Raw genomic sequence first — 142,304 nt, 5'->3', positions numbered from 1 at the left:
GACTTACTATTCCTAAATATATTTGCAGTACTCTGCAAAGCTCATATTATTCATGTTTATATCAAGGTCATATATAAAATGAAATGTATACAGAACACAATACACCTGCAGCAGCTTCTACAACATATACATAATATTATATATAGAATTCCCTCTATTCTTGTATTTTAATGTTGTCTATACATCTCCGTGTCACTTTATGATGTGTGTGAAGGTGGAAATATAAATAATAGCAGTGCGGGTTGTTAAGCCCCTCCCTCTTCACATGGAACCATTATTTTTGGACTGTTCAGCCTTTTACAATCATCTTTATTTGGCCCGCTGTGTAATGTGGACGCTCCGGTCATCTCTCTGTACGATTGAACTGTCTCATTTCTCCGTGGCAGAAGTGCAGCTATCAAACGAGTGATTTATACCTCCTCCTGTGTGTGTTTTCTTTCTCTCCGCCGGCCGACTTCTCTGGCAGGTCGAAATTGCTTTATTATTCCCCCCCGAGTCTGTCAAATCCCCCAACAGCTACCAACTCATCACCTGTCACCCGGCTCTTTGTCTGAGAGGAAATAAAGTGTCGCGATTTCCTGGGTGACAGATTTGTGTAATCGTCCTTCGCCCATGCTTTGGAAACAAGTCGGCGGACGCGGGAGGAGAACCGAGGAGCGAGAGGAGGAGGACACTGAGCCTCTTGAGGGGGAGCTCATCAGCGAGAGAGGGTCTGAGACTTTTCCTCATGACAACCTGAAGGGGAGGAAGTCACCTTCTTCCAGTCCTTACGGTGGGTCATAACGGGCCGACTGACAGAGAAGACAGCAGCGCTCACACCCGTGGTTCCCTCGGCATTGTGGGTGATCTCCAGCAATGTGGATGTTTTGTTGCTTCGGATTCGTGTTGATCACATGTTAGACGCTTCCGTCCTTCCTTTCAATCATTTCATTTTAAGTTTTTACAAGTTACACATTACTAGACAACAAAAAACAACAACATCTAAATAAAATGTTCTTACCAGCATAACAACCAACCAACGGAACAATCAGACAAGGACAGAAAACCACCGACAGAAATCGGACAGAAATCATTATAAATCATCATCCTCCATGACCTATAACAATAATAATATCATTCTCACCACCATGTTAATGTCAATTTACTACTTGTCGAATATTTGTGTAGTGTGTGAGGAAACACGCCATCCATGCAGCTCTCTATTACTTCACCCCAGACTCCTCCCCCCTCCTCCACCCCAAGCTCCTCCCAACTCCTCCCCCGCAGACTCCTCCACCTCAGGCTCCTCCCCTCCAGGCTCCTCGCCCCAGGCTCCTCCCTCCTCCTCCACGCCAGGCTCCTTCCCTCCCAGACACCTCCCCCATCCTCCCCTCCAGGCTCCTCCCCTCCAGGTTCCTCCACCCCAAGCTCCGCCCTACAGGCTCCTCCCCCACAAGCTCCTCCCCACTCTTTCCCCACAGGCTCCTCCACCCCAAGCTCCTCCCCTCAAGGTTCCTCCCCCCAGGCTCCTCCCCCCCAAGCTCCTCCCCTTCGGGCTCCTCCCACCCCCTCCCCAAGCCCTCCCCAGGTTCCTCCCCACAGGCTCCTCCCACTCCCCCCTGCAGGCTCCTCCCATCTCCTCCCCTCCAGGCTCCTCCCCCCTCCTCCCTCTCCAGACTCCTCGTCAGAATAAAACGTATTATGGTGCTTTCAGAATAAAGGTAGCGTCTCGGATTTCAACCGGCATCCATTTTATCCTTCCTCTCTAAACAATAAACTGACATTCATTCCCACTCATCCTACAGATAACTGTTACATTTGTCATTACTTAGTTCTAATAAAAAGAGTCTCTTTCTCTTACGCTTTACAATACGTTCATCTTTATAGTCCCTATTAATGATCATATCTTTCTGGATGTATTCATTTCAAACATAAGACTTCCTTTATGTACACTTGCAAATCAAAATAACTACAACTCAAGTCCAATCACCAACACGACTACTTCAATATGCACTTGTCAATAACTTATTGTGAAACTCTCTCCTGATTGAAGTGCTGCTCCTCGTTGACCCGGTGATGAGGCCGTTGTTCTCTCTTCAGTGGAGGTCGAGCTCTTCCAGAACACTGGAACTCGTTGAATGGCTGCAATCAACCTGTCGTTGACTCCTCAGCCTGCCAGGCAGAACTAGTGTCCGTAGAAACCCCGTTGCCGGGGAAACACGGGACGCCAGACGCTCGTCTGACTGACGACAGACGGCATGAACGTCATCGGCCGAGGAGAACTTTTCTCAGGCTGCAGGAAGTAAAGAGCGTGGTCCACAGAGCTCACAGAGGAGCGTAAGGGGCCTATGCAGCGTCCTCCAGAGGAAGTGTGCAGCCTCTAGCCGCAGGATACATGCATCCTAGTTGAAAGGATTCCCTTTAGAATCACATCCCCAGGTATTTAAGGTCTGCGGCGTCCAGTGGAAACAAATCCTCGTCAGCAAAGTCGTTGATTGGCATCGATTCCCTCCGAAAGCCCCAGATGTTATCTATGCTCAGCATTCCTCACTTCCTCCAAGCTCTCTACTCTCCTCAGAACACGCTCCCTCTGCAGACCTTGAGAAGATTACTTCCTGTCTATGGTAGACCTTCAGAAGATCACTTCCTGTACTTCATATCTATGGCAGACCTTCAGAAGATCACTTCCTGTACTTTATATCTATGGCAGACCATGGCAGACCTTCAGAAGATCACTTCCTATCCATGGCAGACCTTCAGAAGATCACTTCCTGCCCATGGCAGACCTTCAGAAGATCACTTCCTATCCATGGCAGACCTTCAGAAGATCACTTCCTGCCCATGGCAGACCTTCAGAAGATCACTTCCTGTCCATGGCAGACCTTCAGAAGATTACTTCCTGTCCATGGCAAACCTTTAAAAGATCACTCCCTGTCCATGGAGGAACCAACACTATTTCTTCGTCAACACTCTTTGTAGATTTGAGAGAACCCGATGAATAAACTTCTCTTTCCCAGACGAGTAAAGTAAACTTGATTATATTGTCCTTGTGATCATTTTTCTTGTCGTCTATTCCACAGGAACACTAGATTTAAATTTAAGCAGCAAAATATTCTATTTCAAAGACATCCTCGATTCAATATTGATGGTGAATAGTGGCACGCGACCACCGGCCACGCCCCGGGCGGCGTGAGAGGTTCAGGGGCTTCCACCAACTCCTGTTCATCCCACTGGCTTCAGACGCCGGTTGAAGCCTGACCCTGATTGGCCGCCTCCTTCTTCGACGCCCTTCGCCCATCTGCCCCTCGACGGCGATGAGACACGCCCGGCATCACACCGGCTCAATTACCCGTGAAATATTCTCCCACACGCGATGTTAACAACGACTCCCCGGTTGTGCTTTTCATTTGCACATTAAGATTCAGGGATGTGGGGAGGGGTGGTGGGGGGGGCGAGGCCCCTTTTTATGTTCACCTTGTCCGTCGTTTTTCGTCTTTAATTGTGTTTACGATCTGTTCCCCTCTCCGTTCGCCTCTTGCAGATCGGTGTGTCGCTGGTCACGGTTGCCGTGACAACAGCAGGGAGCGAGTGATGGAAAGTTCTCCTTTCATGCTATAGATCGTCCCCGCTGTTCTATTTATACTGACCCGGGGACGTCAAAGGGTCCTCAACAATATCAACACGTGCCCAGAGGAGGTTGAGCGTCGGTGGAATGCATCGGGATGTGATGTGAACGGCATTTAGTGGGAATGTGAAGTGATCCAGCTCCTTGTTATTCAGCGCCAGCACCGGCACCGCCATAGCAAAACTCCAGCCTCATCTTTAATTCATGATGTACGACTTCACAGCAACAATCAAAAAAACTCTGCTTCTCCAAAATAATCCCGTTACAAAAAGACACGCACATGTGCTCCAACTAAATCTGCCTCCCTGTTTCAATCAGGAGATTCAAGAAGAAGAAGGGAAAACAAGCTGCACACTGCCGCCAGGCGCCAAAAGGTGTCTGCATCAACGGGAACAAAGTGAAGCCATGGCGACCACGCAGGGAGCAGCGCTGGAGACTGTCTGTGGTGGTCTGTGGTGGTCTGTAGTAGTCTGTGGTGTTCTGTGGTGGTCTGTAGTGTTCTGTGGTGGTCTGTGGTGGTCTGTGGTGTTCTGTGTTGGTCTGTGGTGGTCTGTGGTGGTCTTTAGTGTTCTGTGGTGGTCTGTGGTGGTCTGTAGTGGTCTGTGGTGGTCTGTGGTGGTCTGTGGTGTTCTGTAGTGGTCTGTGGTGGTCTGTGGTGGTATGTGGTGGTATGTTGTGGTCTGTGGTGGTCTGTAGTGTTCTATGGTGGTCTGTGGTGGTATGTGGTGGTATGTGGTGGTCTGTGGTGGTCTGTAGTGTTCTGTGGTGGTCTGTGGTGTTCTGTAGTGGTCTGTGGTAGTATGTAGTAGTATGTGGTGGTCTGTGGTGGTCTGTAGTGTTCTATGGTGGTCTGTGGTGGTCTGTGGTGTGGTGTGGTGTTCTTCATGATGGCGCGGCTGTGTCCAGACGCCGTCGAGGTAGCTCCGCGGAGATTGTGCGCTCTTTTAGTTTTTGTGTTTATTTTTAATGTTTTCTTTGCCACAAACACATCGGCACTAACAGCATACGACCGCAGCACACTTTTGGACATAAACTTTTGCGCAAAACAAGGGTTTTTGTCCACTTTTTCCATCGATCCAGCGTGGCGGCCGAGATCGACGAGCGAACCACAACAACAACAGTGGAGCCGCTACTACGGGAGACGACGAAACATCGAGGGAAACGGAGCGAATTGAACAGACTGAGAGTTCAAGCCCACCGTCCACCTCTGCCCAGCATCCTTCTTGCTAACGTCCACTCTCTGGAAAATAAGATGGATGATGTTAGGGCAAGGATCAGATTCCAACGGGACATGAGGGACTGTAACATCTTTTGTCTGACGGAAACATGGCTGACCCGCTGGTGCCGGATCGAGTCATATGCCCAACCGAGTCCTTCTCTGTTTTCCGTGCAGACAGAACGGAAGAGTCTGGTAAATCTAAGGGTGGAGGGGTTTGCTTCATGACTAACAACAAGTGGTGCAACCCCAAGAACATTAAGACTCTTTCTCGCTCCTGCTCACGAACCTGGAACATCTGACGATCTCATGCCGCCCATTCTACCTTCCCCGGAGTTCAGCTCGGTCATCACCACAGCCGCTCACATTCCACCACAAGCGGACACCGACGTAGCACTATCGGACCTACATGATGTGTTATGTCGGCATCAGAACAAGTATCCCGACGCTGTGGTGGTGGCTGGGGACTTTAATAGGCAAACCTAAAAAGTCATGCCGAACTTTCACCAGCACATTACGTGTGCTACCAGAGGGAAAGAACGTTGGACCACTGCTATACGCCATTCAAGAGAGGCTACAAGGCTGTCTCTCTCCTCCGCTCGCAAATCAGACCATGCCGCCATTTTTCTGCTTCCGGAGTACCGCAAAAGATCGCGCTGGAAGCGGTAGTGACGAGGAACGAAGCGGTGGTCTGACCAATCAGAGGCTGAGCTACAGGACGCTCTGCGTGTCGCCGACTGGGACATGATCCAATCCAGTTCCAGTGACGCCAGCGAGTTTTGGAAGTAGCAATGAGCCTCATAGCAACGCTTAGCGGACACCATCGCCCCACGGTAAAAGTTAGGGTCTTTCCTAACCAAAAGCCGTGGGTTGATAGATCCATCCGTGAAGCTGTGAACGCCCGTGCTGCCTATAACTCCGGTCTTGTATCCGCAACATGGACGAGTACAAGGCAGCGGTCTATGGACTGAGGAGGGCGGTGAAGGAAGCCAAGAGGAGGTACCGAGACAGAGTGGAATCACAGATGGAGCAGCGACACCAGGCGCCTATGGTAGGGGCTACGGACTATCACAGACTACCAGAGCAGACCCGCGCAATGGTGAGTGCCGACGCATCCCTAGCGGACGACCTGAACTCATTTTATGCACGGTTTGAGGCTAGCAACAACAGCGCTAGCTCGCCGCTAACAACAACACCGTTAGCGTAGCCGAGGTGAGTTCTACCGCTGGGGATGAACACACTCTCTGTGACCGAGCACAGTGTGAGGAGGGCTCTGTTGAGGGTGAACACCAGGAAAGCTGCAGGTCCAGATGGCATATCTGGGCGAGTACTGAAGACCTGTGCTAACCAGCTAGCTCCAGTGTTCACCACAATATTCAACCTCTCCTGGCTGAGTCCGTGGTCCCCGCCTGCTTCAAGAGATCCACTATTGTCCCTGTGCCCAAGAATGCTTCTCCAGCATGTATGAATGACTACCGACCGTGGCCCTCACCTCGGTGGTCATGAAATGCTTTGAGAGGCTGATAAAGGACTACATCTGCGCCTTCCTCCCTTCCTCCATGGACCCGCTGCAGTTTGCTTATCGCCCAAACAGATCCACGGATGATGCTGTCTCCCAGGTACTGCACACCACACTCTCTCATCTGGACAGCCAGAGGGGGCTATGTGAGACTGCTGTTCATTGATTATAGTTCAGCTTTCAACACCATAGTCCCTCCAGACTGGCCGGCAAGCTGATTGAGCTGGGACTGAACACCCCTGTGTGCTTGGATCCTGGACTTCCTGACCGCCAGGCCACAGGTGGTCAGGGTGGGCAGACACACCTCCAAATCCTCACCCTGAACACAGGATCCCCAGGGTTGCGTCCTCAGCCCCTACTGTACTCCTGTACACACATGACTGTGTGGCCAGGTTCAGCTCCAACACCATCATCAAGTTTATGGATGACACAGTGGTGGTGGGCCTGATCTCCGACAACCACGAGAAGGCCTACCTGGAGGAAGTTGCTGATCTGTCACTCTGGTGCCAGGACAACAGCCTCATCATGAATGTCACCAAAACTAAGGAGCTGATTGTGGACTTTAGGAGGGTACAACAACAGAGGACGACTCACCACTGGGGATTAACGGGACTACTGTGGAGAGGGTGAGCGGGTATAAATACCTGGGAGTCCACATCACCGAGGATCTGACATGGTCAACGAACACAGACACTCTGGTGAGAAAGGCAAGGCAGCGCTCTACCACCTCAGGCAGCTGAGGAAATTTAAAGTTTCCCAGAGGATCCTTCAGTCCTTCTACTCTGGAGCTGTAGAGAGCGTCCTGACAGGAAGCATCACAGCCTGGTTTGGCAACTGCTCCGCTCAGGACAGGAAGGCTTCAGAGAGTAGTGCGTCGGCTGAACGCACTATTGGAACTACACTCCCCACCCTGCAGGACTTGTACACCAGGAGGTGCAGAACCAGAGCCGGCAGGATCATGAAGGATCCTCACCACCCCAACAACAGACTGTTTCAGCTGCTGCGGTCAGGCAGGCGCCCGTAGTCACGCTGCAAGAACAGAGAGACTGAGACGGAGTTTCTTTCCTTAGGTCATCAGGACTGTGAACCCGACCTCACCAGGACCCCACATAGACCCACACAACTGCCCCTCTTAGGCACACACACACACACACACACACACACACACACACACTTACTGTAAATATTGTGTTTTTTATTGTAAATAGTGTGTACTTGTTGCCCTTGCACATTCCTGCTGAGCATTGCCACTTTCATTTCACTGCACACCCTGTGTGTGTATGTGACAAATAAAACATCTTGAATCTTGAATCTTGTAGTGGTCTGTGGTGGTCTGTGGTGGTCTGTGCTGACCCATCCATCCTCTGCACAACAGGACCACCAGGCTGGAACACAGGGGGCAGCAGCAGGAGGCGGAGCAGGTAGCAGGAGGCGGGCCTGGCGCCTCTTTACTGTAATGAACAGAAACACACTTCAACCAGCATCAAACACACGACTCATCGTACCCTCAGTGCTCGACACGGGGTCATCACCGACATCTGTCCGGACATGCTGGGATTAATTACTGAGAACAACGTCTGAACCAAGCATGGTTCAAGGACTATGTCTCTGTCCTTATAACACACACACACACACACACACACACATTCAAACATACCGCTTGAGACAACTTCAGTGAGTTAAAGGGTTAACTCCTTCCGTCTCATTTCCATCTACATTCAGCAGTTGGAAGGCGATATAGGAAATGTGTGTATGTGGCGATGCATTCAGTCACTGTGGGACATCTCAACGCCAGAGAGGAGAAATAACTGTAAAATAAGTTTGAGTGACGGACTGAGAAGTTCATCCAAGAGGCTCCAAGCAACCAAACGCGGATATTAAGAAATACTAAAATCAACCGTGATTTATTAAAGGGGATTATGTAACGTCTTAAAACAGTGCACGTCTCTTAACCCTTATGTTGCCTTCGGGTCATTTTGACCCGATTCAATATTGAACCCTCCTGTCGCCTTCGGGTCAATTTGACCCGATTCAATGTTTAATGTCGGTGTTCTTTCGGGAGTCAACAAACAAACATAAAGTACCTCACACTTAAACTTGAAAAACAATATTAATTCTAATAATTTTCTGGAGATTTTAATAGCTGGGGTCATATTGACCTCAAGGGTAAAATATGTTAGTAAATATAAAGGTAACAGGAGGGTTAAACATTGAATCGGGTCATATTGACCCGAAGGCGACAGGAGGGTGAAACATTGAATCGGGTCAAATTGACCCGAAGGCAACACAAGGGTTAAAGAGACAACGCCGCTCTGTTAAAGAGACAGTGCCCCTCTCTTAAAGAGACAGCGCTACTCTCTTTCAAAGAGACAACAAGCACTTTCCTCCCTTCACAGTTAGCGTGTGCACAGGTGATCAACACTTTCTCAAATATAGGAACAACACATGAATTAACCTGAAACACAAATACAAAGGAAAGTATAAGAAATGTACTCAGTTGTATTAAATCAGTAAGAAAAATGACATAACATATTTCAGGGTGCTACACATTCATGACGATCTTCCCAGTGCTTGTTTTTACTGACTATGGTTCAGTAACGATCAGGCCGGTCCCTAAAGAGCGGATCAGGAACTGCACAAAGTATTCCATCGTTAATGTTGAGCCCTGGCCGATCAATAATTTACAATGGATCCAATCACGACAAATGAATTGTATGAAGACCAAATCCATGGATGATTATTACCCAACGCTTCAGCTATCAGTAATCTGAATTACAATCTGGTAAACCATCATCTGCCCAGCAAAGAATTAGAGGTTAGCGAGTAACTGTTAAAGCGACAGTGACAGATAATTCCCTGTTGTTGGAGACCAAAACAAAGCTAAAATAATAATGTTGCTTTCTATTGGATGTAAATATGAGCTCATGTTTGGATCAGATTACAACAGGCCTGTCAGACTCATGTTCCCCGGGGGCCAAATCAGCGTCATGGGGTTGTAACTGAAACATATAAACGTATAAACTACTCCCAAATAAATTGTGAAATAACTCTCTTTGCATTTGATTATGATATGATATGATATATACCTTTATTCGTCCCACAGTGGGGACATTTCAAAAATCACAGCAGCGGTGCACATCAGAGCATTAATAAAAATAATTATAAAACACAAAACTAAATACTAAAAAACTAAATACTAAATATACAAGGGGAAAACAAAGTAAAGTGCTGAGTAAAGTAAAGTGCTGAGTAAAGTGTTGAGTTTGCCAGGATCTCCAGCAATCTACTGCAGTTTGTTGTGCAGCCTGACAGCAAATTATTGATTATTCGGGTATAGAAATATTGTATATGAGAACATTTCTCTAATATTATAACACAAATCCATTTCATTTGAAACCTTCAAACTAAAAGCACGGATATTTTTCTTACATTTCTTGAAGAAAAGGTGATCACATGTCTTTCAAGCCGTCAGCGGCCACGTGAAATGACGTGTGTTTGACAGCGGTGGCTTCCAATGACACCCTTCATATCTACATGAAGTCATGCAAATGCACCGCCATGTTTCTACAGGAGCCCAATCAGGTCGGTGACATCGCTGCTCGAGACCCCGAGATCTGAAACACCGGTGTATCGATGAGTATAGCTTTAAGTGAAGAATACTGTGGGCTGCTGCCTCTTGCATCTCAGCCCTGGCTCTGTTATCCAAATATGAATTTACGAGGGGCGATGCAGAGGGGAGCGATGGAGATCAATCAGCGCTGCGTGTTTCAGAGCCAGAATGGGGAGTCCAATCCGTGTCGGCCGAGTCCGATTTGGAGGAAGCGTGAAGCGTGCGGCCCAGAAGGTCGTATCTTTGTTGAAGCTATTGAATAATAATGATAATGTTTCCCGTTCAATGTTCAGCCCTGTTCATTAGAACCAGGTTGTTGCTCATGTGGAGCATCGCCACCATATCACACTCCTCTCGTGGATAAGAGTGAATGTATACGTGCAGCTCGGGTCGAATCAGCTCCGACGTCCTCCGAGCTGCAGGCGGAGAGCTTTGTTTGCTTTGATCGTCGCATTTCTCGCAGATATAAATCTGAATCCATCTCCAAAATTGAAAGTGAACGCGTGCGAGCCGTGCCGCGGTCTCGCCGCGCCACGCTAATAAGCTACAAGTCAGCTTTGATGTGGAAGCGTGTCGCCTCCTGAGGAAAGGAGGGAGGGAGGGACTCTCTACCATCTGAGGATACGAGACATGGACTCGTGTTCTGTGCGTCGAGTTATGAGCCGCCATCGCAAGGAGTCGTCAGCGACGCCCACAAACTGGCACAAAACGAAGTGTCAGTTCCGACTGTGGGTAGAGGAGGAATATCCATAATTAATTGATGGCAGATCTGCCACATGGGACGAGCGGCTTCCACGACAAACTGACGAGAACGAAGCGACGAACAATGAGACGGAGGCATGAAAGACACGGCGCCGGGTTCCCTCGCAGCGCTGCTCTGACTTCCTGCCTGTCCTTGAACCCCTCAGCCCCTCCTCATTAACACACCTCTCAACTGCGACATATAGATGACATTTAAATATGAGTCACGGGCATTAACATTATGAACATGAGGGCTTTATGACGGCTCGGTAATGAGCTGTTATAAATCCACGGTTCACACATAAACCTCAGAGCGCTTTAACGAGGACGCCGCTCCATTCTGCTTCCCCACGGAGACGACATCTGAGATCCAGGGACGCCATTACAGTTATGATGTGTTACAGTCATATGCATATACCCTATGACATCATCCTATCACTGCAAGTCACAGAGAGATGGATGGACAGAGGATAGATGGGTGGATGGATAGATGGATGGATGGATAGGTAGATGGATGGATAGATGACTAGAGGATGGATGTATGGATGTATAGATGGATGGATGGATGGAAAGATGGATAGAAGGATAGATGGATGAATAGATGGATGGATAGATGATGGATGGATAGATGGATAGATAGATGAATGGATGGATGGATAGATAGATGGATGGGTGGATAGATAAATAGATAGATAGATGGATGGATGGGTGGATAGATAGATAGATAGATAGATGGATAGATGGATGGATGGGTGGATAGATAGATAGATAGATAGATAGATGGATAGATGGATGGATAGATGAATGGATGGATGGATGGATAGATGGATGGGTGGGTGGATGGATAGATAGATAGATAGATGGATGGATGGGTGGGTGGGTGGATAGATAGATGGATGGATAGATGGATGGATAGATAGATAGATGGATGGATGGATAAATGGATGGATAGATGGGTGGATAGATAGATAGATAGATAGATGGATAGATGGATAGATGGATGGATGGATAGATAGATAGATGGATGGATGGCATTTTAGTTCTTAAATGGATAAGTGGTGTCAGGAGGAATCGATGCTGAGGGAAACAACAGCCATAAAGTGCAGTTTGAATGACGCTTGTGGAAGAAAAGACATTAAGCAGCCGATCAATACGGAGGACAAGCAGCCGGAGTATTAAACCGATCATGACATCAAGCTCAAGGCAGAGAAGCCTCTGAAGACTTCCTCTTGGCAGCACTTTATTTCATCTGCAGCCTTTTCATTAAGAACTGGACATAATAGATGATCCATCGATTCTCCGTCACTGCGTCCGGAGCCTCCCCCGCGGGGGGAGAGCTGCAGGAGGTCTTCATTCCGGTCGGCTCAGGGCGCCAGGCGGCGCTCCTCTGTCCACCGCGTGTCAGGGAGAGCTTTACTGTGGACATTCAGTGGAGAGGAGGTGAGGACCTTGATGTGAGAGGTGATGACACCTCGCTGTCACCGGATGGTTCTGGACTCCCTGTGTTCAGGTCTCTGGTCGACCATCAGCCACCTGCATGCATGTCTTTTGTTGTTGTTTACCTGCCTGACTGATGTATGGGTGACTGAGGGTCAGAGGTCAGCAGGTCCATCTTTCAATCAGGGGGTTGGAGGTTCAATCCCCGCCCTAGTCGATGTGTCCTTGAGCAAGACACTTAACCCTGAGTTGCTCCCTGTAGCTGTGTCTACGGTGTAGTAGTATAACAGGATTGTAAGTCACTTTGGATAAAAGGACATGTAATTTATATATTTAATTACCTCTGCATGCTTTTATGTTCTGTGTCTCTGACATGATGTTTTTATTCTGTCCATTTTAACAGTCCTCCCTTTTTTTATTTGTCTGTTTTGAATGTTTTGTTTTATTTTAGTTTAGTTTGTTTCGATCAGCAAAATATACAAAAATTAAAATTCAACAAAAGAAGAAAGTGGCTGACCGAAAGGGTCGAGGCTGAAGCCATCAAGCTTATAAGTGCCCTGACCTATGATTTCACGAAAAAACTTATTTCAGAGAACCATATACATATACCTTTATATATACATAAACATAATGTGTGAGTCTTCTTGTTGCATGTCCTGTTAGTACTCTACGATGTCTCAGAGTATAATCACTATTCTCACTATTAATTGTGTGTGCACCCATTGGAAAGTGTAACTGTTGTACATTGTAGATGTAATCTTGTGTTTTTAGGTTTGTTTTATGACATCTGCCTCTCGGGACTACAGATGATGAATTGCCTCTTGACTATAACTCTGGCACATTTACAGAAATGTTGTTATTAATGTGCACTGTCCCTTATCAAATAAACTAAAGAAACATTTTTAAAACTGCAGGGTCAACGCTGCTCTACTTTACAGCTCTCCATGTCGCTGCATATTTCCTTTTTTTACTAAAGTTATGGACACAACGATACCTTTATTTAACCCACACCAAGTGGGACGGGTTGGGTAATTATGACCTACACGTTATGTTCAATAAAGTCTGGAGCATGATCAATACTATCACATTTATTATACGTATTAAATGACTTAAAAACAGGAGAGAATCCCTGGTTCCTTAACGTCTGTCTGCATATTAACACCCGTTTACTAATTCTCACTCTGACTCATGTGTTAAATGGCACATTAGATATTATTTTGTATTATTAGATATGACTCTCCTCAGGTGATGCTGTGTATCACATCGTGTGGTTTCTGGGAATGCTTCGCTGCTTCGTGATTATCTTACCATTAATTACCATTTTTATTAAAGTCGTCCTACAAAACTTCTTCCAGATTGCTCCATTAATTCATGAATTAATGGAGCAATCTGGAGCTAAAAGTCTGTCGATTCATTTAGAAACAGACACAACAGATTTAAAGAGAAACTCTGAAAACATGATTCACGTGTGTTCTTATAGCAGCGTGACTGAAGGAAGACGTGACCCTCGCCATGTGGCGAGCACAGAGACCTGGAGGGTCAAACTCATGTTCACCGTGGGCATCATGGCCGCCCTCTTAAAGGGCCGGAAACACTTTATAAACTCCTCCAACATATTGTTAAATAACTCTCGTTGCCTTTCATTATTGTTTATTTGAGTGTAGAGATATTGTACACGAGAAAATATCTCTAATATTACAAAATAAATCCATTTAATCTATAACCTTCAAAATAAAAGCACAGGATATTTTTCTTACATTTCTTTAAGAAAAGGTGATCGCGTGTCTTTAAAGCCGTCGGGCCGGATTCGGCCCGCGGGCCTCGTGTTTCACACCTGGGACATAGACCATAAACCATCATAGCTGAGATCATGTAACATGTAACATGTCTAACATGTAGCATGTCACATGTAGCATGTAGCATGCACTGCTTCACAGCTGGTCGTGTGGATCACGTGACCATGCTCTGCAATGAGGACTCCATCGTTACTGGTCTCTGGCGTGTGTGGGTTGTGTCACGATGACATCATGGGGGCGGAGTCCCGCTGTGTGTGAGCCCGTGTGTGCGTCGTGAGGGAGTAAAGTTATCAACGGCATGGCGGCGAGCTCCTGATTCAAAGTTAATCAGGAACAAATAATCAAGACGAGGGTCAGCGTGACGCCGAGACTAATCATGAGGAACGGGTTCATCCTGATTATCCATGAGTTATGATTTAATAATGTTAATGTAGTGTGGGGCTGTGTGTGTGGCTGTGTGGGGCTGTGTGTGTGTGGGGCTGTGTGTGTGTATGAGCGTGTCAGTGTGTCAGTGTGTGCTTGTGTCAGTGTGTTTGTGTGTGTCAGAGTGTGTGTGGGTGTCAGTGTGTGTGTGGGTGTGTGCATGTGCGTATGTGTGCGTGTGTGTGTATCAGTGTGGGTGTGTATGTGTGTGCGTGTGTGTCAGTGTGTGCATGTGTGTCTGTCAGTGTGTGTGCTTGTGCGTGTGGGTGTGAGCGTGTGCGTACGTGTGCGTATGTGTGCGTGTGTGTGTGTGTATCAGTGTGGGTGTGTCTGGTGTGTCAGTGTGGGTGTGCTTGTGTGTGTGTGTGTGTGTGTGTGTGTGTGTGTGTGTGTGTGTGTGTGTGTGTGTGTGTGTGTGTGTGTGTGTGTGTGTGTGACTCCTCAGAAGTGCTAAGAGAACAAACATCAACACGCAGAGCGATGATGAAGAGCTGCAGAGCATCGGACCGGCTAATCCTATTGGTCCACATCAAGACGGAGCCATCACCAGTGTGTGTGTGTGTGTGTGTGTGTGTGTGCGTGTGTGTATATGTGTGTGTTTGTAAAGAACATCACAACCAAACAAGTGAAGTGGTCTTTCCCCTTTTCCACTTCCTCTCTCCCTCTCTTCATCTCTTCCTCTCTTCTTCTCTTCCTCTCTTCTTCTCTCCCTCTCTTCCTCTCTTCATCTCTTCCTCTCTTCTTCTCTCTCTCTCTTCCTCTCTTCCTCTCTTCATCTCTCCCTCTCTTCTTCTCTCCCTCTCCTCCTCTCTTCTTCTCTTCATCTCTCCCTCTCTTCCTCTCTTCTTCTCTCCCTCTCTTCCTCTCTTCTTCTCTTCATCTCTTCCTCTCTTCTTCTCTCCCTCTCTTCCTCTCTTCATCTCTTCCTCTCTTCTTCTCACCCTCTCTTCCTCTCTTCCTCTCTTCATCTCTTCTTCTCTTCTTCTCTCCCTCTCTTCATCTCTTCCTCTCTTCCTCTCTTCCTCTCTTCTTCTCTTCCTCTCTTCCTCGCTCGGCTCGGCACACAGGAATAATAAACTATCGGTTTGCTTATTGTTTGTGTTGATGCATGAGCTCCTCCTATATGTACCTGCTCCTGCCTCCTGTTCCTCCTGTTCCTCTTGTTCCTGTTCCTCTTGTTCCTCTTGTTCCTCTTGTCGTCTTTTCCTCTTGTTCCTGTTGTTCCAGTTGTTCTCTTGTCCTTGTTCCTCGTGTATCAGTTGTTCCTGTTGGCTCTGAAGGTCATTCCTCCTCCTGTGTGCTCGCTGGTCTCAGAGGCTTCAACCTCAGCTCCTCTTGTTCCAGTTGTTCCTCTTGTTCCTCTTGTATCAGTTGTTCCTCTTGTTCCTCTTGTTCCTCATGCTCCTCTTGTATCAGTTGTTCCTCTTGTTCCTCGTGTTCCTCTTGTTCCTCTTGCTCCTCTTGTTCCTCTTGTATCAGTTGTTCCTCTTGTTCCAGTTGTTCCTCTTGCTCCTCTTGTTCCTCTTGTATCAGTTGTTCCTCTTGTTCCTCTTGTTCCAGTTGTTCCTCTTGCTCCTCTTGTTCCTCTTGTATCAGTTGTTCCTCTTGTTCCAGTTGTTCCTCTTGCTCCTCTTGTTCCTCTTGTTCCAGTTGTTCCTCTTGTTCCTCTTGCTCCTCTTGTTCCTCTTGTATCAGTTGTTCCTCTTGTTCCAGTTGTTCCTCTTGCTCCTCTTGTTCCTCTTGTTCCAGTTGCTCCTCTTGTTCCTCTTGTTCCAGTTGTTCCTCTTGTTCCTCTTGCTCCTCTTGTTCCTCTTGTTCCAGTTGTTCCTCTTGTTCCTCTTGCTCCTCTTGTTCCTCTTGTATCAGTTGTTCCTCTTGTTCCAGTTGTTCCTCTTGCTCCTCTTGTTCCTCTTGCTCCTCTTGTTCCTCTTGTTCCAGTTGTTCCTCTTGTTCCTCTTGCTCCTCTTGTTCCTCTTGTATCAGTTGTTCCTGTTGGCTCTGAAGGTCATTCCTCCTCCTCCTGTGTGCTCGCTGGTCTCAGAGGCTTCAGCCTCAGCTCCTCTTCCTCTGAACTAAACGTGGGACTCTCCCTCTGGGATCTGACTCGTGGAATCAAACCACCGGTTCTTCTCCCTGTGGACGTCGAGCTGATCGCCGACAGGAGAGCAGAGAGACGGAGGAGAGCGTTAGCTCTTCTTTGTTTTGCACATGTCCAAAACGATTGAAGGCAACCACAAGAAGAGGCGGAGCCTCTCCGTGACCTTCAGTCAGCTCATCTGACTTTGATGTGTAAAGTAGAGCGGCTTTAATCCTGCTCCACCAACCAGGAGGAGGAGGAGGAGGAGGAGACGCTCCGCTGTGTACCGTGACACAACACTGCCATCTGGTGGCCTGTGTGTTGGTGGGTGTGTTTGTGTGTGTGTGTGCGTGTGTGTGTGTGTGTGTGTGTGTGTGTGTGTGTGTGTGTGTGTGTGTGTGTGTGTGTGTGTGTGTGTGTGTGTGTGTGTGTGTGTGCATATGTGCGTGTGTTTGTGTGTCTGTCTGTGTGTGTTTGTGTGGGTGGGTGTGTTTGTGGGTGTGTATGTGTGTGTGTGATTGTGTCTGTGTCTAAGTGTGTGTGTGTGTATGATATTCCTTTATTCGTCCCACAGCGGGGAAATTTCAAAAATATTTTAAACACGTTAAACAACTTACAGTCTTTCACAGTTGTTAACACCCAAAAAGCGAAAATTCGGCACAATTTGCACAACCTTCTCTTCATGTACCAATCGTTCGACCCAATTTGGCACTACTTCACACTGCCTTATCTGCATTAGACTCTGATTTTCTTTGTTTACACTCTGATGTCAATTACACATCACCTTGTTGTCAAAACACTACACACAATGTTCAGTTGTTGCACACACTTCTCAAGTAAAATCTCAAAGCATCAACCTACAACACACAAATAGTCAAATCTCTAAACATTCAGGTCTGTTCAGCAATTTGCAAGTAAGTACCATACATTCAGCAATGACACATGCATGTACCTGTAATTCAATATTGTGCCTTCTCTACAGTGTCTCACTGTAGCCCACTGTGTTGACCTCTCTGTGTCCATACTGTAACTTGCATTCTCATGCTCTGTGTGTCAGCGGATCCAGGAACACGACACAGCAAATGTACTTTACCAGTACATCTTTATTGATGAGGTGGGTTTCAACCTGGTAAAGAGGAGGCGAAGGGGCAGAAATGTCATTGGCCAGCGGGCCATTGTTGAGGTCCCCGGCCAGCGTGGTGGGAACATCACGATGTGTGCTGCGATGAATCAACATGGGATCTTGCACCGTCATGCCCACCTAGGGGCCGATAACACCGCCCGTCTCCTCGTCTTCCTAGATGGCCTGCATGACCTGCTGGTACCACCTGGCCAAATAGATGACCAACAGCGGGTCGATCATGTTGTCATCTGGGACAATGTGAGTTTCCACCGGGCTGCTCAAGTGCGCGAGTGGTTCCAGGACCACCCACATTTTTCCGTTCTGTACCTTCCACCTTATTCACCCTTCCTGAATCCTATTGAGGAATTCTTTTCAGCTGGAGGTGGAAGGTATACGAACGGAACCCACAGGACCAGGTCCCAATGCTCCAGCCATGGAGGAGGCTTGCGGCGACGTGACTGTCGAGGCCCGTCAGGGCTTCATGCGTCACTCGAGGCGATTCTTCCAACGCTGCTTGGACAGGGATAACTTGAGCAGGCCGGTTTACAGTACTGTACTGTTGTCTCTGTGTACCAGAATAAACCTTTTTTTGCTGCATATTTGTGTGCTGTTTTAAGTTTGATGAAAAAAGTAGGCCTACACTGAGACATTTTACAAAAGGAGAAATGGCTCATTCTCCAGAGTCATTGTCATTCGTATGGTGTGTTCCATTTCGATGATTGTGTTTTCAATTTTGCCCTTCTGTGTGCTGTAAATGCTTGGTTGTGTGCAGCAAATGCTTAGTTGTGTGTACTCAATGAATGTATGTGTGTGTCTTTTGAAAAAATGGCTGTGTGTACCAAATGAAAAAACGAGTTCCATTTTGTGAACAGTTAAGAGATTTGATGGCAAAGAGTCATCTTGCAAAGGGAGTGTCAGGTTTAGCATTTTGTGTGTGTGGTTTTCAGTTTTCTGTGTGCAGTTTTGACAAAGCCGTTATTGTTTTGAAAAACGTGTGTTAACAATTGAGAAAAACTGTAAACACGTTAAACACGTTAAACACGTTAAACAACTTTAACAACTTAAACACGTTGAACACGTTAAACAACTTAAATACGTTAAACACGTTAAACATGTGAAACATGTTAAACACGTTAAACATGTTGAACAACTTAAACACGTTGAACACGTTAAACACGTTAAACAACTTAAACAACTTTAACACGTTGAACACGTTAAACAACTTAAACACGTTAAACATGTTGAACAACTTAAACACGTTGAACACGTTAAACACGTTAAACAACTTAAACAACTTTAACACGTTGAACACGTTAAACAACTTAAACACGTTAAACATGTTGAACAACTTAAACACGTTAAACAACTTAAACACGTTAAACAACTTAAACACGTTGAACACGTTAAACACGTTGAACAACTTAAACACGTTAAACAACTTAAACATGTTAAACATGTTAAACACGTTAAACAACTTTAACAACTTAAACACGTTGAACACGTTAAACAACTTAAATACGTTAAACACGTTAAACATGTGAAACATGTTAAACACGTTAAACATGTTGAACAACTTAAACACGTTGAACACGTTAAACACGTTAAACAACTTAAACAACTTTAACACGTTGAACAACTTAAACACGTTGAACACGTTAAACACGTTAAACAACTTAAACAACTTTAACACGTTGAACACGTTAAACAACTTAAACAACTTAAACAACTTAAACAACTTTAACACGTTGAACACGTTAAACAACTTAAACACGTTGAACAACTTAAACACGTTAAACACGTTAAACATGGGAAACACGTTGAACAACTTAAACACGTGAAACACGTTAAACACGGTAAACATGTTGAACAAGTTAAACACGTTGAACACGTTTCACATAATTTCTGGCGATGATATATTTGATGAGGACATACTGACCTCATACTGTGTACATCAAATGTTTTATACTGTATATATATATGTGTGTGTTTCTTTTTTATTATAAATAAATATTATTTATTCCCAAATATGTATTTTGTATATAATGTATAACATATTTTGACACACTCAAAAAACCGATTCAATCCCTTCTTAGAGGGGACACATTTAAATATTGTTTGATACATTTAAATAAATCAATTACAAAAATAGATATTTATATTTAATGGGTGTAACACAAAATGTAGGAATACTTTCATGTATTAGATTTCTTTAGGTTAGATGGTGTACATATCAACGCAAAATAAATGTGTTTAATTGGAGACTCCCCTTTGCGCATGCGCCAGATCTCGCGCTCTCAGTCGTCTTTCCCCGTTTCTCTTCTGACTGTGACCGAGGAGCCGGGTGCAGCACGGCTTGAGTTCCTCCAGAAGGTCGTCATGAAGTTAGATGGCCACGAGCTGAATTCGAAGATACAGCAGCTGAAAATCTAGTTGTTAGCATGAGGTGAACACGCCTTCAGCGCTGCACGGTGGTGGAGTGGTTATAGCACTGTCGCCTCACAGCCAGAGGGCCGTGAGTTCAATTCCCGGTGTGGGCGGTCCTTCTGTGTGGAGGCAGCGTGTTCTCCCCGTGGCAGCGTGGGTTCCTCTAAATTGCCCATAAGTGTGAGAGTGAATGCTTGTCTGTCTCTCTGTGAGCCCTGAGATGGACTGGCGGCCTGTCCAGGTGACCCCGCCTTCGCCTGATGTCAGCTGGGATCGGCTCCAGCGCCCCGCGACCCTAATGAGGATAAGCGGTATGGATGATGGAATGGAATATTTAATTTCCAATTTATATTTCGAGTTGGATTAATTAATTTAATTTAATGAATTTCGTTATTTTATTTTAGATGATACAAATGAGTTGGACTAACTTAATTAAATTGTATTGCACTGTGCAAAATTTGAGTTGGAGTTGCATATAATTATTGGATGGAAAACCTGCCAACGATCTAATTGAGTTCATCCAATGAGTCATTTTTTTGAGTGCATCTTCTTGACAAAATATTCCATTTATTGTTATTTCCAGGTTAGTATTGTGAGCACGGCGTCCCTCAGAATCACTTTGAACTGAACATTTGAAGTAGGAAGTGGAAACAGGTTTTTAGTTTCTCGCGATAAGAAATAAATTATGTTGTTTTCTCCGGATAAACAAGCTTGTTTTCTCAAGATAACGACATAATTACCTCGTGATCTCCAGATCAGGTGAAGCGGTATTAAAATAAGTGTTTGTTTTGGACTTCATGCACGATGGAGGTATGAACGTCTAGTGATGAAGAGTTCAAGAAATACACAAGATAAACATTTGAATGTCAGATATTTAAATCAAAAATAAACACAATAAGGAAGAATATGTGAAAAGCACGTTAACACGACACCTATTCATGCCCCAATGCATTATGGGATACGACTTCACCTCGCTTGATTCAACAACAACATGAAATACTTTTAACAGGATATATGGATATTAATCACAGAACCTCATGTTTGTCATTGTTTTATTTTTGTTATTGTTTTATGTTTGTTATGGTCTGTCAATGGACTACAGATGCTAATTAGCTTCATAGATCTGGTCCAGAGCATCAAATTGTGGCATTTATGTTTTTACTGTACATGGTCCCTTTTAAATAAAGATAATAATAAATAAAACATGTAAAATGACGACCTGCCCACGAGTCGCCTGCAGGGGGCAGTGTAGGGAAGCCTCCCAGCATGCACCAGGGCTTTTTATTTAAAACATTGTGTTCTAACACTGCGGTTTCCACACCATCAGCTTGTACACAATTACAATAAAGATTAGTTGTAAACAAAAGGTGTTTGACTGAGAGCGATGTCGTGTGCTCGACTGGTGCTTAATGGTGCACACAAAATATCTCTCGATAAAGAAGCTTCCTCTCTGGCAGCTTCACTGATGCATCCGCTGTCTGTCCTGACCTCTGCAGCGTGACTAATAAATCACATGTCGAGTCATCCCTCAACCCAGTAGATAAACTTCTCCAGCAGGTCGGCATCCCTATACGGTACTTTTTCAAAGATTTGAACTTCGATAACTTCTTATTTATGTCTTTAACATTTCAACTTTTCACCAGATTGACAGGAGCTGATGTTCAGCTGCTCGTCCTGGAGCTTTAATACTTAATACACACGCACAATTTAAAATGTAACCAACGTAAAACAATGGAAGAAAGGCTGGAAGGGTACAGAAGACACAAATGACTAATGCTATATGCTAAGCTACGTGTGGCTGAGGCTGACGGGGAACATTAATATCAAATATATATATATATATATATATATATATTTATACATCACATTAATATCATATATATACTTTTATACATAACATTAATATCATATATATATATTTATACATAACATTAATATATATTTAATATTTATATTTATGTATACATAACATTAATATATATATACATATGTATATATATATTATGTTATGTATAAATATATATATGTATATACATATATATATATATTTATACATAACATTAATATCATATATATCTATATATATTTATACATAACATTAATATATATTTATATATTTATATTTATATATTAGGGCTGTCAATCGATTTAAAAAAATTAACTAATTAATCGGACATTTTGAAATTCATTAATCGCAATTAATCGCGATTAAAAGTTTTTTTTTCTTCTTTTTAAAGACCAAACTTCACACAGAGCTGTGTTTTCAAAGAGGCTCCTACATATAAAGTGCCAGCGAGGTATTTAATATTGTGGATGATAAATTGTTTCTTCAGTGAAACATCCAGATTAGTAAAAAAAAAGAAGTATATTGAGACCCCATTGGTCCTGTCATCTTTAACATTGAACAGCAGCAGAACCAGTGGCCTTGGTAACTGACTAACAGATTCAAATATGTCCTGTTCACCCTCTGGAGGCTGGGCTCATTTTCTCCATTTTACATAAAAATGTAAATTCACCTTTTAACCCTTGTGTTGCCTTAGGGTCATTTTGACCCGAATCAATATTACACCCTCCCCCCGCCTTAGGATTAATTTGACCCCATTCAATGTTTAATGTCGGTGTTCTTTCGGTAGTCAACAAACAAACATAAAGTGCCTCACACTTAAACTTGGGAAACAATATTAATTCTAATAATTTTCTGGAGGTTTTAATTGCTGGCGTCAAATTGAACCCAAAGGGTAAAATATGTTAGTAAATATAAAGGTAACAGGAGGGTGAAACATTGAATCAGGTCAAAATGACCCAAAGGCGGGGGGAGGGTGTAATATTGATTTGGGTCAAAATGACCCTAAGGCAACACAAGGGTTAAAGGCTTTTGCATATGACACATACCCACGTGTTATACATCAAACATTCCAGAACAATCTCAGCTCTATTCAAAGAGGCACATTGTCCTCCTGCTGTGTTCTCTGGCTTCTAACTGACAGGCTGCCAATGAGCCTCACCTGTGAGGTGGGAGGTCCTTGTGATTTACTGAGTGTTCATTGGTTGTTTTTTTCGCAAAATGTTGACAGACAAATGGATTGACCAATCACATTGAAGGTTTCGTGTGACGAGTTCTTTCCGTGCCGCGTCACCCGACACGTCACCCCTCCGTTCCTCTGTGTATCGGAGGGGGAGACGGGAGGAAGGAGAGCAGGAGGAAACCCGACTGATTCATCCACGAGTTTAAACTGATTTCTGCTCCTTATTTTCGCGGAGAAATAATTGTTTTAAAAACGGAAACAGTGTTAAACCGTACTGCCGCGGCTTGACACTCAGGGGAGTATAAAAACTTCAACGAACACCGGAAGTAAACAAAGTTGCGTTAATTGCGTTAAAATATTTTAGTGCGTTAACGCGGCCAAATTAATCGCATAGATTAACGCGTTAACGCTGACAGCCCTATTATATATACATAACATTAATATCATATATATATATATATTTATACATAACATTAATATATATATATATTTATACATAACGTTAATATCATATATATATGTAAATATATATATATTTACATAACATTAATATATATCTATATATTTATATTTATATATACATAACATATATATATATATATTTATACATAACATTAATATATATATATATATATTTATACATAACGTTAATATCATATATATATGTATATATATATATTTATATTTATACATAACATTAATATATACAGGACTGTCTCAGAAAATTAGAATATTGTGATGAAGTTCTTTATTTTCTGTAATGCAATTAAAAAAACAAAAATGTCATGCATTCTGGATTCATTACAAATCAACTGAAATATTGCAAGCCTTTTATTCTGATTTATTGCTGATTATGGCTTACAGCTTAAGAAAACTCAAATATCCTATCTCTAAATATTAGAATATCATGAAAAAGTATATTAGTAGGGTATTAAACAAATCACTTGAATTGTCTAATTAACTCGTAACACCTGCAAGGGTTTCCTGAGCCTTGACAAACACTCAGCTGTTATAAATCTTTTTTTTACTTGGTCTGAGGAAATATTAAAATTTTATGAGATAGGATTTTAGAGTTTTCTTAAGCTGTAAGCCATAATCAGCAATATTAAAAGAATAAAAGGCTTGCAATATTTCAGTTGATTTGTAATGAATCCAGAATGCATGACATTTTTGTTTTTTTAATTGCATTACAGAAAATAAAGAACTTTATCACAATATTCTAATTTTCTGAGACAGTCCTGTATTTATATTTATATATACAAAACTTTAATATCATATATATATTTATACATAACGTTAATATCATATATATATATATATATTTATACATAACATTAATATCATATATATATCTATATTTATACATTTATATATATATAACTTTAATATCATATATATATATATATATTTATACATAACATTAATATATATATATATTTATACATAACGTTAATATCATACATACTGTATATATATTTATACATAACATTAATATCATATATATATACTGTATGTATATATATATACATACATATATATATATGTTGAAATATTTCAACTTGAGGCAAATGAGGCACATTTTTCATGCCGCGCAATTTGCATAATTCGCAACCACTCATGTCGGTGTGTTGACTTTGCTCATGGGATCTACTCGCAGCATTAAAGTAAATTACTTGTTAGAGATACTCTTTTAATTGAGTGTAGTGCCAGAGTTACAGAGTTACAGAGATACAGAGTTACAGAGTGACATTTATACATGACATCACCCGTAGGCTCACACAGCTCGGTGACTTCCACCTCTAGTCTGAATAACTGTCTCTTCCAGCTCCACTAGAGCAGCAGAAAGATTCACCAGCGGCGGAGCAGCTCAACTCTGATTGGCTCTCACAACTCGGCGAACTTGCTCACAATGATGTCGTCCAGAAGCTCAGAGAATAAGTAAAGCAAGGGGAAAGGTATTTGAGGTCAATCATCACAAGACCTCCTTCCTGTTGATCACCCTGCATGAGTCGTTGCACCAGTAGTTGCATCTATGTATGTTTATTAAAAATCACATATGCTTTACATGACAGCCCAAAAAGTGACTTTTAAGGTTTCTATTTGCTTCTTCTGATTCCTGATGAAACTTGCTCGCGTTGAAACGCTTATCAAAGTCTACATTACTGTTTCCGAGATGATGTCATCGATTACACAACTCAAGCGAGCCTCAGTCTGCCGATATAGATTTCTGTGCAGCAAAGAAATGAAGAGGACGAAGTATCTGAGGAGGAAAAATACATCCAAAATATATGAAATATATTGAAACTGAAACATTCCAGAAATGGAATCGAGCGTGATGTTTTAGATATGACAAAAATACTGTTATTGTCCTTTAAACGTCCATATGGACGGTACCTAGAAGAACAATGTGCAGCTTCTGATAGAATGCAAAGCATCTCATGAGATATGATGCAATGCATGCAATCCCCACAGGCCTGAAGACACAACACCTGAACACAACACCTGAACACAACACCTGAACACAACACCTGTGCAGGATTGGGCCTCAGGCCTCCAGCTGGTCCTGTCAGCAGACTGGAGGACTGATTCGGACCCTTCTGACTCCCGTCCCTGTGTGTCGTGCTGACAGGAGACAAAGTGTATGTGTACTGAATGTGTCAACACGCGTCTGTTGACAGGTCAAAGGTCAAGGAGTGGGAGGCTGGCGGCCATCTGATGACACATCCTCTCTCCGCTGTGTCATCGACCGAGTGAAACTGCTTCTAACTGCTCATGAGAAATGACTTTAAATGATTCCTTGATGTCTGAACAGCTGCTGATACATTTTACTGGTGTTTTATAAATATAGTTCGGGAACGAAGGCCACGCCCCTCGGCCAATCATCCGAGGTCTGTGTACTTAAGCATGTTGACCCCGTTCACTCTCTGTCTCCTACAGGTCTACAGGACCAACGGGGGACTCTGTACCTCCAGAGATTCAGAAGAAACGGCCCCCACCGACGAGTCTCCATCCCCGCCTCTAACCACTGGAGGCCAGCAGCCTCCAATCGCACCCCTCCAACCTTCTCTTCATGACCTTCTCTACCCTCCAACCTTCTCTACATGACCTTCTCTACCCTCCAACCCTCTCTTCACGACCTTCTCTACCCTCCAACCTTCTCTTCATGACCCCCTCTACCCTCCAACCCTCTCTACATGACTCCCTCTACCCTCCAACCCTCTCTTCACAACCTCCTCTACCATTCAACCTTCTCTTTACGACCCCCTCTACCCTCCAACCTTCTCTTCATGACCCCCTCTACCCTCCAAACCTCTCTACATGACCCCCTCTACCCTCCAACCTTCTCTTCATGACCCCCTCTACCCTCCAAACCTCTCTACATGACCCCCTCTACCCTCCAACCTTCTCTTCATGACCCCCTCTACCTCCAACCTTCTCTACATGACCCCTCTACCTCCAACCTTCTCTTCATGACCCCCTCTACCCTCCAAACCTCTCTACATGACCCCCTCTACCCTCCAACCTTCTCTTCATGACCCCTCTACCTCCAAACCTCTCTACATGACCCTCTACCTCCAACCTTCTCTTCATGACCCCCTCTACCCTCCAAACCTCTCTACATGACCCCCTCTACCCTCCAACCTTCTCTTCATGACCCCCTCTACCCTCCAAACCTCTCTACATGACCCCCTCTACCCTCCAACCCTCTCTACATGACTCCCTCTACCCTCCAACCCTCTCTTCACAACCTCCTCTCCCATTCAACCTTCTCTTTACGACCCCCTCTACCCTCCAACCTTCTCTTCATGACCCCCTCTACACAGCAAAATCGAAAGTGTGGATTTAACTCGCATAGTGTTAAAAACAACACTTTGCTGGTGTTTATATAATCCACCCCGGCTCCGAGTTAAATTTACACTTTGCATAGTGTTAATATTTTAACTCATTAATAGTGTTAATATTTAACACCTATAGTGTTGTTAAAAGACACGCAAAAGTGTACTTTTAACACTAAATTGTTGTTGATTTCTAACACTCTTGGTGTTATTTAATGACACATTGCAGTGTATTTTTAACTCTAAATTGTTGTTGATTTCTAACACTCTTGGTGTTATTTAATAACACATTGCAGTGTTCTTTTAACACTAAATTGTTGTTGATTTCTAACACTCTTAGTGTACTTGCAGTGTACTTTTAACACTAAATTGTGTTGTTTGCTTTCAGTAAGAGTGTTGATTTCTAACACTCGTCATGTTTAATGCTATGTAAAAATTTACTATTAACACTAAAATTGTATATCTACATGCTTACATCCCAAAAACAGTGAACTTCAATAAATTATTGATACAATTCTTTTTATTTTATTCAGAAAATATCTTCAAAGCACCATCATGCACATTTACAAAAATCAACTCCTGGCAGGCCGCATGTACAACACCACAAATGAAACACTTCATTTTTAAACCACGTGCAAGACCTTCGCCCGGAACTCACGTACTCTTGGAGACTGATCTGTTGTTGTAATATCGATGTTGTAGACTGTTGTCTGCACAAAGGTGAAGAGTGGGACCAAAGTTTCATCGTAAGACAGGTTGAACACGTAGTGGGATTTAAATAGTTCATCAAAAGCACCCAACAAGCTCGTAGCTTGGCAGGGGATGAGCCGTTTATCCACAACGATGTAGAAGGCATCAATTCTGTTTTTGTTTCGGCCAACAGCAAGGAGGTCCGGTTGTTTAGCCTCTCTTCCCAGCAGGTGTTCACTGATGCTGCAGCATGACTGAAAAACACAACATCAAAAACTTAGCTCAAGTTATTAGCCATGCAGTGGTACTTGTTGCTCCATGAGTTTAATAGATCCTCCAATTTGAGCAGTCATCTGGCCCTGTGTTGCAAAAATGAAATGTGAGCTTCACTGGAAGTGTCTTCCTCCCAAATTAAGTCCCACTTTATTTTGTAAAGGAACACTCAGTGAAGCGTGTATAAGAATTCGAATGATCACTTTAAAGCAGTGTAGGAAAATGAAGAGTTAGCAAGCTTTCAACTGCTCACTGCATAGTTGAGTCTGTTAGATAAAATAAATGTTGATTTGCTCCTGTGTCGAAAAAGTCTTTGCTGTTGAAGAACTGTTGTAAAGATTGCAACATTGAGATGTTCAGATTAGTTGTTATTTTTCAAGCTTAAATCACTTTTTTATTGAGTTAATATAACTGAAAAACTGGCTTATGGGATTTACGCAGATGAGACACACATACCTTGTGACAATGCAACATTTTTCCCACTGCATCACTGGGACTTATTTTGATCCTCTTCCGTCCAGCTGTGGGTGGCAAGAGATGGAGAAGCAGCAGCAGAGAAGCCATGTCACTGTCCCCGTCTACCAGGAGTAAATGAGGCAAAACAAATCATGTATATGTACTTGGAATGCACAAAGTTAATAGCACCAGCCATTTGGATAATAAATTAAGGATATCATGTAGCTTACCGGTATGATCATCTTCTGGAAGGTTCTCTGCAGCTGTCAGAAGTTGGCACAGCTCAGTTGACGGAGTCAGGTGTTTGGCCTCTTTGATGACCGTGGGCTTGAATGCTGTATCCCACTTCTCGAGCATCTTGGAAGCCGTCTCAGCACCAAACAGCAGTGTGAAGTCTTGATTCAGCTGTTGATCATACAGATGCCAAAAATAATAATAATGATTAAGCAAAGGTGTGTGTGCTGATAACTACTTACATCCAACCAAATTAAGGACTAGAGTTTAAATAAAAGATGTGCACAACTCACGAGTCCTTTGACGTCTAAAAAACGTGGAAATAAATTCTACAATATTTTGAAGAAACACTTACCCATCCATTTCAGTCATATGGCTAGCCAATATGTTGACAAGCTGTCTCGGTGCGGTGCTTCAGCGAATTTCCTGATTTGTACTCTTCAAGGACATCTTCACCTCCAGGTTTGGTGAGCAAGGCATTTTCTACCATCTACTGACATAAGATTTTAAAAAATTTAGTGTATAATTCAATTCAGTTTATTTGTATAGCCCAATTTCACAAATTAGTCTCGGAGTGCTTTACAATCTGTACACATTGACATCCCTGCCCCAAAACCTCACATCGGACCAGGAAAAACTCCCAAATAATTTTCAGTCTTAATCAAACAAACAAATTGGTCAGGTAACGTAGAAACATCTTTTCAGGATATGTGGGGCATGCTGAAGCCAAAACAAGCAATATAGTCTACACTACAAAAGACAAGGCACCGTTCCATGTATGTAAATTAACCTAATTGAATAAATATGTATGGAAAGAAGAGTTACATAATACAAAGCTACACAACAGCTAAACCCTGGGTTAATTATTAATTTACACTAAACTAAGTTTCGTAACTTTCTCAATCTGGCACTCACCATTCTAAATTTAATTATAGTCCAATTGGTGAGAATCATCATTCAGTTAAACAATTTTCTTGATGATATTGTGAGTAAAAATGTTAACTGACATCTACTGCTCTCAAGTACCTCTTTGCAGCCTCTGAATCCGAAACCTTTTTGTAGACCTGTCCATGACCTCAGAGCTCAAAATCCCCCTTTGTCTTTGACCGGAGAGGTCATTGTCACTTGAAGAAAGCGTCATGTATCCGTGAGAGAAGATGGTGTTGAATGATCTAAAGGAGAAAATCTTATTTTTATTACAAAATTAAAATTAAAATATATCCAGTTACCCGATTGAAATGTGAAAAATTACAACCAAACACACATTTACAAACTTTTGGGCAATTAGATGCTGATTTGTCTTTTACGTAAATATTATTTCTTTGTTCATCAAATTTATCACTGTAGTCAGACAGTTAGGGACATAAAAGGCTTCAAAATGCAGATTTAATAATGAAACCTACCTTTATCTGAAATGCTGTCACGCACGATCAGGCAAAGGTCTGGATTGGACTCTTATCAGTTCAAGAAGAATGTCTTCCTCCACTGCAGTGTCAGTTTCATCAAATATGTGAAGTTCAGCTGCATCATGGAGTCCAAATTTGTTTTTGACTACAGGATGAAAAGCATGACAACATAAAGATAAAAAACAGGTTTTAACTGCACATAATGACTGATCAACCATATTATCTATATAACATATCTGAAATTACATGCTTTGACTTAACAGCAGTATTACAATGTTGTGTTGTCGCCATTACTGTACAAAAAACAATAACTTTCAGAAGCAAGTTGAAAACTAAAAACACCATCAGTTATCTACTGTTGTGTATAGCTGCAATAGCAGACGACCTGTTTTCCAGTTGTGGCAAGACTTGAATGTGTAGCCAAGCAACCAAGATAATCCAGATATGGAATTTAAACAAAGTAACAATGAGAGGTAGAAGCTACATAATTGTCAATGTTTGCTGTATTTAGAATGTCAAAATAAACCAAAAAAAGGCCTGCAGCAAGAAGTAGACTATTCACGCCATAAGACGGACAGCACCAAGTACAAGTAAAATAATAAAAACCCATTAGGATTATGACAATCCTATGAACAATGCCACTTAAACATTGTGTATTTGTTGTTAAACCAGCAATAATTTGTTTTTTTACATAATATGTTACTCACCTGCAGTGATGAATTCCAAATAGGTGAAACCTAGCTGTAATCGGATGTACTTCTTGGTACTCTGGTATCTCACCTTCAGCAGCATGGTGATATCTTGCAGAAACTGTACAGTGGAAAAAGATAGCTGTTCAACTTTCTCGAGGCAAGGAGTTATTAAACATGTATTAAGTCCAACAAGTGGCTAAAGTTAACAGGGTATCGCTAAGTTAACGTTAGAACCTTCGTCTCAGAGATGTTGGGAGTCTATAATTACCGTTTTGGTATCAATTAGGCACTCGCTTTTTCCTCTTTAGTCCCTGTCGCAGTTTAGCATATGCCTGCGATAAAAGTCAGCCAATTAAACCATACGCCGGTGAAATGCAAGACAGCGAGACAGCAGTTCCGCGAAATTAACGTTAACCCTCGACACAGCAGTACCGCGAAACTACAGTTAGCCCTCGACACAGCAGTACCGCGAAACTACCGTTAGTAACGTTAGCCCTCGACACAGCAGTACCGCGAAACTACCGTTAATAATGTTAGCCCTCGACACAGCTGTACCGCGAAACTACCGTTAGTAACGTTAGCCCTCGACACAGCAGTACCGCGAAACTACCGTTAACGTTGTTAGCCCTCGACACAGCTGTACCGCGAAACTACCGTTAGTAACGTTAGCCCTCGACACAGCTGTACCGCGAAACTACCGTTAGTAACGTTAGCCCTCGACACAGCAGTACCGCGAAACTACCGTTAATAATGTTAGCGCGCGAGACAGCAGTACCGCGAAACTACCGTTAGCCCTCGACACAGCTGTACCGCGAAACTACCGTTAGTAACGTTAGCCCTCGACACAGCAGTACCGCGAAACTACCGTTAATAATGTTAGCCCTCGACAGCAGTACCGCGAAACTCTCGTTTATGTCCTGTCATGGTGGATCGTCGAATTTCTGATGGCAAAATAATGTGGCATAATTAAGTTAAATATTCTTCAAGAAATTTACTGAAAGAAAAAAAGTATATTTATTATATTGGCCTGGAATTAAATATGCTCGGCCGGTTTGAACAGGTTCATACATAGACTGATGTTACACTTCCTGTCTTATTTCTCCTCCCTTCAACCAACTAACGTTAGCAAACGTTAAGTTAGCTATTAGTCACAAGCTTCACTAAAATATAAAACACGTCTCACCACACTTGAAGTTAACACATCATTTCATATGAAGATGAACAGCCTGTAGAAGTAAATATAATGTGTACTTACCTTCTGAAATAACTGCTAAATATCTTCCTGACCACGGGTTTTCTTCACCGTGACTTCAAGAAGAAAGAGCGCGTTGAAACCGGATGTGCAAGTAACTCGGTCAGGAGAGCATCACTTAACTCGCCGCAATAACTCCGCCCCCAGAGCTGTTTTAACACTGTAAGTGCTAAAAGAACACCACGATCAACACGGATCAACTCAGAATATTTGACACTGGGAAATCAACACTACCAATTTTGCTGTGTACCCTCCAACCCTCTCTACATGACCCCCTCTACCCTCCAACCTTCTCTTTACGACCCCCTCTACCCTCCAACCTTCTCTTCATGACCCCCTCTACCCTCCAACCCTCTCTTTACGACCTTCTCTACCCTCCAACCCTCTCTACATGACCCCCTCTACCCTCCAACCCTCTCTACATGACTCCCTCTACCCTCCAACTTTCTCTTCACGACCTTCTCTACCCTCCAACTCTCTCTTCACGACCCCCTCGATCCCTTCATTCATTCATATCTCAATAAACCATCAACTCATATCTCTATTAACGAGGTCTTTGTTAGTGAGCTGTCTAATTGAATAATTGATGGCATGCAGCTTCACTTTACATTCTTCTAAAAGTAATCAGAGTGAAACAATTGAATGGTGATCAAAAGATGAAATAAGATCCCTTATAAAACTGGATGATGTCAAATTAGTTGTAACGGTTAATACCATAAGTGAGACCCGGACTGGCCTCCGTGCTTTTACGATACATCCATTGATCGGAGCTCTTGCTCCTCTCATTAAAACACGTTCATAGCGATATGAGTTTACAGATGTTTATTGATTTTCTCATGACTGAGCGGTTAGAAGTATGTTATTCTAGCCAAACATCGGCTGGTCGTCATTGGCGTCGTTATTTCCCCGATGTGGGACTCACTTATCTACTGAATACCTGGCAGCTCGTGGACGCACATGCAAATGGTGTATTTGATTACGCTAACCTGTCTCCTCGATTCCTTTACTCGTCTCCTCTCCTCGTGTCTTCGATGCCGTTTGCTGAGTCGAGGCGAAATGCTTCTAACAGATGAGGCATGCTCGCCTCAGAGTCGTTTTTAAGTCAATCAAATGTGCTCCATCAGCCGTTCATTGTGCTGGTAGAAAGTTATCCTCACCCTGTAAGGCAAAAATAAGTTTATGATGAGGATTTTTTTCTGCAAGATAAAAAAATTAACCTCACTTTTATGGTTTTTGAAGCGTTGACCTAAAGCTGTAAAACTCTATCATGGTGATGACGTCATCTCACTGACACACAGGTTTTTAAGAACCTTTAAAAGCTTCAACATTCATGTAAGGGGTATCTACCGGTGTATTTTATTTATCATAGAACTACATTTGAAGATGTCTTCAGCTTTTGTTTACCACATATTTCAGGCAGGAGTTATTTCATGTGTTCAGGCCACGGTTGAGATTATTCCAGCTGTGTGTCACGCCTCGTTCACAGAGTGAAGAACAGAGGGGAGGACGGATACTCAAGTGGTCCGAAGACAAGGAGGATTCTGGATGTTACAGTCATGAGACGCATGGACATGCATCTCCTCTGGCTTCATGTGCACGGGCCAATCAGCGTCCTGGGAGGAGCTGCAGGCAACAGGGGGCGGGGCTTACGGCGTACATGTATACCTTGTTGATGTATTTGTTTCAATGTGTTTTACAAAGTTATGAAAGCTTTGTTTACTTCACGCCTGACGTTGCATCATCAGACATCCAGGTCTCTTCACACATGAGGCATATTGATGGAACAAGTGTGAAGGTTCTTCTTCTTATAATATTATTATATTCATGTTCTGTTGTCATTGTGTATTGTTTTCTTATTGTTTTATGTCTTATTGTTTTATGTTTGTTATTGTTTTATGGTTGTTATTGTTTTATATTTGTTGTTGTCTTATGTTTGTTATTGTCTTAAGTTTGTTGTTGTCTTATGTTTGTTGTTGTTTATGTTTGTTGTTGTCTTATGTTTGTTGTTGTTTTGTGCTTGTTATTGTTTTATGTTGTTTGTTGTTTTATGTTTATTATGGTCTGTCAAGGGACTACAGATGCACATAAGCTGTGTAGCTACAATCTGTTCCAGAGCATCAAATGGTGACATTTATGTTTTAAGTGTACGTGGTCCCTTTTAAATAAAGATAATAATACCAATTTAAAAAGCTGCATCATAACCCATAAATAAGCAGCCTTCAGGGGGAGAAACAAAGAGACACATTTAAGTCATTTGGATTCCTTCTCTCAGTCGTTCAGAATAAATTACTTTGTACTTTTTTCTGGGATCCATGAACTCAAGGTTAAAATAACAGAATGCCAGTTGTTCATGACAAGACTTTATTTCCCTTCAGCTCACCACGTAGCACAATAACATGTCGGCTCAATAAGCAGTATACCTACTTATATTGTTTTTTAATCTCAGTGACACAGTCAGCTGGATACAATACATAATGATGTATTTAGACATGTATACCCCTTGCCAAGTCCAGCAGTAACAAATGATTCTAGAGCTGTTGTCCTCTTCATCAAGCTTGGACAAACTAACTCTTTATACCACTGAGAAATCTTCAAACAGCTTTCAGATGTCAAAGTGAGCTTTATGTATATTACAGTGTGATAACATTACTAAGGTAACCCTCGTGGCCCGAGCGTCTTCACATTGCTGTGGGGTTGTTGATCTTGCCCATGAAGAGCATGCTCTTGGTCGAGTGCTCCAGGATGAAGACCATGAAGGGTCTGTCCAGTTTCATGGCCTCAGGCATGCTCATGGGCATGATCTCAATGGTGGTGACCCCCGCCGCCACTGTTCCTGTCTCATCCACACTCAGCAAGGCCTTGTGGGACACCTGTGGGGGAACCGAGAAGACACAGTCAGAGTCCTGGAAAATTGTAGCTCGCAAAAAGAGTCTCTGTGGGATCGACTCTCTTCTATGTATTTGTGTGCACGTTGAAGAGTAATCGTGATTTCAAATGTTTGCTGATCCTACCTTTGAGAGTTTGAGCTTCTCCTTGTCGGTCAGGCTCGAGAAATCGGCGTTGTCTGAGAACGCGTCGACCATGCCCATCGCGGTCAGCGTGCTCTCCAGGGAGGCTTCGGCGGAGATGGAGAACTTTGGCAGGTACAGATCCACAGAACTGAGAACCGCAGAACAGCACCAGTATTACAGTCACGGTCCCTCGACATCTCGTCTCCTCAGAATGTTGACACCAATACAGGTTCTACAGGTTCTACAAAGGCCAAGACTTTCCTGATCACTCTACACTCCACAACCATCAAGAAGAGGAATCAAAAGAACTTATAATTCCTCTCTTACCTCTTGAAGAGCTGTTCATGCCAGTGCCTGATGTGGTTCTGGTTGATGCTGGCCTCCACCTCCTCCATCTTGCCTTCGTCGGGCAGGACGATCATCATGGAGGTGTTGCCCCCCCTGTAGGGCAGCAGGATGACGGTGGTGTGGTTGTCGTCGTCATGGTAGAAGTCGTAGCGGCCGGTCCTCTTCATCATGTCCACCTGGACCGTCGTGGTCTCGTCCACGTGAAAGTCGGCCTTCTTTGTGTGGTTGACGTTGAAGTGTTTCACCCACTCTCCTGTAGGGAACATGGAGGGGAAGAGTAACGTTATGGTTACGCAATATGTTACATATATGTGCTATGACTGCCTCTGACTTGTTTGAGCTCCTTGAACAACACAAATAGATCCTTCTGAACCTGAATACATGTATAGAAGCGTGTGGTTCAGTATGCTCTTGTGTCTTACCACTGAAGTAGACGTAGTTGATCAGCAGCATGGCCATCTCAGGGTCGAGGTCCTTCACCATGTCTGTGATCTTGTCATGGGTCTTATTGGCGATGTATGAGTTGATCTCGGCTACGGCCTCGGCGGGTTTGGCAAAGTTGACGTCGAAGGCGTGAGCGGAGTAGAAGTGCGTGGCGTCCTTCAGGAAGGTCTCCAGGGGAGTGAAGCTGGAGCGCAGGGCCACGGCGTTGCCCACATGCAGGTTGTGGCTGCCCTCCGTCATGTGGAACAGATGCTCGTACGCCTCGTTGACCTGAGCCTGCTGCAAGGCGCCGTAGCCCAGCACGGAGAACATCTGTTGGTGGGTTGCTCCCTTGGCCCCGGTGGACAGCATGGACAGGGCGGAGGAGATGCCCAGCGGGGAGAAGAAGATGTTCGTTCCGGCAGCGGCTTTGGCACTCAGGCTTTTGTAGAGGGCGAAGGCGAAGTCGGCGTTGGGAGAGGACAGCTTGGCACAGCTCATCTCCCCCTCGTGGCCGGCATGGTGGTGGTGGGGGTCGTGCTGGTGGTCGTGGACATGATCGTGGTTGTGGTCGTGGTCGTGCATATGTTCGTGGTGGGGGGCGGCACAGACTGCAGCCAGCAGCAGGGCAACGAGTGCACAACTAGCAAAGATACCCTGCATCTTCACAACCTGTCCAGGGGATAAGAAATTGTGAGTAGGTAATTGTGGAATTAGATTATAGAGGACCATTTGGGGAAGAAGTTGGACAAAAATGGACAAAGGTCAATGATTTTGCATCTAATAGCTCCAAAATATGACATATTATGTCTTTTTAAACCCTGATTTATACCAATATCAACAGCAAGCCAAAAACTCTATTATAAAATGCATTTATTTTGGAGAGCCGTGCTTACCTTTATGGTCCTTTTGGTTGCAGACGGTTTCATAGAAACGTCCCCGTTATATACAAGAGCTCAGAGTCAGCTGACAGTCGAAGTCAAAGATTAACCCGGAGCCGGCCCTAGACGCTCCTGTGCGTGGAGATATGAGCCCACGTTATCTTCAGCAACATGAAGCAACACCGCCTACTCAGCACACGATAATGGGCTTTTCTAAAATCGTTTAGCTTGTGTCGTGTATTACATTACGTACCTCCTTCATGGTAACATCAGTCATGCAGAGACACCAGAAGTCAACGGGGTTTCCTTACTGAGGGAAACACGACTTCATGATCTCATAGAGCCATTCATCAATATCCCTGTTTGCATGTTCAATTCAATTAAATTCAGTTAATTCGTATAGCCCATTTTCACAATTTACAAATTTGTCTCAAAGTGCTTTATAATCTGTACACATAGACATCCCTGACCTTTGACCTTTGACCTCACATCGGATCAGGAAAAACTCCCAAACAACCCTTCAGGGGAAAAAAGGTCAGAACCCTTGAGAAGAGAACAGAGGAGGATCCCTCTCCAGGATGGACAGGTGTAATAGATGTCATGTGACCAGAAGGAATCATTTCACACAAATTAAAACACAGGAACAACACAATGAAGATGACAGAGTGGATGAAGAGTTGGTAGTCGGCATATTCCACCATCCAGACCTCCACCATCCATCAGGCAGATGGAGGCAGAGAGGAGGCATACAGTATGCAGTGTGATTCAAGATGAAACTTTATTCTTTTTCATGCCATTAGATAACACAATGGTTGATGTCTAAACACATGTTTACCAACTTTAAGACGATACAATCGTCAGCTGGGTGCAGTAAAATGGAATATATACACTTGGATGTTTTAGTTGGCCTCAATCCAAGTTATTTAAGGCTCTCTGCTGATACTGAGAACCATCCAATAGATGTGGATTAAATATGTATCAGACATGAAGCATAGACTTCTATACAACCAGAGGAGTCGCCCCCTGGTGGTCAGGAGAGAGAATGCAGCTTTAACACATGAAGCATAGACTTCTATACAACCAGAGGAGTCGCCCCCTGGTGGTCAGGAGAGAGAATGCAGCTTTAACACATGAAGCATAGATGTATATACAACCAGAGGAGTCGCCCCCTGGTGGTCAGGAGAGAGAATGCCGCTTTAACACATGAAGCATAGACTTCTATACAACCAGAGGAGTCACCCCCTGGTGGTCAGGAGAGAGAATGCAGCTTTAACACATGAAGCATAGATGTCTATACAACCAGAGGAGTCGCCCCCTGGTGGTCAGGAGAGAGAATGCCGCTTTAACACATGAAGCATAGACTTCTATACAACCAGAGGAGTCGCCCCCTGGTGGTCAGGAGAGAGAATGCCGCTTTAACACATGAAGCATAGACTTCTATACAACCAGAGGAGTCACCCCCTGGTGGTCAGGAGAGAGAATGCAGCTTTAACACATGAAGCATAGACGTCTATACAACCAGAGGAGTCGCCCCCTGGTGGTCAGGAGAGAGAATGCCGCTTTAACACATGAAGCATAGACTTCTATACAACCAGAGGAGTCGCCCCCTGGTGGTCAGGAGAGAGAATGCAGCTTTAACACATGAAGCATAGAAAGCCATGCAGAGGCCGGTAAGTAAAACAAGGCTTTGACTTTCAAAATAAAATAGCAAACAGACAAACACCCGAGGAACATGACAGTTACACGTTTAGAGGGTTCAGGAGTCGGTTGGACCCGTGTGGATTCAGAGGCTGACATGTCTGGTTCTTCTTGTGATTGCTCACGCTTCCTCTCGTCATCATCTCCTCCATGAGCTCAATGTCAGCTCCAGTTTGTATTGTTGTGCCTAAATTGTCATGCAAAGCAATATTCCACTAATTGCACGCTGCGATGAAGCTTGTGATGCGAAAACAAAATGACAAAAGAGCACATGCGTTTGTTCCGGAGGAAAGTGTTTTATGTTTTTGTAAGAATAGCAGGGAGTCAATCACACGGATAAACGACTGTCATCTGGTTTTCATCAATTTGTGGAAATGAGTAAATAAATCAGCCAGTTTGGGGAAAATGGAGGTAAAACAAAGTACTCTGCAACTCTCGTGTAATTGTTGGAAAAGCATTTATTTCCCCATGAAAAGAAATACAATAGATATAATATAAATGAAGTATAATATCAGAGCCGTGTGCACACTCTGGTCTACACACTGCGGTCTACACACTCTGGTCTACACACTGCGGTCTACACACTGCGGTCTACACACTGTGGTCTACACACTGCAGTCTACACGCCTGTGGGATCCATAATCCTCCCCATGAGCAGGACGAGCCCCGTGAGGTCGTCGTAGATGATGAGCATGAACGGCCTGTTGAAGGTGATCCTCGTGGGAACAGAGAAGTCCAGCATGATGTCGGGTCTCCCCCCGTCTTCATACTTGGTCTCTTCCACCTCCAGCATAACCTCATGAGGAGCCTGGACAAAGGGACAGAAACAGGAGAAAAGACTGAAGAGAGAGACATGAGAAGGAGGTTCTTCACGTCCATCCACGAAGGGGAACCTCTCGATGAGCTCTCAACCGGCCGCTTCGGCCAAGAGGAACAGGATGTGTTGGCTGTCTCTTCACCTTGGTGAGCTTCAGAATCTTCTGCGATATCCCAGAGAAGTGGGCTGAGTGTGAGAACACCGACGTTACCCCAGAGCTCCTCAGCAGGCGTTCTAAACTGTATGTTTTCCTCAGTTGGAACTTTGGGAAACGGATTTCTGCCCGCCTGTAAAAAAAAAACGAAATCGATGTGAGAATGGATTTTCTCGAAGTTGTGTTGTTACAACTTGTGGCTCACTGATGTGCAGAGAGCAGTAATTATTGCTGACTCAGAATCCACTCAGCATCATTCATCACGCTAGAGAACAACCGAGAGCCTGAGGACCATGACATGGATCAATATGCTGCACACTCAAGCATAAGACAGCACCCTTTATGGAGGGCACTCATTGGACACGGACCACCAGATACTGTGGACCACCACATGCTACTAGACCCTGAGCTAGTTCAAACCACCTGAAGTGAACCCGACCTTTATGTTGTTAATGGGTTGGTTCAGATTTAGTCACTTCCCTTCACAGGGTCTAGCCACACTTCATTTACCTTCACATAACACACCGGAGGGCAATGAGTTCAGTTCACAGCATTTAAAAAGGGTTTCTTCATGATTGCTCTGTAGGATTTTATTTCACATGGGTACAGAAAAGTGTGAAAAGGAAACTGTGTGTGCTTCTGCTCCCGATATGTAAATGTTAGGAGTCGGTTCATCGTGTATCGCTGCTGAAGGATGGGATGCCGAGGGATTCCAGGCACCTTAATTAGACCTGGGAGCAGAGAGCTCAAAGACATCTTAGACGTATGCGTTCATTGTGTTTTGGGTGAAGCCCCTCAGTGTTGGCCTCTCTCGCTTTACAAGCTTCTTTTCTGAACTTTCCTTAGTAAGAGCTTGTTTGAATAGGGATGCAAAATAGCCGATCCTCAAATCTGCTGATGCCTACACTACCGTTCAAAAGTTTGGGGTCACAAAAGAAGAACAAAAAACGCGGAAATGTCCTTATTTTTCGAAGCACTGTTTTTTTCTTGAAGATCATATTAAATTAATCATAAATACTCTCTACATAGTTAATGTGTAAATGACTATTCTCTGGTGTGTAATGAAGTCTCTACAGAAGTGTGTAGAGGCCCATCTCCAGTGTTCTGATGGTACATTGTGTTATCGCCTTAGAAGACTAGCGGAGGGGTAGAAAACCTTTAAACCCTTTTTATGTGAGCGCAGCTGAAAACAGTTATGCTGGTGAGAGAAGCTGTAAAACTGGCCTTTCTTTGAGCCACAAGAAGAACAACATTAATATTTACAATAACAATCATTGTTTATAACCTTGTCAATGTCTTGACTATATTTTATATTAATTTTGCAATTCATTTGATAAATTAAAGTGAGTTTTCATGGAAAACACCAAAAGATGTTGGGTAACCCCAGACTTTAGAACAGTAGTGTACATTCGGTCCATGCACCCCCATCTATCCACCTATCCACCTATCCACCTACCCACCTACCCACCTACCCACCTACCCACCTATCCACCTACCCACCTACCCACCTACCCACCTATCCACCTACCCACCTATCCACCTACCCACCTACCCACCTACCCACCTATCCACCTACCCACCTATCCACCTACCCACCTACCCACCTACCCACCTATCCACCTACCCACCTACCCACCTATCCACCTACCCACCCACCTATCCACCTACCCACTGTCCACCTACCCACCATCCCACCTATCCACCTATCCACCTACCCACCTACCCACCTATCCACCTATCCACCTACCCATCTCTCCACCTACCCACCTATCCACATACCACCCACCCACCCACCCATCCACCTATCCACCCACCCATCTCCACCCACCCACCTATCCACCCACCCACCCACCCACCTACCCACCTATCCACCTACCCACCCACCCACCTATCCACCCACCCACCCACCCACCCACCCACCTATCCCACCATCCACCTACCCACCCATCCACCCACCCACCATCCACCCACCCACCCATCCACCTACCCACCCACCCACCCACCCACCTATCCACCCACCCACCCACCTATCCACCCTACCACCACCCACCCACCTATCCACCCACCCACCCACCCATCCACCCACCCACCCATCCACCTATCCACCCACCCACCTATCCACCCACCTATCCACCTACCCACCTATCCACCTACCCACCTATCCACCTATCCACCTACCCACCTACCCACCTACCCACCTATCCACCTACCCATCTCTCCACCTACCCACCCACCACCCACCACCCACCCACCTACCCACCCATCCACCCACCTATCCACCCACCCACCTACCCACCCACCACCTACCCACCTATCCACCCACCTACCCACCCACCCACCCACCCATCCACCTACCCACCTACCCATCTCTCCACCTACCCACCTATCCACCTATCCACCTACCCACATACCCACCTATCCAAGGCAAGGCAAGGCAAGGCAAGTTTATTTATATAGCACATTTCATACATGAATGCAATTCAAAGTGCTTTACAAAAAATAGATCAAGAATAAGAAATAAAAAATAAAAAAGGAATACAAAGTGCATCAAAGTAACAATTTAAAAGGCATAAAAGCATAAAAGAAGATTAATAAAAGAAAAAATAAAGATAAAAATCTAAGTGCAAAGAATCATTCCTTCTATCGTTGTCTTATTATTTCAGGATTAATACAAGATTCAATTTAAGGCAATGGAGAACATAAACGTTTTTAGCCTGTTTTTGAAAGTAGTAAGAGTTGGTGCAGATCTAAGCTCTTCCGGAAGTTTGTTCCAACTGTGTGTGGCATAATAACTGAATGCTGCTTCACCATGTTTTGTATCCACCTACCCACATATCCACCTACCCATCTCTCCACCTACCCACATCTCCACATACCCACCTACCCACCTATCCACCTATCCACCTATCCACCTACCCATCTCTCCACCTACCCACCTATCCACCTACCCACCAATCCACCTATCCACCTACCCACCTATCCACCTCTCGACCTCTCGACCTACCCACCTCTCCACATACCCGCCTACCTAGATACCCACCTATCCACCTACCCACCTACCCACCTATCCACCTATCCACCTACCCACCTATCCACCTACCCACCTATCCACCTATCCACCTACCCATCTCTCCACCTACCCACCTATCCACCTACCCACCTATCCACCTATCCACCTACCCACCTATCCACCTCTCGACCTCTCGACCTACCCACCTCTCCACATACCCGCCTACCTAGCTACCCACTTACCCACCTACCCACCTACTCACCTATCCACCTCTCCACCTACCACCTACCACCTTCCCACCTCTCCACCTACCCACCTATCCACTTACCCACCTATCCACCTCCCCACCTACCCACCTCTCCACCTACCCCGGCTTCAGGTTGCTCCTCCAGAAGCTCATGCGCTCGTGGGAGAGGCAGTCCTCCAGGGGCTGCAGCCGGGCTTTGGGGAGCAGGAGCAGCGAGGCCAGGCGCTCCGAGTGGGCCAGCCTCACCACCGTGGCGGAGCAGTTGGTATCGTACAGCATCATCACCTCGGAGGAGTCGTCCCCCAACATCATGGCGACCTCCACGCTGGCGGTGGCGTTCAGCTGGAAGCTCCTCTGCACCGTGTGCCGCCGCGCGAACGGTTGACGACCTGATTCACGTGCGATTAATGAAAGGAAAACAATGAAATGAGAAAAATGATTGGCAAAAGTAGGAGTTGTGCACACCTATCAAAAACACCCGCTGTGTAAATCCATGCTGGCCAGACAAGGAGAACATGTTGGAAGTGTTTTACACATTTACAGTCTAGCAGTTAATCTTCATTTCAACCCTTTATCTGACGAGAAACCAAATATGGTAACTTCTTGTTGTACGACAAACTGAACCATTGGACGATGAACCAGATATGGTAACTTCTTGTTTTACGACAAACTGAACCATTGGACGATGAACCAGATATGGTAACTTCTTGTTTTACGACAAACTGAACCATTGGACGATGAACCAAATATGGTAACTTCTTGTGTTACGACAAACTGAACCATTGGACGATGAACCAAATATGGTAACTTCTTGTGTTCCGACAAACTCAACCACTGGATGATGAATCATTTGTTTTACCACTAACTGACAAGGAACCATATATGATAACTTCGTTGATGTTGATTTTGTACCTAAACACAATATATACTTCTTTTTTTAAATGTCACAACAGGAAAACAGTATTGTTATGTCCTCCATTAGCACTGTAGTGTTGACATTTTTAATTTCAAAGTATTTAATTGAGTGCTTTATAAAGGGTTAAGCTTGTTTCTGAAGGTCTCGTAGTTCATGCGACGAGGAGCTACCTTTGAAATACACATAATTGGTAAGTTCAAGTGTGTCAGAGGACTCCAGGTCTGCCATCAACGTGTCAGCGCTGGTGTTGGAGGCGGAGGTCGGCGGAGGTCGGGGCATGAAGCTGCCATAGTCTGGGGAGGGCTTTCCATCAATGTGCAGGCTGCTCCACACTCTGAGCTGACCCCCAGGATTGACCCCCCCCTCGGTGTCATTCCTAGCCCCTGGCCCATCAGATGAATCCGATCTGTTTGCAGCATCTCCAAACTCCACCCCTGGAGCTGCTCCAATCCCAGCCGCAGACTCTGCCCTTTGAACCCCTCCCCCCTCCTGCACGGTGAGGCTGCGCTGCAGATCGGCAAGAGCAGATACGGTGGCCTCCACGCTCTGCCGCGAGGCGTTGCCATCCAGCCCCAGGGCCTCCAGGACCTGGCTCCGACTGTCGGACGCGGACACCCGGGCCAGCAGCGCCAGAGCCGACGCCAGGCCCAAGGGCGAGAACAAGAGGTTGTGCTGCCGCCGCTCGGCCAGGTCACGGTACGGCCCAAAGGCCAACGCCGCGTTCAGGGCCGACGTGTTGAGCTGCTGATTGGCCTCTGGTTCTCTCCGTACGGGCCCGCTGAGGAGTTCCTCAGGGGTCGGCAGAACCGACCCGCCCGCGGTGCGGCCTGCAAGCCACGCCAGCGCCGTGAGATATGTGACTCCATACAGCACAAACACCGGAGCTTCTTCTCTCGCCATCCTGGCCTGATGATTCTGGGGCACCGCAGGTTAATCTCTCGGTGGGGAAGTCGGGTTGGGTGGCGGCGGTGATGAAAGTCCATCGACCTCTGGGGGGCCGAGCTCCTGACCCCCGGGTTGAGCTCCAAGCAAACAACGCTGTGATTTAGTTTCTAAGAACTCCAGCAGCAATGACTGTGTGTGTGTGTGTGTGTGTGTGTGTGTGTGTGTGTTGTGTGTGTGTGTGTGTGTGTGTGTGTGTGTGTGGGTGGAAGGTGAGGACAGAGCATACTCATTCCCTACTTTTGTCTGTGTGTCTCTATGTGTGTGTGTGTGTGTGTGTGTGTGGAGGGGTGTGTGTGTGTGTGGGTGGGTGTGTGCGTTCGTGTGTGTGTGTGGGGTGGAAGTTAAAGACAGAGCATACTTACGCCCTCCTTTTGTGCATGTGTGTGTGTCTCTATGTGTGTGTGTGGGGTGTGTGTGTGTGTGTGTGTGTGTGGTGGACAGTGAGGACAGAGCATACCCCCCCCCCTCCCACACACACATGGCCTCTGAACCCTTGTGCAGCGCGTGCACTAACGATGAGCTTCAGTCGTGTTTCCACACACACGTTGACCGTCTTCACGTCTCTCGCACCTCGAAATACAATATTTACAAAACCGGTTTGATCCGGAAACGACCAGAAGATTCACGAGGAGGAAGATTTATTATTCACGTCTCACACACACACACACACACACACACACACACACACACACACACACACACACATGTCACGAAGGGAACTCCTGCTGTGAAGTCAAAGGGCTCATTAAATAAGACTTAGTGTCATGGCGTCACACTGCAGCTCAGTGGCGCCACCGTGTGGTGGGAGAAGACATTGAAAGGAAGATCGCTGCCTGACAACAAGAATCAAATCAACAGAACATTCTGGAGTGTGTGTGTGTGTGTGCGTGGTGAGGCCGAGCAGCTGCAACATGTGTCATATGAGAACAGCATTATGGGCTGTCACCACGTGACTCATCATCTCAGGTGTGACTCAGATATAAAGTCAACCCTCAGTGTCCTTGTTGGGCTCCTTAGTGGAACAGGGGCTAATAAGCATATCTTAATAAGCATATCTTAATAAGCATATCTTAATAAGAATATCTTAATAAGGGGGGGGGGGGGTGTTCAGAGGATGAGGCAGCAGTAGATCAGGATCCACAGGAACAGGAGCATCTGCAGCTCTGACGGGGTCAGGTCTCTGTGAGCAGCAGAGAAAACACAGTTACACTCAGTCACAACTGTATTTATATCAATTAAATAAACTAAAATGTAATTGTGTGTGTATTTTTGATGAGGGAATTCACCATGGCTCGGCAGTGTGAGCGATATCAAATATATCGTATATTAACGGACACATTTTTCGGGAATTGACATTCATTATAACATTTTAGCAAAGAATTTGTCAACTTTCATAAAGTGAAAACACACTGTGAAAAAACAACAAAAACAACTCTCACTGTGTAGCTCCGCCCCTAAAGCGTCCCCTGCTTTATGGTCTGTGTGACTCTAAATGACCATAATATACTAAATGATGACATCATGCTGTATAGAAGAAGACTTGAAACTAGAGACTGATACATAAACTCATGTTTACAATGTTTACTGAGGGAATACATCAAGAGAAGTAGAGTCACTATATAGACTTCTATACAACCAGAGGAGTCGCCCCCTGGTGGTCAGTAGAGACAATGCAGCTTTAACACATGAAGCATAGACTTCTATACAACCAGAGGAGTCGCCCCCCTGGTGGTCAGTAGAGAGAATGCAGCTTTAACACATGAAGCACAGACTTCTATACAACCAGAGGAGTCGACCCCTGGTGGTCAGTAGAGAGAATGTAGCTTTAACACATGAAGCATAGACTTCTATACAACCAGAGGAGTCGCCTCCCTGGTGGTCAGGAGAGAGAATGCAGCTTTAACACATGAAGCATAGACTTCTATACAACCAGAGGAGTCGCCCCCCTGGTGGTCAGGAGAGAGAATGCAGCTTTAACGCATGAAGCACAGACTTCTATACAAGCAGAGGAGTCGCCCCCTGGTGGTCAGGAGAGAGAATGCAGCTTTAACACATGAAGCACAGACTTCTATACAACCAGAGGAGCTCTGTTCTGTCCTTCATTTGGTTTGGGGAAGTGTACACTGCTCAACACTTTAAAGTCATCAGTTATAGATATAAGGATTATTGTTCCCATACCACTAAACTCCACTCTCACTATAATTGTGATGGGAACGTATTTTTAAACATTTACAACACGCTACCAAAATATTCAGTTAGTTTCAGTCAGGAAACATAATGGGCTTGAAATTACTACAAGAACTACATTCTACCACCGTTAGCATAGCATCACGCCATGCTGCCACGCCTGAACCAGTGCCATGACCTACCTGAACGACTGGGAAGCTGCGGGCCGGGCCGGAGCGCCCCCCCGCTCCACCCCCCGGACATGGACCCCTCCATCGGGGGCGTGTCTGGGGGCAGTTGGACCGTCGGTGAGTTCTCGTCTCCCACGGTTACGGTCTTCCTGCTGCGCTGCTCTGCCGTCAGGATCCATGACATCATCCGTGTCATCTCCACGAGTAAATCCTTCCATGTCCATGTCCCCCTCTTCATCCCGATCCTCTTCCTCTTGTTCTTCCATCGACTTTCTCTCACGCTCTTCCTCAATCTTCGGCACATTTTCCTCCTCTTTTTCCTCGTCTTCGATCCCGTGGCCACGTTTTTCAGTCTCTCTCTCAACTTCTATCTTCCGACTCTCCCCATCACAAATCGTTGAGTCCTTTCTTTCACCCGTCAGCGCCTCTCGTTCATCACGGCCGCGCTTCACCGATCGATCATATTCTGTCACTTCCTGTATCATCTGTTTGCCACAGGGATCCCCTCCATCATGACTCTGTCCTGGGACAACTTCCTCTGACTCAAACACAGATGCATTGTGGGCCATCTCTCTGGATGACCTCTCCCCTCCAACCGTCCGATGGGCCCCTGGCGGAGCCCGGACCTCTGGTTCAACATGTGAGTCCTCGTGATGTCCACTCCCGCTGAACGTCTTCTCAAACACTTCCAGATGTTGTGTCTCTTCCGTCTGCTCGCCCCTCGAGGACACGCCTCCCTCGGTTTCCTCTTCGACCCTCGCCACTCGCCTGTTCAGCGGATCACGTGGTTGACAGGCCTCTTCGTGCAGACCCAGGATGTAGCTGTAGGCGTCCTCCTCATCCGAGTCCAGCGCTGGCAGGCTGTAGATTCCTTCCTCTGAGCTCAACGACGGGTGACTTTCCCCCGTCGTGGTCTCGCCGGCGCCCCGCTGAGCGGACGCGTCGTCCATCCACGATCGGATCTCCTGGCTGACTCCGCCCGCGTCCAGCGGACTGGGCGGCTGCAGGACGCTTGGACTCCGGCTTTTCTTTGCGTTGATGGGTGCCGTGGCCCCGCTGGTGGGGAGCGAGGTGCTTCGGGGGCTCCCTGAGGATCTGCGGGCCCACCGCCTCCACAGGAGCTGCTCGCTGCTCCCCTCCAAGCCGTGGGCCGAGGCGTGGGCTGCGGGGTCATCGGCGAGGATCTCTCCAGAGCTGACGGACTCAAGGGATCCAAAATGTGTTGTGTGATCCTGTAATAAAGAGTTCAGTCGTGAGGGTGTCATTACACCATTACACCACCGGAAAAACAGCCATGAAAGATCATCGTGTTCATGAAGAGGAAGAATATGGAATTGGTTTGATTTATTCTGTAGACATGGCATCTATTGTTCATCTGGTCACATGACATCTATTGTTCATCTGGTCACATGACATCTATTGTTCATCTAGTCACATGACATCTATTGTTCATCTGGTCACATGACATCTATTGTTCATCTAGTCACATGTAAGTAAGTAAGTAAAAGTTTATTTATATAGCGCCCTTCGCAGTACGAATACACAGAGTGCTTTACAATAAAAACAATAAAAACAGTAAAAACAGTACAACATCATCAATATCATCATGTTAAACAAAGCAGCAAGGTGCTGAAGCCAGTGCTACATCACAAATTGCGGGTGCATTACCTCCAGTACACAAGACTTTTGAGCAGTCACAAACGCAGTAGAAGAAACCAACAAACAATAAATTAAACATAGAGAGCAGAAAACCGATAACACACAGAAACCTAACCCAGAAATGCCTGTTTGTAGAGATGTGTTTTTAGCTGATTTCTGACATCTATTGTTCATCTAGTCACATGACATCTATTGATCACCTGGTCACATGACATCTATTGTTCATCTGGTCACATGACATCTATTGTTCATCTGGTCACATGACATCTATTGTTCCTCTGGTCACATGACATCTATTGTTCACCTGGTCAAATGACATCTATTGTTCATCTGGTCTCATGACATCTATTGTTCATCTGGTCACATGACATCTATTGTTCATCTGGTCACATGACATCTATTGTTCATCTGGTCTCATGACATCTATTGATCATCTGGTCACATGACATCTATTGTTCATCTGGTCACATGACATCTTTTGTTCATCTAGTCACATGACATCTATTGTTCATCTAGTCACATGACATCTATTGTTCATCTGGTCACATCACATCTATTGTTCATCTGGTCTCATGACATCTATTGATCATCTGGTCACATGACATCTATTGTTCATCTGGTCACATGACATCTATTGTTCATCTAGTCACATGACATCTATTGTTCATCTAGTCACATGACATCTATTGTTCATCTGGTCACATCACATCTATTGATCATCTGGTCTCATGACATCTATTGATCATCTGGTCACATGACATCTATTGTTCATCTGGTCACATGACATCTATTGTTCATCTAGTCACATGACATATATTGTTCATCTAGTCACATGACATCTATTGTTCATCTAGTCACATGACATCTATTGTTCATCTGGTCACATGACATCTATTGTTCATCTAGTCACATGACATCTATTGTTCATCTAGTCACATGACATCTATTGTTCATCTAGTCACATGACATCTATTGTTCATCTGGTCACATGACATCTATTGTTCATCTGGTCACATCACATCTATTGTTCATCTGGTCACATGACATCTATTGTTCATCTGGTCACATGACATCTTTTGTTCATCTGGTCACATGACATCTATTGTTCATCTGGTTACATGACATCTATTGTTCATCTGGTCACATGACATCTATTGTTCATCTGGTCACATGACATCTTTTGTTCATCTGGTCACATGACATCTATTGTTCATCTGGTCACATGACATCTATTGATCATCTGGTCACATGACATCTATTGTTCATCTGGTCACATGACATCTATTGTTTATATGGTCGCATGACATCTATTGTTCATCTGGTCTCATGACATCTAATGTTCATCTGGTCACATGACATATATTGTTCATCTGGTCACATGACATCTATTGTTCATCTGGTCTCATGACATCTATTGTTCATCTGGTCACATGACATCTATTGTTCATCTGGTCACATGAAATATATTGTTCATCTGGTCACATGACATCTATTGTTCATCTGGTCTCATGACATCTATTGTTCATCTGGTCACATGACATATATTATTCATCTGGTCACATGACATCTATTGTTCATCTGGTCACATGACATCTATTGTTCATCTGGTCACATGACATCTATTGTTCATCTGGTCTCATGACATCTACTGTTCATCTGGTCACATGACATATATTGTTCATCTGGTCACATGACATCTATTGTTCATCTGGTCACATGACATCTATTGTTCATCTGGTCACATGACATCTATTGTTCATCTGGTCACATGACATCTATTGTTCATCTGGTCACATGACATCTATTGTTCATCTGGTCACATGACATCTATTGTTCTCTCCATCCCAGAGAGTGATCCTCCTCTGTTCTCTCTTGAAGGTTTCTTCACTTTTTTCCCTGAAAGGGTTTTTTCTATTTGTTGGGAGTTGTTCCTGATCTGATGTGAGGTCAAAGGTCAAAGGTCAGGAATGTCTATATGTACAGATTGTAAAGCCCTCTGAGGGGAATTTGTACTGTGTGATATTGGGCTTTACGAAATAAAATGAATTGAATTTTTAAAATTCTCTTTTTTCCCAGAGAGAGATGGATACCTTGTTCTAGCTGTTCGAGTGTAGGCCTACACTTTAATTATATACTTGTTTTACCCTATTCTTATTTGTTTTATTTGTCCACCATATTTTATTGTAAATGTTCATATTTTCTATTTAAATGATGTCATACTGCATTTTTACTCCTAAACACACAATCACCTAGTTTAAGGGAAACACACTTGGTAATAAACATGATGTATCACTGCACTGCAAAGAAATAGTCCTTCAACTTTAGTAGAAACACAAGTAGTTATGTTCTGTTTCAGAGAGGTATAACATTAGATGTGCTGGTGGCTGTTGAAAATCTTTAAGTTAAGTTAAGCTAAGCTAAGCTAATCGTGGACTGCTGGTCGCTTCATGTTGGTGAGAAGGCTAGCGATGTTGTCCTCTAACTCAAAAAGCAACAAAGCCGAACTGACCTCATCTGTTCCTGAACAATGTTCCAGAAACATGGACACATAGGTGATGACGGACTGCTCGTCTGGGGAAGGGCCGGACATGTCTGAGGAAAGGAAGAAGAAGAGGAAGAAGAGGAAAGGTTTTGAGGAAATTGTCATATTTCCACATGAACAAAACCACGATGAATATATTTCATCGTGGTTTTATTCAATCAATTGCAGCTTTTTCTTTAGATTCATGGTTTGGAGGCCTGTCTTTAAAAGACAAAAATTCTTTAAATCAGATTGTGAAAGGGTCCAGCAGGGTGGTTGAGGGCTGATGGGTGAGTCCCAGCTGAGCCCAGAGTCCCTGAACACAACACGGTTACCCCGGATAGCCGGCTCCATCTTAAAGGACGACTCCACCCATTGCACAGGAGGCTTCTTCCTTCTAGACGGAGGTATTTAGTCCTACTCACTTTCCACTGCGAACCCAGTCGACCTGCTCTGAGAGCCATGGTATGAGCCTTAAGCCGTGACCTTTGCTGCTCAGGTCAACTTCTAAATGGGTCTATGATGGGATAAGTGGGTCGGATCTACTCCTCCAACCCCTTGATGGGTACGTGGCGTAGGACTGTCGACAGGAAGAAGCACACGGAAGTCTTCGAGGATGACATCAGATCAACATGGGCCTTTACCTTCAGGCTCCAGAAGACGTGGTATATCCAGACTGTGATGAGCTATCGTGAAGGCCAGCTGCATGTTCTCTCTTGGTTGTCTGGTCAAGTTCTCCCTCAGGTCCACTAAGTCCGGGTCGATGGACTTAATCAGGGCTAAGAATGCGAGCCCACTCCTCCAGCTCCTCCCAAAGTCACACACCTCCACGCCAAACCTGCAGAGGCAAACCAAACCTCAGCTCGGCACATTGCGTTCGCCTCCTCGTGGTCCTGGAGGTGCATATCGGGTCTGGAAGGTGCTGGTTGACAGAAACGACTTGGTCAGCGGTTGGCTCTTCTTCAGACTCACTTTGAAGTGCAGCGTTGGACCCATTGCAGCAGAGCCTTGATTGCCTTCCCGTGGTACTTTGGCTCTCGGGCAGCCTTTCGGCCTTTGCTTGGCAGTGTGTTGCAGGAGTAGCTGCCCATGTCATTTGGCTGGGGCGAGAGGTCGCAGGAGAAGGGGAAGCTGCTCGTGGATAAGGAAGAGAGGCTGGTAGAAAATTGCCTCTGGAGGCCTCGCAACACTTTCTTTACCTGTACGTGAACGTAAGAGGTCAGTTACGAAGACAAACACTGAAGGCAAGAAGGGAAATAACACATTGAGACACGAGGGTCGAGAGATGATGCGGTGAGAGACATGCCTGGAAATACAGGATCATATTCCAGACCAGGTTCAGAACAGCAGAGGGGATCCCGTCAGCGATACTTGAGGCATCGATTCCAGGCAGCTTCACCTGAGAGACAACAGGGAGGAGACATCGATTCTTCCTGAATGAACATAAGTGCACCGGACAACCCCGAAGACAAGTCACCGTGTTGAACAGGCGGACGCGCTCACGTGTCGATCGTCCAGGAACGCCAGGGCCTTGGAGATGTTGTTCAGTCTGAAGATGCGATGAGAAGACGGCCTGAACCTGTAGAGCTCGAGACAAAACACAAGACACAGTCTCTGATCTGTTCCATGGATCCTACAGGCCGACGGGGATGGTGGATGGTAACGGCCGTGCTCCAGTCTTCAAACCACTCAAAGCTCTTTCACGCTATACTTGTCATCACTAAACCGTACACCCCGGCACGTTCGCTCCGCTCGGCAACAACCAATCGACTTGTGACTCCGTCACTTCGAGCTAATCACTCGACAAAATCCAGACTGTTTGCTGTCCTGGCTCCTGATTGGTGGAACGAGCTCCCCACTGACATCAGGACGGCAGGAAGTCTCTACGTCTTCACCGGAAACTAAAAACACATCTTCAGACTATATCTGGATTAAAACACAGATTAGCACTTCAGTGGCACTGAAATGGCAATTACATATGGTATTACTTATGGTATTACTCATGGTATTACTATGGTATTACTTATGGTATTACTCATGGTATTACGCATGGTATTACTCATGGTATTACTTATGGTATTACTCATGGTATTACTATGGTATTACTTTGGTATTACTATGGTATTACTTATGGTATTACTTATGGTATTACTATGGTATTACTATGGTATTACTCATGGTATTACTCATGGTATTACTTATGGTATTACTCATGGTATTACTTATGGTATTACTTATGGTATTACTCATGGTATTACTTATGGTATTACTTATGGTATTACTCGTGGTATTACTCATGGTATTACTCATGGTATTACTTTTGGTATTACTCATGGTATTACTCATGGTATTATTTATATTACTATGATATTACTCATGGTATTATTTATGGTATTACTCATGGTATTACTGATGGTATTCCTATGGTATTACTCATGGTATTACGAAGGTATTACTATGGTATTACTCATGGTATTACTCATGGTATTATTTATGGTATTACTATGGTATTACTCATGGTATTACTGATGGTATTACTCATGGTATTACTGATGGTATTACTATGGTATTACTCATGGTATTACTCATGGTATTACTCATGGTATTACTGATGGTATTACTCATGGTATTACTCATGGTACATTTGTAGTTTTACTTTCTTGAAGAAACTTTACTTCCTTGATTCTTGTTGTTCTGAGTTTGTCCTCATGGTTGATGAACTTATTGTAAGTTGCTTTGGATAAATGCGTCAGCTCAATGATGTTTAATATAATGTAATGACATGTCATGTAATGTAATGAACCCATCCACACACTGATGACAGGGACCTGCCCACACGATCGAATCCTCGATCCTCTTCTTGAAGGGCGACCCGCTCTACCTCTGAGCAACACTCGCCAATGTTTGTTTTGGGTGGTAAAGGAATAGTTTGACATCTGAGGAATTGGTTTAATCCCTTTTCTCCCCGAGAGAAGATGGATAGTGTTCGAGTTTACACAACACTCGCCCGAATGGTGCAATTGCTAGTAAACTGAACTGAAATGGACCCGAGGAAAAATAAATAAATGTTATTATATTCTTCTTATGGGCGAGGTTGAACACTTCCACTCTATAGCTGGACTCTTACTAGCTTGCACCCGGAAAGCTCCTCCAGCAGAGCCATCAGTACTCGTCCATCCTGAATGTCCGTAAACAGGTCGCGCACCTTGACTGGAGGATCGCGCTGGAAATGAAAGAAAAATGGTAAACCTTGTTAGCGACTGCTAGTCTATCGCTACGGTAACTCTGTATGTGCCTCACCCTCTGCAGAAAGACATTCATCCACCTGGTGAAGGCTCTCCTCTGCACCGCTCTCCTCTCATCTGGGGGAGGAGAGGAAACAGGAGGATGACTGGACGCCGTTACACTATTTAGAATGTGGATAATGGCACGTACAGCATGTGTTAACCCTCAAAGACTTCGAAGACTCTATCTCGTGGAGCATATTTTTGCTTGCGACCGATAAGGGGATTACAGAATCTATGCAAAAGTCTCCCCCTGGAAAGTGGCTGAGGAAATGAACTTAAGGAAAAGACGATGAAGTCAACTCGCTATTATCAGGCTGCTCTATTACGTCTCTTAAGTCAACTCCTTATTATCAGGCTGCTCTATTACGTCTCTTAAGTCAACTCCTTATTATCAGGCTGCTCTAATAAGTCTCTTAAGTCAACTCCTTATTATCAGGCTGCTCTATTACATCTCTTAAGTAAACTCCTTATTATCAGGCTGCTCTAATAAGTCTCTTAAGTCAACTCCTTATTATCAGGCTGCTCTATTACATCTCTTAAGTCAACTCCTTATTATCAGGCTGCTCTAATAAGTCTCTTAAGTCAACTCCTTATGATCAGGCTGCTCTAATAAGTCTCTTAAGTCAACTCCTTATTATCAGGCTGCTCTAATACGTCTCTTAAGTTAACTCCTTATTATCAGGCTGCTCTAATAAGTCTCTTAAGTCAACTCCTTATTATCAGGCTGCTCTATTACATCTCTTAGGTCAACTCCTTATTATCAGCTGCTCTATTACGTCTCTCAAGTCAACTCCTTATTATCAGGCTGCTCTAATAAGTCTCTTAAGTCAACTCCTTATTATCAGGCTGCTCTAATAAGTCTCTTAAGTCAACTCCTTATTATCAGGCTGCTCTAATAAGTCTCTTAAGTCAACTCCTTATTATCCGGCTGCTCTATTACATCTCTTAGGTCAACTCCTTATTATCAGCTGCTCTATTACGTCTCTTAAGTCAACTCCTTATTATCAGGCTGCTCTAATACATCTCTTAAGTAAACTCCTTATTATCAGGCTGCTCTATTACGTCTCTTAAGTCAACTCCTTATTATCAGGCTGCTCTAATAAGTCTCTAAAGTCAACTCCTTATTATCAGGCTGCTCTAATAAGTCTCTTAAGTCAACTCCTTATTATCAGGCTGCTCTATTACATCTCTTAGGTCAACTCCTTATTATCAGCTGCTCTATTACGTCTCTCAAGTCAACTCCTTATTATCAGGCTGCTCTAATAAGTCTCTTAAGTCAACTCCTTATTATCAGGCTGCTCTAATAAGTCTCTTAAGTCAACTCCTTATTATCAGGCTGCTCTAATAAGTCTCTTAAGTCAACTCCTTATTATCCGGCTGCTCTATTACATCTCTTAGGTCAACTCCTTATTATCAGCTGCTCTATTACATCTCTTAAGTCAACTCCTTATTATCAGGCTGCTCTAATACATCTCTTAAGTAAACTCCTTATTATCAGGCTGCTCTATTACGTCTCTTAAGTCAACTCCTTATTATCAGGCTGCTCTAATAAGTCTCTTAAGTCAACTCCTTATTATCAGGCTGCTCTATTACATCTCTTAGGTCAACTCCTTATTATCAGCTGCTCTATTACGTCTCTCAAGTCAACTCCTTATTATCAGGCTGCTCTAATAAGTCTCTTAAGTCAACTCCTTATTATCAGGCTGCTCTAATAAGTCTCTTAAGTCAACTCCTTATTATCAGGCTGCTCTAATAAGTCTCTTAAGTCAACTCCTTATTATCCGGCTGCTCTATTACATCTCTTAGGTCAACTCCTTATTATCAGCTGCTCTATTACGTCTCTTAAGTCAACTCCTTATTATCAGGCTGCTCTAATACATCTCTTAGGTCCCTCCAGTTGTTCTCCTTTTACAAGTATAAGCAGAGATTTAACACACTGCTCCCACCCCGTGGGTCAGTACGAGCTCTAGTCACAGTACCTTGAGGCTGCTGCACGCCGTGCTCACTGATCCCTCCCACCGAGTTCCCGCTGGCCTCGTCCTGCATTCTCATTCAACCCTCCTGCTCTACTTATGATCCATCGTGGAGATAAAGACGGGAGGACAATTCGAAAAGTCAGGCACTCCGAGCAATTAGAGGCGCTCCGAGGTTTCCTTACAGAATGAAGGATGAAGAGAAGGCAGAGAGAGGCGGTGTGTCTTGCCTGAACACGTTGATTCACTCTGGTGTCCGCTCCCCCCCCTGAGGCAACTCAACCTGAGTCCTACTGCAGGGCTGGGATTCACAGAACTATGTGGAGGCATTCAGTCACATGACTTCCTCGAGGGTTCAAAATGAAGGCATCAGCCGGGAGCACGATGTGAAGTGGTACGGTGTCCCTGCACAGGCCTGTAATGAATATTTCTGGTTCTTATAACACAGTTCACTCACAGAAGTTTGTCTCAGACGGGAAGAAAAAAAAAAATCTGGATTCGAGAGTCTCTCCTAGTTAAACCTGGAACTGAACTTTTTTTTAACTTTGAGCTCAAGGCCTCACCGCCAACAGCAAAGACCAGCTTTTCAGATATGTGATGTCTTTATTAGATATGACAGATACACATAACAGAACATACTATTGCACCTTATGCTAATATTGTTATGCACCATTAACCTGGACACATTCCATAACCTACTCAGCACTTAACCGTTTCTGATTCTGAAATGAAGGGAGGGGAAGATGAGGTGTGACATGAAACAACGACCACTGCCCAGATGTGAACTGGGGACACTGCAGTTCAGAGTCGACGCCTTTAATGAAAATATTCTAACTATTAGAGACAAGATTGATGATATCCTGCCCTCAGCCAGTGACATGTCGTCAAGCATGTCTTAAAGACATAAAAACATGGATGACCTGCAACTTCCTGATGATAAACTCAGATAAAACTGAAGTTATTTGACCCTGAACACCTCAGAGATCAATGATCCGGTGATGTGGTTTCTGTAGATGGCATTACCCTGGCATCAACACCACATTAAAGAATCTCTGTTCTCTTTGATCAGGACTTGTTCTTTAACTCCACGTGAAGCAATTATCAAGGACTGCAATGTTTGATCTACTTAACAATTAAAAAATCAGGCACATCTTGTTTTAAAAGGATGCAGAAAAAGTGGTTCACACATTGGTTACTTATAAACTGGATTACTGCAACTCCTTATTATCAAGCTGCTCTAATAAGTCTCTGAAGTTAACTCCTTATTATCGGGCTGTATTAGCTGCCCTGCACTGGCTCTCTGTAAATTCAAGAATCACATTTAAAATTCTTCTCCTCACCTACAACGCCTTGATTTGTGATGCTCAATTATTTCTTAAGGAGCTTGTAGCACCATATTACCCCACTAGAGAGCTTGTAGTACCATATTACCCCACTCGAGAGCTTGTAGTACCATATTACCCACTAGAGAGTGTAGTACCATGTTACCCCACTAGAGAGCTTGTAGTACCATATTACCCCACTAGAGAGCTTGTAGTACCATATTACCCCACTAGAGAGCTTGTAGTACCATATTACCCCACTCGAGAGCTTGTAGTACCATATTACCCCACTAGAGCTTGTAGTACCATATTACCCCACTAGAGAGCTTGTAGTACCATATTACTCCACTAGAGAGCTTGTAGTACCATATTACCCCACTAGAGAGCTTGTAGTACCATATTACCCCACTAGAGAGCTTGTAGTACCATGTTACCCCACTAGAGAGCTTGTAGTACCATATTACCCCACTAGAGAGCTTGTAGTACCATGTTACCCCACTAGAGAGCTTGTAGTACCATATTACCCCACTAGAGAGCTTGTAGTACCATATTACCCCACTAGAGAGCTTGTAGTACCATATTACCCACTAGAGAGCTTGTAGTACCATATTACTCCACTAGAGAGCTTGTAGTACCATATTACCCCACTAGAGAGCTTGTAGTACCATATTACCCCACTAGAGAGCTTGTAGTACCATGTTACCCCACTAGAGAGCTTGTAGTACCATATTACTCCACTAGAGAGCTTGTAGTACCATATTACCCCACTAAAGAGCTTGTAGTACCATATTACCCCACTAGAGAGCTTGTAGTACCATATTACTCCACTAGAGAGCTTGTAGTACCATGTTACCCCACTAGAGAGCTTGTAGTACCATATTACCACACCGGACCGTCGCCAATAGCATCTTTAATATATTCAGACAGTAGGACTTCTACTCGGTCCAGTTTGGTGACATTACATTATGAAAAATGCCTGACACTTTACAATAGTATAAAGCATTGATGCCAGAACACACAGAGGAAGGTTTTCCACCACGTATTAGCCATGGGAACCTTTGTGTTGGCTCTAAACGTGATGTGATGTGTAGCTCTGCATGGCGGCCCGTGCTTTATACCTACATTATAATATTACAGCTCGGTAGTGTATTCCTCATTCGTACTCTACAGGGAACTTCAGTGGATGTTTAATGAGGGACATCTTCAATCAGTGGGCAGGACCCCTGGTGAGAAACACGCCGTTCATAAATCATATCAGCTGAACGAGATGCACATTGAAGAGACTCATAAAGTGGAATCCACATGGAACACCAGCACATGAATCAAGACTAACAGCTCTCCTGTACTATAAAGCAGCCCATTCAATAAAAGGTAATACGTTAAATAACAGATAGATCAAAAAAGCTCAATGTTACTGTGACAGCTGACAGTACTGGACAGGAAGAGCTCCCCCCGTTTCACACACCATCCACCTGTCAGGCTTCACTCTCCCTGCCTGAAGAAAGGTGCAGGCCACAGAGCGAGGCCACCACCGCCGTGGAGAAGCAGGAGTCTGTCCAAGGAACATCGCACGTGAATCTCCTGAGCCTGCAGGAGCCACGCCTTTTCATTCTTTGAGTTGCTTTCTGCCACCTTGTTGTGCCCACAAGCAATATTCGTGCAAGGAGCCGCTTCACAAGGCGGCAACGACTGATTCAACATGTGGTTGTGAAGACACACACACACACACACACACATGCACATCAAATACCACCGTGGTTGTCCCTCAGCCCTTACGTCACAATGTCCAAACAGTGACCACACCAGAAAGAGATAATTCAGCAACCTACATGAGAATAAACCACATAACATGTCGACGGATAATCATATTTTTTATTAAAAAATCCCATGTAAATGTGTCGGATTCACCGCGACTCAACGATGCAATCATGTCGACTTTTTGAGAACCTGAACACAACTTTTGTCCAACTCCAGAAGCTCCAGAAGACAACAACATTTAGCGGGAAGTGTCTCAACGTGTCTCTTCTCGTCGTGCGGCTGAACACCTACACTCGGGTGGTCAGTCCCCTGCAGGTGGTCTCATGGTAAACCGGGAGCACATCCAGGTGCGACCCCGCCACGGCCGAGCACCACCGGGTCACGTCTCCGGAGCGCGTTCACGCCAGTGACGTCACGCCATCATTTCTTCCCCATGATGAAGCTCGGGGTCTCGGCGTCGTCCTCTCGTTCCTCCTTCTCTCCGTCGCTGCTGTCCGAGCTGCTGCTGTCGGCGTCGTCTTCCTTCTTGTTTAGGACTCCAGCTTCGCCTTCTTCGCCGTCTCCTTTTTCTGCTTAATCTTTTCCCGCTTCTTCCTGCGCTTCGCCGTTCGGTCGTCGGCCGCCAGCTTGTTCTGCTCCACCTTGTCCAGGTAGTCCCGGTCCTCGTCCTGCTTGTATGCTATCTTGTCCAGGAAGTCCTGCCTCTGGTACTCTCTGCGTCGGAGGTGCCGGTAGACGTGGAACTCCCCGCTGCCCGCTCCGGCGCTGGAGCCCATCACGTCCCGGACGAACTCCGGGGGAGCCCGCGGGTTCCATTCTTTGGGCCGGTCCGGGATCGGAGCTGGCTTATCCGGGTTCCGCATTAACCTCTCCAACTTCAGACGTTGTTCCTCCGCCGGAGTTTTGGCGATTATCAGAGGCTGAGCCTCTTTTCCACCAGATATTCCCGGCTTGTTATTCTTGTGCGTGTGCGCCGCCATCTTTGAAAACAGCGTCGTCTATTTCCTCCGTCGCCCCGGAAGTACTTGAGGGCTTCTGTTACCGGGAAATATTTACAGTACTTTTTTCGTCTATTTTTAAATATCGTTTTGTTCACAATAATATACAAAACGGAACTAATGTAATAGTGGTGGTGATTGTTTTAATTTATTTTTATTAAATCGTAACTGATTTATACCGTGTGTATGTAATGATAATGACGCGTCGCTGAACCAATGGCAGAGCAGTTAGCGTTTGTTTGGGCCCAGCTGTCCAATCAGCGTTCAGGTCCCGCCCCTTCACGTCATCAAAACGCTTCAAGTCAGTTAGTCTGGTTACAGACACTCCGGCCTGTTCAGAAGCAGCTGAGACACTTTCCACGACGTTGTCGCTCATCATATAAAGATATCTATCGCCAGAGACCATGAACACTTTACTCAGAGCCACTGCGAGTTGTCTGCGGAGCGGCGCTGCGGTCCAACTGCCCCGACACACCGACGGGCGCGTGCGGTCGGCCCGGTTCCTGTGCGCCGCGGCGGACTACCAGAAAGAACTTGGAGAGATGGTGAAGAAGGACAAAGTGGTGGTGTTCATGAAGGGGACGCCGGCGCAGCCCATGTGCGGCTTCAGCAACGCCGTGGTCCAGATCCTCCGCATGCACGGGGTGGACGACTACGCCGCGTACAACGTGCTGGAGGACTCCGAGCTCAGGGAAGGTCAGTACGACATGGCAGCAACAAGCTGACGAGCAGCAACACCTGGTTGACAGCTGACGTGGAACAAGACACGTTGTATGGATCAGTCTATTCCAGATGATCTGTTTGCTTCTGTTTATTGGAGCATTCAAACCAACCACACGCACCAGCCTGTGGTCCACCGCCTCCCTCACTGGGTCTGGAGGAGTTTTTATCAGCGCTGTGCAGCAGGACCAGAGGGTGTGGTCCTCGTGTAGTTTGAAATAATGACAGCACTTACGCGAAGGAACGAGGAACTGTTCCTCTACTTCCATCAGCGCTGCTCTTTTTAAAAAGGGATCGTCTCAATGGAGGTTTATGACTCGACAGCAATGAAATAGGCAAGCCCGGGCAGGATGGCGCTTGACCTCAATGACCTCTATGCAGATACTTAACTTAATCTAGAGAAGCGGACGCTAAGAACAAGATGAACCTCATTATCTCTGGAGTAGACGCACTCTGCTGGCACCTGGCTGTAAAGCGCCTCCGTTAACCCTGATCGTAGCGTTGGTTCTTTTCCACAGGAGTCAAGCTCTTCTCCAACTGGCCCACGATCCCTCAGCTGTACCTCAGCGGTGAGTTCGTGGGCGGCTGCGACATCCTGCTCCAGATGCACCAGAACGGGGACCTGGTGGAGGAGCTGAAGAAGCTGGGCATCAGCTCCACGCTGCTGACGGCGGAGGAGGAGTCCAAGTAGAGGAGAGGGGGAGGGGGGGACGCTGGAGAGAGAGGCAGAGGACACTTCTTTTTTAACCCCCCCCCCCTCGGATGATCCCAGTCAGACCGACTCTCTTTTGGCGGCCGTGGGTTAAGTCCACTCTCCACACACCCCTCTGGGCCACTAAGGCGCAACAAGATAAAAAAATGACATGCTTCTTCAGTTCTGGACATTTTGGTTCTCAATGGGAACTCATCGTGTGCCTCCCCGGTGAGGACGGCCTCTTCACCGGGATCCCAAATCAGTCGTTCATAACCCCTCGCCCACACTAGTAAAGCTTCATCCATTGACAGATTTTGATATAGCAACACTGGCGTTCAGGTGGCGTCGTGCTCCTGGACCCCCGACGAATCAAGAGGTCATCTTTCTGCCGCTGACGAAAACAAACAAGATCTGTAAAGTTTGGGTCCAGAAACTGAGACCAATACATCCCATAGAGACCAATACATCCCATAAAGACCAATACATCCCATAGAGACCAATACATCCCATAGAGACCAATACATCCCATAAAGACCAATAGAAACCAATACATCCCATAAAGACCAATACATCCCATAGAGACCAACACATCCCATAGAGACCAATACATCCCATAGAGACCAATACATCCCATAGACCAATACATCCCATAAAGACCAATACATCCCATAGAGACCAATACATCCCATAGAGACCAATACATCCCATAGAGACCAATACATCCCATAAAGACCAATACATCCCATAGAGACCAATACATCTCATAGAGACCAATACATCCCATAGAGACCAATACATCCCATAGAGACCAATACATCCCATAGAGACCAATACATCCCATAAAGACCAATAGAGACCAATACATCCCATGGAGACCAATAGAGACCAATACATGACTGAGTTTTTCACTACTTTGTTATTTCTAACTATAGCAGCTTTAATATTTCCATCAACACATGGAGGAGACACTAGTTCCTAGTTTTTAATGTGATCTTATCAGGATTCACCACATTCTATAAAACCCTTAAAATAAGTGTTGGAGGCAGGACACAGACCTGCAGACTAACCCCTCTGGGGAGGGTCCGGTTCCCCCTGTGCTGTGAATGAGGTCATCCATCAGGCCCAGGGGGCACCGAGACCAGGTCTAGATCTTTGTGTAGATCCCTGTGATGTCATCAGACGACACACCTCCCAGGTGAACCGTGCCTGTCGGCAGTAGAACAGAAAGAGGGCAGCACTGATGTCGGTCCATTGGGGGTTCACAGAGCTGCTGTGGGGTCATAATTATATGAATATGTTGTTTAATATCTGGCAAAGTGCATCTTTTATGCATTAGCCTTTGTTTGGTGGAGACTGCAGACAGACCCACCTCCGGCCTGTTTTAACGTCTACGCCACGGGACCCTCCTCTTCCTCCTGAATACCACGTTCAGTACATTTGGACAAATGGAAAGAGCTCTGAGTCGGTGGTATTTGTTAATTTATCACCGAAGGACAGGAGGGTCTTGTTTAATGTGTGTGTGTGGGGGGTGCCCTCCTGCTGTGTCACCAGAGCAATGGTCATGTAGTACACTGTAAGATATTGTACATTGAGAGCACATTGTTAAATATATTTGAGCTGCATGTAAACTCTGCACCGATTAAATATTTTGACAAATACCAAAGATCTGGAGTTTTTAAAGTGTTTTGTGTTCAGCTTTGGGTGCAAAGCCTCAATAAAGACGAAGTGAACCGACTGGTCTTGAATGAGGCCGGCGGCCTGTCGGCTCGTCGTCGGCCTCACGCCGCCACCGACGTGTTCTGAAGTCCAGACGCCGGCGCCGTGTGACGGGCTTCTCCTGAGCCCGACCCGCAGAGAGTTTATCTGAGCGGCAGCTGCTCCACAAACATCTAGTCACCTCAAACACGGGACGACAACATCGAGCTACACGCTGATGAGCAGGTTATCAGGGAGGGGGAGAGAGAGGAAAAGACCAAGAGAGAGGGCTAAAGAGAGAAGGGAGCGAGAGATGGCTAAAGAAAGAGGGCAAGAGAGAAAGGGGGGGGGAGAGACGGAGAGGGAAAAAGATAGGAAAAGGGGGCGAGAGACAGAGGGATAGAGAGAGAGAGAAGGAAAAGGGGGAGAGCACGAGAGAAAGTGGGAGAGAGAGAAGAGGGCTAGAGAGAGGGGGAGTGAAAAATGGGGAGAGAGGGCAAAAGAGAGACAAAGAGACATGTGTTCATTGTCGACCAGTCAGTGATTATTTTCCTGACCAAATGTTTAACCCGTTAAATGAAGTCCAGCAGACTTCTTGGAGCTTAGAGGTCAAAGGTCCTCTGACCAGAGGTCGTCACGGCCGACCCCGGAGGCGGAGCCGCTCATTCGGGGGGAACCGAGAACGTCGCGGTCCCGACTCCAGAGAACCGGACCGCTCCATCTCCCCCCGGGGGAGTTGAACGGAGCACAAACTCAAACTGGCTTCCGAACGGACACCTGACTTCCTGCTGAAGCGACGCAGAGGAAGCGCGTCGACGTTCTGCTCTTTCTTCACTTGGTGAAACTCACGGTCGTGTTTTACGATATGAAAGCTTCTAGAAAAAGAAAAAGCTTTTAATACAAAATACTATTTTACAAAAGCAAACATTTACAGTGAAACTACTGCCACCGCGGAGGAGGCGGAGCGAGCTCCACTCCCCAGAGTCCGGAGCAGCGGAACACCGGTCACAAGACCGCACGAGGAAGAGGAGGATGATGAGGAAGAGGAGGTCAGAGTTTCAGCAGGAAGCGCAGCACCAGGTCCCTCAGCGTGGTGCGCAGCGGCTCGTTGTTGTCGCAGACGATGTGCGTGCCGTCCTCCTCCAGCTGGATCAGCGTGTCCTCGGCCTGCAGGTGCAGCATGTGGCCGTCCGCCGTCTCCTCCACCTTCACCTCCGTGATGCCGTGCTGCGGGGCGACAGCGGCAACTCGAGTTGGCCGAAGTTTCGCTTATTTGTTGTCTCGACACGGAACAGGAAAACTAAGTGAAGTGTGAGGGGGCGTGGCCTAAACCGTCACCGACAGACTGGCGTCGATGGAGTTTCGATAGCATTTTGATATTCATCTTGAAACATGAGGTTAACTTCCTGGACTATTCAAAAAAAAGAAGCTGATAATCCCAACAATGTGTCATGTGGGAGGAGTCAATTATAATGTCATGTGGGAGGAGTCATGATTATCACGTCATGTGGGAGGAGTCATGCTTATCAAGTCATGTGGGAGGAGTCATGATTCTAATGTCATGTGGGAGGAGTCATTATAATTTCATATGGGAGGAGTCATGATTCTAATTTCATGTGGGAGGAGTCATGATTCTAATGTCATGTGGGAGGAGTCATGATTATATAGTCATGTGGGACGAGTCATGATTATATAGTCATGTGGGACGAGTCATGATTATATAGTCATGTGGGAGGAGTCATTATAATTTCATGTGGGAGGAGTCATGAATAATGTCATGTGGGAGGAGTCATGATTCAAGTGTCATAAGGGAGGAGTCATGATTCTAATGTCATGTGGGAGGAGTCATGATTAAAGTGTCATAAGGGAGGAGTCATGATTCTCATGTCATGTGGGAGGAGTCATATCCTGAAGACATCGAATGAGGAAATCTCATGTCTAACAGCTGCTATAAACAATAATGAGGTTCCTCACCTTCTGCAGCGTGGCCAGGAACGCCTCCAGGGGCACCGCCCCGCTCAGCAGGGGCTTGGGGGCCAGCAGGACCGGAGGCTCCTCGGGGACCCGTTTCCTCTTCTTGCTGGGGGGCGCTGGGGGGGGTTTGGCCACCGACTGGCAACGCAGGAGAGGAACAAAAAATACAATAAAAACGTGAAGCGATGCGGTTCCGTAATTAAAACATGAAGTGCATGTCTGCACTCACCTGCAGTGTGTGCTTGTTGTCCTTGGAGTGCAGCACTGCAAACACAGTTGCCAGGGAAACGCCGGGCTTGATCTCAGACGGCACCAGAGAGTTAGCCAGCTGTGGAAGAGTCGGACTTTTAGGCTTGAGAATTAGACACATTTTCTCTGAATATCGACAGATCACCGACACATGGGAGAATTCAAAATCTGCAATCAGTCTGTTTCTAAAAAGGCACAGATTTGAATCATGGATCCAACTTCATAGCCTCGATACAAGACTAGATCCCTTTAACCGGACTGATCACGTGACCCACCTCAGGCAGGATGTAGACCCGCTCATAGCGCCGCTTGTGGGGCAGGCTGAGCACAGAGCAGCGCCTGTAGGGCATCGGCGGCGGCTGCAGCTCCAGCATCAGGTCGGAGCGGTGGGACTGGGTCAGCGGCGGCTGGGTGTACTGCTCCGGACACACCACATGGACGGGCTGCAGGGCGGGAGACAGGGAGGCGAATCGTCTCGCGTAGCTTTCAACCACCTGCGGTGCCACGTTCCAGACTGAGCTGGAGTCCAACTGCTGCGGCTCCACGTGACGTCGGTGGTGTTGACCTCACCTGGACCTCCTTGAGGAGCTTGGACACTTGGTGGAAGTTGAGTCGCGTGTCGATGGGACAGTAAACGCACTTCATGGCCAGCGGCTGGTAGGGAGCCAGAGCATCCAGGTAAGAGAAGTCGGGCTCTGAGGGCGAGAAAGAAAGAAAGAATAAAGTCACGGAGGCCCCCGGGAGCGCAGCGTCTCCTTCACGCGTCCAGTGTGCAAGTCACCGGTGAAGATGATGGTGTTCAGGCTGGATTTGCCCCACAGCTCCATGAAGTGGACCACGTCCCCGAAGCGCAGAGACGGGTGGCCGGTGAACACCACGCACGGCTGGCGGAACTCGATGCTGAAGTCCCCGTGGATGCTGGCGTAGTGCTTCAGCTTGTTGGTCTGGATCAACTGAAGGAAGAAACACTCAGGAGTTGAAGAGCAGCAACAGGACGGGAAGCTTTGGAGGCGACTATGGCCGATGTGCTGCTGTGTTCAAATAAAGCTCGAGACCAGCGGTCGGAGCCTATGGCTCACGAGACATATATGGCTCCCAGACAATTTTGAGCTGAAAAAAAAAAATCTCCGCCCGCCCCCCTGTAATTTTCTCTATCGCGCCAGATGACAGCAGAAGTAACTTGAGGTCCTTTTCTTAAAGACGTCTTTGTTCTTTTAATAAACTAAACGTCTGTTATTGATCGTCTCCACACAACAGCATGTCATTTCTGTTTCTACGTGTCGCGTTCACACTTCTCGGCTCGCCGTCTCGCGCGCCGCAGAGCTCCGATGCCGGCGTGTCTGCGCGCATCGGGGCGGAGCAAAGAAAAAGTCCACTTCCACTGAGTCATTTTAATTCTCATATGAGAGCAGAAACCCAGATTCCCAACTATCCTCTTCACCTGAAACGCAGCACCTGAGACGCGGGACTCACCTCCGCATGAGGGAACGGAGGCTCTGGGAGATACACCTTCGATTGCTTGTTGTGGCAGAGCCTAAAAAAAAAGGATGTACCAGGATGAAACAAAAATACTTTGTTTTGCTCTCATTGACTGATTCAATGTGGCGGCCTGTGAGGCCCTGCACAGCTTTGACACACAGAAGCACACATTGCTTCGAGGTTTCCTTCGGGGTTCTGCTCCACTACAGAGTTCTAGCTCCTCACCACTCGGCGAAGATCTGAGAGAACTCCAGCGAGCTGTTGGCGACGGGCGAAATGAAGTAGAAGGGCGTGGTCCCCAGGTTGGCGCTGTCGATGAACTGGTACAGACACTCCAGCAGGTCGTAGATCACCCCGGACGGGTAGCACGGCACCAGCACGTTGCCTCCGGCTCGAATCGTCATGGCTACAGGCAGAGATGAGTAATCGACACTAGTTTGAGAATCACCGATGACTCCAGAGTCGCTGTGACTTAATTACATATCAACACAACATGCATTCAAATCATCCGGGACATTTGGACCTACCGAGGTTGCTGCAGAATTCTCCCAGCATGCCGTCTGGGTTTGCGGTGGGCATCTGGGTGAGGCCCGTCAGAATCAGAACGTCGCTGTTCTTGAGGGAGCTCTGGTCCATCGGCTGGGAGGAGAGAAGAACTTCAATGACCTTCATAGATCCCTCCCGGCGTTCCCGAGACGTCACGTTCACAGGAAAGGGACAAACGGATGCATCGCGTGTCACTTCATCGAGCAAGAGGCTGCTGGTCCCGTTGGACCTGCTGGTCCCGTTGGACCTACCTGTGGATGGGTGGTGAGGAGGGACGAGCTCGACACATAGGAAATCTTCTCATGGTGAGACTGGATGATCCAGTTGGAGCTCCCCAGTGAGTAGCCCGAGCTTAAGGGGGAAACCTGGACCGCTCCGAACAGCTCCTGGAATGTGATACAGGTATCTCAGTCGTACGTAGACGCGTACTCGTTAAGTCTTAGTTTAGGGTCCTGCATGAGACCAACGAAGAAGAAAAGAAGTCTTTACCACTTTCTGTGAATAACCCACGAGCTGCACTTTGCTGAGGGCAGAGTTGACCTCCTGCAAGCTGTAGCTTCGTTTCCACGCCCACACGTCGAGCGCGTCCTTCAGCGGCCCAGGGAGCATCCTGATAGAATACAATTATATAGAATAGAATTAGGATCAGATAAGAGAAACTGACATGTTAAGAGGTATACGCTTGTATGAGCTGGTACATTTGTTAAATAAATATCTTCAACTATCCACAGAGAAAGCTGACAGTTTTCTTACCGTTGTATTTCCTTGTTCTTCCAGCAGGTGGCAGACTGGGCTTTGGGAACTCTCTCCATGAAGTTCACCAGTTCCTCCATCAACATCCTGAAGGGGAAAAAAAGCAAAAACACATACATCTTAATCTCTTTTTGATCCTCCGGCTCTCTCTTTTTGAAATCAGAAAAAACTGTTAATCCTAACATGCACATTTCCCTTTTGAATGAACATAAAAACAATAAGGTTCCCGTGCGTCTCCTCACCTGCCGATGGTCAGGGTGGGCTCCGTGGCGTACACCATCCCAGTGAAGCCGGTGTGCTCCGTGATGTAGGGCAGGGCCATCATACAGTGGTAGTTGGAGACCAGGATGACGTCAACGGTCGACAGATCCAGCAGCTCTCTCTGTGGCCAACGGGAAAGAAATATTATTTACAACAAATATGTATTATCATTATTATCATCGGACAGCATTTACTATAACTTGAATTTGAATAACTGGCGTGTGGAAGTAGTACAAATATTAATAACTGTGGCAAAAGCACAGAAAGGAGAAGTGGAAGTTAGAGCTGGTACTTTAGTCTCACAGTCCGAGGAACGCTCGCGTTAAAACGTCATCAAGTTGAAGCATTACACTGATGTCTCACGTAAAGCTACCTCAGGGAGACAGAACTCTGGCTGCGAGTCCACAAACACTCGTCCTGCACACTCCTTCAGTTCCTGGAATGATAGAAAGAAAAGGTGTGTCTACTTCAGGCCTTCATCGTAGTATGTAATACATGTATTTACACTTTATAGAGACACAGAAACAACTTTAGAAATCTCACAAAAAGCATCAAACACGCGTTGAATGTCAGATACAAGATACAAACTACAAGAACAGCTCGTCATACCTTCTCCAGGTTTAGGGAGCCATCCTTAGAGACCCAACTAGGTAGCTTGGAGAGTCGTGGGCTGGATGAGAACCAAAGAACAAGAGACATCATCAAGGTTCAGGTCTACCAGCCACACGCAGATGAATGACTAAAAGAAGCCAGTCACTCACCTGTGCACCAGCGGAAGGGGCAGGAAGTGGAGCACTGAGGTGGTGTCCAGTCCACAGTCCAGCATGATGGTGGTGGATTTAAACTTGAGGACATTGCAGGGCAATGTGGGATGACCAGACAGACAAAACTGAGATGGAAAGGAAGCGATTAAGAGACGCACGTGGACACCAACACATGACAGATACTTTACGACTTACTTTACTCAGCACTTTACTTTATTGCCCCCCTGTATATTTAGTATTTAGTTTTGTGTTTTATATTTATTTTCATTGATGCTCTGATGTGCACTGCTGCTGTGATTTTTTAAATGTCCCCACTGTGGGACAAATAAACAAATATCATATCATATACACAGCAGAGGGGGGGGGGGGGGGTCAACAGAACATCCCTTTTACTCAGTAGTTCACCCAAACATCCGCAATGTTGAGTCATTAGAAGAACTAAAAGATGTATTCATCAACATCAGGTCCACCAGCTGAGTCAGTATGTTACTAGAACCATGGACTGCACACCTAGCTTAGCTTAGCTGCCTAGCCACACAGGGCTATTGACGTTAGCTGCTAAGCTAACAGAGTAGCTATAACTTAAGGCATAACTAAACGATTCCGCGACGCATTGTTACCGTCAGCGGAGGTTGACGTCGTAACTTTATTCTGCTAACAGTGGGGGAACTCACCAACTTCATGTCGGCCGCTGATAAATGAGCGTTGTTATATTCCGTTGGCTTCACTAACACCGCATCCTTCTGCTGTGTTTTTCGGGTCTAAGTTCTCGTCGTTTCTCGGGCGTTTAGCCCTCTACTGCCCCCTAGCGGGTCGGAGTGTTTTGACCAAAGCAGGATAAAATGACCCGAATAAATACAAAATAAAACAGCAGGTTTTTGCTTATTTGTAAATACCGTAGGGAAAGAGTATTATGCCTCACAATATAACAAATAAAAAGTTAATCATAAAGGCGATACTTGTTGTCAACAAATACACGTGCAGATTCTGATTCGCTGGCTCTAACTAGAGTGATATGTAGACCAGGTTGCGTGAAGCATCGCAGTAGATGCATAAAGAAGCCTATACTGTGGTTATGGTGGCCATGAGCTTGGTGGTCAGCCATTAGCCTATGTCGGTATACGGTGAAGTTACATGACATTGTATATAACATGTAGGAGAAGGTTTTCAGGCAGCCACGTGAACAATCATAGATCGCGTCGTAGAAGACGGGCGCAACCCGTTCCATTCACGGCTCTGGTGTAGCTCCTCCCATGCTAGCAGTGGCTGGCTAACAGGTGTCAGGTCACACCACTCCCTGGTGACTCGTACCGGTGGAGTTACAATGAGTTACGTGGTCATGTTGCGAAACTGATGAAGTAACATAGACACCCGGCCACTTCTCTATCTCCGGTAGGTCTCGTTTCTTTCCTTGAATAGTTCACGTTGTGTTTGTGTGTTTTTGGTGCTAGCGGCTAACAAGAAGCGGCGCTTTAGAAGCGGCTGCGGTCTATGCTGTCTCGCGGAGGATTGGTACACTTATTAGGAAAGAGGATACGCGCGTGGCCGCGGACAGGTAACCGCCTCAACGCACACCTCACCGGGAGAGAAGTGATTGTGAGGTCGTTACATGAAGAAGTAAACTTTGTACTTATATATATATATATATGACTTCCTTAATAACGCTATATGTTGTTAATGCTCACTTTAACATGAAGCACACTTATTAGGATGCTTATCAGGCCAAACTAACCGGAGATAACCTCACATATGGGGCAATGTGTCAACAATAAACTGTCATTTATTATCCAGTAACCGGTGGTCTTAATTATGGAGGACTTAAAATTTCTTAATTATGAATAAATAAATAAATGCATGAATAAATATAGGACGAAACAAATACATTCTTAAATAAATGTATAAATAAATACAAGAATAAATAAATAAATGCTTAAATAAATGTATAAATAAATACAGGAATACATAAATAAATGCTTGAATAAATGTATGAATAAATACAAGAAAAAAAGAATAATTGTTTTAATAAATGTATAAATAAATACAGGAATAAATAAATACATGTATAAATAAATACAAGAATAAATAAATGTATACATTAATAAATACATACAGGAATAAATAAATATAAGTTATAGCTAAACAGGACATCATTAAATACATCTATTTCTACATTTCTGTATTTCTTCATTTATTTATGTCTCTATTTATGTGTCCACACGTATTTCTTCATTTATTTATGCGTGACATTTATACTAGAGGGGATGAAAAGTGGCATTTTGATCCTGTTCTGATCGGAGCTGTATTCATAATCATGAAAGTCAGAGTCATCTGTTTAGCCGTACACAAGTAGTGTGTGTTTGTGGTTGTGTTGTCGTGCTCTCTCTCTCTCCACCATGTGTCATGACATCTGATGTCTCTCCACCATGCGTCATGGCATCTGATGCTGTCTGTCTCTTGGTGTGACCGAGCAGCCGCCATGGGGAACGACTGCAGTAACAACCTGGGCATCCCTCCAGGCAAGGGCCCCCACGCTGTGGGCTGCACCGACTTCATGATGGACCACACCGCACAGGTGAAAGAAAGCACCACACACACACACACACACAGATACAGAAACAGACACACACCTGGTCCACAGAGGACCGCTGACCGTGGTCCCATTGGGTCACGGGTCACCTTTTATTGAGATACCACAGAGTAAAGCTGTTGTTCTGTGAATGAGGAATGAAGGGCAGCACACCTGGGAATGTCCCATACCTCCATCAACCACACCTGATTGAGCTGCTATAAGAAAGTGATGAGTCAGCGCCGTACGACACATTGCGGGTCAAGGGTCAAGGAACATTAAAAGGTCCCTGCAGCGAGGAAAAGTTCAAAGTTCAGCGCGGGGAAGAAAATCTGGAGCCAAAACAAACCAATAAACTACCCAGGTTCAGTGAAGAAGAGGTGAAGAGGGGAGGAAGAGGTGTGTGCGTGTGTGTGCGCTTCACTCTGGTGTGTCCCTGTCTGCCTGTCTTAACAGGGCAGCTTCTTCCGGCTCTACTATCCCTGCCAAGAGACGGAGAAACCAGTCAAACCAGACTGGGTCCCGTGCGTGGAGTATTTCAACGGCCTGGCCGACTTCATGAAGATCAACAGGACTTTCGGCGAGAGGATCTTCAACTACCTTTTCGGTAATTTCACCTCCAATGAGGAGCACGCACAACATGTCCAACGAGTGCTTTGAGGACGCGGCCGTCCGTCGCCTGAAGCCCCCGGTGACCCGCTGCTCTCGTCTCTTCCAGGCTCCTTTAAGATCCCGGCCGCCGTGGACGCTCCGTTTAAATCCGATGCAAAATGTCCCGTCGTGATCTTCTCCCACGGCCTCGGAGCGTTCAGGTAAAGCCACCTGTGTGTGTGTGTGAGCGCGGCCGTGCAGCCCGTGTGTGGGAGGCTGTGGCTGACGTCTCCCTGCTGCCCCCTCCAGGACTCTCTACTCCGCTATATGTGCAGAAATGGCCTCGCAGGGCTTCATCGTGGCATCCGTGGAACACAGGTATGTCGTGTCTATTTTGAATTCATTTTGAAAGTGTCTTCGTGTCGTTTAGGACGAGGAGCTTCTCACAGTGCAGCCGTCAGGTGGGAGGACAGCAGCTATGCAGAGAGAAGGGCGTACGCAGGTGTAATCTTGGCTGGGTCACGCTGTGGGCTGAGACCACGTGACGGGGGAGGAAGTTCTAGTTGAACGAGAGCCAAGAGAACAATAACAGAGTCTCTTCTGTTTGTCTGTGGAGTAAGTGTGCAGACAATAGCACCAACCAGGTCATCACTTTCCCTTCAGTAGAGAGAGAGACAGAGCTCGTGCTTTTTGTCTGTTTTTTTTAGTCCGTTCCCACAAACCAACCAGAACAATCACAGAGCTGCGGCTGCTCCTCCAACGTCGGGTCGGCTGCAGGGCCGTCCTGAGGCAAGGAGGAGGAGCGAGGAGGAGGAGCTCCGGCTCCAGCCGGAGGAGGAGTCGCTCCTCGAGCCTGTTCTCAAACCCAGTGTCATGTATTTGTGGAGCAGAGGTTCATCCCTGGGGACTAACACAGGGTTTTTCAATATTAGATTTGCTAGCATGAGGAACTTCTCCATAGTCAGTATATATATATATATATATAATGTGTTTATTTATATATATTTATATGTATGTATATATATGTGTTTATATATTTATATGTATGTATATATATATAATGTGTTTATTTATATGTATGTATATATATACAGTGCATCCGGAAAGTATTCACAGCGCTTCACTTTTTGCACATTGTTGTGTTACAGCCTTATTCCAAAATGGATTAAATTCATTATTTTCCTCAACATTCTACACACAACAACCCATAATGACAAAGTGAAAACTCCTTTTTGCACATTTATTAAAAATAAAGAACGAAAAAATAACATGTACATAAGTATTCACAGCCTTTGCTCAATACTTTGTTGAAGCACCTTTGGCAGCAATTACAGCCTCAAGTCTTCTTGGGTCTGATTCCACAAGCGGGGCACACCTATTTCTGGGCAGTTTCTCCCATTCTTCTTTGCAGAACCTCTCCAGTTCCATCAGGTTGGATGGGGAGCGTCGGTGCACAGCCATTTTGAGATCTCTCCAGAGATGTTCAATGGGGTTCAAGTCAGGGCTCTGGCTGGGCCACTCCAGGACCTTCACAGAGTCGTCCCGAAGCCACTCCTTTGTTATCTGGGCTGTGTGCTTCGTTGTCCTGTTGGAAGATGAACCGTCGCCCCAGTCTGAGGTCCAGAGCGCTTTGGAGCATGTTTTCATCCAGGATGTCTCTGTACATTGCTGCATTCATCTTTCCCTCAATCCTGACTCGTCTCCCAGTTCCTCCCGCTGAAAAACATCCCCACAGCATGATGCTGCCACCACCGTGCTTCACTGTAGGGATGGTATTGACCAGGTGATGAGCAGTGCCTGGTTTCCTCCAGACATGACGCTTGGCATTCAGGCCAAAGAGTTCAATCTTTGTTTCATCAGACCAGAGAATTTTGTTTCTCATGGTTTGAGAGTCCTTCAGGTGCTTTTTTGCAAACTCTAGGCGGGCTGTCATGTGCTTTTTACTGAGGAGTGGCTTCCGTCTGGCCACTCTACCAAACAGGCCTGATTTGTGGAGTGTTGCAGAGATGGTTGTCCTTCTGGAAGGTTCTCCTCTCTTCATAGAACAACGCTGGAGCTCTGTCAGAGTGACCATCGGGTTCCTGGTCACCTCCCTGACTAAGGCCCTTCTCCCCCGATCGCTCAGTCTGGCTGGGCGGCTCTAGGAAGAGTCCTGGTGGTTCCAAACTTCTTCCATGTCCGGATGATGGAGGCCACTGTGCTCATTGGGACTTTCAATGCTGCAGAAATCTTTCTGTACCCTTCCCAGATCTGTGCCTCCATACAATTCTGTCTCGGAGGTCTATAGATAATTCCTTGAACTTCATGGCTTGGTTTATGCTCTGATAAGCACTGTGATACCTTATATAGACAGGTGTGTGCCTTTCTCAATCATGTCCAATCAACTGAATTTAGCACAGGTGGACTCCAATCAAACATCTCAAGGATGATCAGTGGAAACAGGATGTACCTGAGCTACATGTTGAGTGTCATGGCAAAGGCTGTGAATACTTATGTACGTTATGTTTTCGTTCTTTATTTTTAACACATTTGCACAAATTTGCAAAAAACTGTTTTCACTTTGTCATTATGGGTTGTTGTGTGTAGAATGTTGAGGAAAATAATGAATTTAATCCATTTTGGAATAAGGCTGTAACATAACAAAATGTGGAAAAAGTGAAACGCTGTATATGGACTCATTGTCTGGGATAAAAGAAATATATATATATAATGTGTTTATGTATTTATATATATATTGTGTGTATTTTATGATTTCTCCACGCAGAGACCAGTCGGCCGCGGCGACCTATTTCCTCCGCGAGAAGACGGAGTCGGAGAAGGCCGACAAGAGCGAGCCCGAGGCCTCGGGCCCGGTCCAGAACCACCTGGTGAGGGAGTGGATGTACTACAGGAGCCTGCAGCACGGGGAGAAGGAGTTCCCCCTCCGGAACCAGCAGGTGAGCAGCTTCTGTGGAGGTGGAGACAACTCCGTCACCAATATGGATCGGGACATCGAGGTTCAGCTTCAACCACGTCGTTTCCTTCAGCTTCTTAGATTTATTTATCGGATGAGTCTCACATTCAACTTTTATTTTTGCATTTCCTCTATTCTGTATTTATGTTTTTTTTTATTCTACACTGTTTTTTTCCAGGGTAGGACATTTACATATGTTTTATTATATATAATAATACATATTATCTTTATATTCTTATATATTATGTTACCCACTGTATATTTAATACACTATTATTTATTATATATATACATTATATTACGTTAGTCTATTTTATATTATATATACATTATATATTACTGTATTTAATACTATTATTTTATAATATTATATATAATAATTCATATTATTTTACCTACTTTATATTTAATACACGATTATTATATATCAGATTAGGAAATTTACATATTTTTAGGGGGCACTTTTTGAAACTTGTGAAATAACATTTATTCTTTGTTCAAACATAATAAATATACTTATTCAGGCTTGCAGGATATGAAAAATTGGCAATATTCAGACTTAGTTTCTGATTGTGTTTTTTTTTTTTTTTAGAACAAAAAACAACCTGAAAACATAAATCAGACAATAATATTCAATTCTATTCTTATTTCTTTGTGGTTATTTATTGTTATTACATACTTATTTCTATGTTTATCATAACAAATTATATGTAGTTTTTTGTGTGTGTACCTACCTAGCACAGGAAATAGACAGGACACACAACAAAGAACAAAAATAAAACGCTGTTAAATGATCTAAATTATGGGGCATTGTTTGCCTCTCCCAGTGAGATCAGGGGCAACATTATATTTCTTTTCGGGGCAGTTCTTCCCTTTGGTCCTGAGTGTCTTCATGTCCGTTGTGTTGCAGGTGAAGCACAGAGCGGACGAGTGCATCCTGGCTCTGGACCGACTCACCGAGATCAACTCGGGGGTCACGATGCACAACGCTCTGCAGACTCGGTTCGACTGGACGACGCTGGAGGTAAAGCCGTGACCTTTGCTCTGTTTGCACATCGAGCGTTCAGGAAGTCAGAACAACGAAAACAGAGCTGAGAACGAGAGGAAAGGAGTTCGGATAACTGGGACTGACGTTGTTTGTTACGACAGACGGGCGACTCATTCATCGAGCGTGACCCGCTCCAGGAAGTTCAGAAATAAATGATTAGATTACAAACCGAACACACCCGACATGGAACTAACCTCGTCTTAAAGGGACAGTTCCTCCCAAAAGCAACAATCCAGATTAGGCATCTAGCCTGTGGTTGTTTATTACTGGCAGACATGGTTAGAGATGACCTCCTCCTCTCCCTGTGAGATGACAGTTCTGCTGTAACTGGTGCTGAGCAGCCGCCATTGTTGTTTATTTTGAGCGCTCACACTTAAGCCACGCCCCCTGGCTGCCAGTCGGTCCGTTCATGTTAAATGATGTTCCCGCGCGAGTGAGGTAACTAACTTGTGTTCCGCCTCCCAAGTCAAGTTCAATTTAAGACTTTAAGGACCCGCGGCCACCCCAATACAGAGCGCATCACATGCAGTACGCCAGAAAGTACCAGGATGTTCTTCTGGGTCCTATTCGGACCCCGATCCTCTGTGCAGTGGCTGTGTGAGCCGAAGGGTTGAAGTTCAAGGTGTTAGAGTCCTTAATGCGAGGGGGGGAGATCCAGGGTTCAGGTTGGAGACCTTCCATTGACGTCATTTCCTCTCCACGCCAACAGAACTCCATGGATCTGTGCCGGGTCGCCGCGGTGGGGCATTCCTTCGGGGGGGCGACGGTGATAGAAGCTCTGGGCAAGGAGGTTAAATTCAAGTACGTGGATCCACGGCGTTCCGGAGCAGCGTGAACGCGCCGGGTCAGGTGACCGAGGCGGGCCGCCTGAACTCTTCTCCCCTCAGGTGCGGCGTGGCGCTGGACTCCTGGATGTTGCCTCTCGACGACGAGCTCTTCGCGCGGGTGAAGCAGCCCATCTTCTTCATCAACTCGGAGAAGTTCCAGTGGGCGGGGAACATCAGCCGCATGAGGAAGCTGGACTCGGCCGTCGTCCAGCGGAAGATGATCACCATCAGGTGGAGCGGCGCTCGGCCCCCCGGTGGTCACGGGAGGAACTGGGCGTGTCCTGACTGTGCGGCTCTCCTCCACCAGGGGCGCCGTCCACCAGAGCTTCCCGGACTTCACCTTCCTGACGGGGAACTGGATCGGCAAGCTGCTGAAGCTGAAGGGAGAGATCGACCCCGAGGTCGCCATGGACCTGTGCAACAAGGCCACGCTGGCCTTCCTGCAGCGCCACCTCGGTGAGGACCCGGCGCCCCGCCGGTCACTCCGCGGGTCTCACCGGCTCACTCCTGGTTGTTGTTGTTGTTTTCAGGGCTGCAGAAGGACTTCAACCAGTGGGACCCTCTGATTGACGGCCAAGACGAGAACCTCATCCAAGGAACCAACGTCACGGTGCTCCAGTCCTCCATCTGAACCGGTCCCGGCCCGCTCGCCGTGACAGACGGACTGACAGTTTGAAACCGTGAATCTCTCCCTCATCACGACGGATACGACCAGCGTTCAGTTTCAGGCCTGAATGTTCCCTTACGACCTGGAAATGATTTGACTGGTTTGAATGAGGCCGTGATGTCATTAGACTGAACGCCGACGATCGCCGTGTGATTCCGGAACGAGGCCGACGACGAGGCGTATCCGACTGGCGCCGAGAGGACGAAGGGAGATCGGAGGACTCAGACTGCAGATTCATTATTATCCAAACTACATCCATCCGGATTCAACAGGGCAGCTACACACAGGAAGTAGATCAGGAGAAGGTTCAGATGAGCTTCACGCCACTGGGAACTTTTATACTCTCATCGTCTACCACAAACACAATAAATCTGGTTTGAACTCTTTTTTTCCTGGAAGTTACTCTTGTAGAAACTGTTCAGCGTCGAGAGGAAAACGAGAAAATATGTATTTGATATAGATATCAAAATGCATATTTCCTCTTTCCGGTTGTGGATTTAAAAAATAATTAATCTAGATAGTTTTGGGCGTATTATATAATGCAACTAGAAGCTCGACTCAAGTGCGATGTCTTTGCGCCACAGCGATGGTCTGTGGATGGTTTCAGTAACCAGGTCAAGATTTATGGAAAGAGGCTTTGAAGAGTTTTAAAATGCAGTTTGTGTTTTTTGGTGCGACAGGTGAGGGAACACACCTGGATGTTGGGAGGAACCATCTGTTCCTTCAGGAGATGTTCTGACAAGCCTGGTGACATCAGAGCATACAGGCGAGACCTCATAGGACACGTTGTGACATGTGCCGCATCACATCGGTTTCATTTATAGTGATATACATTTGAGAAGTACCAGCCCACTAAAGCCGGTTCTTGGTAGTGGTCTCAGACTGGGCCTGCACACCAGAACATTATAGACAGTACCAAAGAAAACCAGGACCCCGGAGATCTGTACGGATATTTATTTTGCCAACACAAATAAATCTTTAACGCATGCATGTAAACACAACACAAAACAATCTAGAAGAGAGTGCATCACAACAAACTGCTATCAAAGCCTGACTGGGCACTCAGGGCTGCGTTCCCATAGCAACAACAACGCTAAAGGACACGGAGGAACAAAAAGAACTCGACACGTTGAACTTAACATGCGGCGGCTCCGTGTCGGAGACAAAGGAACAGGAGGAGGCGGGTCACTCCTCTGGGTTCTGCTCCGCCAGCAGGACCTCAGAGCCGCCGCAGACCAGCAGAGAGAGATGAGTGACCCCCGACAGCTGGGCCTCTAGGAGAGGAGAGGTCACGAGGTCACATGACCAGATACACATCCTGCAGAGCCACGTGGACCAACACAACCTGCTGGAGTCCACTAGAGCTCTATGGACTACATGGAGTCCACTAGAGCTCTATGGACTACATGGAGTCCACTAGAGCTCTATGGACTACACAGAGTCCACTAGAGCTCTCTAGACTACATGGAGTCCACTAGAGCTCTCTAGACTACATGTAGTCCACTAGAGCTCTCTAGACTACATGGAGTCCATAGAGCTCTCTAGACTACATGGAGTCCACTAGAGCTCTCTAGACTACATGTAGTCCACTAGAGCTCTCTAGACTACACAGAGTCCACTAGAGCTCTCTAGACTTCATGTAGTCCACTAGAGCTCTCTAGACTACATGGAGTCCACTAGAGCTCTCTAGACTACACAGAGTCCATAGAGCTCTCTAGACTACACGGAGTCCACTAGAGCTCTCTAGACTACATGTAGTCCACTAGAGCTCTCTAGACTACACAGAGTCCACTAGAGCTCTCTAGACTTCATGTAGTCCACTAGAGCTCTCTAGACTACATGGAGTCCACTAGAGCTCTCTAGACTACATGTAGTCCACTAGAGCTCTCTAGACTACATGGAGTCCACTGGAGCTCTCTAGACTTCATGTAGTCCACTAGAGCTCTCTAGACTACATGTAGTCCACTAGAGCTCTCTAGACTACACAGAGTCCACTAGAGCTCTCTAGACTTCATGTAGTCCACTAGAGCTCTCGAGACTACATGGAGTCCACTAGAGCTCTCTAGACTTCATGTAGTCCACTAGAGCTCTCTAGACTACATGTAGTCCACTAGAGCTCTCTAGACTACAGAGTCCACTAGAGCTCTATAGACTACACAGAGTCCACTAGAGCTCTCGAGACTACATGGAGTCCACTAGAGCTCTCTAGACTTCATGTAGTCCACTAGAGCTCTCTAGACTTCATGTAGTCCACTGGAGCTCTCTAGACTTCATGTAGTCCACTAGAGCTCTATAGACTACATGTAGTCCACTAGAGCTCTCTAGACTACATGTAGTCCACTAGAGCTCTAGACTACATGGAGTCCACTGGCGCTCTCTAGACTTCATGTAGTCCACTAGAGCTCTCTAGACTACATGTAGTCCACTAGAGCTCTCTAGACTACACAGAGTCCACTAGAGCTCTCTAGACTTCATGTAGTCCACTAGAGCTCTCTAGACTATATGTAGTCCACTAGAGCTCTCTAGACTTCATGTAGTCCACTAGAGCTCTCTAGACTACATGTAGTCCACTAGAGCTCTCTAGACTACATGGAGTCCACTGGAGCTCTCTAGACTACATGTAGTCCACTAGAGCTCTCTAGACTACATGGAGTCCACTAGAGCTCTCTAGACTTCATGTAGTCCACTAGAGCTCTCTAGACTTCATGTAGTCCACTAGAGCTCTCTAGACTATATGTAGTCCACTAGAGCTCTCTAGACTTCATGTAGTCCACTAGAGCTCTCTAGACTATATGTAGTCCACTAGAGCTCTCTATATGCAGTCCACTAGAGCTCTCTAGACTTCATGTAGTCAAGTTTGTGTGAGAGAGATGGGGGGGGGGGGGGTAACATTGTCTGTACCATTTAATAATTTCCAAAATGCACAATGTAATTAAAGTATTCTGCTTCTATCCGTATTTGTTGCCTTTCAAAAATATTTCATTACATCCTTTGAAGAAAGTTGATTTATTCTGAAGTTAATGGTTTTATATTAATTGTTTTTAGGGCGTTGACAAACATTTAAAGCGACAGTAACACTAAATATTTGGTACTGGCCGCTTTAATGTATCCCACTATATCTGAATCCTACAAAAATATTAATTTCACCAGCATTACTCACCAAAGCCGTCATCCGCAGACGAACACGCGTCTTCCTGCAGCACGCCGACGTCCTGGGGACACATCGTGAGCGTAGACAGTTATGGATGTTTACGTGAAGTTGAGTCCCAGTTTCTGGCCACTGAGTTTTATTGTTTTTAAAGAACGCCATGAACACGCGGCTCAGTGTCCGGACAACAAACCTCCAGACCTAATAAACAAGTCTCCTCTTTCACTGGAGCAGAACAAAGACATCCAGGACTTAATCCAAAAGGTTCTACGTGCCTCGGCTTTAATGAAAGTTACTTTAGTTTTATTTGATAAGGCACAGTGGACATGAATAGAAACAGTTATGTAAATAAGCCAGCTAGCCAAGAGGCTAATGAGTAAATTTACTTCCCGGGTCCCTGGAGCCAGGACCGTGTTTACACGCCACCGTGAACCACAACACCAACAACCCAGCTGCGTTATATTAACCCTCCTGTGACCTTTGGGGTCAAATTGAGTCCATTCAATGTTTGACGTCTCTAAAAAAAAAGATTGACATTCTTTTTGCAACATATTTCATGAATTTTCCTAATTTATTGGGGACAACTGGGAAAACATCAAATTCACATGATGATACGTTTTCAATGTCCTGAACAACTTGTACTCATCGGTGTTCTTTGAGGTCAATTTGACCCCAGGCTGTTTTTCACTGTGTAAAACGAATACGAAATATCAACTTTTTTATACATTTAAAGGGCTATTTAGGTCGTCAACAAACAAACATAAAGTACCTGACACTTAAAATTGGGAAACAATATTAATTCTAATCATTTTCTGGAAGTTTTCATTGCTGGGGTCAAAAAGGGTAAAAGATGTTAGTAACTTTGAAGGTAACAGGAGGGTTAAAGTCAACATTACATTTAATTCTTGACTGTCAAACATGTTGGAAACGTGGAGCAGCTCTCGAGGTCCCAGAGAGAAAGAACTGTGACTACGCTTTGGCTCCAGCGCATCCCGAGGGCCTCGTCACGTTACTGAGGCTTCGTGATAAAGACCGTGTGAAAGGGTCCACGACCCCGCCAGGAGTCAGAAGCCTTACCTCTCTAGGGCGGGGGGGTGCATGCACCTGCTGCTCGGCCTCCTCCCTCACATCTTCTTGACGTAAACCTGGAATAAAGAACTTGTTGAATCAGGCTTGAATCCAGCGGAACGTTTACAATGAACACACAAGTGACCTTACGCGACCTCTAAGAGGCGTTAAACCACAATGCATGGTGGGATACCTCTGCAGACGGCAGTCCGACGGCTCTCCTCTCCCATCGGGTCGCTCTGAAAGCAAAGACGACGACACTCATCACTGGTGGAATGTTTGGGAGCCTCACTGTGGGGTCGTGCGGACGCGTCTCATTACCCCGGGGGGACGGCGGCCGGCACCCTCTGGTGGCTCGGCGTCGGAGAGCAGAGCTGCAAACACCCAGATAATGAAAGACAATAAAGAGGAGGAACGTGTTCACTTTGCCTTTGCTCTCGGACACACAGACAGACGGGGACCAACCGAAGGGGCGGGTCAGGTGAAGAGCCGCGGCCTCGTCTTGATTCTGAAACACAGGAACAGCCGTCATCCAGAGCGTCGCCGACGACAACCATCGGACAAGATGAGACGGCTTTCATGGAGAACGTCCCGATGCCAACTTAATAAACCGTATCGGCCTATTGGCAGCCGTCCAATCGGTACGGAGCATGTGCAGCTCACGTGACAGGCTGTATGCCCTGGTTTAAAGGAACGAGACAGATCTCTAGCGTTTGGGAAGCGTTGTTGTTGTTGTCTTAACGTGTAAATTAACCGACGCAACGGGATAATCAATACTGCTTTCAACATGATTTTCACATGAATCAGGTTCTACCTCGTTATGCTCATCCTCGTCCAGCAGGGGGCGCTCTCCCAGTTCTGGCTCCCCCAGAGCTTCTGTGGAGACAATCAGAATCCACATCTACTGCACATGGAGACCACGTGTGAACAGAGCTGGAGGCCCAGTGGCAAGAGGACAATACACGTTCCCCTTTAGAAGAACAGGACTAACTACAACCTCACATTTAAACATATTTTGCCCGCGGGAACAAGTCTTCACCATTTTCTACATTATAGATGAGCAAAGACTCACCAGGTAATAGTTGTTGAAGCTCCCTACAAGGACGCAGGGAATCATGTTGGACCTAGAATGTCAGAAATGAACATTTTGATTTAAAGAAATAAATATATATATATATATATCATGCCTGCAAACTCACGAGTGAAAAAGGTGACAAGGGGGGGGGGGGGGGTGTGCTGGTGACTTTTTTGTCGCCACATGTATGAACTACGGTCATTTGATTGTTCTGACCACAAATCTACATAAAAATAAACATTTTAAGAGAACAATAGGTCCACCATTCTCACTAAGTCAGTGATCGGGCCCTGTAATAATAGTAATACATATAAATTGTCATTATATATAATATGGTGATTCATGAACCAACTTTTTGGCCTGAACAAGTCTTGTGCTCTGCTGAGCCTCGAGTCTGTTCCTCGAGTCTGTTCTGCCTCTACCTGGTTGTTGTCACGATCTTTGACACAATACCTGCCATAAATATGATACTACCACGAGACCAGAATTCAGTGTGAGCAATTATAGTTACATAACTTTACAGATGTGTGTTTGAGGTGAAACCCCCTTGGCTTTCACACACACACACACACACACACACACAGCTTTTGTTGAATGATCGGCTCCGCCGATCCGCCCTCTTCTGTGAACCCCACCCCGGGATGAGGTGTAGGAGAATCACACAAGGTGACTCCCACCAAACCCCCCCATCCGGGGGGGGTCGCTCCTTCTGTGGGATCCACAAGTCATTCCCACCGCTTTCTGTGAGTAACCCGCCAGGATCCCCCCCATCAAAGCGATGCAGCTGAGTGTCGGAGAATCACACGAGGTGACTCAGCGAAACGCCACAAGACTTACGGAGCATTCACCCCGCTGAGATGAGGGGACCACCCCCCCACTCCTCCTGAGGGCGTCACATCACGGTGCTGCTCTGCTGGAAATCACTGCTATTTACACTAACTCTGCTCCGTGACATCACGACTACGAGTGACGTCACGGCATCAAAGCGCAGACAATGTTTCCATGGTGACTCAGCGACGTCACGGAGAATGTCTTGTCCGCGAGCGCGCGACATCCGCCAGCTAAACGGCGCGAGCCTTAACTGTTTTCTCTTTAACTCCTACACACGTAATAACTATCAACACACAGCACCCCAAAGCGAGCGGACGTTACATTAATACCTTCTCTCTCTACAGCTGTTTCTCCCCGCCTCAAATCTTCGTGCTCCGCTAGTTTACTGAAGCTTCATCGATCATATTTTTTACACCAAGAAACAACTTTTAAGTGGGCGAGGGTTGTTTGTGTGTTATTAGTTGTTATGCTAAGCTCGACAAACAGCTCCTTCTGTCGCTTCATACTTTCTGTACAGATGTCAGTGTTCTCCGTGTCTCACTCCAATCTCAGAAACGCCGGCCGGCCAGGTGACCCCCCCCCCCCCCTCTACCCCAAATCAAAAACTCTTCGGATCTACACGATTCACGTGGATGACCTATTTTAATTTCAAAACGGTGAATTTCACCGAATGGTGACAAGTTTGCAGGTATGATATATATGGACCAGACACATACATGGACATTACCTCTGCTGATGTCGTGCTGAGACGGTCATCTCTTGGCTGGTTGGGGTCTGTGGTGCAAAGGGAAGATTATTGATAACACAGAATAAGTAATAACTGCGTTCAGTGTGAAGACGCATTCAATGGCAATGGGAATCGCTCTCGCACATCCCGATTGGATTTAATGTTGAGTCAGAGGCCTACGATGAGATTATAAAACTATTCATCTTTTTTTATCTAAATGATTCATTTTGTTTCATTATTTATCTGCCTTTTTTAAAACACCTCATATTTGCAATGATTTATAATAAAACTGGTGAATTTACTTCCAATATCTCCAATTAATTCAATAATAGTAATAAAAAGAAGAGTCAACCAGAGGCGTTCGCTTTCCAGCCAGATTAAACGGCCTGTTGCAGCGTCAGAACTCATCAGATTCTGTTGCTTCATGTCAGCTGATCGAGCTCAGCCACCAGAACTCTGATGGTCTCTGGACCAGAACTCTGAGTCTCTGGAACCTCTTCAGTAGTGGATCATGTTCTGATTCTTGAGTTGAACATCTGAGAATAACATTGTTTACCTGTTGAGGCATCCGTCAGGCCGGGCGCCTCCTCCACAGTACAGGGCGCCTCCTCCACCGAGCAGGGCGCCTCCTCCACAGTGCAGGGCGCCTCCTTCACCGAGCAGGGCGCCTCCACAGTGCAGGGCGCCTCCTCCACCGAGCAGGGCGCCTCCTCCACCGAGCAGGGCGCCTCCTCCACCGAGCAGGGCGCCTCCTCCACAGTGCAGGGCGCCTCCACAGAGCAGGGCGCCTCCTCCACAGTACAGGGCGCCTCCTCCACAGTGCAGGGCGCCTCCTCCACAGTGCAGGGCGCCTCCACAGAGCAGGGCGCCTCCACAGAGCAGGGCGCCTCCACAGAGCAGGGCGCCTCCTTCACCACAGTACAGGGCGCCTCCTTCACCACAGTACAGGGCGCCTCCTCCACTGAACAGGAGGTTGCATCCACAGAACCGGTCGCCTCCTCAAAGGAATCAAATGAACAGTTCTCCTCAAAAGAACAGCTTGCCGCCTTAGAAGAACAGTTCTCCTCCACAGTACAGGGCGCCTCCTCAAAAGAACCGGTCGCCTCCTCAAATGAATCAAAGGAATAGTTCTCCTCAAATGAACAGTTCGCCTCCTCAAAAGAGCAAGTATCCTCCTCTGCAGAGCAGGTCTCCACCTCCACAGAGCAGGTCTCCTCCTCCACAGAGCAGGTCTCCACCTCCAAGGAGCAGGTCTCCTCCTCCACAGAGCAGGTCTCCTCCTCCACAGAGCAGGTCTCCACCTCCACAGAGCAGGTCTCCACCTCCAAGGAGCAGGTCTCCTCCTCCACAGAGCAGGTCTCCTCCTCCACAGAGCAGGTCTCCTCGTCCACAGAGCAGGTCTCCTCATCCACAGAGCAGGTCTCCACCTCCACAGAGCAGGTCTCCTCCTCCACAGAGCAGGTCTCCTCCTCCACAGAGCAGGTCTCCTCCTCCACAGAGCAGGTCTCCACCTCCACAGAGCAGGTCTCCACCTCCACAGAGCAGGTCTCCACCTCCACAGAGCAGGTCTCCACCTCCAAGGAGCAGGTCTCCTCCTCCACAGAGCAGGTCTCCACCTCCAAGGAGCAGGTCTCCTCCTCCACAGAGCAGGTCTCCACCTCCACAGAGCAGGTCTCCACCTCCACAGAGCAGGTCTCCTCCTCCACAGAGCAGGTCTCCACCTCCACAGAGCAGGTCTCCACCTCCACAGAGCAGGTCTCCACCTCTACAGAGCAGGTCTCCACCTCTACAGAGCAGGTCTCCACCTCTACAGAGCAGGTCTCCACCTCTACAGAGCAGGTCTCCACCTCCAAGGAGCAGGTCTCCTCCTCCAAGGAGCAGGTCTCCTCCTCCACAGAACAGGTCTCCACCTCCACGGAGCAGGTCTCCACCTCCACGGAGCAGGTCTCCACCTCCAAGGAGCAGGTCTCCACCTCCAAGGAGCAGGTCTCCTCCTCCACAGAGCAAGTCTCCTCCTCCACAGAGCAAGTCTCCTCCTCCACAGAGCAAGTCTCCTCGTCCACAGAGCAGGTCTCCACCTCCAAGGAGCAGGTCTCCACCTCCAAGGAGCAGGTCTCCACCTCCAAGGAGCAGGTCTCCACCTCCAAGGAGCAGGTCTCCACCTCCACAGAGCAGGTCTCCACCTCCACAGAGCAGGTCTCCACCTCCACAGAGCAGGTCTCCACCTCCACAGAGCAGGTCTCCACCTCCACAGAGCAGGTCTCCACCTCCACAGAGCAGGTCTCCACCTCCACAGAGCAGGTCTCCACCTCCACAGAGCAGGTCTCCACCTCCACAGAGCAGGTCTCCACCTCCACAGAGCAGGTCTCCACCTCCACAGAGCAGGTCTCCACCTCCACAGAGCAGGTCTCCTCCTCCACAGAGCAGGTCTCCACCTCCAAGATGCAGGTCTCCTCCTCCACAGAGCAGGTCTCCTCCTCCACAGAGCAGGTCTCCTCCTCCACAGAGCAGGTCTCCTCCTCCACAGAGCAGGTCTCCTCCTCCACAGAGCAGGTCTCCTCCTCCACAGAGCAGGTCTCCTCGTCCACAGAGCAGGTCTCCACCTCCACAGAGCAGGTCTCCTCCTCCACAGAGCAGGTCTCCACCTCCACAGAGCAGGTCTCCACCTCCACAGAGCAGGTCTCCACCTCCACAGAGCAGGTCTCCACCTCCACAGAGCAGGTCTCCACCTCCACAGAGCAGGTCTCCACCTCCACAGAGCAGGTCTCCACCTCCACAGAGCAGATCTCCACCTCCACAGGACAGGTCTTTTCCTTAACCTCGTCACCCTGAGGAGCAATAAAGGCAAAATCCACAAGTCAGATGTGAAAACTTGTAGTTAATATTATTTAATCGTGCAGATTCAAATCCTTTACTGGATCTCGGGGAGCAGCTGTCGGCGTCTCGGTAGCTGCCGTCAGGGCTGCAGACACAAAGACAGATTCTTTAGGTTAGCGATCGGCCGGTAACGAGCATCAATACGTTTCCAGTGTCATTCATTAATGCTGGGGTCATTCTTTTATGTACAAGACAGCATCAGGTTTGACTTAAACATTGCTTTCCTGACTTTGTATGACAAAAGAAATGGATAGAAATCAATGTACTGAATTCTTATTTGTGAAAATAATAGCATAGAATTGAGAAGGTGAAAGGTTATCAAACCAACAGTTTTACTTAGGATACAAATATTGAGAGAGGACGTCATCAAACCTGTATGTCCATCCCCGTGATGAACCACGTTGTCCTCTGTGGTCATCAAGTCATTCTAAAAACAATAATAATAGCAGATTATTAATCACTGACAATGATGTCATGAAAAACTGTCAAATTGGTGACAAGACTATAATAATTTACTCTGCACAACAACTACAAAAAGAACAGAAAAGTGACGCCAATCAAAAGTACTGATCCATAACATTACCTGAACATGTGTGGTTCCACATGGCAGCTCCTCCTTTGGGACATCTGCTCCGTCAATCTCCTGCTCGAGAGGGACGTCTACGGAGATTATCACAAAATACAACACAGTATGTTCAGAACACACGGCATCACACACTTGGTCATCCAAATGGAATTCCACCTGCAGAGTTTCAAACTACTTTCTATAAAACAAAGATGCTCTTCTTAATGATCTGAAGCCAGAGTGTACGTTATGTTTTAAACATTATTGACAGCTTGCCTTAAAGCCTACACTGTACGAGTGTTTCGTGGTAATATGAAGGAATCGCTCACCGAATGCAGGAAGCACGCAGTCGGGCAGCAGCACTTCAGCCTGAATCTGAAAGATGACAAAACACACCAATAAAAACCAATGGAAGATGAAAAAAATGTTTTTTTTGCATAAGCTGTGTGTAGCGATACAAAAACCACCATGTTCCCTTTTTACATCTTCAGAAATGTGAATTATGCGTCTCAAGCGGATTAAATTACTTTACGGGAAACCTTTAGAACGCATCAAGTCTATTTACCCACATGTGCTCAAGTCAGCAGGATAAACAACTTGGTCAGTCGCACAGCTCACCGTGGTCACTGTAGCGGCGCTGGTCAGAGAATCATCCCTCGCCATGACAACCTTGCTGTGATCTCTGTCCTCGGTCAGATCTGTAAATGCAAAGAAGACGTTATTTTTTCTCACCAATAATGTGATTTTGAGCAGGAATGCATCATTAATTACTCATCAGAAACAAAAGATGAAAGAAGGGAATGTGTTTACCAGAAGAAGTCATGATGTCAACGCTGCCGGTGGGAGCCTCTCCTGGCAGAGACTTCAAACCGGTCGTTGCGACCTCCGATTCATCCGTGGCCTGGGTGGGGTTCTCATCCAATAGAGAATTGAAGTAGTCTAGCTCGTTTATTTCCATTACTAACATCTCCTCTTCTTCAACTCCTTTGTCACTTTCCACCGCACTCTTGTCACAGCTCATGGTCAAAATGCCGTGGGCATCTTTGTTCTGGAGTTGAGGTAACCCAATTCCATCCATGCCGCCGTCACACGGCAAGATATCTGCGTGGGGGTCGACAAGCTCCCCCGTGCTCCGCTCTTCACATTGCAGTGGTGCTTGGCTTGGAGGGCTCAGTCCAGAAGCAGCAGGTTGGTTTTCCGTTGAGGCGCTGCTTCTCCACCAGGTTCTCAGGGCTTCATTTATCACCTGGCCTTCACATTCAAGCCGCACAAGCAGTTTGATTTGACCCGCTTCTCCGGCTACTCTGGCGACGGTCAGCTGTAGCACTTTGTCCATCGTGAGCGCCGACAACTCATCGACTGCGTCGCTGCGCCAAGTTCCGCGTGCAGCGTCGAAGCCTTCCAGCTCGCACAAGAAGGCCTGTCGAGGAGTCCCCGTCAGGTCGGGGGGCATTTCCCTCACGTCCGTGAAGTTGACTCGGGTCTTGTTCCCGTAGTCCACAAAGAGAACAGACAGCTCACCTCCATCTCTGCCGATGACCTCTGCACGATACCAGAAGCCATCGTCTGAAAAGAGGGCGATGCACGGGCTGCCGAGGGCGATGGAGTCCGGGTCGACGCTCTTGTGATCGGCAGCAAACACTTTGGAGACGCTCGATGTGATCTTCTCGAGGTCCTCAGAGTCCGCGGACTGACACCAAAAGTTCTGAGCGGTACTTATCGCCGTGATGTAGACCTCCATCTTCTGTCCCTCTAAAAACTCTTCTTGCTGGTAACATAACGAGGAGTTCGGTGGTGAGTTCTCTGGCACGTTCTGACGGATCTGTGCATGCGGTTCCTTGACTTGTTCAGGTTCCTCAGAGGTCACTCCAGAGCAGTCGGTTGAGCCAGGAGGAGGAACTTTACACCTCACACTCACACCATTGTCTTCAAGTCTGACTTCCCAGACAGATCCTGATTGCCTGACGAAGTTGCACTTAAGCAACTTTTCTCCATTGCTCCCGATGTCTTCTTTGAACGCCGACAGTACTTCTGGGTCAAGCACTTCCTCTTTTCCAAGACCGGCAGCCTCATTCAGCATACAGTGTGTGCTGTAGCTGGGAAACTGCAGTAAGGACTTCTGGAGTATTCTAATCTTGGAAATTGGCATTGTTGCGGTGTTTCCGAAATCTACAAATTCAACAAGAGCCATCGTTTTGCCTTGGACCTCTCTTACAACCGCTCGGTACCACGAGGAATCATCAGCGAACTCGGCTTGAACAAGTTCACCTGGATGCACTTCTTTGACGATGTGGGTTTCGGGGGTGAGTTGGGGACCATTTAGCTTTTCCACAAGGGAGAATGTGGCATCCTCCTCTCTGACAAGTTGCACATAGAAACTCAGAGGGCTATTGCACTGGGAGACATAAACATCTGCTTCCATTCCGGATACGATAGAGCTTGGGGGCAGATCTGCAAGTTCAGGGTATTTTTCCACAGCGCTTTCAATCTGGAATCCAGTGCCAGGGGATTTGGACTCAATGGGCTGTTTCGTTTCTGTGGGAAGGCTTTCTCTTCTTGGTTTGATATGGGCTACTGCCGACTCCGAGCCATCTTCTGGGCTACGTGACTCTCTTTTGTGTGGAGGCGTGTAGAACTCCAACGGAACAGCTCTAATCTTTCGGCCATTTTTGCAAACAACGTCCAGAGGCTTTGACGCAGACTGCAGATTCATGTCGTCGTTCTGCATGTTTGCAGCTTGTTTTGGGACAACTTTTGGAGTCTTTTGCAAATGATTTGCTGGAGCCTCGAGCGCTCTCCGACTCTGGAGGACAACAGCCTCTTCGGTTTGCTTCTCGGTATGAAACATCTTCTTGATCTTCGAGTTGACCTGAGTGTTTCCATGATACAGTTCAACCTGCAGCTTCCCGTCCGGTTCCCGCGCCACTACCAGAGCTTTGAATTTACAGTCCGTTGCGCTCGTCTCAAACCAGCGGTTCATCTCATTAGGCACGTTGGCAGGGACATCAGAGAGACTACACTGAACTGCTTGCACAGGCACTGACATGATGTCACTAGCCTCTCTGGGAATCGGAAGCAAGTCAGACTTGTCCACTTCAATAGTGTCCCCATAATCCACAAAGTGAACCAGAATCGCGGGCTTTATAGCCTTGATCTGTCCCCTGTACCATTGCCCATCCGTGTATTTCGCAAAGCACAAAGTTCCAAAGACAGTCGGGAGCTTTACGGTCCCGAGCTGATGACAGAGATTTTTGACTTTGATCTTGAGATCTTTGATCACATCGGCGTTTTTCTCGAGGTGGCAGTAGAACTCATGGACATTGTTCACACACGTCACTGTGACCGGTTCCTCTGTTCCGGTTTTGACATTGTGCGTCGAGTAGTAGTACGTGTCCAGACGGAAAGATGGCCCCGCAGCTTTCTGGGGAGGGGCACTTCTGAGCAGATTGACAATACTGGTGCAGACGCTCTCAAAGGGCGTTTCCAGATCCACAATGTTGAAAACGATCTTCTGCTCGCTGTACATGACGGCGTATATTGTGCACTTAAAAATGGCATAGTTGGTAGAGGCCGCCGTGTCCACAAAGCTGCGGAACTTTGCAACCGCTTCTCCATTCCAGTCATTTACAGCAGATGTGGGGTTAATGGGGTTTAACAGACTGCATCGAAAAGCTTGGCCTTGCAGAGAAAGGAATTGTGGGACGATCCTCCTCAGGTCACAGCGGGAGACGGTCGCCGTCTGGCCATAGTCGACAAACAACACGTCTAAATGTGGCAGTTCACGTTTGTAAATTACAAGGGCCCTGTACCACAATTGGTTATCGGGGTGGCGGGCGATGCACGCCATTTCCACATGTGATTGGAACTCACTGCCAGCGTAGTGAGTCTGGATGTCATGCATGAGCATTTTTAAGTGTCCTGCATTTTTAACTTGCTGGCACCAAAAGTCATTTGGGCTTTCAATGTAGGACACGCTGACATCAATGACACTTCCGATGGGAAACATGTGCTCCTTGAATGAAGGAATTTGCGTCTCCTTACCAACAGCGCCCACTGGGTTTACGGTCGTCTGGAAAGACGTTCCTTTGTTGCCGTGTACACCCGAGAGCCTGGCATCTGGGAGTTGTGGCGGAATAGCAGGCTGCATAGTCATATTTGTTTTCGGTTGACCCTGCATCTCAGCTCTTTCCGCATGGCCAGAGCTGCACATAAGTGTGCTGAGATCTCTTTCTTCCTGTGCTTCAGGATCCGTTAGTTGGACGACGTAACCCTCGTCGTATTTTGCCGTCACGTGTACATTTAGGTCTTTATCTTTAACCGCTTTGAGGAAAAAGTCTTGTGCACTTTGACTCCATTTCCCATCTTTTGGCCGGACACCAGCCAGGGAGCATTTCAGTGACAGACATGGCAGCTTTTTGAACTCATCAGGGAGGGTCCTGATGTCACTCCTGTCCACCACTTTGGTATTTCCATAATCCACAAAGAACACCGTGACTTGCTTTCCGCTACCCTCCGCCACAGTTGCTCTGTAGAACTCACCATCTTCTGCTTTGGCAGCACAGTAGAGGCCAACTGTTGGATTTCTCACCACATCTTTATCCACCGGGACTTTGTACAGATGATAGATACTATCCATCAGTTCATCAAACTTATAAGCATAGGTCTGTGTTTGGATCCAGAACTCTGACGGGTCAGATATGTGATGAACTGCTGCCACGTGTGAGGAATTGAGTGCAAGGTTTTCAGTTGGCAAGTACACCATTTCTTTCCTTTGTGTACCCGTCACAGTCTGAGCACGAGTTGGCATCTTCCCTGGGTTGCGTTCTTGTTGAGCAGGTTGCTTGCAACTGGATGCAGCGTTGCAGATGGCATAATCTCCAAGTGTTTTTTCACTCTCCAGAGAACGGCTATCCATGGAACTAAACAGGTTGTTAATGCTCGAGTTGTCATCGCCGTAGAGCGTGACATAGTGAACACCCTCAGAGATGCTTTGGTACTCAAATTTGGCAATCACACTCTTGTGCAGAAGAAGGGTTTTGAGATAGTCAATCTGGCTGGATGTCCATCCAACCCCTTTGTTATTGACTCCATGGAAGGAGCAGACGTAAGTCACAACAGGCATCCTGAAGAACTCTGAAGCCAGTGGTCTTACATTCTCTATTTGAACAAACTCTTTGGTTCCATAGTCTACATTTAACACTCCCACCACTTTGTTGTTTGAGCACACCTGTTGTAGAACAGAGCGGTACCACCTGCCGTCGCTTCCTTTTGCAGCGCATGGAAACCCAATCATTTCTGGACTTACAATGCAATTGGCTGCTCTGCCCTCACAGCACTGCGTAATTTGCCCCGAGAGTTTCTTCAGCTCTTGCGAGAAGACTTTCAACTGGCAAAACATCCGCTGGGGATTCGTCACTTCTGTGACGATGACGGTCTCCACAGTTCCTGCTGACAACTCCGGGTACATGAACACCTCGTTCTTACTCAGTCGCTCGCCTGCTGCCAGGGAGATCCGAGTCTCCGTTGACGCCTCCATTGGACTGTGGGACTGCAGCGACATCAGGACAAAGTCCTGGAACACATCTGGAGACAGCTTCCTGGCAATTCCCATCTCATACATTTGTTTTGATATGAAAGGGATGTGCAGGAGAAAGGTTTTGTGTGGCACGAGTACATCTTGCACATGTGCCTTCACAGACTTCCCAGAGAGAGATTGTAGAAACTCAAGAGCCACTGGGGACCATTTCTTCTCAGCTGAGAGTGGCAACACATTGGCTAGGACACAAAATTCCACTTCGGGTGGCAGGTGGAAGTGGTCCTTCTTGCCCCATGCCAGCTGACTTGTGGCAGTCCTATATGTTCTCCCTTTGTCAAAGAGGAACACACTGTATTTCGAGCCATTCTTTGACACTATGCGAGACCTGTACCAAGAACCGTCCACTTGAGCCAAGCACTGGTCACCAGGATTTCCTTCAAACTCTTGAAATGTGTTTCCAGGAGATTGAATCTCTCTGGCAAGGCACTCATAATCTGCTTTCCGCTGCTCGCTAAATTTCCCCCAGAACTCCACAAGCATACAAAGAGGATGCAAGTGGACACTGCTTATGAGGACTGTTACATCTGAATATTTGGTTGGGAGTCCTGGAATTGATGACATTTTGGCAGTTTCATGAATTCCAGCTACCCATGATTTTTCAGCTCTCATCAACACAGCCGTGTGAGCACTGGACGTTACCTGAAAACACACAGACAAACACACACACACACACACACTAAACACCACATTGCCACAAACTCCTAAAATTCTTGTTCAAATATCCTTTCTTGCTATTCTTCTAAAAAGGTACATCACAAATGTAAACTCTGCAGTTACACACAAAATATAGCAAGACATGTCACCACAAATGTTAGAGATTGTTATACAACTATTTATGGTAAAGATAATACATCAGTTTAGTATGTTGTTTTAGACAAGAAATGTCTGCAGACCATCTCCTTAATAAGCTTGTATTGTAAAATATATCTAAGGCTGTCTTTCCTCTAAGGTACTGGGAAAAGTAAAAAGATGAAATCCCCCCCATTACTCCAAGTCAATTAAATAATACAGCCAAGTAAAACTGTGTTAAAAAGTATTTTACAACTGAGAAAAACATGTGATCCTGTCTAAGCAGACACTCATCAAACTCTAGTCAATACAACTGTTCACATTAAGAAACGTTCCACCAGGAAAGTGCATATATGTGCTGTTGAATAACCAAAATACTCACTGCTTATTAGTTGCTTTTAGATGTGCACAGGAGACGGCAGAGCTTGAACAAATCTTGCTGAGAGCAGGTCCAGTGGGAAATCTAAAAACAGGCCCAAAGACATTAAAAAAATACAAACTCACAACATTTGTAATCAATTGCAAGCAATTAAATACAATAAAGATATCCAATTAAACAGAGGTGGGCAACCAGCAGTACGAGAATGATTTTTGTCAATCTTAAAGGGCCCTGCCTGACAAATACCGGTCACAGCCATTAGGAGTTGTGCAGCCCGTTATATACGGTACCTTTTAATTTGTACAGACTATTAATAATATTAAAGTTTAAACGTAGTCTATGGTGGGACAATATATCCCAAAAAAATGAGTAGTACCGACCAACTTAAAAAACTAAAAAACATTTAAGCCATACCCATTTTGTTAACATAGGTTGGTACAATTTAAAAAAAATATGACCCATGCTTAAAAAACACGTGACTAAGTCTGATCACGTTTCCTCCTCAGGCAAAACTAGGTTAGCTTTAGTCCAATTTTACAATGAAGGGGAAACATTTTAAATATTGAGTGACAATATTATAGATGTAAAATATATCTATATAATCTGGAAATAAAGAGTAAAAAAGTACAAGTATAATATATTTTATGAAGTAAGTAGTCAATTAACGTTAAATGTCAAATGTATGGGCGGTTTGTCAAACTATAAATACTATATAACGTTAAATGTAATATTCAGAGGCACATGCAAGATATGCATTATATTTCAAATAAATGTTTCAGAAGTATTCACAATTCACTTACAGATGCATTACTTTTCCTGACAGTACTCATATTTATACATTTCTTCGTCCAGCTGTCTTACCTTACCCGTTGTACCGTGTGCAACACACAGGCTCATATATGACGTAAGCTCTCTAAAGACCATCGGTCACGTTAGAGAGAATAAACGGGTTTTTACACCTTCCTTCAACAAAAAAAGTTGGAGGAATAATCACAAGCCTGAGCTCGATCGATGAATGGACAAACAGCTAGCAACAGAGTTAATGTTACACATTTTGGTTTGAGCCGTTCGACAGCAACAATAAACAAACAAATTGGTTCAATTCATTTACAGAAACAAAATTAATTTCAGTGTTTCCAGACCAAAACAACCACGTAAGGAACGGGCTCCGTGTTGGCTAGCTCGCTGTCGTTACCCGCTTCGGCCTTTTGAACCACACGCTCGTGCTAATTAGCAGATGACGTTACAGGCGCTAAACTAATTCACCACAAACGTTGGTCAGATTATTGTGATTTTCCGATTTACACAGTAACTAATAACTCACCCGTTGTAATTCAGGAGCTCGAGCCGAGGTTTCAGAGGCACCGAATTAACGCGAACTTCACGAGTCCCTCGTGGCAGCGGCGCGTGGATCCGACCGACCGTGTTCGCGGTTAGCTAACTGAACGTGTTCGCCCTTAGCCAACTGGCGCAGCTCCGTGCGCGCGCAGAACTATCGAGACGTTTCTCTTTTTTTCTTCCTGTGACTAGCCGTGTTCCTCACCCGGTGTGACGGTTTAAGAAGCGACCGTGTTAACTGGAGACTTTGCACCAAACGCGCCCGTTGTTGTCGTAGTTACAGAGAGCTGTTGCAAATAGGAAGACAACACGTAGCTGCCCTCGTGAATGCCGCATTGTTCTTCTTCTTCTTCTTCTTTTTTAACGGCGGTTGGCATCCATATAATGCCGCATTGTTTAATTGATATAGTAGCGAGATGATAGTATGTATATGCGGGAGGGTTTGACACTGTATTACGAAATTAAACCAACGGCCGTCGTAACTACGACAACAACGAACGCCTTCGTCTGAAAAGTCGCCAGTTAACTGGCGACTTTGAACCGAACGCGCCCGTTGTTGTCGTAGTTACAGGAAGCTGTTGAAAATATGAGGGGAACACGTAGCTGCCCTCGTGAATGCCGCATTGGTATAGTAGCTATATATGAGTATGTATATTGGAGGGTTTGACACTGTAGTACAAAATTAAATCAACGGCCGTCGTAACAACGTAACAATGTTTGGAGGTGACTGTTGATCCTCTTCGAGTTTGCTGTAAGGAAACATTAACATGAAATTATTCAATATTTGTTATTTTCGTATACAGAGTAAGAAAATACTTCAATACATAACCAAAGAAATGTATCAACAATATAAACTTATTATAAATGGCTGATAGAGTGCCTTTCTCTCTGACACACACATACACATACACACACACACATGCACACAGATTGAACTACACTAATACACTCTATTGTTCTATATTTCTTAGTAAACTGACCAACGAGAATATAACAGACTTAAAAGAGCCTTTAAGTGATGTCTCCACTGACTGCTGTAACTCTGTCATTTCTTCATGTGACCTGCCTCGGCTGTTCTGCACTTAGCCAGCAGAACCAGTCTCTCTTTTTCTATTTCAGTTGTACCATTGAAGGAATACTATCATACGAAGAAAAAAGATATCTCATGTTGCTGAAACTGCCTGTTCCAAAGGTGTGGATGTGCTTATGACACTTGATTTGGAAGATTGAAGTGAACTTTCCTCGCTATAGAAAGCAACAAATATGTATGCCCACCTGACAAAGTCCAACAGCCATATGAATGTTGGACCTTTAATTTATGGCAACAGTTTAGTTACATTAAAAGTATTACTTTACAATCAATCAAGATGTGGTTCTAGAAAGAAAACATGCACATACCTTCCCACCCAATCCAACTATGTCCCTGGCTGTATTAGAGCTGTTGCACCATAATAAACTTGGAAACCTGAAAACAAGGCCCTTTCTCAATACCAAGTATCAGCCAATTAATTACCTTGTGTTAGAAACCGATCGGAACTTGCTGGGATCGTGTTTTCCAATTGGGCCTGCAAACTTGTTATTTATTTGATTCAATACACAATATATGTTTCCTGTGTGTCATAATAATGTTTGATTGTTCCTTGTCAGCAAACAATTGATATATTAACAATGGTATTGTGTTGATGAAGTCAAATTGCATCGTAAATACAGGACTGTCTCAGAAAATTAGAATATTGTGATAAAGTTCTTTATTTTCTGTAATGCAATTAAAAAAACAAAAATGTCATGCATTCTGGATTCATTACAAATCAACTGAAATATTGCAAGCCTTTTATTCTTTTAATATTGCTGATTATGGCTTACAGCTTAAGAAAACTCTAAAATCCTATCTCATAAAATTTGAATATTTCCTCAGACCAAGTAAAAAAAAGATTTATAACAGCAAAACAAAATCAAACATTTGAAAATGTGTTTCCAGGTGTTTCGAGTTAATTAGACGATTCAAGTGATTTGTTTAATACCCTACTAGTATACTTTTTCATGATATTCTAATATTTAGAGATAGGATATTTGAGTTTTCTTAAGCTGTAAGCCATAATCAGCAATATTAAAAGAATAAAAGGCTTGCAATATTTCAGTTGATTTGTAATGAATCCAGAATGCATGACATTTTTGTTTTTTTAATTGCATTACAGAAAATAAAGAACTTTATCACAATATTCTAATTTTCTGAGACAGTCCTGTATATCAAAAGGATGGCGACAGAGCAGAAAATGCAAAAAAAGATAAACTCTCCTATTCAAGAGCTGTCAATCACAATTAAAGGAATGACGGGCGCCATCTGTATGTGTGATTGACAGCATATTGCAAGAGTATTAATCTAAATAATGAAATAAGATAAACTAATTTCCCAGTTATTATTATAATAATAATTATTATTATTATCAATATTATCATTATAATAATTATTATTATTATTATTACTATTATTATTATTATTATTATTATAATAGTTATTATTCTTATTATTATAATGATAATATTGATAATAATAATAATTATTATTATAATAATAATAGTTATTATTATTATAATGATAATATTGATAATAATAATAATAATTATTATTATTATTATTATTATTATTAGGAGTAGTAGTAGTAGTAGTAGTATAACTATTATATTGATAGTATAGATGTTACACATTCCAGAACAGTAGGTGGCGACATGCACCGTCAATGTTTGTTTGTAGTCCGCCAGAGAAGAAGAAGAAGAAGAAAGCCCGGAAGTGCGTAACCACCTGACCACACCGCTGCCATTTTGACAACGGGCAGAGCGAAGCGCCGCGATCCTGCGTGTTTGTTTCCAGCGGTCTTATTTACACGTACTAATATTTCACCATGGCTATGCAAGCAGCGAAACGCGCTAATGTAAGTCGGAGCACGTCCGCTGTTCTCTGAGGAAAATTACTGATGGTATTAGCGTAGTTAGGCTAGGAGCTAGTGTTAGCATGTGGCTAAAGCTAGCATGCTAACGAATTGAAAACAATCGCATTAACTTGCTGTTAAAACTCGCCGCTTTCTTGCTTTTAGCAACTCCTAGCGTTCTTTCTGTAGGCGACTTATGTGGGTCGCAAAGTATTTGTTTTGTGAATGTGGGAGCGTGAACATAAACATCACAATATTCCCTCAAAAGTGACAACGTGCCAGCTAAGTGTGGTTCCTGGTGCGTGAGGTTCATCTGGTAACCGGCTCTGGAACTCCACGCCATTCATCACCTGCATTTCAAACGGACTCTATTAATGCTCGTTTAGTAACGAGACGAATAGTCTGGTGGATGTGTGACGATATGACGTCATCTGGTTGAATTGTTATCTCAAAGATGTCTGACTCGTGGTGTGCTGCAGATCCGACTGCCTCCTGAGGTGAACCGGATCCTTTACGTCAGGAACCTCCCGTACAAGATCACAGCCGAGGAGATGTACGACATCTTCGGGAAATACGGGCCGATCCGCCAAATCAGAACGTGAGTGTGTGTGTCAGGAAGCAGATGACGTCATTGTGGTTATAACACGAAATGTGTTGCACAACAGCCAATTATTCATGGGGCTTTTTATCAGTGACATTCTGATTCAAAACTATTACTTGATGTTATTGGCTCTCTGCCTCTCACATTGGGAGTCGGAGGCATTTCAATGTTGGCTCAATGAAATCAAGATGGTAGGAAAACAAATGAAATACGACGGCCAGATATTATTTTACATCTCGCAGTCGGGTAGGAAATTAACATCTTTTTTTACGGGGCAACTTTTGCTCGCAGTGACTGACATCCAGGGGCATTTGAAAAGAAATTGGGGGCACTTTTTGAAATTTGTGAAATAACATTTAACCTTTGTTCAAAAATAATAAATATACTTATTTATTCTTCCAATATATGAGCAAGTGTCTTACAAATGGCAATAAAAAGACTATTAGGCTGTCGTCTACGGATTAAAAATGTTTTCTTCGATTGTTTTAACACAAAACAAACAGAAAAAATAAATCATATTCAATGTTGTTCTTATTTCTTATTTATTGTTATTACATTTTTTTTACTATTAACAATTATAACTTCTTTCTTTCTATTTTTAATAATTTAATTTTATATTTATTGATTTTTGTTTGTGTACAATACAGGCATTACAGATAGGACACACACAACAAAGAACAATAACAAAAGGCTATTAAATTATCATATTATTAGAGGACATTTTTTGCCTCTTCCCGTGATGTCAGGGGCAACATAAATTTCTTAGGGGCAGTTTTGCTCTTTGCCCTGTTGTGTTTCTGACGCTGGTCGCAGTCGATGCTGCTCACACTTGTAGCCCAGTAAGAATTAAATATATAATCCGATGTAAAATAGATTCAAAACTGTTCTGGTTCCATTCAAAACATTTGTTGGTGTCTTTTATTGATCTTGTTGTCACTGTGTGTTTTGCTTGTTTTCCTCTCAGAGGGAACACGCCTGAATCGAGAGGAACGGCGTATGTGGTTTATGAAGACATCTTTGACGCCAAGAATGCCTGCGACCATCTGTCAGGCTTCAACGTGTGCAACCGTTACCTGGTGGTCCTCTACTACAATGCAAACAGAGTACGTATCACAGTGTCTGGAGGGAAATTATGGGATATGCTTTTGTAAAAGTCTTGCATAAATATATGTTCAGATTATAATTTAAAAAACTTATATTTGAACATGCAGCCATTCCAGATGTATTAAAGTTTTCGCTTGTTTATCAACTCGTTGCAGGCGTTCCAGAAGATGGACACGAAGAAGAAAGAGGAACAGCTGAAGCTTCTAAAAGAGAAATACGGCATCAACACGGACCCTCCGAAGTAGCTTCCTGCCTCTTCGTCCTTCTATCTGTACAAACCCCCCGCGTTCCTCGGTTTACGCCGGTCGTTATTTTACTGGTCTTTTTTTATATGATTGTGTTTCATCAAAATTCTCTTTGTTTGATCCTCAACTTCACGAAGGACACGATTCACAGGATGTGAATGTGTGTGGCCATAGTCTTCATCCTCCAAGATGTTATTTTTTACTCTTTTCAGACGCATCCAGTCTTTAAATGTAAAGCTAACCATGTGCGACATGAAATGGAGTTGATCAGTGACGACTATGTGAAGTATTTGGTTTCTGTAAAATAAATGCCCCTATTCTTAAAGCTCCGCCTCCTCATTACACACTGGAGTGTCCTGTGTGAACCTCGATGGACTGTACACATGCTCTACAGTCGCCTGATGCTCTGGTGATGATGCAATCCCTCAGCTTTTACACTGATGCCCAAAAAGACTTTATTCCCACTTGTTACTGCTATTGTATCCACCTGGGGGGGGGGTATTCAAATCAAAGAACAATCATCTCAACGGGGTCATCTGGTGGTTGTACAGGGACATTATATTAGAAACCAGCATATCCTTTTCAATACCGGCTCGTATGGATTAAACTGTTAGGAAAATAAACCTCCACAAACTATTTCTAATACAAATTGGTCTAAAAGGTCTCTAGTAAATTCTTAAATTCATTTCCATTTAGATTATATGAAAAGTACTTGTCAGGTCAGAAGAAAAGTACAACTTTTTAATAGCTGAAACGGTGTTGGAAATACACAAAGGCAAAGGGAAAAACTGCCCCTAAGAAATACGACGTTACCCCTGATATCACGAGGGGCGACACATGCCCCTATAATGTCCTCATATTTTAATACGATTTGTTCTTTGTTGTGTGTCCTATCTGTGTTGCCTGTACTAGGTACACACAACAGAATTAATAAATATAATTTTAATTCATAAACTAAACAAAATAAATTAATTAGAATTGTTAATAGTACCATAAATAACCACGAAGAAATAAAAATATAATTGAATATGATTGATTTGTTTTCTGTTTGTTTTTTGTTCTGATAATCTAAGACAGGGATTCCCAAAGTGTGGTGGGGGTGCGCGAGCTGTCTCTAGGGGGTGCGCGAGAGGAAAAATGTAATGGCGGTCTAATGGTGTAATAATTAATATTAAACATTCTCAGGGCTCTCAAGTGTCACGCATTGAGCGTGAGACTCAGTGGCGTCCCTAGGCTAAAGCCCCGGATGTTTTTTAATTAGCCCCGAATGTTAATTTAAAATAAAAAAAGATTTGGCACACAAGTGGTTAACACCTCCAGGTCGCACGTGACGTCATTCACCCAAAAAAGCGGAGTCAGACTGGCAGCAGGGCACGTAACAGCAAGCTTCTGTCTGAGAGTGTTTCTATGTCTACAAATTTCGCTGCTTCACGGTCCGTGTACGTTTTGTTAGTTTGTTTTTTCGTTTCATTCCAAATACGGAATACGGAAATCACGTGGTTTTTTCGTTTTCCGTTTGAAAACCAAAAACGGAAAAACGGAATACCACCTCCGTATTTCGTTTCTGCCGTCTGAAACCAAAAACGACAGAACGGAAGTGCTTAAAATTAAGTCAAAATAAAAGCCAGTGATACATATTCGTATTAACCTTAGAAGAATATTAATTAATCAATATAAAGAATAAATAATTAAACGGGGATATTTTAACGATGCAAACACATAGCAGGGTAACGTTAGAAGAATATTAATTAGTCAATATAAAGAATAAAGAATTAAACCTGGATATGTTAGCGACAGTGGTGACGACGGGAAGTTTAATATTCATGTACACAGCAAGAATCACCTTCTCACTTAATCGTTGCATTGTTTGATGCAACACAGTTAATCAACATGTAATTAAATAACTATTTCACACTTTCATTAATTATTCAGAATGGTTAACTGAAGATATTGAAATGTGTGAAAGTAAGTTAGTCTGGGGGGGGGAAATATTTGTTTATCAAGAATCTGAAAATGTCTATTTTGCAATGACAGAATCACAGAATCGAGAGAATCTGGCCAGAAATCAACAACCGGGTTAACTATCCGTTGAAAGCTGCATTGGTCCAACTGGTGGATCAGGAGGAGCTGGACATGGAGGACCAGATGACTCGGTTCTGTGTGTCATCTTTGACATGCCAGTTGGCCCAGATCGGTGTTAACCGAACTGTGCAAGCATGGAATGCACACAGGATTCCTGGTATGTCTTCGGGTTGGTCTTTCAAGCCTTTTTTAATGTGAATAATTATTTTCAAAATGTTTTACTATTGAATGTTTCTTAAACATGTTTAATCAAATACTAGAAGGAGCATGTTGCAATACATGGCATGGTTGTGACAGCCACATTGAATTATTATTACAGGGAGGGGGATACCAAATTACTTGGCCAGAGATGGATGCCCAAATAAGCTGTCGACAGACCTTTTGCCAAATGCATCTGTGGCTGCAGACTGGTACGACCAGGAAGTGGGCTCACTGACAGAGTGTCAGACTTTGACACCAACCATTTCCAAGTTTACAGGACCAGGAAGCTGCAGTGAGGGGATTTGCTCTGCAGTGCCCTGATACAAGTGTCCTGCTGGACAATGCAGTGAATAATCTGCCACAACCGTTCAAAGATGGACTCAAAGGCCTCATCGACATCTCAAGGACAAATTGCCAACGCTGATGTTTTTTTGTGTGTCTAAGTTGTTATTGTCTGTGCTTTTTAATTGGTTCAACTGACGGAATGTTTTTTTCTTTTCTTCAAATGTTGGGGGTCTAAAGGGAGAAATATGTTCTTTTTGAATAAACACTTCTGTTGTCTTCAAAGTCTGGCACGAATTTCATTTTTAATTTGTAATGGGAAAGGCTGGACCTGTAACACCAACTATTGATAGTGACACGGTGTGTTGACCCCCTGCCAGTGTGAGTAAGGCACTGGAAGATGGCTTGTTCAGTGACCTCTGACCTAGGTAACTAACGTACACCCCAAAATATACACACACAAGACGGTTGCAGCCGGTTTAGGGTGGTGCAGCAATGATAACTTCATACATCAGCCACCATTGTATCACTTGTTTCAGGCTCATAAGTCGGTCTCCCTGACAGCCGGATATCACAGATTTGGACCCAGTGAGTGTGAAGATTTCCCACTGGAGGAGGACCCCTATGTGGTTGGGAACCTCGCTTGTTTATGAAGGGCAGCTTAAGGACCCTGACACCCTCAGTTTGGATGTCAATCTGACACCTATTGCTTCACTAAGAACACAGCTGATGTCTGAGCACTACAATCAAACAGCAGGAACAAACATCAATGATAAACAATCTGAGCCAGCCTATAAATCACATCATACTAAACACCATTTTGACCTGAGCCTGTAGCAGGTATAAAGCTTCAGTGGAAGCTCAGTCAGGACGGTTCATACATCTGACATTCACTTTTCATTTGGAACAGTTCTTGGAAGGCAAAACGTTGATGATGTAAATCATGCGAGCAGATTGACTGCAGATGGAAGAATCAGAGGAATTGAGATCCAGCAATACAATTCAAATACAAGAATGTAATCCTAATGCAATGCGACCACTAATTCTGAAGGCTCCCTCTTTAGGGGAGTAGTTAACTTGTGCTTGACATAAATAATTAGAAAATACCAAAGATTGTCTTTCTTTACGAATCTAGAAGTGTGCAGATGTCATTGGATCAGATATAAGTAGGCTACATGTGAGCTGCTGCTCTGAGCTAAACAAGGCCGACCTGTTGCTGTGAGCTAAACCTGTTGCTATTAGCTAAACAAGGTCATGACCTGTTGCTCTATAAGCTAAAGAAGGCTCTGAGCTGAATATGGCTTATCTAAATGTACATGTAGAGATATAGCCATACGGCTAAACACAGGCAACACCGCCTAACAATCACTACTATAAACTATGTGAGACATCTTAGAGATGAGAGGAGCTGTGCTCTCCATGTTTCAGTCTGATACAATAACTCATGGAGTCAACTCCTCAAAACATGTTCACACAACACAGAGCTCCATCCTTCTGGAGACCAAAGGACTACATGATGATGATGTGATGTAGTCAGAGGAGTAAAGACACTGACAGCAGAGTCACAACAGAACAGGTTACATGTTTATGATGATTTAGTTTATTTCGATCAGCAAAATATACAACAATCATAATTCAACAAAAGAAGAAAGTGGCTGACCGAAAGGGTCGAGGCTGAAGCTAACGAGCTTATAAGTGCCCGAACCTATGATTTCTCGAAAAAACTTATTTCAAAGAATCATATATATATATACACACATACATACGTATACATATACATACATATACACACACATATATACATATAAACACACACACTATACATACACACACATGCATATAAACATAAAACGAAAAACAAAACAAAAAACGTGTCCCCATTAACCGTTGATGTAATGATGTAGTAATGAAGGTTACAGGTGAAGCACAGGTGGTGCTGTGACTGGGTGCTAACTGAAGGCTGCTTAATAAGAAAAAATCAACTGTCTCTTTATTTTTCAATTGTCAATATGTATTGCCTCGTGGTCATCATATCCTCACTCTTCCATGTGGGAATGTTTAGTTCCAAAATGACCCAAATAAAACAAGGAAATACATGATGTATACAACTATGCTGGAAATTAACCATGAACATAAATATCAGAGGAAATAAACGGCATTAAATACATATGTATCAATAACAGGTATACTGCCATCTAGCGGTATAAAGGTGAACCGTTTACTCTGCGGTGGAAATATAGTCTCTGCACAGAAACATTACTTTGATTAATCTATATTAGGAACTGTGTTGCATCAAACAATGCAACGATTAAGTGAGAAGGTGATTCTTGCTGTGTAGGCTACATGAATATTAAACTTCCAGTCGTCACCACTGTCGCTAACATATCCAGGTTTAATTCTTTATTCTTTATATTGACTAATTAATATTCTTCTAACGTTACCCTGCTATGTGTTTGCATCGTTAAAATATCCACGTTTAATTATTTATTCTTTATATTGATTAATTAATATTCTTCTAAGGTTAATCCGAATATGTATCACTGGCTTTTATTTTGACTTCATTTTAAGCACTTCCGTTCTGTCGTTTTTGGTTTCAGACAGCAGAAACGAAATACGGAGGTGGTATTCCGTTTTTCCGTTTTTGGTTTTCAAACGGAAAACGAAAAAACCACGTGATTTCCGTATTCCGTATTTGGAATGAAACGAAAAAACAAACTAACATTACGTACACGGACCGCTAAGCCCAGCGCCGCCGCTCCCATAACGCGCATCGCTCTGCGGTGTTACGCGCTGACACATCCGCGCACATCCGCCCCCCCCCCCCCCCCAGTCAACAACTCTTCTCGGAGCAAAAAAAAGAAAAAGTGTGGGGGATTGGGGGTGCGTGAACCCGGTCGGGATGCAGAAGGGGGTGCGTGGCCTAAAAAGTTTGGGAACCCCTGATCTAAGAAAACACTTTGAATCTGTAAACTACTGCCTAATAGTAATTGTTATGACAATGGCTCATATCCTGTAAGCCTAAATTAGTATATTATTTTTGATAAAATGTTAAATGTTATTTCACAAGTTTAAAAAAGTGCCCCCAATTATTTGTTAAATGCCCCTGGAGTTCAGTCAGTGGGAGCAGAAACTACCCCCTAAAAATATGTAAATTTCGTACCCTAATGTATATTAATATATAATAAACACCGTGTATTAAATATACACTGGGTAATATATATAATATATAATATGTATTATTAAATATATAATAATATAAAATAACAGTTTATTAAATAGACTGTGTAATATATAATATTATAATGTATATACAATAATATAAGGTATATAATAATATGTGTTTAATATATAATAACAGTATTAAATATACAGTGGGTAACATAATATACAATGATATATAGATAATAATATATGTATTATTATATATAATATATAATAACTGTATTAAATATACAGTGTGTAACATATAATGTATAACAAGATAATATCTAATAATATAACATGTATAAAATAATATATGTATTAGTGTATATATATACCATGTATACAAATATATAATAACAGTATTATATAGAGTTTATAGACAGTGGGTAACATATAATCTATTATAATATATATATATATATAATAAGTATTTTTATATATCATAATATATAAAATAAATAATAATAAATAGTGCATTAAACAGACAGCGGTGTGATTTATTATTTATTTTTGGTCAATTTTAAGCTCTTTTAAATCATTCTCTTTTTAAAGCACAATTATTATTATTTATTTGTCAACTAATTTAATTCATTTTTGATTATACTTTGATTTATTATTTAATATTTGTCAATTGTTTTATTTTAAACGGTCGTTCCGGATTTTTCTGCTCTTGGTCAGTTTGGCAGCTTGGTCACGCGATGTAAGATTACTCTACTTAATTTATTGCGCAATCGCTGTTGTCCCGGTAGTCTAGCGGTTAGTGTCAGCGACATTCCCATTCAGCGTCGCTGAAGGGTTCGAGCCCAGCTTCGGCACGTGTGTGTGTGAGCCGTCTCGTTTTAGGCGAGTTTCATCCGGGATATTCGGTTTCTTCCCGTGACAATTGTCACCTAAAAAACGATTAGGTGAGTTCTCCGGCGGTAGTTCTGCCAATACCTGCATTTAATTAACTCTGCATGCTTTTATGTTCTGTGTCTCTGACATGATGTTTTTATTCTGTCCATTTTAACAGTTCTTCCTTTTTTTATTTGCTTTGTCTGTTTTTAATGTGAGTCTTCTTGTTGCATGTCCTGTTAGTACTCTACGATGTCTCAGAATATAATCACTATTCTCACTATTAATTGTGTGCGCACCCATTAGGAAAGCGTAAACATTGTACAAACATTTTAGATGTAATCTTGTTTTTTAGGTTTGTTTTATGACATCTGACTCTCGGGACTACAGATGAAAAATAGCCTCTTGGCTATAACTCTGGCACATTTACAGAAATGTTTTTATTAATATGCACTGTCCCTTACAAATAAACCAAATAAAAGAAAAACACTGATCTGCCTAGTCTTAAAAATACTGCTATTACCTTCATTGTGATGCCATCAGCACGACTCATCCCGTACATCTGAATATGGAACTGAGCTCAGAAGCATGTTTTTAATTTCTTCTTCACTGGAATGATGTATAGAGAATGTATATTAAGAATAATACAGTGGGTAATATATAATAATATAATATGTATTATTAGATATAATAATATAAAATAAGTGTATTAAATAGAAAGTGTCACATATAATATATAATAAAATAATGTATATATAATAAAATAATGTATATATAATAATATAATGTAATATAATATATTATTATGTATATATAATAATATCATGTATATATAATATAATATATATCTAATATAATGTATATATAATAATATATATAATAACAGTGTATTAAATATAATGGATACAACTTGATAAAACCTAAAGGAAGCTACTTCTAATCTGATGGAGATGCAGGGTTGCCGTGGAAACCAGCGGCCTACGTCTGAAGACGTGAGTTACAAAGAACCAGACGAGAACCCATAGAGTTAATTTTATTAGATTAAATCACAACACAGGGAGTAGTGCAGCCATGTCGCCAGGGACACAATACATGCTACAAAAGAATCCGTGGACACGCTTGCCTTACATTTGGTATCCGGACAGCGGGAAGAGTCACAAAGAAACATCGATGTTCACGTAAAGAAGTTCAGATCACAGAGTCACACTGAGACATGGCGATGGACCGGGATGCTGCGTCGTTATTGCGGTTCTGTGTGTGTGTGTGTGGTGCGCCGGGTGGAGGGTGTCAGTGGGCTCACGGGGGTGTTTCCACGACGGCTTCACGGCGCCACTGAACTCCTCTGCATGAGGAACGCACCGGCACGGCGTCCATGTGAGCGGAGGGAGTAAAAAAGTACAAAAAGACCGACTGGTTGGAAAGAGAGAAATACTTGGGAGGAGGAGGAGGGGGAGGAGGGGCGAGCGAGGTCTTCACCGCGAGGACCGTCCTCCACTCCCACCGGAGACTCCGCCCCCCTCCGGGTGAACCGTGTTGATATGCAGCCTGCAGGCCGGGCGGGGGGCGATGGCGGCTGTAACTAAGTGTGATGACGATGCTCTGCAGACGGACGCCGCGCTGCACTGACCCATCACCTCTCTCTCTCTCTCTCTTTCTTTCTTTTTTCAAATCTCCGACGCGGCTTCAAAATGGTGGATTCTTCTCCATTCAGCATCTGCTAGTTAGCGACGAGGTTGTGTTTAAGGGGGCGGGGCAGGGGGCGGGGCTTTAGTTCTGCGACACACACACACACTACGGCTAATCTACAAGGAAACATGCTCCCACAGTTAAAGCAGCCAAGAGACACAGGAACTACCCCCCCCCCCCCCCCCGCACACGCACGCACCCGATGACCCCCTGCGGTGCCCCTCCCCTCTTCAGGTAGAAGTCCTCACGGATTGGACGAGGCTTTCTGTCACAGGATGCAAAAACGAGGCCGAAACCCAAAGGCATGCAAATGAACTACGTTTACGTCTTCTTCTTTTTTATCACTGACGGCACAAAGCATGTTCTGGAAGGAACCGCCCCTCCTCCGCCGGGCGGCGCCGGGTCGATGTAACACACACAGCTAGTGTCGGTACACAGAGTAGCGGCGAATTCAACGCGGCGCGCCGCTGACGCTCCGGCCGGGCGAGACCGCGAGGAAAAATATTTTGCACACTTCACATTTTGGCAGTTGATCTTTTAAATAATTTAAATATATATTCATATTTATATATATATTTTCTGTGTGCGTATGTGTGTGTTGCGTGGAGATCTTTTTCAAAAATCTTTTAGCACAAATGACATTGTCATGCACACAAGAAGCAGATCCATTGAAAGGTAGTCCAATATATTATATATATATATTTTTCAGTGGAAATAGCTGCAAACTGAATGGAACATGAACTTCTTGGTGTGCAGTCCGGGCGGAGCGCCGTGAGCTCGCCCCCCCCCCTCTCCCCCCCCACCGCCTTATTTCTGGAGGTCGCACTGCAGCAGCAGCACGATGGACGGGTCGCTCTTCGCCGCCTCCTTGAACTCGTCCAGCGAGATCTGGTCGTCGTTGTTCTTGTCCATCTTGGAGAAGATCTTGTCCACCCTCTGCTCGGGCGTCAGGCCGTCCTCGTTCATCTTCATCATGATCACCGTGCCCACCATCTTGTAGATCGCCTGCAGACACAGGGGGGAAAGAGGGCGGGGCCTGAGAGGAGAGGAGACGCCGGGGCCGAGGTGTCTCCGTGCACAGCTGGAGCTGCCGCCATGATTGTGTGTGTGTCTCGTCTGATCCTGTAGGCTCCGCCCCCTTCTTCACAACCCCCCGACGTTGGCTCGTGCTGCCGGTTCGAAGTCTATCCCTGAATATGTATTTCAATATGTCTCTGACTGCGTTACCTGGATGATCTCCAGCATCTCCACACGCGTGATCTTGCCGTCCCCGTCCAGGTCGTACATGTTGAAGGCCCAGTTGAGCTTCTGCTCGAAGCTGCCCCGCGACGTGATGGACAGCGCGCAGATGAACTCCCTGAAGTCGATGGTGCCGTCGTTGTTCTTGTCGAAGGTCCTGAAGGCGTGCTGGGCGAACTTGGAGGCGTCGCCGTACGGGAAGAACTGTGAGGGGGAGGGGGGGGGGGAGGGGCATCAGAGGAACATCAGAGGAGGAACATTAAAGAAACATCAGAGGAACATTAAAGAAACATTAAAGAACTAGAATGTGCACTCGGTAGAGCGCATAGCTTCGCATATCACAAGATTGGGCGTTGAATTATGAACATTTTGGCATTAGTTGCATGCCAATTGGATATAAATTGACCGTGCTATGGTAAAAAGAAGGTTTTGACCTTTCATGACCTTGACCTTGACCTTTGACCCAATCAATCCCAAAATCTAATCAAATGGTCCCCGGATAATAACCAATCATCCCACCAAATTCCATGCAATTCGGTTTAATACTTTTTGACTTATGCGAATAACACGCATGCACGCATACAAATACACGGCGATCAAAACATTACCTTCCGCATTTTCAATGTGAAGGTAACTAGAACCGGCACTCGGTAGAGCGTATACCTTCGCCGCAGCCACTTTTTTGGTACTTGGCATGAGAGTGTGGGGAACTGTTAATTGATGTAACTTGATACCGGATATTGTGGTAAACATCACAAAAGAATTATGTATGAACATCAGCCTGGATTTATTGATTTAGAAAGAAAACCATGTAGTGGTACTCGATAGAATTTGGACTGTATGTAATGCCGTCATTATGATATGTCGTATATCACAGGATTGGGCATTGGATTATGAACATTTTGGCATTAGTTGCATGCCAATTGGATAAAAATTGACCGTGCTATGGTAAAAAGAAGATTTTTACCTTTTCATGACCTTGACCTTTGACCAGATCAATCCCACAATCTAATCAAATGGTCCCCAGATAATAACCAATCATCCCACCAAATTTCATGCGATTCGGTTTTATACTTTTTGAGTTATGCGGATAACACACAAACACACACACACAAACAAATAAACTAGAACGGGCACTCGGTAGAGCGCATACCTTCGCCGCAGACACTTTTTTGGTACCTTTTCATGACCGTGACCTTGACCTTTGACCCGATCGATCCCAAAATCTAATCAAATGGTCCCCGGATAATAAACAATCATCCCACCAAATTTCATGCGATTCGGTTTAATACTTTTTGAATTATGCGAATAACACGCATACAAATAAATAAATAAATACACAGCGATCAAAACATAACCTTCCGCATAATGCGAAAGGTAAACATCAGAGGAACATCAGAGGAACATCAGAGGAACATCAACACTGAGCCCCAGAAACACCTAGAAGACATATGAATGACTTGATATAACTGGTAACAACGAGTCCCACTGACCCATTGTCCACATCAGGAGGTCGTATTGACCCATCCTCAGTTATTAAAGAGCAACTATGAGGAGAGCGGGGATGGAACCGGCGACCTCGAGCTACAGCCGACTCCACCACCGAAGAAGAAGCTCTGGATGACACTGTGTGTCTCCACTGCATCTCATTTAGTAGATGCTCTGAGAACTTGAAGCTCCTCTGAGTGCCGACACATGAACACGAGGTCGGAGCGTGCGGGGGCCCCGCGGGGGGCCGCCAGGAGCCGAGTGACTCACTGGACACGACCTTCCACTCGACCTCTGGGGGCCGATGGGAGTTTTTTTAAGGATCTGTTGGTTGCCGAGAGCGATTCCTCGCAGCACGGCGGTCGTATCATGAGAACAACGTGATCACTGTAGCGCTGAGCTGCAGTCAGTCGATCATCTATATCGATATATACATCATATCATATCTGCCAAAGACACATTCAATCATCTAATTTGATTATGGTAGCTTCAAACTCCTCATGGACGTTAGAGGCGGAGTTAGACGGCGCGATCACACCAGACGCCACTTTTAAGAGCGCAGCCGCTGCTGCTTCATCCTATTGGCTGCCTTGGGCCTCCTGCTTGATCCTATTGGCTGCCTTGAGCCTCCTACTTCATCCTATTGGCTGCCTTGAGCCTCCTGCTTCATCCTATTGGCTGCCTTGGGCCTCCTGCTTCATCCTATTGGCTGCCTTGGGCCTCCTGCTTCATCCTATTGGCTGCCTTGGGCCTCTTGCTTCATCCTATTGGCTGCCTTGAGCCTCCTACTTCATCCTATTGGCTGCCTTGGGCCTCCTGCTTGATCCTATTGGCTGCCTTGGGCCTCCTGCTTGATCCTATTGGCTGCCTTGGGCCTCCTGCTTGATCCTATTGGCTGCCTTGGGCCTCCTGCTTGATCCTATTGGCTGCCTTGGGCCTCCTGCTTCATCCTATTGGCTGCCTTGGGCCTCCTGCTTCATCCTATTGGCTGCCTTGGGCCTCCTGCTTCATCCTATTGGCTGCCTTGGGCCTCCTGCTTGATCCTATTGGCTGCCTTGAGCCTCCTACTTGATCCTATTGGCTGCCTTGGGCCTCCTGCTTCATCCTATTGGCTGCCTTGGGCCTCCTGCTTCATCCTATTGGCTGCCTTGGGCCTCCTGCTTCATCCTATTGGCTGCCTTGGGCCTCCTGCTTCATCCTATTGGCTGCCTTGGGCCTCCTGCTTCATCCTATTGGCTGCCTTGGGCCTCCTGCTTGATCCTATTGGCTGCCTTGAGCCTCCTACTTGATCCTATTGGCTGCCTTGGGCCTCCTGCTTGATCCTATTGGCTGCCTTGGGTCTCCTGCTTGATCCTATTGGCTGCCTCGGGCCTCATACTTGATCCTATTGGCTGCCTTGGCCGAGTGTGTCATTGATGAGTGGTGCGTCTCCGCGCCTCGCTATGAAAGTTGAGAATATTTAAACTTTTAAGTGCGCCTGAAAAACGCTAAAAGAACGCGCCGCGCTGCATTTAAAAGGCGCCGCACTGTAGGGAAACGATGGTTTTGCCAGCGACGCGTTTTTGAGAGTCGCGTCTGATGTGATCGAGGCAAGAAAGACGAAAAGATGGAGGAGACTAAAATGAGTGATGCTACATGTACACCTGATGCTACACGTACACCTGATGCTACATGTACACCTGGTGCTACATGTACACCTGATGCTACATGTACACCTGATGCTACACGTACACCTGATGCTACATGTACACCTGATGCTACACGTACACCTGATGCTACATGTACACCTGGTGCTACATGTACACCTGGTGCTACACGTACACCTGATGCTACACGTACACCTGATGCTACACGTACACCTGATGCTACATGTACACCTGATGCTACATGTACACCTGATGCTACACGTACACCTGATGCTACACGTACACCTGATGCTACATGTACACCTGATGCTACATGTACACCTGATGCTACATGTACACCTGATGCTACACGTACACCTGGTGCTACACGTACACCTGATGCTACACGTACACCTGATGCTACACGTACACCTGATGCTACATGGACACCTGATGCTACATGTACACCTGGTGCTACATGTACACCTGGTGCTACACGTACACCTGATGCTACATGTACACCTGGTGCTACACGTACACCTGATGCTACATGTACACCTGATGCTACACGTACACCTGATGCTACATGTACACCTGATGCTACACGTACACCTGATGCTACATGTACACCTGGTGCTACATGTACACCTGATGCTACACGTACACCTGGTGCTACATGTACACCTGATGCTACACGTACACCTGATGCTACACGTACACCTGATGCTACACGTACACCTGATGCTACACGTACACCTGATGCTACACGGACACCTGATGCTACACGTACACCTGATGCTACATGGACACCTGGTGCTACATGTACACCTGGTGCTACATGTACACCTGGTGCTACACGTACACCTGGTGCTACATGTACACCTGATGCTACACGTACACCTGATGCTACACGTACACCTGATGCTACATGTACACCTGATGCTACATTAGCACCTGATTCTACATGTACACCTGATGCTACACACCTGATGCTACATGTACACCTGATGCTACATGTACACCTGATGCTACATGTACACCTGATGCTACATGTACACCTGATGCTACATGTACACCTGATGCTACATGTACACCTGATGCTACATGTACACCTGATGCTACATGTACACCTGATGCTACATGTGCACACCTGATGCTACATGTACACCTGATGCTACATGTACACCTGATGCTACATGTACACCTGATGCTACATGTACACCTGATGCTACATGTACACCTGGTGCTACATGTACACCTGATGCTACATGTACACCTGATGCTACATGTACACCTGATGCTACATGCACACCTGATGCTACATGCACACCTGATGCTACATGCACACCTGATGCTACATGTACACCTGATGCTACATGTACACCTGATGCTACACCTGATGCTACACCTGATGCTACATGTACACCTGATGCTACATGTACACCTGATGCTACATGTACACCTGATGCTACATGTACACCTGATGCTACATGTACACCTGATGCTACATGTACACCTGATGCTACATGTACACCTGATGCTACATGTACACCTGGTGCTACATGTACACCTGATGCTACATGTACACCTGATGCTACATGCACACCTGATGCTACATGTACACCTGATGCCATGTACACCTGATGCTACATGTACACCTGATGCTACATGTACACCTGATGCTACATGTACACCTGATGCTACATGTACACCTGATGCTACATGTACACCTGATGCTACGTACACCTGATGCTACACGCACCTGATGCTACATGGACACCTGATGCTACATGCACACCTGATGCTACATGCACACCTGATGCTACATGTACACCTGATGCTACATGTACACCTGATGCTACATGTACACCTGATGCTACATGTACACCTGATGCTACATGTACACCTGATGCTACATGTACACCTGATGCTACATGTACACCTGATGCTACATGGACACCTGATGCTACATGTACACCTGATGCTACATGGACACCTGATGCTACATGTACACCTGATGCTACACGTACACCTGATGCTACATGTACACCTGATGCTACATGTACACCTGATGCTACATGTACACCTGATGCTACATGTACACCTGATGCTACATGCACACCTGATGCTACATGTACACCTGATGCTACACGTACACCTGATGCTACATGTACACCTGATGCTACATGTACACCTGATGCTACATGTACACCTGATGCTACATGCACACCTGATGCTACACCTGATGCTACATGTACACCTGATGCTACATGTACACCTGATGCTACATGTACACCTGATGCTACACCTACACCTGATGCTACATGCACACCTGATGCTACACCTGATGCTACATGTACACCTGATGCTACATGTACACCTGATGCTACACCTACACCTGATGCTACACGTACACCTGATGCTACATGTACACCTGATGCTACAATTACACCTGATGCTACATGTACACCTGATGCTACATGTACACCTGATGCTACACGTACACCTGATGCTACAATTACACCTGATGCTACATGTACACCTGATGCTACATGTACACCTGATGCTACAATTACACCTGATGCTACATGTACACCTGATGCTACATGTACACCTGATGCTACATGTACACCTGATGCTACATGCACACCTGATGCTACATGTACACCTGATGCTACATGCACACCTGATGCTACATGTACACCTGATGCTACACGTACACCTGATGCTACATGCACACCTGATGCTACACCTGATGCTACATGTACACCTGATGCTACACCTACACCTGATGCTACACGTACACCTGATGCTACATGTACACCTGATGCTACACCTACACCTGATGCTACACGTACACCTGATGCTACACGTACACCTGATGCTACACGTACACCTGATGCTACACGTACACCTGATGCTACACGTACACCTGATGCTACACGTACACCTGATGCTACACGTACACCTGATGCTACATGTACACCTGGTGCTACACGTACACCTGGTGCTACACGTACACCTGATGCTACATGTACACCTGGTGCTACACGTACACCTGATGCTACACGTACACCTGATGCTACACGTACACCTGATGCTACATGTACACCAGTAGGACATGACCTCTGTTCACATGGCTTCATCAAAGCTACTTCAGCGAGCCGAATGCTTGAGGGAATACATGCATAATCCATGGGCTGTTTACAGTGTGTGTGTGTGTGTGTGTGTGTGTGTGTGTGTGTGTGTGTGTGTGTGCTCTTACAGTGACATGGCAGGCAGCAACAGAAACGTAGCCAGCGCACTGCTGTAGCTGCGACTGCGTCCAAGCCCCCAGGGTACAGAGCAGACACACACACACACACACACACGCACACACACGCACACACACACACACACACACACATCGTCTTGCTGTGAAACAGCTTCTCCTGAGACCAGCTTCACTTAAAGACCTTCTACATCCAAACCCCTTGTTTCCTCTGTTCGTGGTTTGCTCTTCTTCAGCCGCTCATCATCATCATCATCATCACCTCCTCCTGCCGTCCTCACGCTGGATTCAAGTTGACTCCACCTGGACAGGTACCAGCAGTCTAACAGCCTCACACCAGGTCATTTCAATGAAGTTTAGTCTCCTTTGTATGGATCAATATCACAGATCACAGGCTTCAGAGGAGCTCCAGGTTTGACCTCCACGGTGACCTAAGTCCTGCGCCGTGCTCACGGCTGAGGGCCCTCGTGACCCCGGTGTGTTCACGCTCCACTTCTAACTCCATAAATAGACTAAATTATAGTGACCTAATTCCAGTTGAATACCAGGTGGAGCCAGACACGTCTCACGTGCGCTGACTGTTTTGTATTAACGTTCGTTATGGATTTAGTTCATGTGAAATGGGTTCACACGTGTCTCCAGGCTGTGGATCTGGAGCTCGCCCCGGGCCACCGGCGTGTGATAGCGATGATTCTCGTTACCCGGAGAGTTTTGGAGGAGACATCACGTTTCTTTGTGAGAACCAGGGCGTTAGCAGAGTACGTTAGCTGCTTTAGCTTGTCCGTGATGGGAGGGGACAAAGACGAGGACAGTACGGGAACGCTGTAGCTCCTCCATGTCTCCAGGCGAGGAGCCGGTTCACTTGATGTCTTTCACACGTTTTCACCGATGCATCATTCTGGTGACACGTCCTCCAGACTCGTGCTGTCCACCCTTCGGTCGGCTTCTCGAGGAAATCTCAGAATTATATCACATATTCGTGGAATATGCCTACTACCAACTATGCCATTGCCCTGTTGAGACTCCGCCCACTCCTCCTCTCTACTTCCATCTGCCTGATGGATCATGGCGGTCTGGATGGTGGAATATGCCGACTACCAACTATCCATACACACTGTCGTATTCATTGTGTTGTTACTGTGTTTTAATTTGTGTGTAATGATTCCTTCTGGTCACATGACATCTATTGTTCTGTCTATCCTGGAGAGGGGTCCTCCTCTGTTGCTCTCCTGAAGGTTTCTTATCTTTTTTTCCCTGAAGGGTTGTTTGGGAGTTTTTCCTGATCCGATGTGAGGTCAAAGGTCAAAGGTCAGGGATGTCTATATGTACAGATTATAAAGCACTCTGAGGGGAATTTGTAATTTGTGAAAATGGGCTATACGAATCAACTGAATTGAATTGAATGTGTTCAGTGAGTGCAGTTAGTGACAGTGTGGGTGCCATGGTAACATAGCTCTGACAGCTTGACGGTGTAAAAGTCTGATGTGGACGTCCCCCCCAAAATGTCTCTTGCATATATACGAATAATATATATGTAAGAGACATTTTGTTTGTTTTTTGTTTTGTTGGACCTCCCACCACTAGGGGGCGGAGGGCAACTGTCAATTAAGACATAGGCCAATATAATCAGGAGGAGCACTGGGCCCAGGTGTTGCTCAGGTGGAAGGAGCACACAGTGGGACCTGCACTGTGTTTTAAATTTCATTTCATTTTTTGGGAATAGACAAATAGGTTTGGACAAGAAATGTATATTTTGGTTTGTGTTGGAACTTTATATATAACCTTTCACATTACAAACTGGATATTGCATCTGTTTATTGCACATGTCAAAACTAAACCTTCAAGCAACCATAGGGACCTTTTTTGATAGGCAACGGGGTCACTACAATATATATATATATATACATATGTATGTATGTATATATATATATAATACATATATATATGTATATATATTAGGGGTGGGCACGTTAACGCGTTAATCTTGCGTTAACGCATCAATTAATTAACGCCGACAATTATTTTATCGCGCGTTAACGCAGGTTTTATTATTTATTTTATTATTGTAAAAGTGTGTTGCTCACAGGCTTTTATTTTGTAAAAGTCTGCTACTGATTGCTGCGGAACTTATCCGGTCTTATCACCGGAGTACTTCCAGTCTTAAATATCATTTAAATGCTAAACACACCGTTGATGCCAGCGAATCATACAACAAACACAGTGGAGCGAGGCTTCGGCAGACGGCGCTGCAGGGAGGAGATGAACCAAGAGAAGAGAATCAATGCCACAGCGAAGTGGAGAGCTACAGACTGCAGGCCGGTTAGTGAGGGTGACCAGACGTCCTCTTCCCCCGGACACGTCCTGCTTTTGAGACCTACAAAATGCGTCCGGCAGGGATTCCAAAAACGTCGGGATTTTGCTTCGTCGGATATTTGTGTTTCTCTGGGTTTTCATAAACTAGTATTTACCCCTTACAAGTTTTGGAAATGGTATCTTCGTCGACCGATCTCAGGGTTGCCAGATACACGATAATTATCCTCCAAATTCAACCATTTTGAGCCTTTGGTACGATACTTCACCATCTCCAATCTGGCAACACGGAGCACCTTGCCACCTCCACTAGTTCATTGTTGTTTGTGCTATAAACTACGACCAGCGCCGCCGCTCCCATAGCGCACTACGCGCTGTGCGGAGGGCACCACGTCCTGAGGGGGCTCCACAGAATAGGCAACTAAAAAATCCTCAGTTATAATAATTATAATGCCGATATTATTTCAGTCTAAAAATATTAGGCACCTTTTAGGCATGTATAGTTCATTTTAGTTTAGTTCATATGGCAGTACATTTAAAATAAGTGTCAAGTTCTAGGAATTGACAAACTGCACTGAAAGTGTTTTCTGGTGTCTCTAACAGGGACAACACATGTTATGGCACTTTCATTCATATGGCAGAACATTTAAAATAGAAGTGCGCTATACACTACTTTTGAATTAATTATGGATTTTGCGTATACAAATGCGATTAATCGCGATTAATCAGGGAAATCATGCGATTAATCGCGATTACAATTTTTAATCGTTGCCCAGCCCTAATATATATATATGTAAATATATATGTATATATTTATATATGTATGTATATATATATGTAGGTATATATATACATATATATATATGTATATATATATATAGAAATATATATATATACATATATAATACACGTGTGACCTTTGTTTACCAATGTCTGTAAGATTGCTTTTGGTCTTGAGGATGAGTTTTTGATTCACTGAGACAAGAGGCTTTAAAGAAGAGGGACCACTTGATTGAAACATAACCCTCCCAAATAAAGTACTGTGTGTGTGTGTGTGTGTGTGTGTTGGAGGTGGAGGAGCAGACATTGAGGGGTGGGAACACCACCTGCACATCACAGATTGAATTGACCAACAAGATCTTCAACCAGCTTTGAATGGCGGCCTGTGTGTCACGGCTAATTCTGTGAGTCTGATTCCTGGAGAGCACAAAGTCAGTCAGCTTGTGATTGAGGAGGAATGTGGAGCAACCCCTGGTTTATCCATGGTTACTAATCACCATCTGGTTTATCCATGGTTACTAAACACCATCTGGTTTATCTGTGGTTACTAAACACCATCTGGTTTATCTGTGGTTACTAATCACCATCTGGTTTATCTGTGGTTACTAATCACCATCTGGTTTATCCGTGGTTACTAATCACCATCTGGTTCATCCATGGTTACTAATCACCATCTGGTTTATCCGTGGTTACTAATCACCATCTGGTTCATCCATGGTTACTAATCACCATCTGGTTTATCTGTGGTTACTAATCACCATCTGGTTTATCTGTAGTTACTAATCACCATCTGGCAGCACTGACTACATCAGGAGGGCAAATGACAGATGCAGATGGCCCTGCTGCCGGCGGCGCCTCGGGGGACGTGAGGAGAACAGTTATTGGCATTAGAGAACGATGAGAGAAGGGAAGCGCATCAGACTCCTTACAACGCCATCTCCACATCGACAACACAGACCAGTGACTAGCTGGTGTTAAAACCGGAACCATTTTAAAATTCCATGACTTTTCCATGTTTTCCACGACCGGTACGAACCCTGCAGGTATTTATCCACCTCTCGGCATCACAATGTCCCATCTGGTGCATTCCACCGGCGCCATGTTTCCGATCTAAATCCTCCACGGAGAAGCAGCAGGGTGACTCGGTGCTGGTACATCTGAGGCTTCCCGCTGCTCCTTGTGACGCAGAGAGAGGCAGAACAACGGAGGAGGAGGAGGAGGAGGAGGAGCCGTTATCTTCCCTTGCCAGCGGCGTGTGCAGAATGCCTCTACACAGCGAAGCCCTACGAGATTCTCCCGCTCAGACGCACACCAGCTCCTGACGACAGTGTGGGTCGTTATGTGCATCGTGGGTTTGTTCTACGGGACTCATCGAACCTCCTTCTTCTCCTCCTCAAGCGTCCGTCCATCATTCACGCCTGACTTCCTGCGTGTGAGCGACGTGTCTGCAGAAGCCTCACGTGTCTGAACACGCATGCATTCATGTGTGGGACCCCCTGCTGCCTGAATCTTATTACCATCTGACTGACGGCCTTTACACACTGGGGGCGGGATTTATAAATAACACCAAGATGGGGAATACTCAGACGCAAATATTTCATTTCACACTTAAAAATGCCGAGAACAATTTCAATAAAAGGTTTGAGTAGATACCTGCAAGAGGAGGATGGAGTACCAGGACCCCACTGGATCTGAGCTACACTGTACAGCCAGTAAGACATTTTATTGAGTTTACTTTTAGAAGAATGCGCCGAGTGAATTTGAGTTCATGCAGCTTTTATTATGAAAGGTAAGAACAGGATCTGTTCCCCCTTTGTTTGGACTGCCGAAGCTCAGAACTTGTACTTTGACATGAAAACCACAGCGGCCCAGTTCTTTAGGAGCAAACTTATTCTTATAGTTCGGGTGGGAGGAACGTTTTTACTCGTTTTAAGAGCCCTGCTTACAATGTGTAGTTTTTGTCCAGCTGACTGCTCTAATGCATGTGTTCCATTGAGATGAACAGTACTTCTATTTCCTTTGCTTTCCATCCTCTTGCCCACTCTCAGGTCCCTGAGGGGGTAACTGGTTCTCTTTGCCCCGCCCCCTCTTCTGTCACCATTTCAGGGGGCGTAAGGGTCACGTCACATGTCAAGGCTTATTTACATCTATCTCCTCGATAGAACATCTTTAATGCTCAGTTGTCTTTTCTCTCTTCCTCCACACTAACATGAGGGGGAATGTATTTACTGATGGAGGACGGGTGGAAATTCTCTGTCGTGGTCAAAGCTCAAGAGTTTAAGGGTATAATGTCTTTAAAGGTTTTAGACATTTCCAGTGACCCCAGTTATTACAACAGTCAGAAATACAGCCGTCTACCTAAATATTCATTACCACCAAAGTAAAGAACGCCTTTGATTTCAATGCTGATGGCGTACATAATATCACTGCTCCTCTTTGTAGTCACTGTGTTCAGATGAGCCTCCATAATCACATGCTTTTGATTAACTGTACATGGAAAAACAAGCTTCCTGCATAACTTGGTTTGGGACTAGCAGCCATATGTATCTGACACACTGCACCCATGGGGAATGCTGATTGTCTCCCACTAATAGATTTACACAACTTTACTGATGTCTTCATCCAACTGTTCGGATTATACGGATGCCGTTATGGCGCCATCTGAACCGTGGTGAGGGCTGTAATGTTGCCAGAGTTATATCAGTATCAGCTTCCATAACTGTTTTCTGGTCCAATCTGTTGGGTCAGTGAGGACAAATGAACAGACTGCAAAACAAAATCTGTCTCTCAGTACTGACTCTAAACAGGCCTCATGCTTAGAGAGAGAGCAAACAGCCAAACTACGAGTGGACCTAATATGAACCCTGAGGAACACCAGAAACAGCCAAACAGAGTGGACCTAATGCTGAACCCTGAGGAACACCAGAAACAGCCAAACTAAGAGTGGACCTAATGCTGAACCCTGAGGAACACCAGAAACAGCCAAACTAAGAGTGGACCTAATGTTGAACCCTGAGGAACACCAGAAACAGCCAAACTAAGAGTGGACCTAATGCTGAACCCTGAGGAACACCAGAAACAGCCAAACTAAGAGTGGACCCAATCCTGAACCTTGAGGAACACCAGAAACAGCCAAACTAAGAGTGGACCTAATGTTGAACCCTGAGGAACACCAGAAACAGCAAAACTAAGAGTGGACCCAATCCTGAACCTTGAGGAACACCAGAAACACGCGGCGAGTAATGCATTATCAACTCAGACTAACTCACTCACGGACGCAAAGACGGAGAAAGTGGAGATCTTGCAAAGAGTTAAATATGAATCTCAAACCAGCTAACTTAGCTTAGCATAGCCTACAGGAAGAGCCCGGCTAGCTGTTCCCCTCGGTTCAGCCTCTTGATGCTAAATGAAGCGTGGTGTCTCCTGGCTTAAGTGTAGATTCATATTTACAGACATGAGATTGGTATAAGACGGTGAATCAGCCCATTTCCAATGCGGTGGGCCATACTTTATATACTCTTAGATAGCTAGAAAGACACAATGAATTAACAGACCAATGGAAAACTGGCAGCAACACATGTGAAGGATTACAAATGACAAGACGTAGAGAGACAAACCACACGAGCAGAAGTGAGATGCAAGATAAGGGCAGGAGGGGAAGCCAGGCTCATAACCTAATCATGTTTTACCCCAAAGGACTACAGGCTGTGAGGAGCTTTACCAAGGCCCTTTCTATTTAATTAGGTCATACTTTGACACATTCAAGACCACCTGACTTGACATCGAGTGCATATTTGAATACACAACCACATATTTTTAATCAGCATTGTGTGTGTCCTTATCTTTATATTCATACACATTATAAATGTAACTGGCTTCCTGTATGGAATCTCCTTGCTTTGCTCCCTCCACACGGGGGTCAGAGGTCAGGCTGATGGGGATTCAGCGTCTCCCGGGAGCTTGAACCCTTGTTAACCGGTTGAAGGTCACTACCAGCCCTCTGGATTTAAGCCTACGCCTAATAGCTTTGTGTTGCCTTCCTCATTCAGCCATGATAACTGACTTATTCCCTCACAGGATCTGCTAACGGTTATACACAGCTCCATCAAGAAGGCCCCATTATCTTACGCTGTGCATCTGAAGGCACTCCCTAACTTCCTCTTTGCTCTTCTCATACTGCAGCAGCAGGGAGACTCGCTGGTAGTTGCGACATATTTCAATTGTAACTTCAAGGTCTGAAGTGAGACATTGCAAACAGGCTGGACAGCAGCCGATAGGACAAAAGCAATCATGAATCCATCCGTCCGTCCATTAGTTTCCCTCTGTCTGTCTCTATGTATGTGAGTGTATTTATGTGTATTCATGTGTCGGTCTTCTATGATGCAGCTCATTTACAATGAAACGCTGACACAGCAATTAACACCAATGTTCTGTTCAGAAAGATGGGAGAAAACTACAGCCTGCTTATTCAGTGCCAGGTTCCCTCTGTGCTCTCTAACCATTGTGAACTAGTCACTATACTGATGAGTCATTTCATCAAATCTTCGGAGCAAAAATGTGGGAATGTTTTTTAAATTTTTGTTCACAACTCTTCTCAACTCTTCACAAGTGTTTGTTTTTTTAACCGCATAAACAGCATCTCTTTTTCGCTTTTCTGGGGACTTTCTGATCCACTCAATCAGTAACCTCCAGGCCTGAAGAGTGAAGCTAATGCTGAAGTTCCCTAAAGCTGCATTCTCTCTACTGACCACCAGGGGGCGACTCCTCTGGTTGTATAGAAGTCTATGCTTCATGAGTTAAAGCTGCATTCTCTCTCCTGACCACCAGGGGGCGACTCCTCTGGTTGTATAGAAGTCTATGCTTTATGTGTTAAAGATGCATTCTCTCTCCTGACCACCAGGGGATGACTCCTCTGGTTGTATAGAAGTATATGCTTCATGAGTTAAAGCTGCATTCTCTCTCCTGACCACCAGGGGGCGACTCCTCTGGTTGTATAGAAGTCTATGCTTCATGTGTTAAAGCTGCATTCTCTCTCCTGACCACCAGGGGGCAACTCCTCTGGTTGTATAGAAGTCTATGCTTCATGAGTTAAAGCTGCATTCTCTCTCCTGACCACCAGGGGGCGACTCCTCTGGTTGTATAGAAGTCTATGCTTCATGTGTTAAAGCTGCATTCTCTCTCCTTACCACCAGGGGGCGAGTCCTCTGATTGTATAGAAGTCTATGCTTCATGTGTTAAAGCTGCATTCTCTCTCCTGACCACCAGGGGGCGACTCCTCTGGTTGTATAGAAGTCTATGCTTCATGAGTTAAAGCTGCATTCTCTCTCCTGACCACCAGGGGGCGAGTCCTCTGATTGTATAGAAGTCTCTGCTTCATGTGTTAAAGCTGCATTCTCTCTCCTGACCATATAAGTCTATATTGTGACTCTACTTCTCTTGATGTATTCCCTCAGTAAACATTGTAAACGTGAGTTTATGTCTCAGTCTCTAGTTTCAAGTCTTCTTCTATACAGCATGATGTCATCATTTAATACTTTATGGTCATTTAGAGTCACACAGACCATGAAACAGGGGACGCTTTAGAGGCGGGGCTACAAGGGGATTGACAGGTTGCTACTACGGCGGTGTCCAGTCTGGGAGTTACTCTTTCACAGTTAATCCTTTCAAGTGTGTTTCCTCCTTATGAAAGTTCATTGTAACGTGTTGGTACACATGTCGTATTCATTATGTGGCTGTAATACACAGTTTATATCTGTATTATGACAAATAAAAAATTCTATTGCTGCATCTCTGTCTCAACCGCCGATTGGCCAGATGATGTCAGTGTCCGTCTGTCGCTCCGTTTACCTGCCTCGATGACAGTCAGTGCTGCTCGATGGTAAGTGCGCACACACACACACACACACACACACACACACACACACCAAACCTTGAGGCTCTGCAGCGAGACGCAACAGAGCGGAATCCATCCATCTGTATTTAGGCCAGCATCTCTCTGTGTGTGTGTGTGTGTGTGTGTGTGTGTGTGTGTGTGCCACAACAATGCTTCCATCTATATTCAAGCCGTGTTCTCTCCCCTTCATACCGCTTCTCATCCAAATCAACAGTTTATATTTCATTCATAATATACATTTCTTTCCAGCCTCATTATAAACTATACGACTAACTTCCAAAGTGTAATAGATTACTTTCTACATGTAATGTCTTTCCAGAAAATACAACGTAATGTGAAAGTGAGTTCCTCCAGAGAGTGTAACAGAAGCCATATGAAGTCCTACCTCATAATAAAAACAACATCAACAACAACAACAACAACAACTAGCAGGAAACCAACAACATTGGTGCTCATGTCATGAATAATATCCTCAAACAAAAGAATTAACAATGAGGTTTAATCACTGTTAAATGTGTGTGTGTGTGTGTATGTGCGTGCGTGTGCATGTATGTGTGTATGTGTATGAGGGTGTGTGTGTATGTGTGCATGTATGTATGTTTGTGTGCATGTATGTATGTGTGTGGGTGTGGGTGTGTGTATGTATGTATACATGTGTGTGTGTGTGTGTGTGTTTATGTGTGTGTGTGTGCGTGTGTGTCTGCTGTCTCAGCATGCATCAAGCTCCAGAAGAAGACATCTAGAGACCGTCCCTCAAGGTCCCTCAGGGTCCCAGTGGGGGGGGTCAGGGTCCCAGTGGGGGGGTCATGGTCCCAGTGGGGGGTCAGGGTCTCAGTGGGGGTTCAGGGTCCCAGTGGGGAGTCAGGGTCCCAGTGGGGAGTCAGGGTCCCAGTGGGGGGTCAGGGTCCCAGTGGGGGGTCTCAGGGTCCCAGTGGGGGGGGTCAGGGTCTCAGTGGGGGGTCAGGGTCTCAGTGGGGGGTCAGGGTCCCAGTGGGGGGTCTCAGGGTCCCAGTGGGGGGTCTCCTGCAGGACTTCCTGCTATTACAACATCATTCTGACTCCTTGAGAACCAAATGGACCGCTATGGATCGTCATGGGAACACATGGAACACCTGGACATGGACATTGTGACGATGTCGTCGGTTCACTGTCTCTAGCTAACGATGTGGCTGAGGATACATAATTATCTATAATGTGGATATAATGACATAAAGACTCATAATATGACGATACTTTAATGTAAGATGTGCATTTAATAAGCGTTGCTTTTGAATTGTGTTATAATATATAATATATAATCCTCCGTAAACCGTCTCAGCTGCTCCTCCCTTCACTTCTTCACCTCCGTCCACTCAGACTTCATTTTGAATAAAGAGATGGATGAAGAGTAAAAGTTGTTATTTATGTTATGATGTTCACAGTGATCACACCTAGCCACACCTCCTTTCTCTCTTCATCACCTCCCTTCCCTCTTCATCACCTCCTTTCTCTCTTCATCACCTCCTCTCCTTCTTCATCACCTCCTCTCCTTCACTCCTTCTTCATCACCTCTTCTCCCTTTTCATCACCTTCTCTCCTCCTCTCCCTCTACATCACTTCCTCTCTTCCTCTCCCTCTTCTCCATCTTTCCTTCTTCATCACATCCTCTCCCTCTTCACAGCCTCTCCTCTCCTTCTTCATCACCTCCTCTCCATCTTCTTCTCCTCCTCTCCCACTTCCTCTCCTTTCCCTCCTCTTCATAACCTCCTCTCCTCCACTCCCTCTTCATCACATCCCCCTCTTCACCTCCTATCCCTCTTCATCACCTCCCGTCCTTCTTTCCATCTTCATCACCTCCTCTCCCTCTTCACCTCAACTCCTTTCCCAATTCATCACCTTCTCTCCCTCTTCATAACCTCCTCTCCATCTTCTTAGCCTCCTCTTCTCCTCTCCACTACCTCTCCTCCTCACCTTCTTCATCTCCTCATTTCCCTCTTCATCACTTCCTCTCCCTCTCCCTCACCTCATCTCCTCCTCTCCCTCTTTTTCAACTCCTCACCCTCTTCATCACCTCCTCTCCTCCTCTCCCTTTTCATCACCTCCTCTCCCTCTTCATCACCTCCTCTCCATCACCTCCTCTCCCTCTTCATAACCTCCTCTCCCTTTTCATCACCTCCTCTCCTCCTCTCCCTCATCCTCACCTCCTCTCCCTCTTCATCACTTCCTCTCCGCCTCTGCCTATTCATCACCTCCTCTCCTCCTCTCCCTCATCCTCACCTCCTCTCCTCCTATCCTTCTTCATCACCTCCTCTCCCTCACCTCCTCTCCCTCTTCATCACCTCCTCTCCTCCTCTACCTCCCGTTTCACATCCTGGGAGATGAGCACCTCCGCAAAGGGAGGCAGCGGGAATGAAAGGAGTGAGAGGAGCGATGAAACAGTGAGAGTGGCTGTCCAACCAAAACAGAACATTAAGCCCCTCCCCCCTCCTCCTCCCCATCTCCTCCCCCTCCCCTCCCCTCCCCTGGCAGGGTGATAAGTGCCAATAGACGACACACCTGGTGCACAACTATCTATCTCACACATGTATGCAGACTCTCCCTCTTCATCACCTCCTCTCCGTCTTCATCACCCTCCCCCCCCCCCTCTCTCCAACTCTTCTCGAACACTTCTCTCTCACCATCTGAGCTCCTGACTGATACATAATGTATACACACTCATTCATCTCTCTCTCTCTCTCTCCCTCCCTCTCTCCCTCTCCCACTGAACACCGTCCCTCTTCACAGGAACAATCTGTCCCGTTACTCTCATGTGAGGTCGCAGCTCCCTGGATGATTTAAATACAGCCCTATCACCACAGTTGCCTAGAAACATCACGACAGGATTTACCCAGAAGCCCCCTTGTTGCTGTGAAGAGACCTTAAAGGGATATTCCGTGAGATGCATTATGTACGCACATTCCTCTGCTGTGATCCTATTCCCCAGGAGTCCAGCTGTGCTTTCTTCTGACTCTTTCTTCTCTTCTGCCATCCCTTCACCTATTTCTGATGTTTTTAAGATCGTGACGTGTTCTCGTGTTCTCGGCTGACGCACGAGCTCCGATGGCATTTAGAGGAAGTGCCCCATGACCTCAGGGTCCCGGCTCATGGGACGGAAGCCCCTCCCGGCCCCCCCGTGATAACAGATGTTTGTAATGAAGCATACGTAAGAAGAGGACACTAGGTGCTGAGAGACACACAGGAAGTACTGTGAATAGATTTACCTGTTAACCTGGTTTATTAATCACACTGGATGATAATATAATTTCAATTCAATTCAGTTTATTTGTATAGCCCAATTTCACAAATTACTAATTTGTCTCGGAGTGCTTTACAATCTGTACACATAGACATCCCTGCCCCAAAACCTCATAATCCGCTTATTGTATTTTAAATCCTTTGTGTGTTGTTTGAAGTTATTGTTTATCCATGTCAAAGTGGCTGCCTCTCCAGACTCTTCCCACCTCATCCAATCCCCACCAGTTCAGGTTTAATATTCATGTCTTCATTTTAAGAGTCAGTGCTTCCTGCAGGCACATTGGTGCATGAGTAAATCTATTGTTCTATTCTAAATAAACAAGTGACTGTTCTCTAGGTCTGACCTCCACCATTTGGGTTATTCTGATCTCTCTCGCGCCGGTAGTGAAATGTATTCACGGCCACTTATCGAGCTGTTACATCACAACGTGTTCTCGCCGGATTTCTATATTTAATAAGACATTCGCTCAACTCCGAGCTAATGAGATACACGAGGCTACATATTAGCATGAGCAGATAACCACCACCGTGCTGGGAGTCTGCCCGGAGACGGGAGTGGCCAATGGGAGGACGGCAGGGTGCATGGTGGGAAAGTGCCTTCCCTCAGCGGTGTGTGTGGTGATTCAGGATGTTTTCACTGTAAATATAAATGGTGGTAAAACTCACAGAGAAAGCATAAAGATAACACCATTACTAATGCTATAATGCATCTTCTGCTCTTACTTCTACACCTCACTCTGACCAGTGTGACTATCACCTGGTGGCCAACTACGACTCCACCTGGACAGGGGTGGTAATTCAGTGAAGCTACACCATCACTCAGATCCTACGGGGGCAGATCAGTCTCAATTGTTGCAAATGCACGAAGAGAGACGCACAAAGGCAAAAACTAAGATTCACAAATGCACACAGAACGACTCACAAATAAATTAGATTTAAAAATGCAGGTAGAACGATTTAGAAATATATTAGATTTACAAATGCACGCAGAACAATTGTTACAAAATTAAGATTTACAAATGCATGCAGAACATTTCTCAAATATATTAGATTTAAAAATGCAGGTAGAACGATTTAGAAATAAATTAGATTTACAAATGCACGCAAAACATTTCACAAATATATTATATTTAACCCTTGTGTTGCCTTCGGGTCATTTTGACCCGAATCAATATTACACCCTCCCCCCGCTTTAGGATTAATTTGACCCCATTCAATGTTTAATGTCGGTGTTCTTTCGGTAGTCAACAAACAAACATAAAGTGCCTCACACTTAAACTTGGGAAACAATATTAATTCTAATAATTTTCTGGAGGTTTTAATTGCTGGCGTCAAATTGAACCCAAAGGGTAAAATATGTTAGTAAATATAAAGGTAACAGGAGGGTGAAACATTGAATCGGGTCAAAATGACCCAAAGGCGGGGGGAGGGTGTAATATTGAGTCGGGTCAAAATGACCCTAAGGCAACACAAGGGTTAAAAATGCACGCAGAACATTTCACAAATACATTCCAATGCACACGTAAACAAATGACCATTTGTCTGTTTGTGGATCGCTACACTTTGTTTGTGGGTTTCTGAGACTCCTCTGCTGCCGCGGCTCGATTCACAGATGCGTTTTTTTCAACATAGACACCTACCTGCAGCCAATCAGACGTCTCCCTATTGTTAGCGGTTAGCTCTCGGCTGCATATTGCAGGCGCAGATTGTTTTTACACATTCCGGTGGGTGCAGTTCTACGCTCTGCCTCTATGCAGAGAGCTCTTCATCGGACACCGACTCCAGCCTCATCAGCATTTGTTAACAACGAGCAGCCTATGATGAGTTCTGTGTGACACGCTCCCCTCTTCTCCTCTGGTGAACTCTAACAACAACAAACCCTCATTGTTCGTGGCTAAACATCCAACATATTGATCTCCAGTCAGATGCACTCAGAGGTATTTGCTGTGTGTGTGTGAACACGTACAAATGAGCGCTAGAGTACAGTGTGTGTGTGTGTGTGTGTGTGTGTGTGTGTGTGTGTGTGTGTGTGTGAGTCTCACCTTAACATACAGCTGCTGGAACTCATCCAGGTTGAGGCGGCCGGTGGGACAGTCCTTCAGGAAGCCCTTGTACCACTGCTTCAGCTCGTGTTCGTTGAACTCTGTGCTCTTCACCAGGTCCTCCATCACCTCAGGGGTCAGCTTGCTGTTCTGTTTCCCCATGTTGCCTGAGAACAGGGCACACACACACACACACACACAAATACAAAAATTAATTCATGATGGTAGGCCCCTTTCAGCTCAGACCGAACACGAAGAAGGTCCTCTTAAAGATGACATGTTCTGAACCTAAATACATGGAGGCCGTTTGGGCTGAAAACTGATTTCTAGAGAGCTGTGAAAGTGTCTTCAAATAGTCTTTCAAACCAAAGGGCTGTAGTCTGAGGCCCAGGAATAGAGCTGTTGGATCTACTTGAGTAAGAGGGTCAGTTACTTCTCCTTCCTGTCACCCTTTAATCTGCTGCTCGTCCTAGTTTTGTTTGTTGTTTCATTTTTAGAGGCACTCTCAACCCTTAAATACCTTTTTTGCATTGCAATAAAGTTTAAGGAAAGCTTCTTCCTTAAAATAGGTCTACTTATTACTTTTCAAATGGTGATTATCTCACTTTCAAATGGAACTCTTCTGGAAGACTAATCGTGTGTTTTGGGGTTTAATGTGCCCCTCATTCCTCCACCCAGCTGCCTCTCTGCTGTCTGCACAGTGCTGCTTCCTAATGTCCTTGATTACGTTCATTACCAACCCGCAATTATCATAATAAGCTAAAGATGGTTTTGGAACATTTCTACCATCCGTCTCTGCTGAGATGCTCTTTAGCTCCGGGGGGGGGGGGGGGGGGGGCTCCAAGAGGACTGCCATCGTATTCTGCTGCGCTGGTTGTTTCTCAAAGTTCATTCAAGCTTCCTCGTGACCGTTCTTCTGAAGCGTACCATACGCTTTTATTTAAATCGATTGTGCACCATCGAGGCTGCGTCCATTTACTTCAATTTACTTCAGACACCTGAAGCTCACCTGACACAGGTAACACGCACGGCTTTGCGACATCATCGTACACGGACTGTTTCGCTTTCTAAACTCTGAAGCAGCAGCAGCAGCAGCAGCAGCACTAGCAGCAGCAGCAGCACCAGCACTAGCAGCACTAGCAGCAGCAGCAGCAGCAGCAGCAGCAGCACTAGCAGCAGCAGCAGCAGCAGCAGCAGCAGCAGCAGCAGCAGCAGCAGCAGCAGCAGCAGCAGCACTAGCAGCAGCAGCAGCAGCAGCAGCAGCAGCAGCAGCAGCAGCAGCAGCAGCAGCAGCAGCAGCAGCAGCAGCAGCAGCAGCAGCAGCAGCAGCAGCAGCACTAGCAGCAGCAGCAGCAGCAGCAGCAGCAGCAGCAGCAGCAGCAGCAGCAGCAGCACTAGCAGCAGCAGCAGCAGCAGCAGCACTAGCAGCAGCAGCAGCAGCAGCAGCAGCAGCACTAGCAGCAGCACTAGCAGCAGCAGCAGCAGCAGCAGCAGCAGCAGCAGCAGCAGCAGCAGCAGCAGCAGCAGCAGCAGCAGCACTAGCAGCAGCAGCAGCAGCGGCAGCAGCAGCAGCAGCGGCAGCAGCAGCGGCGGCAGCAGCAGCGGCAGCAGCAGCGGCGGCGGCAGCAGCAGCAGCAGCACTAGCAGCAGCAGCAGCGGCAGCAGCACTAGCAGCAGCAGCAGCAGCGGCAGCAGCACTAGCAGCAGCAGCAGCAGCAGCAGCAGCAGCGGCAGCAGCAGCAGCAGCAGCAGCAGCAGCACTAGCAGCAGCAGCAGCAGCAGCAGCACTAGCAGCAGCAGCAGCAGCAGCAGCAGCAGCAGCAGCAGCAGCAGCAGCAGCAGCAGCAGCAGCAGCAGCAGCAGCAGCAGCAGCAGCAGCAGCACTAGCAGCAGCAGCAGCAGCAGCAGCAGCAGCAGCCTCACTGTGTGTGTGTCTGTTATTGTGTGAATGTGATTGTGTGTGTATGTTTGTGTGTGTATGTGTGTTTCTGTGAGTGTGATTGTGTGTGTGTTTGTGTGTGTTGTTTGTGTGAGTGTATGTTTGTGTGTGTTTCTGTGAGTGTGATTGTGTTTGTCTGTATGTGTGTGATTGTGTGAGTGTGTTTGTGTGTGATTGTGTGAATGTGATTGTGTGTGTTGTTTGTGTGAGTGTATGTTTGTGTGTGTTTCTGTGAGTGTGATTGTGTGTGTGTCTGTATGTGTGTGATTGTCTGTGTGTGTCTGTTATTGTGTGAATGTGATTGTGTGTGTTGTTTGTGTGTGTATGTTTGTGTGTATGTGTGTTTCTGTGCGTGTGATTGTGTGTGTTGTGTATGTGTGTTGTGTGTATGTGTGATTGTGTGTGTCGTGTGTGTGATTGTGATTGTCTGTGTGTGTGTATGTGTGTTTGTGTGTTCAGGTGTCGGTTGTGTGTGTTTGATTGTGTGTGTGTGTTGTTTGTGTGTGTGTGAGTTCAAGTATCTACATTGTTGGAGAAGATTGGAGAGTGGCACATCCATTATAAAAGTTATTCTTTATGAATTGAGATAAAATAAACATCTCCTCACTTTGATCACACACTCAGAGCCTTCTCTCTCTGTGTGTGTGTGTGTGTGTGTGTGTGTGTGTGTGTGAGCCTCCATTGATCATTTCGGATCACCTGCCAGGCCCTCCTCTGTGACTCTAAGGCGTCCGCTGAGGAAGCCTCGGTCTCTAAAACACGAACACGCTGTGTGAGCTGAGCTCGGAGCTCGTTTGCGGCATGAAGCCACAGGACCGTGACGCGAGGAGCGAGGAGCACAACACGAGTTAAAAACCTCTCAAACGGGAGCGAGTGACGAGCACAGACAACACACCGCTGCAGTGTCAATGGGAAGCGTGTCGGCCAAATCATTTAGTTCTTGGTCGACGGGACAATTCTCAGTTTTCCGTGGGATTCAATTCCATTTTCAATTATATTCAATTATTTATTTTATTGCCCGATGTGACAAATCCCAAACTAGCATCAGATGGCTTTACAATCTGTTTGGCCAACGACATCCTCAGTCCTCATACCCACAAAACCACTTTAACAGGAATAGAAATGAGGAAACCTCGGGGAGAGCCACGGAGGAGGGATCCCTCTCTCGGGATGGACGAAGATAAAAAGATTAGGACGGAAGGAACAACGAGATCAAATTAAAATGATGCATTTACCGTAATGAGGGCAGTAATAGAAGAAATTACAAAAGAAAAAGGGTTAGTAATAATAATAACAGCAGAAGTGGACATAACCGAATGATAATGATAATAAAAAGCAGTAATAGTAGAAGTAATAGCAATAGAAAAGTGACTAATAGTAGTAATGCTATCATACCGATATCTGAGTTGTAATCTAAGCTTCTCTGTGCTTTGTTGACATGGCCGGGTCGTGAGCGTGCCCGACTGGCTACCGCGTAGCCGCCGCGCTGCGCTGCTCTCATACGGCGATTACAGCTAGACGCCGTTGTTGTGGTAGCTACGTCCACCTTCCAGTTCCCCCTCAGGCTAACACTGTTAGCTCTGTCGCTGCTGCTGTGGTTGCTGTTTGCACCGTTAGCGCTGTTAGCTTTTTTAATCCCTGTTAGTCCTGTTCGCGCTGTTATCCCTGTTAGCTCTGTTATCCCTGTTCGCGCTGTTATCCCTGTTAGCTCTGTTATCCCTGTTAGTGCTGTTATCCCTGTTAGCGCTGTTACCCCTGTTAGTCCCATTAGCGCTGTTAGCACGATTAGTCCTGTTAGCACGGTTAGTCCTGTGAACGCTGTTAGAACTGTCATTCCTGTTAGCTCTTTTATTCCTGTTAGCGCTGTTAGTCCTGTGAACGCTGTTAACGTTGTTATCCATGTAAGTCCTGTTAGCACTGTTATTCCTGTTAGCCCTTTCATTCCTGTTAGCGCTGTTAGTCTTGTGAATGCTGTTAGCGTTGTTATCCATGTAAGTCCTGTTAGCACTGTTATTCCTGTTAGCCCTTTTAGTCCTGTTAGCGCTGTTATCCCTGTGAGTCCCATAAACGCTGTTATCCCTATTAGCCCCGTTAGCGCTGTTAGCCCTGTTGGTCCGTTAGCGCTGTTAGTCCTGTGAACGCAGTTAGCGCTGTTAGCCATGCTATTCCTGTTAGCGCTGTTATCCCTGTTAGCCCCATTAGTGCTGTTAGCCCTGTTAGCGCTGTTATCCCTGTTAATCCCGTTAGCGCTGTTAGCCCTGTTAGTCCCGTTAGCGCTATTATCCCTGTTAGCCCCATTAGCACTGTTATCCCTGTTAGTCCCGTTAGCGCTGTTAGCACTGTTAGTCCCGTTAGCACTGTTATCCCTGTTAGCACTGTTAGACCCGTTAGCGCTAAACTAAACACATCGACTTCCAGACAAAGCGGATGTTCAAAGACGCATTACCAGGTTTCTGGACTCAAACGCCAACACTAGAGCACTTGAGTGTTCTTTGGTGAGAAATACAGACTTGTACACATTGTGCTTTACAATAGCTCACATCGCATGTTAATATTACTCATTTCTCTTTCTTCAGCTCAATCTGCATCTGTATTATGTCGGCGTGCTGCCAGAGAGATATTTTGACACGCAGCAGTCCACCTGATGAAATAGTAGCTTATAATGACTATAGACACATTGATCTTGAGTGTTTATTTCATGGTGTACAATTAGGCAAACTAACACTTCAATAAATCACACATTTTTTAATACCACCCCCTCATCTCACGTTATGTAAAACATGCAACTGCACAACCTTTAAAGTGGCAACATGGTGGAGCAAAACATCCTCTTCCTACGCACGTTTAAATGGATTTGGTAAAGACCGTCATCGGCGTCTGTTTGAGTTATTTGATGGTCAGTAGGAAGAATTCATATTTTTGTGCAGTTTTTAATCCCAGGACTAAATGATCCGGTTTACTTTTTTATTCTAACATTAACACCACCAGTAATTGCCATTTGTTCTAGAGCTGGAGCCCTTTGACTCCAATGGAAAATAAACCTTCTACAAATGTTAGATAACTGAACCAAATCCCGCCGCCCAGGAATTCTTCGGAACTCAGCAGCCTTTAAATGGCGGGAGGAAGAAACTCCCTCATGATGCGGGTTACATGTTCACTGCCTTACAACAGGCAGCCGAACAGCAACAGGAGGAGACGAACGGAGGACAGGAGATGCGAGTCGGCCTGACGGATGAAAGCCGTGAACAGAATGAAGGGCTGACAGGTGTGGGAGGGATGGGCGGTTCAGTGTGTTGTCCTCACAGGAATGCCAAGCCTCTGAATCTGAGTCCCGCCCTGATTATTATTTCATGACTCTTTCCGAGCGTGTAGTTTTTAAAAATGTGTTTTACTCTGAACATTGTGCAAATGCACAGCATTTTGCATAATCAGCAGATGTCAGTGCTTTATCTTGACCGGAGCAACGAGAGGGACCGAGTCTTGGACGAGACCCCCCCCGGTCCGCCTGCAGTAGCGATGCTCCGGGCCGACTCCAGACCGGAGTCGATACCCTTTGTCTCCCAGTTCGCCGGGTCCTCAGAGATCAGAAGCCCAAAGGAATCGGGAGCTGCGATAACACATCAGCAGAAGAGGCGTAGACGTGACACATTTTTACAGTCCTGCAACAAGCAGCAAGACCTGCCCCTGAGGTGGGCTCATAAAGAACAACGACCCTCTACCACCATTTGCAACATGGGATGACCTTGAGAGGCAGGAGAGCCCCCAGCCAGGAGAGGCCATCAGACAGGAACGCTGCGTTTCAGGGAAATCTGGGAGAAATGTATTGTGTGTAATGCCTGCTGCATTTATTGTCTAGAAATGTGTATGCTTGTGTCAGTGGGAGTGTGTGTGTGTGTGTGTGTGTGTGTGTCTGTGCATGCGTGTGTGTGCAGAAGAATAGACGCTGGAGATGAGATGTGGTCACGCCTGATTTACAAGCATTATAGTGAGGATGATGTGTGTGCTGAAAAGAGACCCCCTCCCACACACACACACACACACACCTTCCCTCCAGCCAGCCACACACACACACACACCCATGCAACATCAGCACCAGTGCCCAACTCCAGCAGAATAGATCCTCACACCACCTCGTGCCACGTCGAGCACAGACAGTCCACGCAAAGTCCGCATTGATCCGTGAGAATGTGTTCACCGACTGGTTCACTTTGTGTTGTGTAGAATCAAAAGCCTGGTGTGTGTGTGTGTGTGTGTACATGTGTGTGTGTTTGTCTGTGAGGGTGTTGTGTTGAATCAAAAGCCTGGTGGGTGTGTGTCTATGGGGGTGTTGTGTTGAATCAAAAGCCTGGTGTGTGTGTGTGTGTACATGTGTGTGTGTGTGTGTCTGTGAGGGTGTTGTGTTGAATCAAAAGCCTGGTATGTGTGTGTGTGTACATGTGTGTGTGTGTGTCTGTGAGGGTGTTGTGTTGAATCAAAAGCCTGGTGTGTGTGTGTGTGTGTACATGTGTGTGTGTGTGTGTCTGTGAGGGTGTTGTGTTGAATCAAAAGCCTGGTGTGTGTGTGTGTGTACATGTGTGTGTGTGTGTCTGTGTGGGTGTTGTGTTGAATCAAAAGTCTGGTGTGTGTGTGTGTGTGTGTGTACATGTGTGTGTGTGTGTCTGTGAGGGTGTTGTGTTGAATCAAAAGCCTGGTGTGTGTGTGTGTGTCTGTGTGGGTGTTGTGTTGAATCAAAAGCCTGGTGGGTGTGTGTATGTGTGTGTGTGTGGGGGGGGGGGGGGCAGTCAGAGTACATCCAGGCAATGCATGCACAAACCCTGTTTTATCTAACAGCGACAAGTCGCTGTTTCCGTGCAAAACACACGACCTGCTGCAGAGGCACGTGTCGTTATTGATCATTAATATGGACCCGCCAATAACTCCATACATGTGTCTTGTGCAACCAAAAGGATGACGCACTGCAGGTTGCATCGTGCACGTCCCAAAACATGATTCTTACACCCCCCCCCCCCCCCCAAAAAAGAAAAAAAAAGAAGGAGCTTCGAACACATCACACAGATCCGTCCTACCTTGAACGGGAGAAGTCCGGTCTGGTATCTGGGGTGGTCAGAAAAAAACGACCCGACGAGGACGGGAGGAAGACGCGGTTCTCAGGGCGGAAGGTGTTCCGTTCTGCGGAGCCGCTGGAGACGGGTCCGGTCTGTCTGGAGCGGGAGAGGCGGCGCGGGTCCGGAGGATGCTGCTGCGAGACACACACTGATGTACGGAGAGGAGGAGACGGGTGCTGGGAGAGAGAGAGAGAGAGAGAGAGAGAGAGAGAGAGAGAGAGAGAGAGAGAGAGAGAGAGAGAGAGAGAGAGCAGTGCTGCTCCGCTCCGTCTCGCGCGCACCCAGTGTGTTGAGTTTTTAAACGTAAACCTGCGAATAATTAAGAAAAGAGGTGATAAACACGAGTTTTCACATTTAATAATAAAGTTAATCTATTTATTATCTGACCTGTGTGTGTCTTCCGGCGAGAGAAACACAAACACACCAACTGTTTCTCAAACACGTTCAAGCTAATCAACTGTTAGCTACAGACAGAGCGCGAGCTACAGACAGAGCGCGAGCTACAGACAGAGCGCGAGCTCCGTCCAGCAGCAGTTTGGCGCCACGTAGAGGCCAACGCGGAAACGACGTCTTCTTTAGCTAGCTAACAAACCTCCTGCCCGGCTTCTTAGGCTTCACTCATTTAGAAGGTGAGTAACTTAGGTTAACTAATAATTGAAACCTGACTTTACGAGCTTTAAATGTCAGCAACCGTTAAGGTAAATGTCGAAATGTTTGCTTGTGTTTTTTAATATTAAAGTTAGACTAAGGTACCAACAACGATAGCCAAACTAGCCGCTAACGTTAGCTAACTTTATTTTTCAAGGTTCTTTATAATACCAGAGCTGCCAACTTTTCACAAAACCTTGGAGTGAGATTTTGTCGGGGGTGACCAAAATGTTGCCGCGCACGCAGCCACACACGTTGGTGGCTATAATATCAGGAAATTTGAATTAATGTGGCGTTGTACCCATGTTGTACCCTGCATTCTGGCCTGTCAAAGGTCTTTTACGAGACATCTTTGCTACCTTAAAGAATTTAAATGTTTTTTAATAACTCTACTCTCATTTACAAAAACATGCCTAATTCTATTGCACAAATGTCCTGTCTTTATGTTAAATTCTTTATAATACATCTTACTTGTTCAAAGTGCTGTTTGGAAATTTTTTGAGAGGGTCCTTTTCCTAGGCCTGCAAATAAAGTGATAAATGCTATGTGGGCAGCCTTAACAAACAATGCTCTGATGTGTTGAGCATGCAGTATACCAAGAGGTTATACCAAGAGGTTAACAAGGTGCTCTCCTGCTGCTTGTTATGACAGCTGAGTTTACATCACCACACAAAATCACACGCTCAACTGTGTGCGCGGGTGTGTCGGCGTGTACGTGCTGATCTGGAGTCAGTTTGGTAGGATTTGGGTATAAATAAATTATTTCATTTTAAATATGGATTTTTATTTAAAGATATTCATGTAATTTGAATGCAAAATAGGTCTACCCGAACCAGCGGACAAAAAATTCAACCCGCGGCAACACTTAAAAAGTAGCCCAATTCCGCGGGAAAACCGCGGACCTGGCAATACTGGCCCCGCAAGAGTGTCATATCTATCCAGGATGCTTTATTTTCATTGGTTGCTGGATTAAATTTTACCTAGATACGTTTATTTCTGATTGGCTATTGTGTAGCCCATTTCTTTTTTTTGATTGGCTGATAAGTGGCTCCTCACAGCAGAACTCCAGGGGAGCGCTTGATTCCTCCACGGTGAGGGCAGCGCGGCTCATGTTTGCGCGCTGCGGCACATTAAAACTTTAAATAGCCGAGAGTTTTTTCAGCGTGAGAAATACGATGTGTGGCGGGAGTGCGTGACGTAAGACCGAAATGCGTGACACTTGAGAGCCCTGCATTAACACACCGTATTCTCTGCTCGTTGTGTCTGTTTGAAAATCTTCTTCTGTTGCTGACTCCGGGACTCTTTGGGGTAAATAGGATGTCTATGCAGCGAATAGGTTTATAGATGCGCTCCTTAGCGCCATCTATCGTCGCGGAGTTTGAAAAGAAACCAACGCGCCTCAGCCCAAAATCAGAATGTCTTTTGCTGTGAGATATTGGTTGTGGCGTGAGAGCGTGAAAACATGCAAAAGCGCGTGTCACACGGCGAAACCGTGAGAGTTGGTAGCTCTGATAATACAAATCTATTCCATTTGACATACTGTACTGTAAATATCAATATCTTAGTCTGAGTTATGGAAACTGGTTAATGCAGCTAGTTAGTTTATTGCAAAACTTAACTTAATTTGGCATAAGTTGGTAAAACAAATCAGTCCACACAGCAACAATATATATATATTTAAATATATATATTTTAGGATACTAAGATGCTTTGATGAGCCATTTTTTACTGTATACAACATACAAAATGATCATATCTTTTTTCATTAACGTTTTTTTGGGTGATTTCTCTGCTATGTTATCAGTTAGCATTAAATTGATTCATAATTTACAAAATGGATCTTAAATACATTCTGTAATTTTGAAGGAAAGTATTTTAACATTTACAAACCTGTCGGTGTGACAAGGTAACACGACACATCAAATGTTTGAGGTCTTCTCTTGGTTCCTAAAAAGTCTTCAAACAATTAATATAGGACACATGAGAGTGAGACTTTTAATAAAAGACATTTAGACATGTCACAGGTAGAAAAACAAAAGTGTAAATAAATTATGAATTAATGATAGGGTTCAGGTGGTGTGGGTTCAGGTTGGCTGCTGGTCACTGTTACGCTGCTGGCGCATATTTCACATGCGCGTCAGATTGTTAATTGTATGAGTTATGATGACGATTATCGGACAGCAAAAACATCGCATTAAACAGAGACTGGTGCACAGCAGCTCCTGCCTCGGTTGGTAATGTAGGTGCCATTTCTGTATTCTGTAGAGTGGATCAGCATCCTGCTGTGAAACAATCTGTTCTGAATGCAAGTGCAGTCACAGAATAAGTTTTTTGGATTGATGTGGGAACAATCTCAATTCAATTCAGTTTATTTGTATAGCAATTTCACAAATTACAAATTTGTCTCAGTCACCCCTAACTCAGGGGGGAAAGGAGAAAAAAAAAACCTCTGGGGGGAAAGGGAAGATCCCTGGAGGAGAGCAACAGAGGAGGAGATGAAAGATGGACAGATGGAATAGACAGACGCAGGACAGAAGGAATGAGATTTAGTGTTAAAATAAAATGAAATAGACATGACAGAGTGTATGAATAGTTCCATCATCCAGGAGTTATCCGATGTCCACCGGGGGGAAGGGAGGATGACGGAGGGAGGGAGGAGGGCGAGCGGAGTCTCAGGCAGGACAGTCAGATGCATTTATTCCACCAGAGATCGCCCAGATGCGATAGCAGGTCGGATGACCCAATGCTGGCTGCTAGACCCCGCGATAATATGAAGAAAAAGTCAAAAGGACTCGAGAGAGAGGAGTGAGCAATGTGATGAAAGAGAGAAAAAGGAGAGGAAAAGCAGAGAAAAAAGAAAAGTAGGCTAAAGGAGCATAGCACGTACAGCTATAAGCCATATCTCAGCTTATCAAGGAGCCTGCTCCACAGCCCCTGATATCAGCCTAACTATAAACTCTGGTCTTAAAAGAGTCTTAAACGAGAGGTGATTGAAGGTGTTTGTGTGTGAAAAGAGGACCATGAAAAGGATAAGTGAGTCCACAAAGAGGAGCATGTATCTCCCAGGTTTTTGAAACGCATGGTTTTATAGACCATAATGGTCATCGTCAGAGGTGGGATTTTCTTTGTAAATCAGGAAGGTCTTCCGTCAAAAATCAAATTTGGTTTGTCTGCTCTGGTCTGTG

The 142,304-nt window shown here is 45.2% G+C and overlaps 10 protein-coding genes, 2 long non-coding RNA genes and 1 other non-coding gene across 14 annotated transcripts; 4 read left to right on the top strand and 9 right to left on the bottom strand.

Annotated features, from left to right (window-relative positions):
- Positions 1 to 29,544: 29,544 nt before the first annotated feature.
- LOC130202692 (uncharacterized) lies at positions 29,545 to 31,112 on the bottom strand. The gene is made up of 4 exons (XR_008833385.1): positions 30,852 to 31,112; positions 30,599 to 30,701; positions 29,889 to 30,036; positions 29,545 to 29,657 (listed from the first exon to the last, which is right to left on the bottom strand). It is a non-coding gene; the product is annotated as an uncharacterized LOC130202692 (long non-coding RNA).
- Positions 31,113 to 34,179: 3,067 nt separating this feature from the next.
- Positions 34,180 to 36,561, bottom strand: LOC130202528 (alpha-1-antitrypsin homolog). Its single transcript, XM_056428139.1, has 5 exons — positions 36,514 to 36,561; positions 35,617 to 36,289; positions 35,174 to 35,447; positions 34,847 to 34,994; positions 34,180 to 34,705 (listed from the first exon to the last, which is right to left on the bottom strand). Exons 1-5 carry the CDS (start codon positions 36,544 to 36,546, stop codon positions 34,514 to 34,516), a joined length of 1,320 nt encoding a protein of 439 aa, XP_056284114.1. The 5' UTR covers positions 36,547 to 36,561; the 3' UTR covers positions 34,180 to 34,513.
- A 2,075-nt stretch (positions 36,562 to 38,636) lies between these two features.
- LOC130202626 (alpha-1-antiproteinase-like) lies at positions 38,637 to 44,408 on the bottom strand. The gene is made up of 4 exons (XM_056428315.1): positions 43,511 to 44,408; positions 42,546 to 42,813; positions 39,156 to 39,300; positions 38,637 to 39,004 (listed from the first exon to the last, which is right to left on the bottom strand). The coding sequence occupies exons 1-4, from the start codon at positions 44,238 to 44,240 to the stop codon at positions 38,816 to 38,818; spliced, it is 1,332 nt and encodes a 443-aa protein (XP_056284290.1). The 5' UTR covers positions 44,241 to 44,408; the 3' UTR covers positions 38,637 to 38,815.
- Positions 44,409 to 44,927: 519 nt separating this feature from the next.
- clmnb (calmin b) lies at positions 44,928 to 56,298 on the bottom strand. Its single transcript, XM_056428409.1, has 10 exons — positions 56,089 to 56,298; positions 54,123 to 54,184; positions 53,950 to 54,045; positions 52,326 to 52,409; positions 52,129 to 52,221; positions 51,795 to 52,021; positions 51,467 to 51,660; positions 50,811 to 50,893; positions 46,655 to 47,874; positions 44,928 to 45,465 (listed from the first exon to the last, which is right to left on the bottom strand). The coding sequence occupies exons 1-10, from the start codon at positions 56,159 to 56,161 to the stop codon at positions 45,393 to 45,395; spliced, it is 2,205 nt and encodes a 734-aa protein (XP_056284384.1). The 5' UTR covers positions 56,162 to 56,298; the 3' UTR covers positions 44,928 to 45,392.
- Positions 56,299 to 58,294: 1,996 nt separating this feature from the next.
- prkrip1 (PRKR interacting protein 1) lies at positions 58,295 to 60,254 on the bottom strand. The gene is given in 2 exon segments (XM_056428355.1): positions 58,295 to 59,693; positions 59,696 to 60,254. Coding segments are annotated over 2 exon segments (558 nt in total). The 5' UTR covers positions 60,143 to 60,254; the 3' UTR covers positions 58,295 to 59,582.
- On the bottom strand, positions 58,817 to 59,091 carry LOC130203103 (small Cajal body-specific RNA 13). Its single transcript, XR_008833440.1, has one exon. It is a non-coding gene; the product is annotated as a small Cajal body-specific RNA 13 (non-coding RNA).
- A 222-nt stretch (positions 60,255 to 60,476) lies between the features above and the next one.
- glrx5 (glutaredoxin 5 homolog (S. cerevisiae)) lies at positions 60,477 to 63,237 on the top strand. Its single transcript, XM_056428357.1, has 2 exons — positions 60,477 to 60,856; positions 61,399 to 63,237. The coding sequence occupies exons 1-2, from the start codon at positions 60,565 to 60,567 to the stop codon at positions 61,569 to 61,571; spliced, it is 465 nt and encodes a 154-aa protein (XP_056284332.1). The 5' UTR covers positions 60,477 to 60,564; the 3' UTR covers positions 61,572 to 63,237.
- A 912-nt stretch (positions 63,238 to 64,149) lies between these two features.
- ints9 (integrator complex subunit 9) lies at positions 64,150 to 70,071 on the bottom strand. The gene is made up of 17 exons (XM_056428354.1): positions 69,970 to 70,071; positions 69,293 to 69,420; positions 69,141 to 69,201; positions 68,905 to 68,967; positions 68,513 to 68,652; positions 68,271 to 68,357; positions 68,007 to 68,127; positions 67,769 to 67,903; positions 67,499 to 67,610; positions 67,197 to 67,377; positions 66,966 to 67,026; positions 66,274 to 66,445; positions 66,063 to 66,187; positions 65,768 to 65,935; positions 65,473 to 65,571; positions 65,244 to 65,381; positions 64,150 to 64,496 (listed from the first exon to the last, which is right to left on the bottom strand). Exons 1-17 carry the CDS (start codon positions 69,976 to 69,978, stop codon positions 64,320 to 64,322), a joined length of 1,977 nt encoding a protein of 658 aa, XP_056284329.1. The 5' UTR covers positions 69,979 to 70,071; the 3' UTR covers positions 64,150 to 64,319.
- A 507-nt stretch (positions 70,072 to 70,578) lies between these two features.
- On the top strand, positions 70,579 to 78,333 carry pla2g7 (phospholipase A2, group VII (platelet-activating factor acetylhydrolase, plasma)). Of its 2 annotated transcripts, none has more exons than XM_056428542.1 (11): positions 70,579 to 70,687; positions 71,767 to 71,867; positions 72,318 to 72,468; positions 72,580 to 72,673; positions 72,762 to 72,830; positions 75,217 to 75,388; positions 76,316 to 76,429; positions 77,163 to 77,254; positions 77,341 to 77,511; positions 77,588 to 77,736; positions 77,811 to 78,333. In XM_056428542.1, exons 2-11 carry the CDS (start codon positions 71,772 to 71,774, stop codon positions 77,909 to 77,911), a joined length of 1,209 nt encoding a protein of 402 aa, XP_056284517.1. In that variant the 5' UTR covers positions 70,579 to 70,687; positions 71,767 to 71,771; the 3' UTR covers positions 77,912 to 78,333. The 2 variants fall into 2 exon arrangements, with proteins under 2 accessions (XP_056284517.1, XP_056284516.1); XM_056428541.1 differs by lacking the exon at positions 70,579 to 70,687 and adding an exon at positions 70,694 to 70,850.
- Positions 78,334 to 78,886: 553 nt separating this feature from the next.
- tdrd6 (tudor domain containing 6) lies at positions 78,887 to 96,398 on the bottom strand. Its single transcript, XM_056428951.1, has 19 exons — positions 96,327 to 96,398; positions 95,006 to 95,086; positions 89,049 to 94,473; positions 88,857 to 88,936; positions 88,568 to 88,613; positions 88,257 to 88,333; positions 88,046 to 88,100; positions 87,712 to 87,758; positions 87,256 to 87,624; positions 85,353 to 85,794; positions 84,797 to 84,843; positions 83,236 to 83,287; positions 82,978 to 83,039; positions 82,629 to 82,671; positions 82,485 to 82,537; positions 82,357 to 82,402; positions 82,173 to 82,240; positions 81,108 to 81,159; positions 78,887 to 79,221 (listed from the first exon to the last, which is right to left on the bottom strand). The coding sequence occupies exons 3-19, from the start codon at positions 94,441 to 94,443 to the stop codon at positions 79,133 to 79,135; spliced, it is 7,023 nt and encodes a 2,340-aa protein (XP_056284926.1). The 5' UTR covers positions 94,444 to 94,473; positions 95,006 to 95,086; positions 96,327 to 96,398; the 3' UTR covers positions 78,887 to 79,132.
- A 2,762-nt stretch (positions 96,399 to 99,160) lies between these two features.
- Positions 99,161 to 101,542, top strand: sf3b6 (splicing factor 3b, subunit 6). The gene is made up of 4 exons (XM_056428217.1): positions 99,161 to 99,270; positions 99,747 to 99,865; positions 100,833 to 100,971; positions 101,128 to 101,542. The coding sequence occupies exons 1-4, from the start codon at positions 99,241 to 99,243 to the stop codon at positions 101,215 to 101,217; spliced, it is 378 nt and encodes a 125-aa protein (XP_056284192.1). The 5' UTR covers positions 99,161 to 99,240; the 3' UTR covers positions 101,218 to 101,542.
- Positions 101,543 to 103,280: 1,738 nt separating this feature from the next.
- LOC130202717 (uncharacterized) lies at positions 103,281 to 104,070 on the top strand. Its single transcript, XR_008833391.1, has 2 exons — positions 103,281 to 103,456; positions 103,619 to 104,070. It is a non-coding gene; the product is annotated as an uncharacterized LOC130202717 (long non-coding RNA).
- Positions 104,071 to 108,837: 4,767 nt separating this feature from the next.
- Positions 108,838 to 138,582, bottom strand: vsnl1a (visinin-like 1a). The gene is made up of 4 exons (XM_056428189.1): positions 138,433 to 138,582; positions 131,428 to 131,594; positions 110,734 to 110,949; positions 108,838 to 110,511 (listed from the first exon to the last, which is right to left on the bottom strand). Exons 2-4 carry the CDS (start codon positions 131,587 to 131,589, stop codon positions 110,314 to 110,316), a joined length of 576 nt encoding a protein of 191 aa, XP_056284164.1. The 5' UTR covers positions 131,590 to 131,594; positions 138,433 to 138,582; the 3' UTR covers positions 108,838 to 110,313.
- Positions 138,583 to 142,304: the final 3,722 nt, after the last annotated feature.

The sequence above is a fragment of the Pseudoliparis swirei genome, chromosome 12 (assembly GCF_029220125.1).
Source record: "Pseudoliparis swirei isolate HS2019 ecotype Mariana Trench chromosome 12, NWPU_hadal_v1, whole genome shotgun sequence".
NCBI lineage: Eukaryota > Metazoa > Chordata > Actinopteri > Perciformes > Liparidae > Pseudoliparis > Pseudoliparis swirei.
Note: the sequence above shows the minus strand (reverse complement) of the source record. Positions and strands in the feature narration are given on the sequence as shown.

Bases quoted from the DNA above. Each gene is read 5' to 3' on its own strand.
- tdrd6 (XM_056428951.1), bottom strand. From the start codon at position 94,443: ATGAGAGCTGAAAAATCATGGGTAGCTGGAATTCATGAAACTGCCAAA. The intron at 83,288-84,796 runs GTAATGTCCATG...CTGACATTCTAG, and splicing joins TCAGCACGACATCAGCAGAG to GTCCAACATGATTCCCTGCG. The intron at 82,241-82,356 runs GTATCCCACCAT...TCTTTATTCCAG, and splicing joins TCGGACTGCCGTCTGCAGAG to GTTTACGTCAAGAAGATGTG.
- LOC130202626 (XM_056428315.1), bottom strand. From the start codon at position 44,240: ATGGCGAGAGAAGAAGCTCCGGTGTTTGTGCTGTATGGAGTCACATAT. The intron at 42,814-43,510 runs GTAGCTCCTCGT...CACGTGAATCAG, and splicing joins CAATTATGTGTATTTCAAAG to GTCGTCAACCGTTCGCGCGG. The intron at 39,301-42,545 runs GTAGGTGGAGAG...TTTTTTTTACAG, and splicing joins AGGAGCAACCTGAAGCCGGG to GCGGGCAGAAATCCGTTTCC.
- glrx5 (XM_056428357.1), top strand. From the start codon at position 60,565: ATGAACACTTTACTCAGAGCCACTGCGAGTTGTCTGCGGAGCGGCGCT. The intron at 60,857-61,398 runs GTCAGTACGACA...TCTTTTCCACAG, and splicing joins GGACTCCGAGCTCAGGGAAG to GAGTCAAGCTCTTCTCCAAC.
- clmnb (XM_056428409.1), bottom strand. From the start codon at position 56,161: ATGAGAATGCAGGACGAGGCCAGCGGGAACTCGGTGGGAGGGATCAGT. The intron at 52,410-53,949 runs GTAAGAGTCCAG...TTTTGTCTCGAG, and splicing joins AGCTTTCCGGGTGCAAGCTA to CTCTACAGGTTCAGGCCGTC. The intron at 45,466-46,654 runs GTAGGTCATGGC...TGCTGCTCACAG, and splicing joins GCAGCTTCCCAGTCGTTCAG to AGACCTGACCCCGTCAGAGC.
- vsnl1a (XM_056428189.1), bottom strand. From the start codon at position 131,589: ATGGGGAAACAGAACAGCAAGCTGACCCCTGAGGTGATGGAGGACCTG. The intron at 110,950-131,427 runs GTGAGACTCACA...TCCCCCTCACAG, and splicing joins TCCAGCAGCTGTATGTTAAG to TTCTTCCCGTACGGCGACGC. The intron at 110,512-110,733 runs GTAACGCAGTCA...CTGTGTCTGCAG, and splicing joins AGATGCTGGAGATCATCCAG to GCGATCTACAAGATGGTGGG.
- LOC130202528 (XM_056428139.1), bottom strand. From the start codon at position 36,546: ATGAAACCGTCTGCAACCAAAAGGACCATAAAG. The intron at 35,448-35,616 runs GTAAGACACAAG...TGTTCCCTACAG, and splicing joins CAACTACGTCTACTTCAGTG to GAGAGTGGGTGAAACACTTC. The intron at 34,995-35,173 runs GTAAGAGAGGAA...TGCGGTTCTCAG, and splicing joins CATGAACAGCTCTTCAAGAG to TTCTGTGGATCTGTACCTGC.
- ints9 (XM_056428354.1), bottom strand. The intron at 68,358-68,512 runs GTGAGGAGACGC...TTTCCCCTTCAG, and splicing joins CCCACCCTGACCATCGGCAG to GATGTTGATGGAGGAACTGG. The intron at 67,378-67,498 runs GTAGGTCCAAAT...CTCTGCCTGTAG, and splicing joins AGAATTCTGCAGCAACCTCG to CCATGACGATTCGAGCCGGA.
- pla2g7 (XM_056428541.1), top strand. From the start codon at position 70,787: ATGCTGTCTCGCGGAGGATTGGTACACTTATTAGGAAAGAGGATACGC. The intron at 70,851-71,766 runs GTAACCGCCTCA...GTGACCGAGCAG, and splicing joins ACGCGCGTGGCCGCGGACAG to CCGCCATGGGGAACGACTGC. The intron at 77,737-77,810 runs GTGAGGACCCGG...TGTTGTTTTCAG, and splicing joins CTTCCTGCAGCGCCACCTCG to GGCTGCAGAAGGACTTCAAC.
- sf3b6 (XM_056428217.1), top strand. From the start codon at position 99,241: ATGGCTATGCAAGCAGCGAAACGCGCTAAT. The intron at 99,866-100,832 runs GTGAGTGTGTGT...TTTTCCTCTCAG, and splicing joins CCGATCCGCCAAATCAGAAC to AGGGAACACGCCTGAATCGA. The intron at 100,972-101,127 runs GTACGTATCACA...AACTCGTTGCAG, and splicing joins TCTACTACAATGCAAACAGA to GCGTTCCAGAAGATGGACAC.